We start from the raw sequence: 144,179 nt of genomic DNA, 5'->3' as shown, positions 1-144,179 counted from the left end.
TGAAACTAGTTATTCATCATCCATTAGAATTTTCGCAGATACAATTTACTATTTTTTCTATCTTAGAAATTACACAGCTCATTAAAAAAAAGTTGTAAGTGAAATGTAACTAATTAAGTCATTGTCATTTCAATACATCGAAATATTTCATAATAACTAAATATTTCTCCCTACTCTGTACATACATTAACAATACCGAAAATATTTTTTGTTGTTGTTACTATAACAATAACTTTGAAAATGTTTGCCTACGTGCTAGAATTCGTTAATATTATCTCTGAAATCATTACGCAATAGTCTACTATTATTTCTTACTGTGGAAGATTTTGATTATCAAAATAACAATTCTTATATAAAATCGACCACTAGTTATTATTTTAAATATAGATGAATACAGAAGTCTGTTTGAAGTTCTATCTGAAGTTTGTGCTGATGATGTCGTTCAGAAGAACGATGTAAGCTCCACGATCAAAACATCCAGCTCAGAGAACAAAACTCTATCAAAATAAATAAATATTTCTAACTGAGCGATCTATAAATTTGGATCAAAAGTCTAATTTATACTATATTCTTTATCTAGTTATACATTACAATATACCCTTGTAGGCCAGTGTAATTTTATATTAGTTTTTAGGAGTAGCAGACACCATCCAGGCTTTCACGTGACAACCCAAGTACTACAGCCCAATCCCGTTTAACAGGAGAACCAGACACCGTAACGCTGCAATCTGAATAGTGCAGCTCAATCATGTGGCGCAACCACACACGTACCAAGCACCCTAATGGACCGATATTCTTTCTCTAATGATATATATTATATTTATGGATTGTAATATAGACAGGTAGTTTAAATTGTGTTTCAAACACTAATATACAAACATTACATTAAAATTCTAAGCAATAATATTGCAGAAAATTTTGAGTAGTGTGGAAACAGTAAATAAATGTCCATTGAATTTAAAAACTCAAAATAAATTATAAGCAGTAAGAAATTTTAAACAGAAGACTGAATTGTCTGAATTAGTGAAATCAAACTCTCATTGTAAATCTATCAGTGATTATTACCATTTTAATCTCAAATCTGTTGTTAATAGTAATTTTAAGTTGTTTGGAAGGAATAAAAATGAATTAATTATTCTGTGTAAACTTTATTACTTTTAGTTTGTTTAAAATGATTAAAGGAAGAAACTGTATGAAACTAACATGGCGTAGGTGAGATATCCGTCTATCAACCAAAAACGGGTTTACTGCGCAGCAGTTCGTTCCGTCCTAATTTATGGCAATGAAATATGGCCTGTAAGAGTAGAGGATATTCGTAGATTACTAGTATTCGATCATAGGTGTCTTCGAAACATTGCTCGTATATCCTGGGACCATCGAGTAAGTAATGCAGTTGTTAGGAAACGGGTACTAGGTAAGGATGGCAAATCAATTGATGACGTAGTGGAACTTCATCAGTTGAGATGGCTGGGACACGTGTTATGTATGCCCAACCATCGACTGCCTCGACGTGCGATGTTCAGTGGTATAGGAGTAGGTTGGAAGAAAGATAGGGGCGGCCAGAACAAAACATGACACAAGTCCATGAAGTCACTGACAAGTGGACTGAGTCATGTTGGTAGGTGTAGACTACCTGGTTGGGGACCGCGAGATGATAGCAACCGATGGTTAGAGACCTTGAATGACATGGCTCAAAATCGTTTACGATGGCGCAGGTGTATCCACTCTTTGTGTTCTCCCAATTCTGATCTCCTTATTCCTCCTTGTCTCTTTTTTCTCTTCCCAAATTTATTTCACTTAATTATACTCTCTAAATAACATCTTCAAAAGCTAATGTTTCCTATAACTGCTTATACTCTTACTACCTCTACCACTACGGGATTTGAATCGACTACTATATCTGTGTGCTAATGTGGTGTGGCAACTCGAACTGATTTACGTACGTACGAAGTTCTACGTTGTTACTGACGGATTGACTGAATATGGTTAGTTCAATTTTCAGTTTTATTCGACTATAATAAGAAAACACCGTATATTTAATTATATTATTTAAAAGAAAAATGCAAATATGAGTATTTTTAAGATATAAAAATGTAATTATCAATTAAATTACATTTTAATGAACAATAACGTAGTTGTACATTATTATTCAGTTTTTAACATTCAATATTCTTGCCAAAATCAATTTTCGAAAGTATAAAATTGTATGTTTTGATTGGTTTACCTTTTTTTAGTTGGTTTTCATAATATTCAATGTTCAAATAAGACCTTACAATTGTTTAAAGATTAACATCGAACGGAATGAGAAAAAAAGCGAGTTGTAACGACCGCAAAAACTAAATTCACAAGAAAAATATAAGATCTTCAGTAAAGATGCGTTCAATTAACAAATCAAATAACCTTTTGATTGGAATTGCTGGTTAAAATAATAGATAATTAGGTGAAATGGACGTTCTTCACTATCCGTGCACAGATCTTAAATAGAAATTCATGAATGATAATTATAATTGATTGAAAAAACAAATTGGAGAAAATTTGTGTGTGACAGTAGTAAATAGTAATACGTACTACAATACCCGCTGATGTTTGTGAATATTTAAATGATAGAAGAAAGCCACTACCACTAAGTATTTTGATATTCAAATAAGATTATGATATCTACATTCTGTTTACAATCGTACTTTATCAACAAGTTGTTCAATAAAAGTCATATTTATACTAGCTTATCAGTGAGTAGCAACTATTATTCTGTTGGTTCAACTGTAATGTGATCACCAGTTTAGATACTAAGGAATTGAGTAACACTATACTTGATGTTAAATAAGTGATAAAGATTCGAACAAACTCTATAATTTTAGTGTAAGGGGTTGGTAGAGATTATAGAATTTTCATAGTTTAAATCATGAACCAATCTTAGCTAGACCACCATAGAAAACTAATATGAAACAGTTATTCAGTACTTCCTGGTTTTCGATTATTGTTTAGCTAAGAACAATTTATATTTTGTTCACTTGTCTTTAAGTAAGATTGCTAATTTCTTTGTGAGAGAAAAATCAATAACCACTGAGGCTAGTTATGTAATGGGACGTATTTAATAAAATTAAACAATAGTTTTATCATGTAATGTTTCTTCTTTCCCTCTCCTATTATACTTTAAACTTCTTTTTTTATAACTCCGTACAGTTGTTAACAAAAAGAAAACTAAATTTCTAAAAAACGTCAGCTTAATAATGATGTAATGTTACATTGAAATAATTGAGTCTGCCGTCCAGTTGAATGGTTTTAACATTATTATGTTCTCCTAATTGAATGCTTTCGTAGTCAGACCAAAATACAAAAACCTCCAGTAGATAGGAAAGTTTTAATTGAATATCATCTGCATACTAACTGGTTAGAATATAATGATATCTTTTTGATAGTCAAATTTTGAGAAGCTCAAATTTATTTGTGCTAGAAAGCGATAACGTTTTTTATGTATTTAAAGAAAGATACAGAATAAAACTATCTTGCTGTAAGGTTCAACACTATAAACGATAGATCCATAAGTATACGATCATACTGCTAATCTCGTGATTTGTTCATTGTTTCATAAATTCTTTATTACTTTATAAAGTTTTCAAATGAGTCTTGTTAGGCTATGAAATTATTATATATTTCTAAAGAAACTATTAGTGAGTAAAAGATGAAACCAGCAGACGCAAAATAACATGTTGAACTCATAAGATCTGATCAAGGAATGAGGATTAATAAGAGTTTACTACAATTCTACAGAAAAAGAATGTTGACAATAGTTAAATTATTATCTATGCGAAGAATTTATGAATCGGTAAACAACACTTGTGAAGTCTTTATATATAATCAATAAATAAGTGTTACTTTTCCATATTAAAAGGTTATGAGACAGAAAAACATCCTAGGTCATCATAATAAATTAAGATAACTTATACGAAAAAACCCTGTGGTAACAAAAAGGTAAGTCCAGGAAACAAGAGTGACTAGGAAAATTTTTGCAGAGTCAATTCATTATGCTACCAAAGACAACATTATTTGTATATTTTTTTAACATCAAATTGAAAAGAATTCTGAGTTTATCTGGTGGTATATGATACACGTTTACAATATTTTGTTGGTCAGTGAGAAGATATATCTCTTCATTAAGGAATATACGAGAAACGAATAGAATAGCGGCATATTGCTTCTACAAAATGCTGCCACTAAATTAAACTATGAATAAAGAATCCAAGGAAGAAGAATGTTAAGAATAATATAGAAAATATTTGTTTTATTTGATACTAAATGTTTGATTACAGTAAATAAATCTCACCATAAAATATACAAAATCTTAATAAATCAGTTTTTCATAAGCACTTACCTTCGAAATTTTAAAACGATATGTATAGAAGCTTTGAAACAGTGATTTGCAGTCATTTATATTCGTCCGTAAGTGTATTTGATCCATCTTGAGCCCATGACATCCCGTTTCGTCTACGAATATGTATGATGTATGAATTCCTTAAAATTCCACCTCTTGTTTCTCCAAAAGACTGAGGAGGAAGAAAGTACATTAATCATATTGGTTTCTCAGTAATTAGATTCGCGAAGAGCTGTAGATATTATGAAGAAACACATAAGTACTGGAGGTTAGTTGACATAATTATTGAAATAAAATATATATGAAACAAAAAAGATTTACGATTAAAGTACACGTCTTCGCAAAATGAAAGTCCAAAAATCCTACGGACTGTTGTGTTCATATGTGTCATTTGAACTTTTTACATCGACTTAAATTTCAATTTCCCGGTGAGAATTTAACTAAGATGAAAATTAGTGAACAATTTACCCCTATTTCCGTTTAGTTGAAGACATCCATCAGGACACACATTAGATTTCTAAGCATCATGCTTAGGGAATTCGAGAACTTGTGGTGTGCAAGTTTTCTGCAAATTAAAAATCTAGTTATCAATATTTCGAAATTCGGCAAATTATTTATGATTAAAATGTTTATCATTTAAATAGTGAATAAAAATCAAAAGCAACGTCGAGTTTATATAATTCCGCTTTTTTCCTTTACATTTACAATGATTGATATATGTGTATACTTCCATCTGAATGAGAAAACATATAGATTAAGTAAAATTTCATCAACTAACTAACTTGTTAAATGTGGTAGTGGGTTGACAAATTGAGTATTTTTATAAGTGCCTCACATTTGGAATCCTAAATTAGATAGATATTCGTTGAATAACTTTTGTACTTCATTGAATGGCACTTATTTATACTCCATGTGAATTCTAACTAATACATTCTATCCCTCATTTCATGAAACAGTCTTAGTGAATAATCGTTCTGTTTATTATTAATTGCTGGAATGAGGGCGTTACCTAATTCGTCAGATATTAGGTTAAAAGTCACTCTTTCACTTTAACCTATAATAAAGCAACATCCTTATTACAATTTGAGATGTTAATTATTAACTAAATAATAAACAAATAATTTGCCTTCAGAAAGAAGGTGGTATTTCATCACTGACTATTGATGAGACAGTATATACCATATTTTAGTTTGAAGACGATAAATCGTTATTTTGCCAATTAATGGTATATTAATCGATCTAATGCAAAATATTGTTTACTTGGTTACTCGGTTTTTCAAAGATGTGTTTTTGTTTATTGATGCATTTATTTATACTCCGAAATACAAAATTATAAAACAAGGAAAATTATCTGTGAAAGTTAGAACTATTGTAACAGTTGGGACCATCTTACAAATAGACTAATGAGAATTAGGGATTGATAGTACTATAATTGCGCAGATAGTGTGGCGTATAAAATGATATAAAATAAGTAAAAACAAAGGTGCTTGTTTATTGATGAGTACTTTAAAGAAGTAAATGGAGATCTTATTGACAAATCTACAGAATAAAAGCTAGTTGATATATTTATGTCCTACGAAAACTTAATACAGAGGTCAACTAGATATATACATCACAGTGTTGTCCATTCAAAGAGGTTGGTGACAAAGGGTGCGGTCAAGAAAGGCGCATATTAATAAAGATGAGCATTAAAACCAGGAAATTTGCCTGTGGCGCTTCTAGGGTTACTGTCGATCTCATGCCCGGGTAGAAGAGAAGAGTTGTGCATGAGTTCAGCAACTCCATCCCGTAAAGAACAAACTTACTAAAAAGACACCCACCAAAATAAACAATTTAAACTCTAAACTGGGGTTTAAAGATCTTAGTGAAGAGTTATGATGCCTCATGGTGAAAGCCGAGATTCTCCAGAAGTCACGAGGCCGATGTAGATGTTCCAAAAAGTCTTGAAAAACGTCTAGTCAATTTTACTTCGAACAAGTTTTAAATGCTAAAGACATCTCTTTCTTTTAGTATTAGCAAGTCATAATTGGCATTCTTCATTACATCTCTTCCCCAAGATATTCTCCTTTATGCTCTACAGCGAAACTTTAATTCTGTCGAATGTTGACGTCCGTGATAATAACTGTCAGATTACTAGGTTTTATTTATTCTTAATTAGATGAACACGTGGACCTCATGTTGTTAACAGTGGTGAGTAACATAGGATTATTAAATATGCATGTAAATTGGATTATCATTTATCCATACTCAGATTTACGTTTGAGGGACAAATGTGTTTCAACTTATTTTCCAAATAAGTTAGCTTTAGTTACAACAAAATCATACAGATGATTTCACTGCAGAGGCGATCGGAATTTATCATTTTAAGCCTGAACCATATGTACAAAAGCATTGCGTCGATTTTGCATCATATCACGACTCTAATACCAAATTTTTCACACACGGTAATCGGTTATCGACACTTTATCTTAGTATTTTTAGTTTTTAGTCTTTATTACCATTATTATTATTGCCATTTTCATGTTTTTATTGTACTCTTCATCTTTCTGCTACTCGTGAATTTGATAATTTTCCTTCACACATTCGACATCGCCTTATTATTCTCTTTTCTTGTTAAGTTACGCAACTTTGTCTTGATCCTTATAGTTGTGTACTACTCCTTATATCTTTCGACAAACTAAGAGACCTAATTAAGCAAACAAGCGACATAGACATATAAAAGTTGGACCTCGACTTCTGAACACGTTGATCAACCATCATTATATCGAAGTGGTACCTATACAGTTTGCTTACATTGCCTAATTATTCAGAAGTTAACCAAATAGCCTTACGTTTTATCGGAAGCTTGCAATGATAGTCTGTTAAACGTTTAACTTGGTTAATAATGGCATAACTGCTAAAACCAAATCCTTGCTTGATGAGGAAACTGGAGCAGTGTGTAGATGATTGTACCACATTTCATTGTCTTTACTAATTTACATCTATATTTGATTATACAACTTCAGGTAGGAGTAATCTCGAATTCCAATTAAGCAAAACTTAACATACATTTAATTGGTTGCAATTATGAAATATCTAATGAAAATGGTAGTTGAACACTACCTATCAAATCACTTCATTTTTTTCAAATGATTCATTGTTCATTAGCCAATATTTGTGTGAATTAAATTCATTTTGTCTTCGAATTTCTAAAAATAACCCATTTTAAAGTTATAACATATTTTATAGCATATTTAATGAAAACGTTTGACGGTGAGGCTATAATTTATGGACGACCTTTGAGCGACGCTAAAGAGACCTTGAGAATGTCCACCTACATACTATGGCTAAATGAAGGTTATAGACCAGCGTGAGGAATTAGCATTATTATTTACAGTTGATAGTTAGGGTTAGGAATTAGATTTAGGGTTTTCATCACGAAATGACATCAGTTATAACGCAAAAACTCTATTTAACCAAATAGATGTGAGTGAATTTCGCGCCAAAATTTAAGACCTGTTATCGTAAATCTGATTGGTTCATCCATAAATGATAGTCACTCCGTTTCACTATTTGTCTTTAGCTTTCAACATTTTGTTCGTTTTTTCTTTTCAAGTTTTTATAATTCCTGTTTTTTTTTATTATCATTTCACAGTTTATCGACAATTTACAGTTTATTATCCCATGATATAAATCTTTATTTGAATACTGAGAAATTCTTATTTTCCCAGGATGTTTCATTGAATATTTAATGGCCTAGTTGATAGAATGTTTGTTTTAATTATTAGTGACCTTTCAATAGTGATAATGATAAATGAGTGACATTTTTGTTTATTAATTTGATGTAGATAATTTACATGTATAATTGACCAGTATATAATTATTGATACTTTTTTTCTCAAAAGTGTATTATGTATATGGCTCATTTTCATTTCACGAATAACTTTATCATTTGATAGTATCTAAAATTAAATAGTTAGTTGTTAAGCGTTTGAAGGTCAAATATAAGTTATTGGTTAAATAAAGGTATAGTCATAAATGAATTTCATATCTGGAGTTTTTTGATAATGTTTGAATAAGTGAAATAAGAGATGAAAGTGATCATCGAATTAACTTCCAATTATTATAAAATTTAATCGGATCTCTATTTTAAACAGAATATTAATAGTTAAATTCATGAGTTGATTTAAGATAGACATTCATTGAAAACCTGAAAGCACTAGACGGCCGTTCCGTCATAGTATAAAACTCTTCAGTAGTACGCATCCACGATCCCTCATGCGAGACTCGAACCAATTTGATGAATAGTACAACTGAAGCTATGACAATTCAAGCATCAGTAGCTAGTGTCAATTATCCAAGATTGGTCGCTGAGTAATTGACTATGTGGTGTTGTTTTTTTGCGTGATTTATCACGGATTATGGTATTTATTCTGCCCTGCTGTAGCACATAAACTTTCTTGGTAATGGTGAATATGGATAATTCCGTTGAATTATTTATGGTGGACGCATTTATATAATACCCCAAAACCTTACTATAGAATTCAGTCGGAAATATGTCTTCGTAAGTGGTATACAGATGATAGAAATACTCAACAAACCTAAATTTGTGACTTACGTACTAAACGAAATAAATCGCATTATTCTTTCATGTGAAGGAGCGAAAAGCCATGAACTTTATTTTTCCGGTAAATTTATTAGTAAAAAAAGGTTCCATGTGACACTTTGCCGTATAAGGCATACATAGATAGTGAAGTATCTTATTAGCCATAGTTATTCATCACTGTAAAATAAAACAAATTTTGGTTAATTGGATGTTTAATAGGATTAGAAGTATTTGTACTTGGGATACTACTGAAGATAAAGTAAAGCTGTTCCATGAAACAATGCTACAAAATGGATATTTATCAAACCAATAGAAAAACCTTAATATGCTGAGGAATACTAGGTTTTTGGCACCACAAAAACAGGTCACCTGACCACTCAAAAGTGAATCCAGTTGTTTTGTATTATAATAAAGCCTTTGATTGATTATCAGGTGCAATCCTTATTCAACTGATAAAAACTGATGCATACTTCATCGTAGAGTGAAAGTAATTTGGATTACTAAATCACATTCTATTATGTCTACCGAATTATGTATGTTGACTTACTTAAGGAGTAGCCGCAATATGCGATTTTCGCTGACTGAACATCAATCGAAACTGTCGATACAACAAATGAATTCCAGTCATTCAATAAAAAGTACATATTAGAAATGAGTCACTATATAGGTCAAGGACCATTACTTAGAAAAGTATAAACCTCCATATTTTATTGTAGATCGGTTTGCACTAACATCGAACCTACATGTGAACTAATAATTTAAACTTTAATTACTAAGAGATATTTAAACAAAGATACATATTTATAATCACTCTTGATATTAGATTACAGTTTGTTTAGTTTGACCTTTTGGTTTCTTCAAAATAAAGCTTATGTATGGTCAAATTGTCTTGAGCCAGTATATTGAATAAGGAACTGATAAGGCGTATTCCATCACTCTCTCTTTCACATTTTAGGGTTATAAATTAGATTCTTTGTTAGAACGAGACAAGAGGAACCTCTGAAACTACAGAATGGAATATTTTTTTTACCTATATATATATATATAATTGAGGACAACTAAATTAACTCTGCCTGGAGCTCTTCTAGAATTACTGATGGATTCAAGCCCACACACCAAAGTCAGAATCTTTAATACGGATGTCAAGACAGTTCTATTGTACGGAGCTGGTATGTTGTGTGAAAAGTTTGCTTTCTTACAGTTGACTTTTCTGATGACCATGCTGATATCCAATCATTCGGGGAGTGAAATCTAAAGGAAGGTCTGTGTGTGCTGGTTCGATGTAAGGTGGGTTCAATGGGACCGGTCTGTTCAAGAGTTCTTCAAAGTGTTCTACCCACCTGTTCGTCCGTTCCTGAATCTCAATGAATGGCTTGTCCAGTTTGTCCTTGACCGGGCTCTCTGGTTTACTGTGTTTCCATGCCATTTTCTTTGTCGTGTCATATAGTTATTTCATATTTCCTTCTGTTATAGCTTTTTCCTCTGTCGTTGTTAGGTCTTCCACGTACTTCTGCTTGTCATATCTAATGCTCCTCTTCACTTGCCTTTTTGCTTCTGTATATTTAACTTATGCCTTCACTTTCTCTGTTCTTGTTCGGCTGTTGTTCATTGTTGTCTTCTTTTCTTGGATCCTGTCCAGGGTTTCCATAGAGTTCCATTTCTTATGATGACTATAGATGCGGCCCCTCACCTTCTGACATGCTGAAGTCAGCGTTCTCCTTGATCCCATTCCAGTTTTCCTTCATTGTATTTTGTTCTTTTCCAAGTAGATCTTGTAAGGCTTGGAACCTGTTATTGAGAGTCATCTTGAATTCATTGAGCTTGTCAGTATTTCTAAGGAGGGCTCTATTAAACCTTTGTAATGCTGTATCTCCAGGTGTCAAATGCTTTTTTAGTTTCAGTTTCATCCTGGCAACCACCAGGTGGTGATCTGAAGCTATGTCACCTCCTCTCCTGGTTCACTCTTGTTTAATAGATTGCAGCCTATCGTAAAGATAATTTTTATCGTCTTCATTTGTGGGTACATAGCACTTGACAACATTCATCGTGATCCCCTCCTTCTTTGTGTTGAATGATGCTTTGGTTATCCTGGATCAATGAAATTCTCATCCTATAAGCGCTTTTCGTCCTTCTTCGGACATCCTCAGAGTAACTCCCTGTGTATGTAATCCTTTAATTCTTTTAAGTTAAATATTTCTCAAATATATTTGAAAAGATAACTTTACTGGATTTCTGCCGCACCTTGTTCTTCGCCATCCTCTTAGATATTACTGAATTAGAACATATTAGAGATTTCACGAGGAAAGATATATAAAATGTAACTTTATTGACTGCATTCGATCAGCGCCTTGTATCGGCCAACATGACATGTTGGACTGCTCAGTGGCCAAGAAGTTTCAGGAGATCAGGTTTACACAAGATCATTTGCATCATAAATAGTTCAGTAGTCATATTGACTATGAAAGTGGATAGTCTAAGTTAAAGTTTCAAAATATGGTTGAGTTCTTACAGTATTATAGATAAACTCCTATGACTAAAACTAACTAACATGAAGCCTCGTTTCAAGAGTCCGTTTTCGTTGCCTTGTATTACTTACTATATGAAATTATTTTGATCATGGAATAATTACAATGTTTTGAAAGGGTAACCTAGCGAAGATGGACTTAATTTGTTAGCTGTCTCTCATTCTTCATTTTCCCAGACTATAGAACCGAGAGATCATTCATAGTTTATCAACGCTAGTCACTACTTACGTGCAAATATCTGTAAACACAATAAAGTAATGTTAGTAAACAATCGAAATTAATATTTGGATCCCTATAAGTTTTCCTCAAATTTTTCATTATAGTATAAGTTTCTCATTCATCACTCTTTCCAAGTAAATAAATGACATAAAATAAACAGGTCATTGATAGTTTTAGGTATTTTAAAATTATGTCTGATGATAACATAATTATACAAAATATCTACGTGGAGAATTAACTTATTCTTGCTAACTTCTGGCTACAAGATTTATTTTTCAAAGTTCTCAGATGTAATAAACTCCCAAGCTAATAATGTGAGGAATACTGCATTCACTGACTAACCCCACGAAATGATCGTTGAATCATGTATCATGAATCTAGTGAATTTATTATTTAATTTTCAATCAACTAGTGCACACTAACATAGTTAACACGAAATACAGTTATGAGTCAGATACAGTACGGGATCAAGAACGCAGATTGATGAAAGGTTTCAAACTATGACGAAGCATTAATTTCCTGTATTTGTTTAATCCGTATTTATTCATAACGAAAACAATCTTCCAATTGAGCAGAATTTCCGGAAACTGTATAAAAAAATTTAATAGTACATTTTCTGCATTTATCAATGCTAGTGATATCAACATTACTTAATGGAATTATTTCAATTCGTACTTTATAATCCTGGATGACATTTCACACATACATACCCATTACCATTACGTGACGTAATTCGCCATCAAAACGATAAACAAACTTTGATAATCATGTTTACATTACAAATAGATTTAAAGATGTGTCATAGTCAAGTTAGTTTCTAAGACAAATAAACTAAATTGAACTACGAGGTTATGTACCTTTTCAACATCAAATGTAACAGTTTTATCATGTTATGCTCGGCTGACCTAAAAAATCACTATCACTTAGTGCAAGCTCTTCGTTCAGTTGAATCTAGTAAGATAATTGAGTATTATTTATAGAAGAATTAAATACTCCAACTTTAGTAACGAGAACCTGATAATACAAACTCAAGAATCAATCTTCCAAACTGGTTGTGCTTTTAAACTAAATATTATATTAACTATGACATATTAACGTTAAGAAACAATACTATATATATGTATATATATATGTCGTGTAACTGAAGTATGTACATCTTATCTGTTGGCCAAATTATCACTTGACTGGAAATAATACGCTATCGACCTAATCTTTTAATTTCTAGTTTTTGTGAAGTTGATAACAATACTGGATAAACTTGCAAAGTAATAAAACCACTTAAATAATCAGCAATACTGAACAGTCAAAAGTTGATTCTATATGACTTACTTCATTGTCAAAAATTTTTAATATTAATGAGCTAAATAAAAGAACATAATGCAATAGGATTATTGCACGAACCTAAGTCCATTTTTAAACGAATATTTCTAAAGGAAAGTAAATTCGGTATAAACATGGAATAAAGTTGAGTTCAGCAGCATCAAAAACTTACAACAACGTTTAAAGTTTTATTAAGAAATGCTGAGATCCAAATCCTTACAAACATATCAAATCTATTGTAAATTGAAGGAAGATGGAATATAATTAGCTTTATCGTTGTAACTAATGCTAATCAGATAATCTAAAACAAATTTACTACTCCAAAATTTTTTCCAACTCCGGTATTTTCGACAATTACCATAGCAACACAAATAATATGCGATTACTTATCTATTTCTTCCCAGCATATACATTCTTTAACAAGTTTAGTTTATGACTATCAACCAAAATAACTAATTTGACCCTAAACATAGTTTAGTATCTTATGTGGTCATGCATCATATATTGTGTGCATACCAAATGATTCATATTTTTTTTATCCTACTTACCTACTTCACTTACTTACGTTTGTTACCCCTCGCAGAGGAGCATAGGCCACACATCATCGTAACATGATTTAATAGAACTACAATACATCATCGTTTTGTGACCATTACTAATGTTTTAAACCATTGGTTAAACACTAACATATAGGACCAAAATAAAATTGAGATTACGACGGAATAAATAAATGACCAATGTCTGATTAATTTAAACATAAATTATGTCATTATTTTGCATTATCTTATCAAATTCACAAATAGACTGAATGCAATAGTGCTGAATAAATACTTATAAACCTTAATTACTAATGAAAAGTAAGGTATATCAATCTTTGATGAAGCTGTTGTTACTGTTCTGTAAAGCTATATAGTAGATGTATTGAGATGGTGGAGAAGATTTGTAGCTCAGGTGGATGACTTTGATGGCGTTTTGTTCTCTGAGCTGGACGGTTTGGTCGTGGAGCTTTCAGCGTTCTCCTGAACGCCATCATCAGCACAAACTTTTTCCATATGCAGAAATTCGAACGCTTCACAACAAAGTTATCGACAATTTTGTTGTTTGATTATATTTTCTTTGAAAAAGCTTGGACCAGATTGCCAGGCGAAACATTGGATTTACTTCAGATTCTTTCGCTGGGACTTTACAAATATATTCTTCTTCTTTAATCTCTCATATTTTATGGTTGTTATCAATTATCAGCTAAGCATATCCTCAAACTTCAAAAGAAGAATACTACCTCACAGATTCTAATGCGTTTTCATTTGATGTAATAATAAGAGATTATCATATAGTCAATAGTATAATAACTAATGAATAGTTGAATAATAAAGAATGTAATATTTGAATCTTTAATGGTTATTGTAAGATATTTGATAGTTTTAGAGGTAAATAATAATAATGAACATTTTTAATTTATTAAATCTTTACTCTGAATATTTTAAGGCGAAACTATAATTTATGAACGAACCAATCACATCTAAGATAAATGGGTCTTGGATTTTAGCGCTTAATTCAATCATCCATTTGGTTAAATCGAATTTCGGCATTAGAGCTTATGTCAGTTCGTGATGAAAACCCTAAATCTAATTCATAATTTTAATCATCAATTGTAAATCATAATTCTAATTCCTCACAAAAGTTTATAACCCTCATATGGTCCTAGTTATTAAGTGACCATTCTCAAGGTCATTCTAGCGTTGCTCAAAGGTCGTCCATAAATTCTAGTCTCATCTTGTTTAATGTTAACTAATTGGAAGTTTTGATTTTCCGTTTGTTTTTTGTAAACTATTTAAAATATTTATCTGTAAATATCAGGGAATTCATAGTTTTCATTTTTAGAAGAATTTAACATACACTATTATTCCATATTAAGTAGTATTTTCAATCAGTGAACTACTTTTATAAAATTCGACTTATTCACATTACAATCAACGTAACTAATTTAAGTAATTTTTAATATAGAAGTAAAAAACTAATGGAATTTACAGCAAACTATTGAATACACGTAATATGTCTTTTAACATGCAAAAAGAACAAATAGTTTGTATTAAAAAATTACTTATCTATCAAACTCATAAATGTTAATTAACAGGTAATTATAAAATTACAGCCTACTCACGTTCAGACTAATAGATTAACATTATTCTAATTAATATTTGTTCTGTTATTCATTGATTTACATGTATAATACTAAAATAGAAATAATTTATATTAGCCAATAATCAATGGGTAAAAAGTTAAATATCACAACATAATTTGATTGAGATCATGAATCGATCGATGTTAGAGTTGTAGTGAGAAGGCATGATTAGTAGAGATAATCTGTATCAGGTAAAAACAAGCATCTACCTCATACAATGGAAGATGATCGAGCACCGTTGGATGCCGGCTCAATGGTCTAAAGGTCAAGCATTTTCATTCAAAATAGGAGATCCTGGGTCCGAGTCTCACGTGAAGGCTCGTCGATACTTACTGATGATAAGTCCCACACTATGACGAAACGGCTGTTCAGTGCTTCCAGGTTTTCAATGGTGATCTAACATCGATCGATTCATGATTTCAATCAATTTGAATAATCAGAAAGTAACTTCGTATGTGACACAACAATAAAATGTGGTTAATTAATCATCAAGCATTACATTTGAATAGATTAAATAAATTCCTAATATATGTTTTCGTGATTTATGAAAACAAGTCTCCTTTATAGATAGTCAATGACTCACCAAATGATGTCAGTCCATTTCCTAAATTTTACTCACATGAGCGACTAGTTCAGTATAAAATCTAACGTTAATGACCAATCCAGTTTTAATAGATACGTACATATACTCGCTTTTAGAATTGATTGCTATTATGAATATTCAAGTGCAAAGTCTTTACCAATAGCAATATATACAAAAAGACATGTAAATATGTGTAAATTTAACACGAAAAAACCAAAACAAATATCTACTTATCCAATAAATGAAATATCTATTTCAGTAGCCCGGGATCTGACTCCAAGTAGATCATATGATACGTTATTAAAATATATATGTCGCCTATCCTCGTATATAATCATCGACTTAAATTGCGTTAGTCAATAACGGAATTAAATAAGTCAAATACGAGAATGAATTTCGAATACGTACATTTCATACAAACTTTGATCCGGCCAAAATATCGGAGAAGCAAAGAGAAAAGAGTAAAGCGGAACGACGTTCAATGGAGAAGGTGTGTGGGCCAACTCCATTTAACTTAGCGTTAATCAATATTTATAGTCATACGAAAATAAGTTACAGACATGTGATGAATCTGATAAAAAGGGCACACACATATGCGCTCATATAAAAACAGTCAAGATTGATAAACGAATAATTAACAAGGTCAAAATATGACTCAAGTAGAATGTATAGATTGGACTATCCGAATGCCAGAATAAAGTATATGGGCTTATGTAATTCCTATATAAAAAACGATGAAGAAGTGGATAATTGTTACATTTTAAATTGAGAGCTTTAATAATGAATATCAACAGTTTCACACCAGATCGACAATTATTCAATTCATATCTTATTCTTTAACTAACATTATTATTCAGTTAAACAATCGGTACAAAAAAAACCCCATTGAAATTCTTTCTTAAATAATATAATCGTCAAAAATGTCTACATATAACATTTGATATTACTTAAATATTCTAATAAATAGTTTTCATAAATATCAATATTATTATTTTACCCGAAAGATAAAACTATTGAAGTATTTATAACTGATATTGATCAATTGTTCAATGTGTTTGAATAGAGGAAATTGATTAAAATGGAGAAGATAATGAACTACTTATTTCCTTATAAACTTAATAAATTCAAAGATATATATGTGCGACCAGTACGAACTATATTACTTACAAATTAGTATTATAGGTTATAATTGATGTTCTTTATGTAGTACAATTATATTTTAAGACCTATGTAGTATGGTGTATTATCTATGTAACATAATGATAACTATGTATATGGTAGTGTGGTGAACAGAACACGGGTGGGGTACATCCGTATGTATTTAACACGAAATTACAGGACTTGTTAAAAAAATGTAACAATCTTAAAGTAAATGCTTAATTTGCAAAGTGTCCACCAATTGTCTCAAAATAACTCAGACTTCATTGTTCTTGCATTTTCATACAAATTGCATTCTGGTCCCATTCTTTACTGTTCGATCCTCTTGTTTCTCTGCTGTCAGACCTTCTGTTCACGATTAACATCATATATTACTTATGTCAATATAAGTAGCACACACCACAGTAGCAGTTGTTAGAATATTAGATTGAAGACTGTTGATGTTTTATTTTGTTTTTTTTTTGTCCTGTATTTTTCTCATTTGACTTCTATGTTCACAAAATGTGTAGTTTGATTTCAATAGTGTTGTTTCATACCTTATGATAAGTTGTTATAAATAAATAATTATAGCAAATGTGTATTTGCTTCCAATGCCTCTTAGTTTTTAATGATGGTCTAGATTAGATTGACTCGTCAATTCAACCATGAAAATATGAATAATTTTAAAGAAAATTTTGTAAATATTAATATTTTAACTAGTTTAGATTGAACTTAACAACTAAGGGAGAGAAAAAGGATGAAGAATATGATTATCTAAAACATTGTAAATGAGTTTAGTTTAAAAAAAAGTTACTATATTTACTTCTGATAAGCTGAAATGTGCAATGATAGACATCAGAAGATGTATGATAAACAAAAATAAATAAATAAGTATGAGGATAAACGAAGCTAATCAAACTTTTTGGCTAACAGAAAAATTTTCTTGGTTATTTTTAACATTAAAGGATAATAATTCATAAAATATATGAGATGGAATAAACCAGAATATATGTTTTAGTCACTTTAATCTTCTTGGATGGAGAAACATATTCATAAATTGAACTCGAAATTATCAAACGCTCTTCTGATATTATCTCTAAATTTATGCACGTATTCCATTAATAAGATAAAAGAAGTTGATAGTGTAGATTTCTGAACATATACACGGAACGTTCAACGTCAGAGAAATCACGTTGTTCAATAGTTATAGTTTTAGGCTTAAAACGTATCCAAGACCTCGCATTCGGGACTTCAATTTAGGATCTTTGGTTACGCGCGTTAAAGCTTAATTTTATTTATCTATTTAAAAGGAAATTATCAGTCTTTATTATTAATATTAACTTTCTTCTCGTTTTCTGTTGTTTTATCAAATCGTTTCTTTATTTGACATTTCTCTCACTTTGTGTAATAATTCTATTTTAACTAATAAGGTCTAATTCATTGCATGTTTCATTTTTTAATCACCATTATCAAGCATTTATGTACTTAATTATATAACCATTTTATTTCAATCCATTCAATCAACTTTTTACTTTCAATCGATTTTCCAGGAACACTTTATTATGAATGGTGTAACACGATAAGACTTCACTTAGTCTATTTAATTTCATTTTAATTTTTATAATCTTTATTACAGTTTACTGATACATTGTTCACAATAACATGTGACCATTTTCTTCCTTAGTTTTAATACTAAAATATTACAGAATTCAAGCAAATGTTAAATACTAAACAAAGTAACATAAATTTATATAATTCTCTTGGTATTATTATTTTTCTTATCTTTTTCATGATATGGAAGTGGAATTTAAAGAAAAATAAACTAAAGTGATTTAACTAGACTTACAGTACAATATTGTTTCAGATATAAAAGGGAAATATAATTATCAGAAGGGGTTTTGTGGAGATTTTAATAATTTCAATAGTTGAAATCATGAGTCAGTTGAAGCTAGACCAAGATAAAAAGAACTGGAAGCACTAAACGGCCGTTTCGCCTAATATGGGACTCCTCAGCAGTGCGTATCCACGATCCCGCTTACTGTGGGATACGAATTCAGGACCTATAAGTCTCGGAATCGTGGACGCTCACTGCTGAGGAGTCCCATACTAGGGCGAAACGGCCGTCTAGTGCTTCCAGTTTTTTTTGTCTTGGTCTAGCTTCAACTGACTCATAATTTCAACTGTTGAAAATTTAATTCTATTATAAAATAAATTAATAATTTTGTTATGAAGATACAATGAATGATCACAACGTAAAATAACAAAAACATTTTCGAATCTTCATCTCTTTAACTGATCAGAATACGTATTGTGATCAACATGGAACAAATAAGAAGATTAAATGAAGATTATTTTTCAAACAAAAAGAAAAAAACAGTTTTTGTCTTGGACTTACGTGAAATACTTTGAAAATCACAATATTTAGTTGAGTTAAAATAAAAATGGAGATTTTTATTGTACTAACTTGAATTACAATTTAATAAAGAAGAGGCAGGACAAAATTCTTCGAAATCTTGATGTAAAGAAAAGTCCATTTTCGATTGATTTACTCATTATGAGTTTTTGTTCAAGATTACTTCCGTTTTGATTCAATGTAATGATTACTCAGTGTAGTATTTGGTTTTCTTTTTCTCGTATGATATTTTATTCTATATAATATGCGGTATTCTTGTATTCGATTGACATCAACTATGCTCAGTATGTGATTTGTTATAACTCTAAGTATGTTTTATCTATGTGATTTCATCCTAATGATTAATCACAATGGGTGAACAATCAATATATAAATGAGTGTATTTTTGACGAGGGTCGTCGTCGTCATATTTTGGGGTTAATAAATCATAACTTATACCAGTCTTTGTGTTCTTACTTTCACGTCGTCGGAATTGCATAGGTCCCTCGTTCCGAGTATAGGTGATAAGCGTTTTCAGCATAACAATCAACAACGACCAGATACAAAAAGTAAACATTCAAACGATAAGATATATCATTAGCGGAGGGGATTTCAGAAAATAAAAACTATCATTGAAAAAAAAGCCAAAATAAGTAGCATTCAACTGGCAAGTTATAACATATTTAATGTTTATCAAAGACTTATTAATTCAGAAAAAATAATTGAAAATTACATTGTAATTTATTTATTTTCTATTAAATAAAATTATGATTTATTATTTTGTTTTAAAATTAAATAAGCAGACAAAAATAAATAAACTTTTCAAAAAAAGCGGTATTTTTAAAAAAGAAAAGAAAATGATAAAACACTTTTCATGGATTTGATTAAATGTTTTTTTATAAAAAAAGTATCTGTCCAAAAACTAGGACAATAAGAAAGTAATTGTAAAAGGGTATTTGAAATATTTATGCTTCATTGAAACCTACACATTTCAAAATGAAACGAAAAAAAAACACATACCACGCATTAAACGACTAGTTTTGATAATAATAATAGTAACAATAATAATAACAATAATAGTGTTGTTTTATTGTTTTATTATTAGAAATTAAGTCAATCATGATTCAGTTCACTTACATGTAATCAGTACTTTTAATATACATGACTGTGATTAGTTTTAAGTATCTACGATGGAATCGATAATTATCTGTGGTGTAAACTCTTGGTAATATTGATCGATAATCGTATGATTTCTGTTAATGTAATAATGGATTATATATTCTGTAACAATTTAGCAAGGTTTCATAGATTTATCATATAAGAGTAATTAAATAGATATGATCGATCATATTAATGACTGTTGAAGTCATTCACTTTCATGATTTACAGTAAAAGATGTCAGTGAATCAAGATTATTTATCAATGTGACATAAACAGTTATTAGATATTTGTAATAGTTTGGTTAAAATCATTGAATTGTGTTATTTGATATGGATAGTATACATCGTTAGGCTTAAGTGATTATTCTTCTAGTTTCAACTTGTGAACAAGCAGGAGAACGAATGGTTAACAAACTGAAACTAACAATTTAGCTCCGAGTATTATAATAGTCGTCTATAAACATATCGCTTTTCTAAAAAATAAATGCTAATCATTAACAGTAGGTGTGTGGTGCGTGCTACTTATATTGACATAAGTAGTATATAATGCGAATCAGGAATGTAATGTTTGGCAGCGGAAGATTGAGAAGATCAAGAAAGGAAGGACAGGACAGAAAGCAATTAGTGTAGAAATGCAAGAACAATGAAGTCTGAGACAATGATTGAACATTTTGCAAATTAGGTATTATAGTACGGTTTTTCTATTTTACCAAGTAACTCTGTAATGTTGTACTAAATACGATTCGGTTGTCCTCACCTGTGTTGTCCTTCACTACAGGTGGTGACTATTGGTAAAATATATAACGTATCATAATTCCCTCCCGCATGTGTTTGTCTTACTTTTAAATTAACATTTTGAAACGTCTACTTTGTTCGTATGAGAATCCGTTTTCGCGAGGTGTGAGACTTTGATAACTCATTTCAAATCAGTATAATGTTATGTGTAGATACAGACTGGTTATATTATTGATTTTCTGGTCTCTTGAATTTTACAGTTTGAAAGAATAATTCAAAGTATAATGTACACAAAATAAAATGGCTATCAGGACTCAACAGCTGAATGGATAACGCGATAACGTTTGAAGCGAAAGGTACCGGGTTCGAGTCCTGACAGTCAGTCAGCCAATCAGTAACAACGTAGAACGTCGTACGTACGTACATCAGTTCGAGTTGCCACACCACATTAGCACACAGATATAGTAGTCGATTCAAATCCCGTAGTGGTAGAGGTAGTAAGAGTATAAGCAGTTATAGGAAACATTAGCTTTTGAAGATGTTATTTAGAGAGTATAATTAAGTGAAATAAATTTGGGAAGAGAAAAAAGAGACAAGGAGGAATAAGGAGATCAGAATTGGGAGAACACAAAGAGTGGATACACCTGCGCCATCGTAAACGATTTTGAGCCATGTCATTCAAGGTCTCTAACCATCGGTTGCTATCATCTCGCGGTCCCCAACCAGGTAGTCTACACCTACCAACATGACTCAGTCCACTTGTCAGTGACTTCATGGACTTGTGTCATGTTTTGTTCTGGCCGCCCCTATCTTTCTTCCAACCTACTCCTATACCACTGAACATCGCACGTCGAGGCAGTCGATGGTTGGGCATACGTAACAGGTGTCCCAGCCATCTCAACTGATGAAGTTCCACTACGTCATCAATTGATTTGCCATCCTTACCTAGTACCCGTTTCCTAGCAAATGTGTTACTTACTCGATGGTTCCAAGATATACGAGCAATGTTTCGAAGACACCTATGATCAAATACTAGTAACCTACGAATGTCCTCTACTCTTACCGGCCATGTTTCACTGCCACAAAGTAGGACGGAACGAACTGCTGCTCAGTAAACCCGTTTTTTGGTTGATAGACGGATATCTCGCCTGAAGTGGACATCAATTCTGGGATGCAGGTACATCAAGCTGACGAGTCCCAAATAGTATGAAACGCACGTCCTAAATTCCTCTGCTAGTCATTGTCCATCTTCACTTACAAGCTAAAGATTGTTTATATGGTTCACAACAACTTTTGGACTCTTCGTAGTTCTAAGATCGAAGAGAAAATCGATAATACTGTAATTCATTTTGTGAGAATGAATTACAGAAGTAAATAAATGTATAAGTAAATGAAATTTTAGGAACTTGTCGAACACTGGATGAATATTTTGAGGATATGTCAAGTATTTAAATGTTTTTGTAATTATTTAACAAATAAGTATTGGAATTTTCTTATCAATAAACCTTGTCCATTCGGTTACAGATTGTATAAAACATCAGTAGTATCTTACTTTCCAAAATATTGAGCTGAAGGCCAAACATTTTGTAAACTAATTAAGAATGAAACAATTAAGCTATCTATTGTTTCCTGATTACTTTCTATATGATTGAGCGTCAATATAATAAAAGCAGTCATTTTTCATATCATGCTTCAGTTAAAAGATTACTAAAAAGTAAGTAATATATTGAATGGCTTAATTATATGGAAAGTCATCAAGAAACAGCATGTAGTTTCATTATCCTTTTTCTAATTAACTGTGGTTTTTTAACAGTATTTGCAGATAACTTACATCTGTTTTTTTCTATATACATTGATATTGATTATACTTGTTTTCCAGTTTGAATCCTTTCAGTTTATAAAATCAGATAACACAAGTAGACAAGAAGGGACTGTATATTTTAAATTATGAAATCAGACGAAAATCTATAAACAAAGAAAATTATTGTCCTGTTGTATTCTACTTTCTAGACAACTGAACACAGAATTTTAGAGGATAAAACTATGCAAAACAAAACTCGAAATAGTTTTGCCTTGAACCATTTCAGTAGTAGAAGAATCTCTTACCATCAAAGGAAGCATTACACTGTTTACAACTAAAGGTTGGAATATCCTTAGCTTATACGATTATCGCAAAACACGATTGTCAATTTAAGTACGCTGACTTATACGACCAACTAGTGATATATATACCTCTATAAACGGCCTAGGATCTCGATTGGACCTTTTACCTCCTGGCTCTTCCTGTTACGTCCAAAACAACAATCTCAGCCTCCGCGATATGAATCATATATTTCAAACACACTAGGTTTATATACAATCAAATCAGATCACATCATATCATAAAATAGAAAATAGCATTTGTACAAGATCTAGCCAAAAGTGGCTGGGATTATGAGAAACTATTACTAATAAATTGAGAATAGCTCAAGAATAGGAAATCGTATAATAACAATAATAACAGTTAGTCAATAAGTCAAATAAAAGTTTATAAGAAGAGGAACATGAATATACATAATCTAACCGTTCAATAGTTATACAATATGGATTTATGTATAATATCAGTCCATATGTATTTCCTGATGGTTATTATCCATTTATTCTCGTCCGAATATGATATATTTATGAAATTCTTATTACAATCACATTAATCGATTAACATAAAATGTAAAAATTTGATTGTTTTTCTTAATCATTCAAAAAAAAAACTATTGTAGAGAATTTTGATTTTCACTTACCATATATGTTCTATGCTAATTCTTTTTCCAGATATACGTTTTAGTTACTAGGCATATTGTTTCAACTATAAAAATTATTTATGTTTAATTACTTTTATAAATTATTAAACAAACTGTTACTAATGCTACAATTGATTAAAGTGAAAAAAAATAATAAAATAATTTAAGTAGTCGAATTATTAATGATAAATATTTCATAAGATCAGTTTTCAAGTTTTCCATTGAAAAGTTCTTCAGAGAAAAAACTCATGAATAGAGAATAAATAATGAATAAATACTATGGTTCTATGATAAAATAGTTAGCTAATCTGGTTATTTATCAAATTTAATAACAATCAATCCCACAATAGGACGAAACGACCGTCCAGTGCTTCCAGGTTTTCCATAGAGGTCTAGCATCAACCGACTCATGAATTCAACAATTGAATTACTATAATATCCAAAATGTGATGTTCTATAGCACTGTTTTATTGTGTTCACTTGTTTATATGTCATCATCAAAATAGCCAAGATAGATTCCATGGATAGTATTCTCCTTGGACTTTGAAACTTTAATTTTATACCTGATCGATTTGCCATTATATATTTTCCTACCTCCATATTTTCCATAAACATTCATCATAAACGAATCATTTATAGGTAGTTACTTATATGCATTCGTTTCAGTCAATGAAAATCATTTGTTTTTGTCATACCGTTTCACTTATTTAACTAACATTTCATTATTTTAAAACTATCAATAATATTTAGTCACATATCTTTGAATTACTCAAATACGTTGTTATATAATAGTTAACTTAAATATAAGAAGACAACATAATATTTCAAATGTGAAAAAAAACAGAGAATAGTTTTCGTTTTCATCATTTAGGCATCATTAAGAATAGAGAAACATTCTTTTTGAGCAATTATTATTCATTGAACTATCAATAATCGATAACATTGAAGGAATACACACAAGTTTTAATGTTTCACATGTCATACTATATGTTCTATTGACAATTTTATAATTTATACTGAATGAAATGATAAGTAGAAAAATAACAAACATTTTGTTCTTGTCATAAATATTTCGTTAAGATTGATGACGTTGTATTCAAATTATTATGATGAAAGATTTGTCAGAATTTGATATTGTTGTCGGATGTTGTAATCATCATAATATTTAATTAATTTACATCGGTTGATTTAACTAATGATGATTTTAATATGAATGATGAACATCTATGCAACAACATTAATGAATGATGATTTATAGTTTAGTATTTTGATTTAAGTATAAGAAGTATTTTAGGGTGAAATTGTTATGAAGAGAAAATAACAAGAATAATCATGTTTCATGAGTTTGAAGGTATAATATGAATGTGTATTTACTAAATTATTTAAAATAGTAATATAAAGGTGAAAGTAATTCCTAATAAATGATAGTATTTAAAATAGCATATTGGTTATATGATTCGAAACTATTTAAATAGGGAAGCTTTAAATTCACTTGGTATTGTTTTGCTTGTATCTTCCCATTGAGGTTTAAGACTGCAATTGATCAGTCTGTTACTGGCATATGTACATACTGTGCGTATGCCCCGATATTGCCTTAATTCACAAGCTATTTGTAAGCATTGATGGATAGTGGCCAGCAGTGGAATCCAGGACGCGCGTTTCGTCCGGAATTCCACTGCTAGCCACTATCTATCATTGCTTACAAATAAGGAAACTTTAGTTGTGATCATAAACTGATCAATATCAAACCACCATTGAAAATCTGGAAGCAATGGACGACCGTTACATCCGGGTATAGGACTCCTTAGCAGTGCATATCCATGATCCCGCACGTGAACCTCGAACTCAAGACCTAAGTTTATGTGTGAACGCTTAACCTCCAGACTGTTGAGCCGGAATCCAACAGTGTTAATGTCTAACTTCAACCAATCCACTATATGGAAATTCTCAGATGTATTTCGTACTATATCTATATTATATTATTTGTTTGTGACGGTCACTTGAAAAAGACAACGAACAAACAATGTTAGTATGAAGGAAGATAATTTCCTAAAATCTTACAAGACGATTCTACTTTTTTTGTTGTCTACAAAATTAAAGTTTAATAGTCACTTTACAGTTACGTACATCCTCCAATTGTGAGGTGAAGAACTAAAATACAATGGGTAAATGATGTTGTTCTAAGTTTGAAAGAATCAATGTACAAAACGATACAACAGCTTCTGGGATCACTTTGTAAGAAAAAAATGAAATTACGAGATAGTATAATAGATAAAACAGTCAAAAACATCGAGCTGAAAGTAATAAATTATTGATCAGATGTATACAGTTGATTTCATTTATAAATTTGAGTAACGCAACAGCATCAACTGAAACAGAATATTAAGAATCCAATATATTTTTTGGATTCTCACCAGCTGCTTACAATTATACTTACAATCAAGTACTAAGCATGAGTGACTGAATAATTGAAACAAAAAAGGTCATCACTATAATACATACATACATACATACATACATACATACTACATACACACATACATACATACATCTGTACGGCCAAACAAAGATAAATCTAAAGAATACCAGTCGGTTTACAACCGTCAGACAATCAGTGAGTAACCCTTCATGCATGTGTACATACAATACGATATCCTTCGGATGATATTAAGTTTATTGGAATAGATCTAAAACAAAAAAAGATATTCAATGATTTTGAGCATTCATAAACACGATACTACAACTAAAGTAATTTCAATACACTTAGCAATTATTTTATGGTATACCATTTTTTTTTCAGGTACCTAGATATTCCAAATTGTAATATTTACATTATATCTAATAAAATGTATTTGCTTCCAATGAAAAATAGAGATGAATCTAAAAGAAAATGGATCTAGTTAGGTAAACTTACCTTATTTTTTAAAATATAAAGTTACAGATTATTATTGTCATGTCAGTAATAATTTAAGTAAAATTCATATGATCGTTTAAAAACAAGGTTATTAGTTAATTAAGCAATTTGTGAAATTGTTCTACATTTAAAGAAAAGAAAAGAAATATTTATTATGGACTAAAATCAGATGATGAATCAATGAACATAATGAACTAATGTTTCATTACAATTGATTGATCACTGGGTGGTGATCAATGTCATGTGTGTCAAGTCCTTATTTAGTGCAGATTGAATGCTATCGACCAAGTTTCATTGTGGCCACTAGTCTAGGTGATTCGACTGCGTGCACTATGTTGAGATTAGATGGTGGTTGAAGGTATTCAACAGGAAACCCTGGACCCGGGTTTCGTGCTACTTAGCACTCGTCAATAAGGTGTACCTGTAATCTTGATGGAAATGGTTCTCTCTGACGGATTCGATCCCGTTTCACCCAGCTTCACAGTCAGAGACATTATCAATGAGCTATCGAGGCCGCGACTGATCTCCTGTCGATAGCATTCGATCTGCACTAAGAAGGACTTGAAACACATGACATTGATCACCACCAAATAATCAATGAATTGTGGTTACATCCCAGTCCTACAGGAGATCGATTGCGGCCCGGATGTCTCAATGGTAATGTCTCTGACTGTGAAACCGGGTGACATGCGATTGAATCCGTTAGGGAGCACCATTTCCTCAAGATTACAGGTACACCTTGTTGATGAGTGCTAAGTAGCACGAAACCCGGGTCCAGCGTTTCCTGTTTCCTACCTCCAACTACTATCTAATCTCACTAATGTTTCATCATTTTATTATTATAGTTTAACAGAAATCAATAGTTTCTAATCACTACATTTTGAAGTTCATTTATCACAGATTAGTTACTTAACACTTTAGATGAAAGATGTTTTTGTTTTTACTTCAGAACATTTTCAACAAAAATCTACAATATTGTATAAGAAATTTGATGAAAAATAATAAATTATAATTAAAATGAAATTGTGTATTTCTTTTTATGAAATTACCATTGTTTTATAAAGTTACTTGATCTTATAAAAAGACAATTCTATATAAATTAAAACATATTTAATTAGATATTAGTTCATATAGTGTACTAAACACTTGTTTAACTTTATTGTTAATGCATTTATACAAATAAAGTATACTGTTGTTATATAAACTATACAGAGTATTATACAAATACACAATTTGTAATATATTGTTATATGTATGTAATATAATAAACATGAAGCCTCGAAGCTCTATCTGAGTTCACTAACTAGTGAGTGAATTAAAATGTCTATATCCTCCAAATGTTAAATGATATCTTATCATACTATTTCTTTGATAATCATTTCTATATTACTGTTATGTTATTTTATTTGATAAGAAAATTTATTCTTCTCACAAATGGTTATGTTTATGATTTCAGTCCTTCCGAGTGTTTAAGTCAACAATCCTATTTCATAATCAGTGATAATTCAACCAGAAAAAACATATTATTGCGTTCATCTATTGATCCCTATTTTTATTTAATTATTTTAACAATTACAAATTGCATTTATAAATCAAACCTTAACTCATAAATATATCAGATGGGTTTTGTGAATATTATAGTAATTTCAATGGTTAAGATCATGAGTCAACTGAAGCTAGGTCACTATGGAAAACCTGGAATCACTGGACGGTTGTTTCGTTCTATTGTGGGACTCCTCAGCACAATAATCAACATATGCTCACTAGTGACTGACTTCAAGAGGTATATCCTGGAGTTCTTGTGCGAAGAAGAGACCAGTGGAGCCCAACCAGGTCTATTGTGAGATAGTTACTCACTGAAGACAATAGTGGATGTGTCGCTCAATTTTGTGGATTAGTTGAAGTTAGACATTAACACCGTTGGATGCCGGCCAGCGCAGTGGTCTAGTGGTTAAGTGCTCGCGCGCGAAACCAGTACGACCTGGGTTCGAATCTCATAGGGGGAGAGGTCGTGGATGCGCACTGCTGAGGAGTCCCACAATAAGACGAAACAACCGTCCAGTGCTTTCAGGTTTTCCATGGTGGGTCTAGCTTCAACTGACTCATGATCTTAACCATTGAAATTTCATAAAAATACTTTTAGAAAAGAATATGAACTTCACTATGAGAATTATTGGTTCAAGTATAGTTTATATTTTCAGTAAATTTCTAATAAAGATACCTGAAAACCTAATGATTGTGTATATTATAAAATCATGAGACAGATCAAATGTTTTATTAACATATTTTAAATATTCATTTTAATTTTTTTATTACAATTTAGGAGTTTCTATAAGATAATACATTTTACCATTCATTGAGTTGAGTACAGTAAACGAAATTTTGTAAACGGTAATATACAGAAATATGAACAGATTTTTTTCTTTTTTTAAAAAAACAATTCGGTTAAATATGATGTACATGATTATTTAGATTCAATTTACATCACTCTGATTTTAAACCATGATATTACAGTCTTAAATGAAATTTCCTTTCTGAATTCCATATCAGATGGGTTTTGTGGATATTATAGTAATTTCAATGGTTAAGATCATGTGTCAACCGAAGCTAGACCACCATAGAAAACCTGGAAGCACTGGAAGACCGTTCCGTTCTATTGTGGGACTCCTCAGCATTGCGCATCCACGCCCTCTCCCGCTGCGAGGTTAACTATGATGTACGTCATTATTGAGATTTAATTTACATCACTCTGATTTTAAATTATGATATTACAGTCTTAAATGAAATTTCTTTTCTGAATTCCATATGTTGATTACATTATTCAACCTTCGACAATCTTAGTGAAGTTGATTTTTATAGATTTACTACACTGTAGTCTTTCTTTAAATGTTCATGGATTTATGGAAATCTTTTATAAATTTAAAATAAGAAGTTTGTGAATCATGTTAACAGTGGATAATATTTCACTGATACATATAAACTTCAAACCATCTAATTCTATTTACACTATGCACTAACTGAAGTGAAAATTTTTTGTTTTTTTAACAAGTGAATATAACTGATGCTCGTAACGCTTTTATATATGGAACATCAATTTACTTTCTATTATCAATTCAATTTCATTAAAAACAATCCAATTTGATTTTTTTTTGTTGATGCTGTATTTTCATTATTGACTCTGTTTCAAGTCTAAAGAAGTTTACAGTTCATTACTAAATTTATCAACATATTCAACGTATTCAACATTCTACGATGTTTATAAAATCGTTATTATAAAACTAAGAGAGGATTACGTAAATTGATATTATCTTTGTTCCTCATATTTACAAATAACTATTATTCCGTTACACGATTTATGTAGTGAAGTCTCAAGTTAGATCTGATCACTAATCGATGTCAATTTCAGATCGTAGATACAAGGGTGAGTATTACTAAGTAGTCTCAAAACATAATGGAATATTCGTTCAGTGCTTGCTAGTATTTTAATCAATATTAATGGATGACAAAAAATTACAAACAAATATCTGTCATCTCAAATTTTATATTAACTGAAAATTTCCTACTTCATAAAGCTTTGGTTTATATTCACTGTAGAATAAATGATAAATTTGGATTATTCTATTTTATTATTGTGGATAAGCAAAGTGTATGTTATCTTTTAGTCTATTTGGAATAAATCAGGAGAAGAGTAAAGCGAGAATTTTTAGCTAAGTAGCATATTTGCTTTTAAATAAACATCGAACCGGTGAAACCATAAACGCTTTCCCCATTTGTACTAGTTAAATCACATGTATGACAAATCTATTATTCAAAAAAGCGTAAAGCTCCTTTTTGATGGATTTATCTTCGTTGATTTCTAGAAATAAAGTATCGCATTATTGAAATAGATAGTTTTACTTGACCATAGACCAGTGTAATTGATATTGTAATTATAAACATGGATTATTAGAAAATAATAATCTTTTTAGTTTAAACGTTTAATGCCCGTTCATATATTTTTGCAAACAAAAAGATTTCCTAATCACCTGATTACGAATCTCTTATAAGCGTCTTCTACTTCTAGCTATAAATTATTCATTTGATTAGGTAACGTTGAGTTTGTTTAAAGTGAAACTATGTTCTCTCAGTTGAGTGGTTTAATGATGCTTAGATTTCATATTTCTAGTATTTAGACTAAAGAATAAATGTTCTCATTTACGACAGAAAAGATAAGTTTAACGTTAATTTTAGGGATTTTTTATGTCTGTGGAAAAGTTAACTAACTTGGTACTGTAAAACCGTAAATTGGACGACGCACGTAAAAGCACGAAGACGACCGATAGTAATTTATTTGACCCGTAAAAGAAATCAAAATTATAGATGAATACATTTATTTGCGTTTGGTTTATTCACCGTCAGACTAACTTGCATAACTATATGGGTTGAAGTAATTAGTATCTACTGCCACGTAATCAATAACCTTCTGTGTGAACGTAAATTTACAGTTCTGTACAATTAAGCGCTTATAGCTAACTCATATAACCAATTAACAAAATTATATGGTTGTTCCTCCTAATGATTCTATCATGTCACATTAGATTAGAAAAAAATCAAATTCGTAATTTACATTCATTTCAATCTATTTGGTCATTCATCATCACAGTATGATTTAGATTTTCCCGTTTTTGGTTTTCGGGGCTATATTTGATGAGGTACCATGAATATTGGCTAGATATGCTGAGTGCTTATATGTTACACAGTAGATAGTGGAATAACCCAAATAGTATATTTCGTCCCAAATGAAATTCACCAGTTACCGAATGAAACACCAGAACGTTATTCACAAGACCATCGAGTCCCGATAGTCATCACGTTATCCAGGAATCTTAGTACATTTTATTAGTGCTGATAAATTGTATTTTTATTCTGGATAAAACGTTGTTCTTGAAATTCCCTGATAGATACTATCCAAACAACTAGAAAATGAATTATAATCTGAGCTGATTAATCATCAGATCAGTAACATACTAGAGTGATTACTGAATCAATAATTATTCTATTGGTGTACTTCAGTATTTAAGTCCGCATGAAATCAAGAACTAAATCTAAATCGCTCCATATGGCTACCACCAGTCAATATATTAATTGGTTCTGAATATAAAACAATCAGTCAGTATCAAAGTTAATATGAATTATTTATTAAATCATAAATAGTTTAATAAAATTAAATACTGGAGAAGATTAAATTTTTCAAGGCTAATGACAATAGAAAAATAAACTGCAATTGTAGTGAAATAGCTAAACTAAAACATCATAGTAACTAATTGTTTGTAAACCCTTATTGTATTATGAATGACAGTATTATTATTTTCAATAATTTGAAATCGTTTATCAAATAAAATGTTACAAGATTAATAAATCACATGTTAGTAATATAAGTAATTCCCTTTTTGTTTTCACCTTTTATTTGTCTTATCAAAATATTATTTGTCAATTCATTATATCGTTAGAGATTATGATTATTGGAACAAGATCATGTTGCGTGTTTTGTAATTAATTACGTAATGAGAAGAAAAAAAGATGATCATTTGTAAAAATTGAAGATAACAATGATCAATTTATTTGAAATAAATGAAAAAGAACTTTTTTTTTCTACACATACCCTGGGTTTTTCTATATGCACTTTAGAGAAAAATGAAAATCTAATGTGTTTTGTAAATTTTCTATTTATTTTGTTGATAATACTCATGTTGAAAATGATTGATTGAAAAAAAGGAAAGAGATAAATACACATAGGGAATTATTCTTTTGAGTTACATGAATTCAGTAAAAAATAATCTACTTTTTAACAGTATAGGGGTTGTGAAGATTATTAAGTTTTTGATTGAGATCATGAACCGACTGATGTGAGACCACCGTTGGAAACCTGGAAACACTGGACAGCTGTTTCATCATATTGCGGGACTCCTCAGCAGTGCATATCCATGATCCCGCTCACGCGATTTGAACCCAGGGCCTTTAGTCTCGCACGCGAACGCCTAAGCACTGAGCCGGCATCCAATGGTGTTAGTGTAACGGCCGTCCAGTGATTCCAGGATTTCAACAGTGGTCTAACATCAATCGGTTCATGATCTCAATCAAAATTCTACTTTTTGGTTCATCCCCAATCTTATTCATGGCTTTAAATACAAATATGGAAGCTAATACAAGGAGCAACCTAAAACTTGATTTTTAAAAAAAGCATCATTTATAATCTATACTAAAGAACTACATAGGATAGTAGAAATTGTCAAATATTTAAACAATAGAAAATATTAAAGAATTGTACTTTTTTGGCATTTTGTTTGATGAACAAAACTATAACTAAAACAAACTAATTTCTTTCTTCATCTCTTTTTAACATATCTAATGTAATTATATAGTCGAGCAACAATTTCTTTTTATCCTATCATTAATCCCTTTTTATGGATTTGTAAAGTTTTTCGTTCTTTCACTTATATATAAACAAATGATTGTTTTTAATAATAATTTGAAATTCCACTTCTTGTAATTCTACTTTAATACAATAGTTCACTATAATCCTATTCTAATCTGTAATGTGAATAAGTATTCGTCCAGTTTCTTTTTCTTCGCTTGAAATAATTATCATTAATATAGATCATGAAGAATAATTCGTAAGTATCTGTAAAATAAATAAACATTGAAACCAATAAAATTAAATTCATATTTATTGAAGAAAAAAGAAAATGATTCCCTTCTCCATCTACATTGACAACAATCATGAAACTTGATGAAATTGACAGATAATGAATGATTGTTTCACCATGTTCCAAGATTTCTCAGTATACGAGTCACATGATGTCATTTAGTATCAGATACTTTCAATCATTTAGATTATTGATTTAACTATTTGCACGTAAAACATTTTAGTTCAAGCATGTTTTGATTCAAGTATCATATGAATTATATAAGGAAAGAGATTCGAAAAATTAACGGATTATTGTATTTCTACTGATTTCTTTCTTTAACGCATACTACAATGACTAGTATTGAACTGTATATTTTCACTTTTATGTGAACATTAAACTTAAATTTTTTAATACATGTGATTGGTTTTAATAGATCATGTTTATTAAGATTAATGTTAAGTTTACATTAGAAAAATCCTCATATTTAATGAATTAGATTCAAAGTACCACTGAAATACTTTTTTGTGGAAAAACTTGTCCATAGAATTGCAGAAAATAATATAAGATTATATGAGATTATATAACGATTGAATGGACTTTAAAAAAAGTAATATCATGCTAAAAACATTTTCCGTTACTTAAAGTATTATTAAGACGTTTTATAACTCAGTTAACAGAATTGATCGATGACTGAACAGATAACTGCTCACGTTACTGATCTTTAAACTCCAACTATATGAAGATCAGAAGGCTGAACGATTGGTTACTTGACGTAACTATAGTTGTCAATTATACACAAAATATTCAACCAGTTTGATCATGAGTTAATTATCAAATAAATGAATAATAGGCTTCAGTCCTACTAATTAAGTTAAAGAAGTTATTCTGTCTAACTGATAAAATTTATTCAGTGAGAATCCCGTCATCATCATTGACGAATACAATCTCATAACGTTTCAAATAGAACAGCATCAATCGATCAAGTGCTAAGCATCTCCAAGGCAGTCACAGCATTATGCATTCAACAATTTTGCAGATAAGCTGCATTTCGAAATAATAATGATGAGAATAGTAATAATAGTGATGTATATATTCAGTTAGCATCATGGTCTGAAACTAGCTAGCTAAACACATGGAACAAAGAAACACTGGACAGATTTCTCGTCTTAGTATGGGTTTTTTCAGGAGTGAATACTTAGGAGGAACCCCGTCATAGGATGATGTGTCCTGGCTTTCATTATCAATTTGTCATATGGTGAAGCTCGATTGCTAACAGAGCACTATTCTTATGAAAGAAACATCGATATTTTAATGGTCATTAATCACCAAATTTATCAAACGTGTATAAATTACTTTCAGTAAAGTAAATACTTTAGGTATGACTAAATGATAAGAATAGATGACTGAAGCTATTAAGTATTATGTTTAGAAAAATGTCTGTACTTCAGAGTGCGCAGGAGTATTTAACTAGATAATCGATTATAAATTATGGCCTCAGATGCTTAAGATGTTGCTAAGTAGTTCAATTATAAAATGATTTGCACGAACATTAATTCGGTCATGACCCTAATGTGTTTAGATATATTCAAAGTACATTCCCTAACTAAACAATACAATTTAATTACAAATGAAATAGTTTGTGTACTAGTTATAATTGTTATGATAGTTAACAATGATAACTGTAAGTCAGGATCAAGGAAGTTTTTATTGGATTCAAGTTTGAGATGCAATGTTTGGATTAAGCATTAGCTGATTGAACACAGTTTTACAACATATTTAGAACATCTCACACTAGTTTAGGTTGATTCTAAGTTCAAAGAAAAGATATATTTGAACAAATGACTTCTAACTTACTGAGTTAAAGCTCTACTCATTTTGTCAGTAAACTAAATTTACAGTCGAGTTTAAATTACACTTTAATTATTTGTTCCCCTAACATATAGAAAACTTGTGCTGTTCAAATAGATCCGTTGTTAAAAATAACAGGATGCTTTGTGAGTATCAAAATTTTACTTCCGTAATAAGAATTTCGTTAGTTTGTGTTTCTCTTATTTCTGCATAACCTGATGTAAATTCCCAGAGCCCCATTTTTGTATTTACTTACTTGTGAATATGAAACACTTTCTTTGGAAGTTCACGTTACTGTATATAAATTCTTTATGTTGAAGATACAGGAACTTCCTAAATACATACCTATTCAATATATTTCAAGAATAATTACTTGTTTATTGAAGTGGATTCATAGTTTTGAAGGAATAAAAAGAACTCATGTATTACAGGATATAAACCCATATGCTATGGAATTAACTACCTCTTTATGTATATGCTGTTGTAGATAATGTTGATTGTTCGTAACATGTACCATCCTTACTTTAGTGTATGAAAGCACTGAATCCATTCCACATAAAGAGTATTCTGTGTCTGAACAAAGCGACTATCTACAACCATCTGATAATAAATATCTGTCCACTTCATAAAAATCACTTCAAAACATCAATCAAATATCTTGTGTATAAATCAGGGATAAATTTCATTTGTCTACAAAAGCATGATCAATTACTCTTACTGGCACCGAAAGATGGGGTGTAATAATTCGTACCTAAACAACGACAGATTTTCACTACAATTAAAAGACAACATAATTGTTGAAAATTATAGTAGCTTTTCCCGTGGGAGTACTAAAAATGTCCAATGTTAGTCAAAACTACTAAACGAAAAGTTCAAATCATATGCCTCCTCCTCATATTATAATTTAGCTCCGTAAAAACTCAATGATGTTTGGAATAATTATTTATCCTGCATTTTCTTTACGGACCCTAACTTCATTTTATTTTCATCATAGTATAATATCTACTGGTTAAGTTACACTGGGTTAATTAGTAATCAGGCAAATGGTCAGTACATGTAACTGGCCAAGAAATGGCTTTCATTTATAAGAGACATGATATACACCAATGATGACTTAATTTTCTAAGGTAATACATATATATAGGATTGAATATATGTACGATTCGACTCAGCTAGGTCAATAAATTCCCTCACCGTCTTTCACTAGAGCAGTCAGACGGGCTCATTTATAGAAAAATTGAGTATCGGAATCAACTCTCAGACACCGCACGTAATATCTTACTCGCATGTTTTCAATCCCCTGATATTCACTTTTTATAGCAGTTAATGATTTCTTGAGTGCTGATCCACGAGTTATTATTGAGACAAATAAATTTTCACTGGATTTTACCCTACAAGATTGGCTAAATAAACACATTTATCGACCTTAGAAATTGTATAAGAAATATAGATGAGTACTTGAGTGAGCTGCTGTATTTAAAGAATGAAATTCCATATGTCAAAAATTGAGCCTCACAACTATACAGTGCTGGAGCTAATAGGTCATATATATTTACTAGACATCCAGCTTGTTGATGAAGTTTAGACAGGTTAATTTCAGTTTGAAATGAATTTTTATACTCCAGTGAGAATTTTTTGTTGCACTAGTCGACATCAGTAGTTCTCAAGTATGAGAATATCATAAAAGTCACCATTTAAGCACATACATACGCTATAAAATCACATGGAAGTCCCATGTTCCGAGAAATATAAAATTGGATACATTCACTTAATTGAGATCGGACATTGTGTCGTGTTATTCTTAGTCTTCAACGATCACGCAAAACAGAACCATGAGACTCGTATACACTGACAGGAATGAATTAGATATTCATTAAATTAACATAATAATATATCTTAGCTTTTACAATAACAAACATTGCTTGTTAGAGCTGGTGGTAAACTGGTACGAGTAATGAACATCATAGCCACAGCAGTCAGTAAAAATTCAAAAACTTACCAGCAGATTTACTATTTTTATTTATTACTTTACAACAAAAATGAGCATTACCTACTTGCATAAAAAACTATGTATTTTGTAAACCTGTAAATGTCATGTTTCACAATTAGAAAGTACGACAGCGGAGTTATACTTTGCACAATCAGTCTCTGACAGACAGACAGACATAATTCATGGAACTTCGATAATTTCTTTTTTCAAAGAGTATAACTTTATAATTCTATTTAATTACATGTCTGAACAAAATAATTAACATGAAAACAGAAACTTTTAGATGGATAGACTTTTTCCTCTAGTGAATCAAAAATAAGAAATAATCCAAATACATTAGTACAATAATGAAGGGATTAAGAAGTAGACATTTCAAACTGTGTATACAACTCTTTTAATGTAGACAGAACACATAAAAGCAAAGACGAAGGGACTGGAGCTTTGTTTTCTTTGTCGTAAACATTAGTAAATGACTACTGACAAAGATGGTAACAGCAAATAGTCCACTGATATAATAAAGATGATAAGCAGTGAAGTAAACACCGAGAATTTTTTATGTAGAAATGACTTTAACATAATCAAAAATATTTTACAGAATATAATCGTAAGAAAAATATTACAAGTTTAAAAACATTGTCATAATGATAAACAAGTATTTAAAAACAAATAATATGCCTAAGAATACAGAGTCCGGGAGTGAAGTATACAGAAACTTATATTTATATAGTCAGAAAAAGTGAAACAGTTGTGTAGCAAAGAGAAAGAAATAAGCATTTACACGGGACAGTGTGAAATGGTTCACTGGGAATGAAACTTCAGTTGGTAAATCTATTCTTACGAATCGAGACATACACTATTGTAATTTCGTAAAAGCCAACGAGAGTTTACAGATCAACAATCAGCAAAAAGTATACTAACACTGAACATCATTAAAAAATTGATATTAGTAAATATGTCAATGAAAAAGTCAAAAGATAAACCGTATATAGGTAAGCTAATATGCCGAAGGATTACAAATAAAAGATCTAACTTAGAACAAACGATTAATAAGCGTATTTTAATAAACAGATAGATTAATTTCACAGAACCCATTCAAAGTTTTCACAGATTTCGCTTATGAATTCCATCGCAGGGAAAGCCATTTATTTCTAATGATAAGCTATAACCATTGGATATTTTGCTTTCCAAGGGGGGACAATTTACTTTCATCCCTTTTTTGATATAAAGATCTTCATCTCTGGGCGGAAGTAGAAAATCGTTACGTAGAAGTATGTAAAATAGAACTGGGTTCAGCAGATTCATGATGAACATACTTGTCCCCAACAATACAGTATAAAACGGTGTCATTTTTTCGGGGTTCATATACATGCCGTATGAAATACGAAGCAGTGCAAATCCTCGACAACCTGCGAATGTAGTTAGGTTCAGGACAGCATTGAACCGATAAGACATATTCACTGAAGGAACTTTGTGCATTTGCATCAATTTACGGGTGTGAAGAAATATGCTATTGACTTCAGCAAGTAAGGCGATAACTGTATACGCTATGTACCGAACTGACAGTACATTATAAAGAAAGGCACTCAGAACCTATAAAACAAGTGTGTAATAACAAATTCACGAGTTTGAAATAACTGTTTATGAACGTATAACGGTATGTGTACTACTACTTTCGCTAAAAAAAATCGAAAGAAACCAATTTTGATGCCTAAGACTGCTGATTATTATTCTGTACTGTTAACAAGAATGTCAGATTATTAGAACTTCTTAGTTAAAAGTGTCGTGGTTTTATCAAAAATCAATGTAAAAGTTGTATTATTATTTCTTATTTCCCTATAAATATGAACCAAATTGCAGTTTTACTTTTAATTGCACGCTTTCAGATTACTTTATTAGTTTCTATTTGTAGGGTAACTAATACATCAAATTTCAATTCGAAAAATTACGCAGCCCCAAAATGGGAAGCGATGATTTTCACTAAATAGTATCTCTGTTTTGAAATGTTTCTGGTCAGATAACATCGCAGGTTTTACAGCACAGGATGGAAAGTTTCATGCTGGCTCCATATATGATAGATACATCAAAGGCCATAGCTATAAGCTTTTGAGCCGACATACCTGAGCACTAGCTAATGGAAATTGCGTTCTTTTCGAATACCTTTTTTTAGCACCCCATTGTCTTAGGATAACAAGACGATAGATTTATTACTTTACAGCGACTGGTAATTCTGATTATCTCATATTGAACCTGTCACTTTTATGCTGTTATTTGAGATACACAGGAAAAATGATTTTAAAATGGATTATGCGGTTTTAATATAAAAGTCATTTCCCGATAGTATCAGATGAGTAGTATTCGTTGCATAGTTAGTATGACAAATGTGATACAACGACTACACGTAAGTTTCGATTGTTTTAGGGTTAGATAACTTCCATTGATGGTTCTTATGATTTTACTGTGTAAGTCCAGAAAAACCAACATGTAAGCAATAGCACGTATTTTAACCTTTATGAGATCCTACAGTGGTAGACAGGTCAGTTGGAATGTGATAGTATTGGCCAAATACTTCCATGAAAATAGTAAGTTCATTTTGGATATCCAATGAAGTCATGCAATCATACCGCATTGAACAGCCACAAACGGACAATATATGAAGTTTGTAAAAACTCGGCACGCGCCCATGTTTAATAAAGAGCATCACCTGATTTGACAGAGATTCGGATATTCAGAAATGGAGGATCTAGTCTGAAACGTAGATTCAGGAAACCATTGGTAATCACAAATTAATTACACTGATTTTCGGTGAGAGAGGCATGAATGATGAGAGAACGATAATAGGAATGAAAACAAATATAGTAGATAGAGAGGAAAGTTGATTTCCAATATAATGAATTTATTAAATGTTGAAATAGAAGACGCCGACATTTCATGATCACCAGTATCATGAAATGACATTTCAGTTGGAGGACTGGTTCTCCACAACTCCCTGGCTGGGATCCTAGGGAAAGTACAACAAAGTGACTTGACACGTCATCCTACATGGCTCAGAATAGAAGCCATTGGCAATCCAGAGGAAAAAAGTATTCCTACTTCAAGAAACATCCCAGTGGTGTTATAACGTGATTAGTTCACTAAATATGTTTTTAAAATTCCATAGAGTCACAATCTATGTTCATGAAAACAGACGGCCACACAAGACGAAAGTTTGAACCTAAACTGGGCACTTATTATTTAGAAACACAGTTCTTTAGCCACTGAGCTATGAAATTACACACGGAAAGACCAAACAAATATCGCCGTACCAAGAATCTCTACTATTTTCCAAAGTTCCTGGAATCTACTCATACTGAAATAACTTCTGGAAAACTGCGTTTTAGACAACAAAAACCGATTATTTTAATACCATCGATTGAACGATTAGAAACGGCTCCTATATATGAGTGATAATCTCGTATAATCGAAAGCTTCCAGCTCTTATATCTAAGCCAAGCAAAAAGAGTTGCGACTTGTAAAAATCTGAACCAGATTTAGTAGAAACCAGCACCTTGGAAAATATATTACTTTAAATACATTGCATTACTTACTGCAATGTGATGCAAAGTTAATTCCCACATTTTGAACAATTGCCTCTGCGTGAACATATCCCAGAAATCATAAAGAAAGTAACCTAGGTAACGTTAAATTTTAAGGTTGTACAGTACCAGTAGAAACGGCCACTAAGTAATATGTAAAAGGCACGATATGGTCTACTGGATCATTCATCAACTCAGGATAATAATAAAAGCTAGGGAAAATTAAACCACATGATTTTGACCAACCATAATAAATCCCATGTTCCAATTAAAACGGCATGTAACCAAGAAATCATCATATTGCGCCACTTCCATATAGCGAGTGAACCTTTGCAAACTACAGTCTTAGGGGGGTTTATTCCTCGTAAAACATGGTCTAACGCACTGAAAAAAGTCATGGATAGCGCGATGCAGACGGCGCCGCGACCGGCACTCGCAGATGGCAGGAATCCATGCCAGTTCATTGGCTGTCGTGACCACTGATCACGCTTACTTGACCTTCGATTTATAATGTGAACGGATAATTTCATACACTGATGCAATGTTCCAATATCAGTATCGGTTTCAGTTTTATGTGAACGAAAGGCTGAGTGATATATATATGTTTTACAGAAAAGGATTACTCAAAGTGTTTAACTTTATATACAACATGTTGAAAGGTGGAACTTTGTCAGTGAGTTGGAGCGAGGAGTTTCATCCGTTCAAAAATGCCATAGCTATTCGGATTTTGATATGTCGATATGTCGAGATGCGTTTGATCTAGACTGGCTATCAGGTGCAATGGATACCTATCACAGATTAGCAACTCGTAATCTGGTACGAATCCGTGATCGGACGACTTCAGCTAGGTGTGCCCTGAAGAACTATTGAGGTCAGCATGAATGTTGAAGAATTACAGAAATATTTCTTAAGTGGATCTGCGTGTCGCTACACTTTGATTTGTTAAGGTGTCAAAAGTAGATCACTCTAGGGTTGGAGTATCTAGGAATTCCTATATTTCTCCTTTAAAAGATAAAATATTTCTTGGTAGGTCATGGACAGAAAGTAGGAATGAATTCCAAATGTTGGCCCTGGAAACCAGTACTTAGTGTAGCGCCTCATGGCTGTTTCCTTGGTCCGCTACATTTTTTACTATATAAGGATGAACTCTCAAGAGTAGTTGGTTTTCCGATGCTACTATATGCTGATGATGTAAAATTCTTACGAGAAATAACAAATGACGCAAATGCATGTGTATTTCAGGCTGTCTTAAATGTCCTGATTACCTTATCTAAAGAATGGCTGATTCCTATCAACATGGTCAAGTGCTTCTACATGCACATTGGGCGATACAAACATAAACACGTACAACATAAGTGAAGCGTTAGTGCTCGTGATATGGTCTCAAAAGTATCTTGAGGACAGTGAAACAGGATCTGTAGATTATGGACTACCGCCACTAGTTCGCAACTTAGGGGCCTATAAATCTGTGAGCTTTACGACAGACATTTACCAAGCCATGCATTAACTTGTTCACTGCAGTATGCACAACCTTAGCGCGATCCAAACTACAGGAATGTGTTCAGACTGCAAACACTGTTTAAAAGGTCACTATGGTATCCTTGATAAAGCGCAGAGAGCAGCTAGTAGTGCGATTCCAGAGTTTTTCAGTTTACCATAAAAAGAGCGGTTAGAGAAGCTAGGCCTCTTTACTCTGTCCTACCACAGACTAACAAATGATCTGATTTGGTTGTGTAAAGTCATACCTGATTCGGACAAATCAGAGGGCATAGCTGACTAGTAGAAAAGAAAAATACAGGATAAATACCGGTAGCACACAGGTTCTCACACCGATTTATAAGTTCTTGGTACCTGTTACACGAAAATGAGGTATCAGCGTTTTCAAGTGACTTATTAAAGAGAAGACTTGACATCCTCAGAAGCTTACAAGAACGGGACTAATTTAGGTCATAAGCCTTCTCTCCTCAGTACGCAAATCTGAATCTGATGATTTGGTGACCATCCAAAATCCAAAGACAAGGGAAATGTGGATATTTTACACGACTTCTTGTCCTACAGCAGCTTAACTATTCTCGGAATGAATTAGACGCGGTTCTTTGAACAGTAGCAGCTACGTGATCAGGAGCTCTAAGTGCAAACTACAGGGTTCTAAATCTTTGAACAGTTATTGGCTTGCACTATTTTTTTGATTGCGGTAAATCAATAAAAAACGGATTCATTTATTCTGTCGTTAGACATCTATGCTCCCTGTCTAGTTCTTTGGTCCGGTGGCAGGGCTTGTCAACCGGAAAAAAGCTGAATGATACGGGAATAGATTTTCATGACCATGAACATTCTCTGATAATGATCTCAATGATCAAGTCAGTAAGAATTTTTGGATCAAATGAGATTATGAGTTGGCGAGGACCACATAAAAGGGTTAAACCCAACTTACTCCTGAGTCTTGTAGTAATGGATACTTGAAGCCACTAGTTTTAATAGGATAGTATGAAATGACAGATAGCTTCTTTGGAAACACACGTTTCTTAAACCATTTCAGAGAATATTCCGAGGTCTGACGATTATTATGAAACCGCGAAATATTCTGCCATAGAGAACATCCACACTACATGTTTCCCTCGCGAAAGGTACTGGGTCAGTATTTAACAAGATATTAAGGGAGATGAAAGTAGGTGTTTGTAATACAAGATGACACTCAAACGTCTCTCTTAAGCCTTGTATACTTTATAAAATACCTGTCAAGTGTACTTGTACCTGACAGACTTGGGCTTAATTCAAAAATGAATTCGGGAATCGTCTTACAAATCACTAACGTAGATAATCTGTGTCGAATGATTGACGGCCTACTCGAGTTGTACTGGAATGGTATGACTAACAGCAAACGTCGAAGTCACACCTCGCAGTCAGCACCTAACGTGGTTTATCCCTCCGTCCATGGCGTTCTATTAATTGGTGCATATTTGTTGCCATCGACCTTAAAAGGTTTCGATGAACTATTCAACATTCACTGACCCAACTGCCGAATGATTTGGCCAAGGCTCAGTGACGTTTTACTGGTCCTACAATACCCCCCCACATTAGATTCAACGGCCATTTGAATCGATATCAAACATGTTGGGAGTGTGGTGTTTGAACTAACTAATGATTCTTTGGTACTGGTTGAATGCTCGGTTTCGAATTCTAAATACAATACATTCGTTTGTGCCTGTGTCTTCTTAATTCAATCACGTTAATCCTGGAATTCCTAGTTCATACGATAATTAGAATATTATATTGGCGTCGCGATGGAGCCTGCAATGGAAAAGTTAGATATTCATTCAACTTCGGAAGCTTTTGAAAATTACTTTGAAAGGTTCGAAATCTGGGCTATGAACAAGGAAGATGATGAGGTTGTTAATATTGTGGCACACTTCCTCACATTCATTGGAAAAGAAGCATACAGCTTATTAAGAACTCTGGCTATGCCGGAAAAACCCATTTCGCTTTCTTATACAGCTCTCAAGGATCTACTGCTAAACTATGCTCAGTATGCAAATTTCGAATGTCGTAAAGGAGGAAGATTTCGTAAAATGATTCATGAGGATATAAAAAAGTCCACTACATTACTACGTCATCCCAACCTAGTGCATACTCAAGGTTATGCAGACAATTCATTGAATTTAGATGCAGTTCACGAGGATGGGGACAAGTTTGGTCAGTGTTTGTCCTGTTGCAAGTTCCACTCTTCTAATTCATGTAAACTTCATAATTCTAAATGCTTCAAATGTCGTGATATTGGACAAGTTCAGTCAGTTTGTAATGCTAATGTTCATCTTACTGCAACTAATATTAAGTCTTGTAATTCTGATTCTACTGAGTCGAGTATTCATGATGATAATTTATCTTTATCAACGACTTCAAAAGATAGTGCAGAGTCATATGGCAGTTCAGAGTTAAATGAAATCCAGAATTCTTGTGAGACAACAGTTCCTAATCAACCGATTTATCAGAATTCTCATGCTATTGTACCAGGTATGACTTTTCCTAATGATTCACATATTTCTAATGAAATTACTTGCAATTCTGAGGAAAATATGTTAAATGACCCTAATCATGATCGAAAACCTGATGTGGTTTGGATAGATGCTGATTTTTCTAACGATCCTACGCTCTGCAATGACAGTCCTAATGAATTTCATGAGAATATTTCAGAAGAATCAAATCCTGATGTCATATCATATATTACCTATCCTCATAATGTATTTGATCCTTGTGAAAAACCTGCTCAATGCGAAGCACGAGTACTAAGTGACCTCGAGTTTGATTACATTTCGGATGATTTCATATTAACTGCTGTTTACCCTTATCACAAAAACAGTTCTAATGTTTACTCTAAACAATGTGAGAAATATGTTTTAAATGAAGCCACATTATTCATAACTTGGGGATATAAAGATCCAACATTATTTCGTGGGGGAGGATAGTGTTGAAAAGTCTATGGTTGAAATTCTAGATATTAATGATTTCAGTACAAAACCGATATGCTGATTGTATACAATTCCAGGTGAGTCTGTTCCGATTTCGTTTGTTAATTCCAATACTAATGAGCACTTTCTAGATACTACAAAGTTTTTATCTTATACAATGTCGGACAGACTCAGGATGAACTTAACAAGAAGACGTACAACCGATTACAAACACTTATACTTCTATTTAAGCTGTGGCGGATGTGGTGTTTGAATTAACTAATGATTCTTTGATACTGGTTGAATGCTCGGTTTCGAATTCTAAATACAATACATTCGTTTGTGCCTGTGTCTTCTTAATTCAATTGCGTTAATCCTGGAATTACTAGTTCATACGATAATTAGAATATTATAGGGAGTAGCTGCGCATCAGGTTTTGCCAAACGATTAATGCAAATCCTCCAAATATTGCCGGGCTGAAAGACAAATGGAAAAGAGGAGACAGAAACTGATCAGGAATAAGATACTAATAATAAATTGAATAGACTTTGGTTGAATGTAAAGCGATTAATTATGGAAATAATAGAAAAAACATAACGTTTCAACGTTCTATCAAGTCGCGTTGAAAAAGATAGCTTTGACAAGTGATTGAGTTCCCCAGATGAGAAACATTAAGTTTGCCGCAAGAATAATGATGCTACAGTGATAGTACGATAAGTGCATTATTTGTACTGTCATCTGTTTAAAGTAGGAAGCCAGACATTGTCGCTGATAGCTTCTGCTCATAAGCATCAAATTCTAGGTATATCTATATTTCACAGACTAACTGTAGGTAGAAAAGAATAACCGTGAAGCAAAGTCGTAATTTCGTCGTGCGAAGCTATTGATCAACTTGTAGTAAGAATTTGAAAAGCCGATGACTGGTGTTACAACCAGTAAGAATAGGAGACTACACATCAAGAGCAAAGATTGCACTATAAAGTCTCTAATAGACGACAAACGCTGAGTGCTGCATGTTTGTTCGACAAGTGAACCGAAAAATACTTAAAAGAACATAGGAATCCCAAAGCGTCACTCTGGACACATGTCAACAATACCAGTCAAAAAGTCTGTCGGCGGTGGGATAGAGGCGACCATGTCGTTTTCAGTTTGCAGAAGATTCACTTGGCTGAGTAAAAGGGTTATCCGTGAGAATAATAGTATCGTCAAACTACCGATTGAACCGGACAGATATTATCTCGTCGAGAAGTTGAACAGCCGATTGATGTACCTAAATCACCTGTTACATAAAAACTGCGAGAAAACTATCTCGTAAAATAAAGTACGACGTCGAAGTTGAATAACCACAGTAGTTCGGATGCTCCATAATGTCACGGCGAAATAACATCGTTCTTATATATACTGACAGTTGTGCTGAAAGTCCGTCTTGGTATTATCAGTATAACAGTTGGATGTGTAAATACAAACACACGAAAACTGTGGTGGGGTTTGTGGAGAATTCCAGAGGCCACTTAGGTATTGCCCAAGCCCGTTTGGCTTGAAAAATAAACTGAAAGCGGAATTATGATGACTTTCATGTAATAAGGAAGTCGATACATGGTTTACCATGTGAGACAACAACAAATAAAGTCGTGTAGTAAAAACTATTTAATGATTACCACTGATGTAACTAAAGTTCAGAAGGTTCAATTAAGGTAGTCATTTCGTAAAAAGCTGATGCAAAGCGCTTACTATCTAGCTTTAAATATCGTATTACGTGTGGTAATACGACGTTTTTCCTTAGTGTCATCTTGCGAGTCATATACGTATGTGATTTTGACTAGAACGTGACGGCAGTGACTGAATATATGACTGCGTGAAAGTAATTACAAAATGTTATTAGGCATCATAAACATAGTACTATAGTAATAACCTAATGCAGTTATGAAACTCGCCTGGGTTATTCTTGCTTCCAAGTAATGAAAATTTCTAGTAGACAGTAGTTGGAATCGGAATTATATGCGGGGTACTTTTGATTAAATCCTTGGATTAACACAGTGTTGTAGACTAAATTTGTATAAGTTCAGAATTAATTTAAGCGAAATACGTAGCATTGCCTGATGAACAGTCTAAACGAGGTCTATGATAGCAGGAAATTTATAGTTCAAACTAACCGCGAATTTCTAGCATTCGTATCCTCTATGTGACCTTGGAACTCAACAATTTCATATTAGGCAGGCAGTGGCCAAATAAGTAAAACATTTTGTGGGTAGTTTCTGATAAAAAATATTTGATAGTGGTTAAGCAGAAAGATGAATTTATAATCGACTGTTAATCTTGTCTCGTTTATACAACTGGATAAGTTACAAACAGATGTAAAGTTGATCGATGGACTGTTCGACATTCAGTGACCCAACTGCCAGATGATTTGGCAATGTCTATGTCTTGTGGTAAACACCAACATTTTCCTATCATTTGGAGGTGAGAGAAGAAATACTGTTTTTCCATTCATCAAACAGCGTCACCTGAAGCTACTTGAAGTCCAATCGACACTCCTATTCCAAAAGTGAGGTCCGAATTACTGATGAATGATTGACTTCAAAAACACTTCTGTCAAATCTTGTATAAGATTTTAGGTTTTGACAGGCTTGGACATTAGATTTACATGCATCCTGTAGTCGATAAACCCTCTGGGACGCGAGCGCAATACCGTTCGATCCAAACTCCATCTCGTTATTTGTTACTATCCACTATCCATCTCTGTTGGAAATTCTTGTGACTGAATGGCAAGAACGCGCCTATCCAATCAGGATGTACATATTCTAAATGACACTGTTCAATTGTGGTCTTACACATTGTTGGTTAAATCCGGGCGACCAATATATACGGATTTTATCACTTGTTAGCAATGAGGTACACTTATGTACTCACGATTTGACACCAATGTTCCAACTAATCCAGCAGTAAAATTGATCAGTCAAGACATTTGAAATTAAAGTTCTAAATACTTTGACAGTAATACTGCTAAGAACTACATTGTAGCGGTTGTTAATGGTTTCAACCAAATATCTCAATAGTTATACAATACCTAATGCTGATTTTGTCAGTGTTGACGAGTAAAATACTGATAACCTATCGCGCAACAATAAACACTACTTTCCAACAGGAGGATACCATCACATAACTGCTTACGTTTAGTATCCTTTCTAAACAATCTTACACAGTTTATTTTATGTTGAACATATAGATCATAATTTTCATTCGGCTCCCATCTAAACAGAACGACTAAAATCTATTTTAAATAATGTCTAATTACAAGTACAAATAATGTTTAACACTGTATAATGGTTGAGGGCACTCGTTAAAGGAAGGCTAGCTAATGCAAAAGGGAATGCTAACATGAATGACCTATTTATTGAGAAAACATGTACTGTTACTGCTAATAAATATGCTGTAATAGTGTAGGAACTTGACATTAATCACCAATCATGTGCTCGCTAGTGACTAGCTTCACCATTAACTCCTGGAGTCCTAGTGAGGAGCTGTGATCAGTTGACTCCAATCCGTGTCTAGTGTGAGGCAGATATTCACCCCAGGCAATGGATGAAGGGTTGCGCAAGATCACATGTTGACTGTAGTTAGACATTACTATCTCTAGAAGCTGGCTCAGTGGTCTGTAAACTAAGCTTTTACGCAAGAGACCGCGTTCGGGATCGCAGATGTCTACTGACATCCAAGGACGAAATGGTCGCCCAATGCTTCCAGACTTCCGACGATGATCTACTTTAAATCAACTCGTGATTTTAACTTTGAGAATGTTACGGTCTCCGCAAATCCCATACTATAAAGATATGTTAGTGGTAAAAATTTCATACCAAAGATTGCTTGACCCTTTCCTGATCACTAATTAATAAAAAAAGTACTCAAAAAATGCAGCTAATTGTTTAATTTTATTACTTTGTACAAGATAATTTTGAATGCTCTGAATAATCGTTAATGCATCTTCATTTGAACATTATAAACAAAAGTCAATAAAAGAAAACAAATGAATAATCAATAAATAAATGCTGATTTTGTCAGTGAACTCATTGCAAAATAGAACTCTCCCTAATTAGATTACACATTCTTACAGAGTTCATTTCTTAATTTATTTAAAAAGATTTCTTGCTTATACATATTGTAAATCTTTTTTTTTTCAAACGAAAGTAAATCCATTTTACAAAATGAATTTAAAAGACAAATTCGACGAATTAATTGGAAAAAAATAAACAGACAACAGATCGTCAAACATCGTTGGTATTCCTGATCCAACTTTCTGCGTGATCGAAATATATTTTTCATAATAAGAATTGGTTGATTAATATCAACATAATAATATCCTTTCTATAATGCACCTGAACCAAGTACTGGAGATTCATGTTTTCCCGAGGACAGTTTTGTTGATTTCTTATGTTTTTTACTACCGAAACCGAATACTCCGGCAACTGCTGATTTAAAAAACATACTTTTACAATCTTCTGTATACAATTCATCACTATTGTCGGAATTATTAGTGATATTATTATTACGTTGATTTATTTGTCGTCCTCTCGATGAGCTTGGACCACCAAAACATTCTAACTTACTTGACAATAACTTTTTATGCTTTACAAAGGTTTCTTTATCTGTATTCTGTACTTGTTTGTATTCATTAGATAAAAAATGGATACTTTTTTGATTATTCAGCAAATATTTATTATTTCTGTTACAATTAAATTGTTTATCATCTACTTGGGTAGTTTTCTGTAAAGCATTTTTAGTAACTTGTGTAACAGGTACTTCGGATTTTACAATTGATAGATTGGGCTTTCTATTCGTTGGAACAACGATTGATGGATGCGAAGTGAATTGATTTTTTATGGGATGGTAATCTTTTTGACAATAAGCTGAAGCTGGGAACATCATTGGATTATACTGAACAAAATTAACAGCTGCAGAAAAATAGAAATAAATGAATCATTTAAGTTATGTTACTTTTTCAGATTATAAATATCAGTTCTTGCATGTTATTATTTGTAAGATAGTTTGTTGAAGATGAAGTATAATCAATATATAGTCTGGCATAAATGTACATTAGCTCAAGTTGTCATAAAATATTAGCATGACGAGGTGAAAATAACAAGTTTTTAAAGGGCTGAAATATTTTGTTTTAACAATGATGATAAGATAGTATAAATGGAAAGGATGATTTAAAAAGACAGAACGAGAGGGCAAATCTGGGAGAATATCGAGAATCAAGATCTAGAGCCAGAAGAAGAGTGAATGTATATAATCAACTGTGACTAATTGTCAGCCAAGTCAATCAACGTCATTAATCACTGATTGTGGTTATTGCGCGGATCTCAAGAAGGTAGTTTTCATTTATTAATATGGCTAAGAACACCAGCCAAATAACTGATAGACTAATGCCACGACTTATTTTGGCTATCCTTCGCTTTCTTCTGGTATATTTCTACTCTAGATAATACCGCTCATCGAATTAAGTAATGGTTTATTCTACGTAAAGTAACTGCAAGCAACCTCAGTTGATAAAGATTCATAACCTCATCAACCGATTTTTCAGGGCTCCTGAATAATTATATAAAACTATGTACGACTGAAAAGCCATTCCTCTTTAATTTGAAATTGTATACTATTTTAAAGTTTGAACATTCGAATTTCATCTCATGAAGATTTAAGTGTATACAAAATCAAAAAAGTTTTGTATCCCAACAAAATAAGTTCTCACAGTTCCTTAGATTCCAAAATTCACTCAACAAAACTATTCATGATACTAATTATTTCAATATTTCAATAGTTAAGATCATCATGAGTCAGTTGAAGCTAGACCACCTTGGAAAACCTGGAAGCACTGGACGGCCATTTCGTCCTATCGTGGGACTCCTCAGCTTTCAGGTTTTCCATGGTGGTCTAGTTTCAACTGACTCATGATCTTAACCATTGAAATTACTATGATCTCCACAAAACCCATCTGATATTTCAATATTATTACTCTATCAAACTAAATAAAATTAATGATTTATCAAATGATTTTTTAAAAGCACCTCTAGAGTGTATATTTATTCACTGTATTTTATTAACAAAAGGAAAATAATGAATAAAAAGTACATTATTCATTATATATAATTTATATTAATATAGAAAACAGTCAATGCATTTTGTAAACAACAAAAGAAAAACAAAATTTCTTATCTCATTTTTAGTCAAGATAGAATTTCAAAAATGATCATGTTTAAATACAGATGAATAAATGAGAAAATCGAATAAATTATTATGAATTGTCTATTTACATTAGAAAAATTAGTAAACAATATTTGGTAGAACTATTTGGTTGCCATAATGGTTAGTTTCATACAATTAACTAAGTCAATCAATTCAAATGTAAAGAAAATTCAGTGAAGAAAAATTTTCTCAACGAAATCATTCACTTAAGCTGTGCATTCATATTTATAGTTATATGCCAATGTAACCTGTCCCACGTGAGCAAGTAAATTTGTATATGCATATTGATGTGGTCCAAAGCGAAAGTTTATCCTTAACACATCCATGAATGGTAGGCCGGCTAGAGAAAATAATTCGGAGTTTAGCTGAGTAGAACGTTTCATTCAGCGATTTTGAAATCCGTTTAATCAAGATCTCAGCAGCCGTCAAGGTTTTCTTTTGTACTAATGGCACTGTATCCGGACGATGTTTAGGTGTGAAGTTACTATTGACGAATCTAGGTGGATAACGATTACTAATGAGTGCCTGTTGAATTTGAAGTAATTCATCATCTATTGTGTCAGTAGAACATATTCGCCTGATCCTTGAGGATAAAAAGTGAATTAAGTCCCTCTTTCTACTCAGTGGAGCCCAACTATGGAAATTTGTGTACTGTTCATTCAAAGTCGGTTTTCTATATATAGATCTCTGTAAAAAACCATTCAGCCTTCTTTTCAATCGGACATCAACAAAATGAAATTTATTGTTTGCCTCTGCTTCCAAAGTGAATTGAACTGAAGGATGACAATTATTGAAACTATTCAAAATTTCATTGAGGCCCATGTCTTCTTCACAAATAATGAAATTATCATCCATATATCTCTTGTATAAATAAAATCTCCCAATTATTGGTCGATGTACCGTATTTTCCAGATTAGCCATGAAACAATCAGGGCACTTTGAGAGTACAACGTAGAAATAACTTTTTTACATGATGTTTTGGGACAAAATTATCAATATGATTTTCAAGATAGCCACATAAAAAAACATATATTTTCTATTAGGGAGACATTTGTAAATAGGGAAGTGATATAAAATGAGACCATCTTTCTACGATTTACATTGATACTTCTAATTGAGTCGACCAAGTCAAAGAAATCAAGAGAATTGCACCTAATGAAGTGATTTTTAACGGGTTGTAAAATATCAGTTAACCACTGACCGCACAAACCGATCACTTTTCAAACGCATCTCAGAACACTACCCGGCATGGCTTTTAAAAGGAGAATGCAAAACAAGTACTAGTCCAATACAGGAGCATTTAATCAACTGTGGACACATCAATCCAAAGAAGTCTTCTTTTAAAGCAATTTACACAGTCAAGGGAATTGGATCAAAAGGAGGTCGAATCAAAATCTTATGCACTGCTGAGGCATTGGCAATCCATCAGTTCAAGCCCGAATTTCGCTTGCAAAGATAAAACGTCCAGCCTCTCATCCTTCCTTGGCCCTAATTCCCTTTTCTAGTATGTTACGGTTTACTATTATTATTGGGTTTTTTTCAATTAGTGTTTTATAATTTTAATTTGTAATCAGTAATTATTATTATCTATAAACAAGTTTTCTTGATTATTATTCAGCTTTTATTATTATGACGTTTATGCTTATCGTTTTTCATATTTGTCAGTTGGACAATTATCTAACCCGTAAATTATTTTCATCCTTACATTTTTTACTTACTAGTTAATTATTGCGTAACCTCATTTGATTATAAGAGACTTGAACCAATTTAAGATGGAATCTTTTCTATTCTTCTATAGACATATATTTTTTATATAACCATAGATTCGAATGTACAGGTTGAGTAAATGATTTCATCGAAAGGAGATTTTTCTTCACTGAATTCTATTTATTTTTATTTAATAACACAATAGTTTACTTAAACAATTGAAATGTATCATGAAATTAATGTTTTTGAAGCTACTTCATGTCGTGTTTACAAAAATGAATGATATCTGGATCATATATATATATCCCTCTAAAAAACATTGTTAAGACCTTTATTTATTTATTTGAGAGCATTACTAAATTATCTTTTTTCACTGTTTTGCCTAGTTAGTTTGGATAATTATTTTGTATTGTAAATATGCTTAGTAACATCAAGATTGTAGTTTACACAAGTCAACGTAAAATCATCAGATAATTACAAAAAAAAAACCCATTTAATTCACGATTTATTTCTGACTGAAGTTTGTCTTTTAACTTGACAACACAACGTTGAATTACTTAACCATAAATTTATTGATGAAATTTCGTACAAATAATTTTCTTAAATCAATTTTTAACATAACGACAGTTTAATTATTGATCAGATCATGAGTAAAATTAATTCAGATAACATCGACTTATTCAAGGTATTGATAAAATGCAAACTCTATACTATTTCTCTTTTGTCAAAAGTAATTGAAATAGTTTGTATGTCCAATTTGAAAAAGGATAGCTATTAGAAAGTGATAAATTTAGCCACAATTATTGACATCACTGAAACAGAAATGATATTTTTAACATGGACGGTAGAATAGTGAATAAATCTGTAATTGGTAAGAGTAACTGTTTAAAAATATTCTCTTTTCCAAATAACAATGACTTACAGGTAGGCGAGTTAACAAACGATAAATTTTTCAGTAATGAGTAACAATGTAGAAGGTTCTTAGAACAGAATAGAATATATCTGTTATGAAAAGTGAAGAAACCAATATCTATGTCAATATTGTAAAGCATAATTCATAAAGGACAATATATTGACTACAATTGCATCTCCTATCAAATGAAAACTTAGAGAACGGCTCAGTCATAACGTTCTTGAGTGTGTTACTGTGTGATTCAGGTTACAATATTTAGGAGAGAAATCCCTAAAAATTGTAGACATAATTAATCCGTGAGTACGAACCAGTACAAAATCATGGTTCATAATTTCTTATCGAATGCCTAAAATTTTCTAGTAACAACGAGTATAAAAGTATTCAACAGTGATTACGCTCAAGTTTTCCTCAATAATATATACCTCTGATTGTTTTCAAAATTAATTTATAGCTCTAAAGATATCTTAGTAAACAAGTCAAAATTTATGAAAGAACATCTGATCAGTTTAATTATTTTATCATGTAAAATAGTGTTATGGTTTGGCTTTCAGTCAGAAAAAAATAGTATAAATAATTAAAAGAACTCCATAAAGATTGAATATAAAAAAATACAACTAGCCTGGTATTTGGGGTTGATCTACTCTACCCTGAAGGTGATTACTTTCACTGGGATATATCATCTGTAAAGGATATCCAGAATTTGAACTGCAAGATGCCGGGATATGATTAATTTGTGTACTACAAGGTTGTGGATGATAATAATTTTGATTATTCCATTTTTTTTCAACCGGATGATGACTTTGATCTACTGGATAACCGGATTTCAGATTGATATCTTGGCTACAGTTTCCTTTCACTTCGGACATAAGAAGATTATCACGTAAGCTAGAGGTTTGAAATTGTCCGCCACCACCTACAGTTGTTTTCGACGGTACAAATCCTGCTGTCAATAATTCAGGTGGTCTTGCATATGGATCATCATCCTCGTAATACACTGTTATATTTTTAAAGAAAAATTAAATACGTGGGAGGGTTGATAATAATGTGAGTTTGTAGATGCATATATATATATATTAATTTGTTGATTATAAATTAGTAAGATGTCATATTTTTTATTAGGAATAATTTAGATCACTTGTTTACATACTCATTTCCTGTTTTGTTTTAACATTATATAATCAAAGATGCAAAAGATTATCTTACTAATATAAAGATTAACTTACAGAATGATATAAACACAATCAGTAAATAATGCCTGAAGTTTAATTTTGCTTAGCAACAGTAAAAATGAAGTTCTAGTAAATGACCAGTATGTCAAACAGTCATACTCAGAGAGCATAAGAAAAGCAATAACCTTAGATGGTTTATATGAATAAAATCCACTTATAAAAAGTTGACGTTTTTTCATATTCAATCAGTTCGATCAGATTTTAAGAATCTGATTTAGGTCCTTTTTTGAGTATCTACATATATTTAGCCGTAATAAATATATTTTAAATATGCTTATTCACCAATAATCAGTTTTTTACACAGTGGAAAGAAATGTTTTTAGTAAAACTGTGAGGCGTTTTACTCGGACAAATTGTATTTTTATTGTTTTTTGGTTATTTCCATGTAAATAAAAATATCAGAAGGGGTTTTTGTGGATATTATAGCATCTGCGATCCCACACTGCTGAGGAGTTGCGCAATAGGACGAAACGGCCGTCCAGTGCTTCAAGGTTTTCCATGGTGGTCTAGCTTCAATTGACTCATGATCTCAACTATTTAAATAAAAATAAACAAACAGTTAACCAGAAGATTTATGGTTTAAACTAGTATGTCAATAAGTCTTAGTAATATAACTAGTTGAAATATATTTCAACAATGCAGAAATATCGAGAGTTCAATTTGTTTTTAATCCTCCCTGACGACATGACTGATGGACTATCATTTTTATTTAGTGCAATGATGTAACATAAGCTCTCTTTACAACTATGGTACTATATCTATCATCTATCTATCTATGTATCTATGTATTTGACAGTGGTCTCATTACAGATTTTTATCTTTACCAAAACAAAGACAGTCGAATCACCACTTCAAAATGTAGCACTACAAACGGTTGCAATTGATCATAAACATCAATGAGAAGATTCAAACAAATATTACAAAATGACTTTAAACTTCACCCCATCGCACAAGCAAGTAGTAATCAGAACTCAGTAGCTAAGTGGATAACGTGATGGCGTTTGAAGCAACTGGTACTGGGTTTTAGTCCCAGAGTAGACATCAACTCTGTGATACAGGTACATCCAGATGATAAATCCCAAATAGGATGAAAAGTGCGTCCTGGATTTCACTGCTAGCCACCATCCATTTTTGCTTTTCATGTCTTATAGTTTAAACTTGTATAAAGATTTAGACATATTCAAGAACCACCTTATTCAGTATACAAACCACAATTGATTTGTATATAATCAATAAACAACTGAATACTATTAAATATTACAATGATACCAAAACGGACTGTAATGCAAACGTATCACTTTTCTTTTAAAAGATCATATTCACTAAGTTTGATGTATATTTCTTTAAAATTTACTTTAAAAACAATCACATGTTGTTTGTTATATGGTTATATAGTTATTAACAGCTGATAGCACCATTCATATTTATTGTTTATTTTTTTGATGAAAATATAAAATGGAAGCATATTTACTTATCAAACCACGTTTATTTAAATATTCATTAAAACATAACGTTATGATTGGTTTTTAGGGAATAAATATTCAAAAGTTTGATGTCAACAGAGGATATTGTTTCCAATAGGATTTTTACTAAGGTTTACTTAGATAAACAATGTTATATTTATATTGATATATACACGTAATAATTGAAGATATCATCACATATTCACACTAAAATATTTGGCTAACTTTTATATCCTTTTTTTATTATTTCTATATTAAAACTAATTGATTTGTATATTTCTTATTATAAAATTTTTATTAGTTAGTTGTTATGTGGTTCATATTAGTACATTTTGATGGACTATTCGTGATGAAGTAATTGTTTATGATAAGTTGATATACTTGTTACATTAGTGTAAATTTTATTCCGTATTTATTATGATTAGTTATCTACATCAATTCATTATCATCATAGACTAATGAACTTTTTGGAGTGATGAAAATTTAATTGAAAACAATACTGACAGTTTATGTATCTTGTTTTAATTTATACAATTGAAATTTTTAATAGTTTAAAATCATTTAGATAATTCATTTGATATAATCATAGGTTAGTTTAATTATGACGATAATAATAGAATTTTGTAGTGCTGTTATAAGCCCTCAGTAATTTAACAAAATAGTTTTTAAAAGCCAGGAAATCTTTTAAATTAATTTAACTAATCAGTGTCTTTTTAGCTAATTCCAATAAAAGTTCAGAAAACGACTAATTAAGCTTTAATTATTCTGATTGAATAATCACTGGATTTTTTTTTACTAATTTAGACATGGATATTAAAAGCTTCTAGAACCTCAGTCTCACGTTATCCTAAATATATACTTGTCTTATGTACACGGAGTTTCTTCCACACATCCTATTCTGGTTTTGTTCAAGATTCAAGAGTAGAGAACTTTATGAGACTAGAAAAGTGTTAGGAAATCGGTTTCAAAATGGCCAAATAGATGATAGATCAGAATGTATACACACACGTCGATAATGACAATACTAACCGCTTATGATACGAGTTTTTATTGAAAAGTGTCTTAGATTTCATGAGTCAATCTTTTTTAATTTGGCGTATTTTCTATTGAAGCTCTTTATTTTTTAAATTACCCATTACAGCAATCGGGTACGATAACTGAAATCCATCTGACAGTGGACCATGATATGTTTTAAAATAGTGTCAAAGACATGGATCCATAAGTCAGCAATGAATGCATTAATCTCTAAATTTGATATCATAACAGATGTTTTATTCTGATTGTCCACGTTACGTCCTCTTTGTGACTCGTCAACTGGATTTATCTAAACCCCAGTTTTGATGTTTATATTGAGATTCAACTCATTACTTCTAGCTACAGATACTCGTATATTAACAAATAATTCGCAACAATAATCAAACTTTCCGATTTATGGAATGTTTAAGATTATTTTTTAATTGTTCGTCCTTATCAGTTGCCGTTATTTGATTTTGATTATGATCAGGTTATGTTAAGATGCAGACTCATTGAATGAATAAATAAAGAAATAAGTAAAAGAACTAAACAAGGAAACATCGGCATCTGTAATGAAGTGATGCTTGATAACCAAAACTTGACTTAACACTAAAAAATCACTTAATGGATTCCATATCCTAACAAAGGCTAACAAATTCAAATCTAAATTATAAACCCTTAAGATATCGATTTTAGAATTTACATCAAAACACTAAAGATCAAATACATATGTTTAACCAAAAAGAATTAACTAACATTTCGATAAATTCATAGGTTGATGGGATGAAACACCTTGATTTAACATTTTATTTCTTAATCTATGAAATTCACTACTATCCATATTGTCAAGACTATCTGATGGAATTTGTTCACTTTGTAATGAGTAGTTCTGTTGTGGAATTGTTGAATGCTGTGCAACTTTATCCGAATCACGTCTGTTCTTTAAGTCTTTGATTATTTGTTTGTGTTGATAAAATTCATGATGGCTATTATTTGTCCAATGACTACTGACCATATTGAAATTAGATTGACATAACTCTAAAAGTTTACATATTTCTAAATGTCCTGCCTTCAGTGCAACACGATATGGTGTACGTCCATGTGAATCAGCTTGTGATGGATTAGCATTAGCCTGACAGAAGCAAATAAAAATTAGATATGTATACATTACATTGTGAATAAAAATGAATATAATTTATTTTCTTGAAAAGACAGTTCAAATACTGATACAGTATGAGTAGTCAGTAGGAAAATCAGCGAAATAATTTAAGGTAAACATATAGCAGTCATTAGTATTGACAGCTACAAAAGTTTATTTTTATAGCAGAGGTAATTGTACTGCTTTTTTAATATTCATAAATTTTCGCAATTTTTAATAAGTTAAAGAGAAGTAAAATAGTTATAAGTTACAATTCATTATGCCGATTTATTATTTAGAGATCATTTCTGACTTCGGTAATTTAAAACACTTAACTCTTGAAACATAACACATGTATAATACAACTAATCATGGTACGATGATGTGTAAGTGAAGCAGAAATAAACTGAAAGGCTTGTAACAAGGGTGGTAAAATTAAAACAACTGAATATGAATTTTTGATTAGGAAACATTTATATTGGTAATAAATCATTGGTGTAAATATTCAATTCATGTTGACTAAGACTTTGATAGGTCTTCTACTTGAACCCTTGTTACTGACTTCTTAGCCGCTTTCTATGACCACAGACTGTTTCTACACTGGAACGTGTAAAGACGTATATTATAAATAGAAGCTGAACCATCTTCATTTATCTTCCTAACTGAATACAGTTGTTTTGAAGTAGCTTCTTTACTTAGGATTACATTGGTGAATCTACTTTAAAGTTCTTATAAATTTGTGTTTCGACTCCTAATGTTTACTTCGTTGTTCTTCATTCGTGTTTAATCAGTGAAAAAATAGTTGCTTATGAATTCACTTTACAATAACGGATTAAGCATACTACACTCCAGCGAGAAGTCGTTAATTGTATAGTCAATAATATCAGAATGAAGAAAGTTATCCATCGATGATATAACATGATTGTTATACCATACTGGGAATCGACTGAAATTGAAAAGTAAAAAGTGTCAGTGTCTAACCAGCAGGAAGCTTCCCTACAGTTTATGAAGGAGTTGATCATATCATAAGAGGGCTTCCAAATGAATTATGAAAAATAATAATACTGATGAATATGGAATGTCTGGTAAACTACTTCCGAAGTGCTGATTAAATAGAGAGTTATGACTGAAGCTAATCACTAATATATACTATACGATTCAGTTTGAAAGCGAATTACTACCTTCATATTGATGAAAAAAACTCTCTTAGGCCGTATGATCTATAGTGAAATAATTATGTACACTGAAAATATAAACTTTATGAAAAATCGTCATTTTTATTTTTTTAAGCGTTTCACATTAATTTTGTAGTATCTTTAAAAGATAGTTAGGTGATTAAAAAATGTACATTAATATAAAACTGTTATTCATATTAATAAATAAGCACCTGAAATAAATAACTGTTGATCAGCTTTAAATATATTTTTATTGTAATACAGAAGAACAAAAAACACCTACATGTAGTAATACTTTACAAACACTCAAATGACCTTCTTGTGCAGCGATGCATAAAGCTGTTGCGCCTTGACTACAAACTGCATCCACTCTAGCATTCCCTTCATTCAGTAATATATGACATATTTCAGCGTGACCCTGCCATGCTGCAAGTTGTAAAGGTGTTCTACCTTCTCGATCACGAATATCTACTGGTGTTCCAGCCTGGAAAAATGCATAGTGATATTAAATAGACTGTTAGATAGATAAAACTATGTAAAATACTGTAAAGAGATTTTAAAATTAATGAAAGTAGTTTTTCTTAGGAAACAAACAGAATAAGTAGACGGATTTTAAAACTGAAAGCAGATATATTACTGATATATGGTAGACACTCAGATAAGTCAGCATATCTGAAACGTTTGAACTGTATGGTATGGATTGAATGGAACTAGAAGATTCAGAATGTGTGTTTCATTCAATTTGAGACTCATCAGTTAAATGAGCCTGAATAATGGCTACATCGAGGCAGTCCAAAACCGGACACCTATATGCCGACCATGACCAATCAAATTTCAGCCAAAGATATCAACAACAGGAAAATCTAAGTCATTTCAAATAAAAATTTAATTGTAGCTTTCCGGCAAATCTACCTGTTGAATAAAAGCTAAGCTTCAATGCGTCGTTAGTAGTTATATATATATATATATATATATATATATATATATATATATATATATATATATATATATATATATATATATATATAATCAGTCCATTACTTCTCTAAAGGATCAAAAAAGAAAATTCGTTTTACAGTTTATTAGAAATGCTTCGTGATTTAATTTGAACACACTTGAACACATAAAATGGAAATATTCTAGTTGGCCAGTACGGATTGATTACTTGCATATTACATAACATGTGACATTCAAGTCTATCAATCTATGGTAAAATCATAGAAATGTGATCATCAATTTTACTGGTAAACTTTCAAGGTTATATTGCCATATTCATAGTACTTTAATGATGAAAAATCTGGTATTAAAAATTATTTATTTTACAGCTTAAAAAAGAAGTAAATGAAGGGCAACTATAGTTCAATCAAAGTTTTCAAATAAATATTCTTTTATATATGATCAATTTCATCAATATAAAACAATGTCACACGTATACATAGTACTTATGAGTTCAAGTTGTTTACAATAAAATATCTTTATGATGAGGCTGTGAAATGTTAATGATTTCTGTCAAATAAATAACATCAGAAGTAAGAAAATGGGTAACAGCATGACTTTTAGGTTTGTTTGATAGTTGTTACGTTCTCTACATGAGCAACGCAGAGTGCGATATAAAACTAACGGCACTAGAATGTATAGAACCCCGCAGTCGCAAATTAGAAGGGAGAAGAAAGCTGGAGTAAGGATCGAAGATGTGGAAAAACGCATATGTATTTATAGCTATAAGCGTTGGTTATAACATCATTGAAATTCAGCCAATCCACAAGGAAGCAAGTTATGCTACCACCCAACCATAGCACGCCACGTTCATATTTTAGAGAGCTCCATCAGGTTCTGATTGAGTGGAAACTCTCTGACTCCTTAAAAACCTCTGAAGGCTCCGTCGTTCTCTGTGAAGACGGTCCCAAAAATAGTGAGATAATTTCACAGCTTGAGGGGTGTCGATTTTTATTAGCAGAATAAATTACAGATAATGAGAGGAATAAAAGCAGACTATATTGAAATAATATACGAACTTGTTAGCAAATTTAGTCATATCAATCTTGCATCTGTTTGTGTGCTTTTTACCACGTAACTCATCATATAAATTAGAGAAAATTAATAACCTAGTCAAACTTCCAGTTTCACTAACAGTTACGCCTAATGGATTATTTGATAACTCGAAATTCAGGTAGACTATAAAACTGTTGTTACAACCTTGTTATATATATATATATATATATATATATATATATATATATATATATATATAACAGGCTTGTAACTTAACACGAATGTAATACAACAACTTATCAGTTGCATACTTAAAGAGTTGATACAACTTGATAACTGGATACTAAATAATTTCTCTTCCTAATCACATGAACTGGCAGTAATTCATTGGTCAGTGTGTGAGCACAACTGAATGAAGCGGCACCGTAATACTCAATGGTAAAAATTTTAGAGACAGCCTACGTAAAACCATCAACTTGAATTTTGGACCTAGCCGTACTGTCCAGATAAAAATAGGACCTAAAGAAGTCGGAAAAATCATGATTATTCTGAAACCATGTGTATACTTGAATATAAAAGTTATGAAAAACTAATGATTTCCATAAATAAATCTAGGCTGCTCCACCAACGTTCGAGACACCTTTCATTATTAGTTACATTGAAGAACTTCGCACGGCAGAGCGCAATTCATTTTAAACAGTAGCTCACATGTTTGTTTGATTTCTTTCAACATTTAACAACTCACAACTCAATTTAAGCGAAATTTACAAATATAATTTATTCTATTACCTGTAACAATATACGAACAAAATTAACATTCCCAAGCCATGTAACTACATGAAGTGGGAAACGTCCTTCATCATCTGATAAAACGGGATTCGCACCAATTAATCGACTTGAGCCTGGACGTGATGATGCACCAGGAGCTGGACAGTGTAAAAGTAAATCAGCCATATCAAGTTGGCCTTCTAAAGCTAACATGTAAAGGGTAGTTCGACCGTAAGCATCCTTTATAAAAGAAGTATAACGAAATAGTAATTATTTAAAAACTAATAAATCTTTAGCTTGTTTCAGAATGCTAAAATACATAAATTATTAGATATATAAAAAATCAAGCGGAAGGATATGTAATTGTAATGATAAATGATTATATATATACAATTTTCCGAAAGGTGTAATATATTTTGCATTATTGTGCGTAACAAGATATGAATAGGTTGATAAATTCTCAATCTCAAACGTACATATATACCGTACTTTTATATTTTCGATGTAATTAAAAAAACCTTTAATGATTCACTTTCTGATACATAATCATAGAGATATTTTTCATTTACGATAGCAGTCAGTTAAATTTTTATTTACAGTTAAACTTATAACTTATACAATAGGGTCGACGGTTCATGTTTATACTGGAAATGATAAACTCGATTTTTGGTAACCTGACATGTCTAGTTACTCACTTCCAAACATATATTAATATTAAAACACGAAGTTCAGCGAAGGGATCTCTTTTCAACGAATTTATTATCAAGCCGTACAGTCGTATGTATATGAAAATTTTGTAAAAGTACTAATTTCATGAGGAAATGTGAACACAGTTAATAAAAAAGGTTATAATACTAGATTACGTAATATGAATAATAACAATAGATTTAGTGAATATAATAAGATGATTAAAATGTTTTTTGTCATAATAATTAAAGGTCATAGAGGTGTGAAAAATAAGACATAAGTAAAGGGGGAATGCAGTAATAATAATAATAATAATAATAATAATAATAGGATAATCAAAATAATTAAGGCCAAGGTAACGATAACGATAAGACGTACTTCTTTTGTACGCATAGTTCTGGTTTAAGCTCCTGGATGGTAAGAGCTTGTTATTGTTATTATTCATATTACGTAATCTAGTGTTAGAACCTTTTTTATTAATTGTGTTCACATTTCCTCGCGGAATTAGTAATTTTACAAAATTTTCATATATATACGATTGTACAGCTTGATAATAAATTCGTTGAAAAGAGATCCCTTCGCTGAACTTCGTGTTTTAATTTTAATTTCAAAATGGGAATTATCTGTCAATATATTAATATACCACGAATTTCAAATGCAGATGCTAACTTTCAGGTTGAAGTTATTACTAATTCCAGTCAATAGAAAATATGTTTTCCATGCATTCGGTTACAAGTGTATTGATGATAACAATAAAATAATGATATAATATTGAAATGATGGACTTTTTGATTATTCATTTGAAATAAAAGAACGAAAAGGAAACTCAATTCGAAAAGCGTTCAGAAAGTGAGTTTAGTTGTATTATTGGATATGGCCAACTTTATTAGGGTATTCGGGATCACTTTACCTATCCGACTGACTTTAAGTAACATATATATAGTCTTTAGCACAAGTGAATATTCGTGTAAAAGGTTTACGTTAAGTTTTGAAACCGCCCGCAATAATCATAAAGCACTGTAGGGTCAAAGAAATTCCACCGAGCCTCAGACAAATCATCCGGCAGTCGGGTCAGTGGATGTCGAACAGTTCGCCGATCCTCATCAACTTCAAAAACAACCAACGCTCACCAGTTAATTGCAGGTCATGGACTGGCCTATGCAGCAGTGGTCGCACTCTGTTTCTTGCACCTACGTTTACTAATATACTTCTGTAACAACGTCGTTTGTGTTGTACGGTCATCAAAGCAGCCATCGGACTCGAATGCGACGAAAGAATAATCAACATTATGTATTAACCGTGAGGTGTGACTTCTATGTTAGCTGGCTATCCACGCCCAATCATTTGATACAGGTCATCCACGCTGTTCACCTACAGTACAAACAATTGGAATTATTCTAGTGTGAATGAAACCTAATCCAGTTTCAATAGACTAAGCGACTGATGAACAAAAATCCAACAATAATACCGATCGTAGTGGAAGATAGGAAGATACCAGCAGTTTAAGAGACTCTTGAAATTTAAGTACACAACTTCCAAATTGAATGACTTTGTACATAAAGCATCAGAAGGTGACTTTGGGAGACAGTAGAATTCATAAACTATAATTCGGATAACTAACTAAATATCAGGGAGGAAACACGAATTAGAAAAACGTTATGGCGGCCATTCATTCAGGAAAGAATTGACATTTAATAAAAACAAAGCAGTCGAATTTGCGAGTCGACCTCAGCTAGACCACCATTGAAAGCCTGGAAACACCGGACAGTCGTTTCGTCATAGTGTGGGACCCCTCAGCAGTGCGCATTCACCATCTCACACTCAAGACTCAAACCCAGGTCCTTCGGTCCCGCACGCGAACGCTTAGCTTTTAGATGGGTAAAACGGCATCCAACGGTATTAATGCCTAACTTCGATCGATATATGATCTTGCGCAACCCTTCAATGGAGGTCTAGCTTAGATCGAATCATGAATTCACCTGTTAAAAATATTACAATCTCCACAACTCCTATTAATGATAATAACAAAGTAGATAAATTGAGTCTCCTTAGCAGTTTATCATTCATAACCTATATACATAAGCTAATATAAATATTTAAGCTAAACAACGTGTAGAAAAATTCGGGAATGAAACAAATCTAATTGGTCAGTCATTTTATCACAAATTGCACAGAGGAAATTGTGTATTGTAACCTACATTGCGTTCCTTGAGACTGCATGAGTGATACAGCTAACTAATAGAGATGATTCAAGAGTGAATAATTATAAACTATTTTTGAAATCAGTTCTTTTTATTTACTAAACGGACCGATTTAAGTTAGATTACCATCGTAAAACATGAAACTATGAAACGTTGTTTCGTTCTAGCGTGGAACTCCTCAACAGTGTGCATCTACAACACATACAAGGTTTAAACCTATGGCTCAGTCTTTGAGTCAAGGCCCAAACCTTTAGATCACTGGGTTAATGTTCAATGATCAGTATTTTCAACTAAAGTCGATTTACGTTCTTATGAAACCTCCATCCGTTGACATTGGTGATAAGTATCTATCTTCTGTCCACTGTCAACTGCACCTGTATAGCTTAGTATTTAATTTAAGTCAAATGTCCATCCGTGTGCTCACATTTCGAACAAAATGTATGAAAACCGGTTGTAGTATTACTCCGATACGTTTGAGAGGATTTGAGCACTTTTCACTTCTATAGCTTACTGAAGGAAAGCTGAATGCTTTAACCTCCATGCTACCTTACCTATGCATTATTCAAGTGATGTAAGTTCGTAAATAATGTTTCTGTAAGAAACGACTGATGACCTTTATGTTTGTCTTTTTTCTTCATATCTGTCAATTAGGCTATTATCTGACCCATAAATTATTTTCCACCTTACTCCTTGATTAGTACGTAACCTCATTTGTTATTTAGTCTCGAATCAATTTATGATGCAATCTTTTCTATCCTCCTTTAGACATATTTTCCATATAACTATATATACGAATGTACAGCTTAAGTAAATGATTTCGTCGAAAGGAAAATTTTTTTCTCTGAATTCTCTTTTTCTTATTCAGTGACACTATCGATTATTTTAATTAACTGATGAATAGTATTTTAGTCATCTTAAACTATCTTTTCTGCAAGTAACTAAGGCTTGTGAGTAGTTGATTTTAGGATAATTTCACAAATGTATTAAGTATGTTTCTACAGCGAAAAAAGGGTTTTCATGATTGCAAACGAGATAATATAATATTTCAGTAGCAGTTATTGTCAAACGAACAATTCAAAATAATAAATATATGTTAGGATATCTTAGAAAATAGAATTACCTGATGATCTGGATCAGCACCGTATGAAAGCAGCAACTTCACCATATCATGATTATTATGAAATGCTGCAGCTCGCAAAGGTGTTTGACCATCATAAGAAGCATTATTAATACAAGGATGAAACGAATGAGGCAAATGTAAGTGCGAAGGGGTTGGATTTAGTTGTTGTCGTGATTCCGACGAACCCGAATGAGTTGGACTTCTGCAAGTTGAAGGATCGTTAGTAGGGTAATTTAAAAGAACTTGCACAGCTTTCATATTATTTGCTTGACACGCTACAAGTAAGGGTGTACGGCCAGTATTATCGGTTTCTTCTAAATTCGCCCCGGCATCTAACAACAGGCTGTAAGAAAAGGAAAAATCATGTGCTATAAATATAAATACTTTTGACTTACGACATAAAAGAATTGAATATGTTTCATTCAGAAATGTTTTGGTTATTTAATGGAAGAATTCGTTAAATACCGGATTAAAAACAGGAAAGAACTAATAAAATCTAAGATTCTGAAGATTAAAAATACTCTTCAGGGTAAATCGAAAATCTCAGTGACCATAGAGTGTGACTGGATGAAAGTCCATCAGTCACCAGAATCTAAGACCAGAACAATTTTATTAAAAAACATTTTCACGTCTTTTGCATAAGGGGACAAGTATGGTGATGTTCACAGTTTCTACAACCCCAATTTATACACTCTCAATCCACGATGTGAAGAACTTAGCCTTTCCAAAACGTCCATAGTGACTACCTTTTGAACAGAATTACAAAACAAACCACTGGTTTTACGCTCGTTTAAACTACTTGTATCTTTGTCGGTTTTAGAAAAATAAGATTGATACGAAGCTGAATCGTGAAACACAATGGTGTATTTTATAATAAACCATTGAATCAACAATATATATATATATATCAATGTTACATAAATATATATGCTAAACAGCACTAACCGCACCACTTCTTCACAGCATTCATCTCGATTGTTTACATTTTCTGTAGAAAATTCGTTGGTAATCAAGTTATCGACAGCTAAATGTAATGGAGTACAACCTGTATGATCTTTATGAGCTTCATCTAGACCACGTGCAAGTAATTCTTGTACAATTTGTGCATTCTTAATCTGTGCTGCTATACTTAGTAATGATCGTCCTGCATAATCCATTATATCAACTGCAGCACCCCAAAACAATAATAAGCGTACAATATCGGTATGACCGCCTAAAACGGACAACATAACAGGAGTACGTCCAGATCTAAAATAATTGATTAAAAATAGAGTAAAATCAAAAGACTAGATAAAAGAAATGCAAGAATTTATTGAAACAACAATATTAAACATTTTATTATAAGCAACACAAATAGTTTACGAAGTAAGTAAGTATAAATAAGTATAAATTGTTATGTATAAGTCAACTCAGTTGTATTTAAACTGAAAATATGATTTACCTGTGAAAATCCCCACAAAATTCATAGAACATGACACTACGACTATACTTCAGTTACGACATATTCTAAGTGGAAGAATATTTACCTACTAAAAATCCTGAGGATCTCATGTTTTATCCTAAAAAATACTTTATTATATGCACCATTAAACTAATCTACGAATAGAAAAGATTCTTCTTTAATAATATTTAAATGCTCGGGGATTCTAACATAATGTCAGTGTGTAAACTGCATCGATTTACTAAAGAATAACATTAATAACGTTAATGAAGCTTGAATATTGAAATGAACCGAATCGATTCATCTTTGAGTAAAAACTTAACACGGACTAATCATTTTTCCGAATAATTAATTAGGTCTAAATTGTTTGCAAGAAAGTTCTTCATTTGGATTTTTATCAATTCTCCTAAATTTAAATACAAAGTTTTGCACATTATATTAAAATGTTTTTCTTATGGAAGAAGTATTATTCTATAAGTCTTCAACAACTTTCTGGTCATCGATAATTGAATGAAAAGGTTTTCATAAACATTTTGACAATAAGGATTAACCACCAAGAATTGATTAATGTTAGTTTTGTTTGCTTTACTTCAGTGTGTTACGGTAAGACTTTTTTCACTCGAATATTAATTACGTTTGACTTTTTTTATGTGAAAATGGATACATACATATGTACTTATATATTCAGTATCCATTAATATAAACATGAACAAGAATGTTAATAATATGTCTAACTATAACGGCTAAAAATCACAAAACAACTATCGTTTCATTTTTCTCATGCGAATTTTATTCCGTTAATTTCAGATTATTTCGCGATTGTTAACAAATGATGTTTTCTTTTCAGTATAGGGTTGTGGAGGTTGTTGAGTTCTTGATTGAGACCATGAATCAATCAATATTAGACCGCCATTGAAAATATGGGGGCATTGAACGGCCGTTTCGTCCTAGTATGGACCTCTTCAGCAGTGCGCATCCACGATCCCACAAGAGGAATTCGAGCCCAGGACCTTTGGTTTTCTTCATTGATAAAAGGTATGAAAACAAAGTGTTAAATCATTTCAATTATTTTAATAGGTTATATTCCTGCGTGGAAAGTATTGAAATCAGACGTAGAGATTATTTCGAATTTCTTTAATAACTTTTGAAATGTTACATTTTAGGCCAATGTAAAGGGTGATCAGTAAATCTATGAACTTTGCATACAAATAAGTTGACAAATACGAATTTAACAACAGTACTTAAAATGTTTCTTTTAATAAAAAGCAATAATAAACATTCTAATTGATGTTCATTTGTTAAAACAAATGATTCAGTCACTTGTGGGAAGTCTACTGGCTATGATTTCATGTAAGGTATGTTCAACTGATGTTTCACAGTTTTAAGTGATACTTTATTGATATATGGTTGTTCCGAATCATTAAAATTGCCATTGTAAAGTTGTTAATCTTTAAAATGTATTGTTCAAAAACATATTGTAGTCTGTGAAGTCTTCTGAAATGAAATAAATTTACTATAATTGTTAAGTTAGATTCAATAATCGTTTAGTCAAACTTCATCAAAAACATTAGTCTTTTATGGTTTTTGATTGTTGTCTAACTAGAAATTAATTTCTTAATGTAAACCGATATTGAAGTTCTTAGTATCGCTATCAAGTTTTGAATTGATCATTTCAAATTAATTGTTCATTGTCAAATCATTCACTATTCAAAAACACCATCTTATTTGTCAAACAAAATTGCACCCATAAAATAAAGAAATTGTTGTATTGTCTTTTTTTTGCATAATAAATATAACTGTTTTCTTATTCAATTTTTTAACAATATTCAATAAAAGATAGTTGTATACAATCATACTTGAATTATAAGCAAAGAAGCCATCAGTTGTGTAGAATAAGCATTGAAAAACTAACCGAACTTAATTAGGTGTCTTAATTTGTTACAAGTACATTATTTGAAACTATTTTATTTTGACATAGAGAGAGACTACAATTACCCAATTACATATACTTATAACACATTAGATAATTCTTGATATAAACTTATTCTGTGTACACAAACAAACTACAAGTTTATCTGTTGCAATACATTAATTTAGAATATAATATTTTAATAAAAATAACACTATTTGTAGTAATTAGTAAGTAAAAGATCACATTAAAGAAAGAAAAATAACAGAATGTAAAATGTTTTTTTTGTATTGGTAAAACGTTTCTACACTGTGGTCGTATATTTTTCTAATATAAACAATATTTAAACAACTTATACAGTTATCAGACACCTTTTAAAGGAAAATATCGAATTCTTTCGGTTATTTGTAGTTCACTGAATAAGAATAATAATAACAATAAGTGTAGTATGTTTTATTGTTTACTTTCAAACAAATTAGAATTATTTATTTTAACTATACCAACCAATTTTACATGCAAACATTAGTCTTAATAGAAAATATTTAGAAAGTTTTTATATCCTACTGATCGTTTATGTCCTTACTTCTACATTGAAAGCTCCGTTTGCTGATTGTATAAGGCATTCCAACATGTATATTTTGGTTATAAAGTACAGATATAAATGATAATAAGAAGAAAACAGAAATAACTATAGTTAAAAATTATCATTTCTCACTAACTACAATATGAAAAATTTTCAAAAAATTCCAGAATAATAAAAGTTACAATTTTTATGCTTTATAGACTGTTGATACAAAAAGATGACACGCTATTATAATAAAGTTCAATAAACAACGTATAATAGGTCTTGGTAACTATTATACATTTTATCTATTTGAAAAATTTGTTTACGACCCTATGTGGTTTATAAGTAAACAGCATTAAATGGTATACAAAGATGAATGCATTAATTCATATGAAAAATGAGTCATTAGAAAACAGTGAATGTTCGAGACACTTAAGTAAATAACAAATTTTACACAAAATAAACTTCACTCTGTTTATTACAATCACAGAACAGAAATTTTAAAAAATAAACTATATAGAAAGGAAAAGCTTATATGTTATGAATCAGTAGTGGGAGACAAAATACAACTGATTTATCACATGGCCTTGTACTAATGGACACCATCATATCAATCGTTAATTGTATCCTGAATCTTACTTTTAGCCTTAGTTAATATTTATTCATCATGTGAACTACAAATATTAACAATTAGTTGTATAGAAATTTGCTTATTTGCTTCTAACACATTTGTCAGATAGAATTTACCAATTGCGAACTCTTGAATTGTACAAGAATAGTGATTTTAACTTGAATTTTACACTTGGAACATTTTGTAGTCTTATTTCTACATAAAACAATATAAATAAAGCGTTATTTAGGTTCTACTTACTTATCTGCCATATTCACGTCTGCATCAGATTCAAGGCATAACTCACATACTAAATAATTACCACTGTTAGATGCACCAAGTAATGGTGTAATACCTTCACTATCTGGTAAATTAGGGTTTGCTCCATGATTTAACAAGCAAGCAACAATATCTGAGTGTCCAGTGGATTTCTGTACACAAAAAGCTGCAACATGCAATGCAGTGCGACCATCTGAATCTGAATGATTCACATCAGCACCTTGATGAGAGAAATGAAAAGAAAAATAATGAGTTGAAATTTTTAAATGAAAAAATTCATCGTGATAAGTGAGTAAAGGTAAATCGTTTTGTATAGTATCATGTCATATGAAATTATATGGAAACCTAGTAAATTATCTAATACGTACGACATAATTTGTGAAATGGAGTCACCTAATGAACAATGTTCGTCCATATGACTAGATCAAATTTTCATCATCGAATCTCCTTCTATACGATTGTTGCAATCTACAGTTTAGCATATTCATTACTACCACTTTTGTTACCAAGGCGAAATTGTTTAATCTTTTCTGAAATCTTTGATAATAAATTTTAAAGAGTCCATGCAATTGATTTGCTTTGTGAATCTGGATATATTATAAATAGTATGATCAATTAAGTTCGTTTGTAAGAATTAAGAATCAATTTTCTAGAGAATTCGATTTGATTTAGATGCATCAAAAAACCAATGCATTAGTATTGTTGAAAAGTTCTGTAATTGTTTTCAATAAATAACGTAGATTATTGTTTTAACCTGAATAAATACTTTTTGTAATATTTTAAAACACCATTCATTTTGTTTACATCGATACAAATAACAAATAATTTTTGTAATATATGTATAAATAATGTCAATCAGTTTTTTGACAAACGCATTCTTTTTGAAAAGATTACTAGGAAGATATGGTTCAGTACCACTAAATACTTGATTTCTAAAAAACGTAATATACTATTTTTAAACCGATGAATTTTAGATAATATAGTAACAAGAACTGATGCTTGTGAAACTGAATTGTATGTGCAATAACAACAAAAATATCTACTAATACTTAACATTAATATTCAATTCATACTAGGACGAAATAAAAGTCCAGTCTTAGCTAGTTTTGACTAATCTAGTTAGTATCAGTTCGTAATGACAAATATTACCATATACATTAGTTAAGATTATCATGTTTCTTCTTTCAATATAACTTCATATTGTACATACAGCCAATCATTGAAGTGATTTATCTGTAAAAAAAAACGGTGGATCAAAAATATTTTCTCACTAGTGATACATTCGGGAAATAATTTTTTCTGACTCTTTTAGATTATGTTATTAAGATAAGAGTGAGAGGGAAAAACGTTAACCTGTAATTAAATATCCTTTGAATTATACATTTACATCTTGCCATCTAATTTTAGGTATATAAATATTCGATACATAAACAGTGTATTCTCATAAACCATACAGTACAGTAAACAAATGAATCTAAATACTTCATTTGATAAATTAATGTGATATGGTTTTAACGTGTGTACATGCAAGTTGTTCACATAAAATTATTAGTAAAAGTTATTATTAATATTTGAATTATGTTTGGCAGTTGGAGTTAGTCAACAAAAAAGCATAGAACTAGGTTTCGTGACATTATGAGCTTTTCAACATGGTATATGTGTATACTATCCGGCGGATTGGATCTGTGTGACTCAGCTTTACAGACACCTTGATAATCACTGTCAACAACCTCCGACCATCTAACATCTCAAAATATCTCACATGATGTTGAATTCTTAAGACTAGTGGTCACATTGTTAATTGATGGATAGAATTCAAACAGCTCTAAGACAAGATAATTGTGACACTGACCACTTTTGATCAATTAGTTGTAACTTAGAGGCCAACTTATTGGATAGTAAGTGCTAATAATTTTTCAAGGCTGTTATACTGTTTTGTGCATAAAATGTAAACATATACATCTGGAAAAAGTCATTTATTTCTTTCGATGCACTAATACGATAAGAAATTTTAAAGATTATTGGTTGTTTCTTATATTTGTTTTATTCTTTAATTGTCTATGAATTATTTCATGAGCAATTTACTGTCATACTATTTTGATTGAACATGTTACTTTTTGTATATTTGAAGAGTAAATTTAAGTTTATAGACAATTGATTTTATATTCACTTGGTGTTGTTTTACTTGTATCTTCCCATTGTTTAGGACTGCAGTTGATCAGTCACTTATTGGCATATGTGTGTAATGTCTCTATATAGCCTTAATTCACAAGCACCATAGACAAAAATGGATAGTGGCTAGCAGTGGAATCTCAAATGAGCTTTCCATCCTATTTGGGACTCATCATCTGGATATGCCTGCATTCCAGGGTTCATGTTCACTCCGGGACTCGAACCCAGTGCCGCTCGCCTCAAACGCCATTGCGTTATCCAATTAACTACCAGGACTCAGTAGCTAAATGGATAACGCGATGACGTTTGAGGCGAACGGCACTGGGTTCGAGTCCCGGAGTGAACATCAACCCTGGGATGCAGGCATATCCAGTTGACGAGTCCCAAATCGGACGAAACGCACATTCTATTTATTCAGCAATCGACTCTGTGATTAAAGTAATCAGTTTGACTATTTCACTTATTCAAGTAGTTCATCAGAAATCTGTAAAATCAAAGTATGTACATCTTAAAACTTTTTGTTCTCATATAAATTTAAATAAAAATTCAATAAATCAGATTATTCGTCTTGAGTTTCATTTAGTCAATTAGCCGGAGAAACATCAATAAACTACGATCAAACTTTAGAACAGAAATAATTGTTCAGAATTTATTGGTAACTAAATCACAGTTATTGACCCAACATTGAGCCCTTATCGGGTTACTATCTGTCCCGGACCCAGGTAAATAGGTAGTGTTGGTTGTAGAGTTATCAACACCAGCACCTTAAAAACCATGTTGTGAAAGCACCAACCAGAGTAAGTCAACTAAACCTATTAAAATAAGATTTGTGAACTAAAGGGTCTTTACCTAAAAGAATTATGATGCCGCACGTTGAAAGCCATGAGGTTTCGGAAGTTACAAGACAACTAGGACAACAATAAACATAAGAACATAGGACGTTTGGAGAATCAGGTCATTCGAATACCCGAGGAATTGAAAAAACACATCATATATCTACTTGGAATATTCGAAACGGACTGGATCCAACCCGAACGAAAGGACTAGTTTCATGAGAACTGTTATGACATTATGGTCAGAAAAAAGGAAATGCTCCACGGACACAAGGCATTAAACTGATGCTGTCCAAAGTACAAAAGTTTCACATAGGATAGGGAACTCATGGTTTCAGGACCAATAAAGCACCCTTTAAAACAAAGAAAGAAATGATTCTAATGAATTTCGCTCAGTAGTACACACTCACCAATGATAACAGAGGAGATGACAGAGACCATTTTTATGGCAGGTTGCAGTTTATTATAGGAAAGTGTTCAGAGAAAAACCGAATCATTTTGATGAAGAACCTAAATGACGAGTTCAAGAGTGGACAACAATGTGCATGAGTACATCACGGAGCGACAAGAACTGGAATAAAGCAGCAAGAATGGGGAATACATGTGCATTCAACAACATGATTATAGGTGACATCATTCTACCCCAACAAATTCGTACACAAATCTTATTGAGCTTCAGCTAGTCACATTATAGAAGATCAAATCGATCTCATCTGAATCAACAAAACATTCAGAAGTCTAACGGAAGATGTAAAAATAAGTAGATGGATAGAAACAACTTCAGATCACCACTTCGGGTTGGCCAAGCTAATGAAGCACCAGACACTTGGATAAGGAGCACAACGAACAAGATAACAAGCTCAGCGAGTATCATATAGTTCTAATCAATAAGTTTCAAATCTTACACGACTTACCAGAAAAAGGAACTAATATAGTGTACAACTTGAAAAAAAATTAAGGAAGTAATAACTTCAAGATGTTAGATGATGCTGGACACCAATAAACACTAGAATAAAGAATGGATTTAATTGGGCATCTTGGACAGGATTCGGGGAAGGTAAAACAAGAAACAACAGTCGAAAATAGCCGAACGAGATCGGCGAATGCCAAGCCACAGGCTGAATGCCCGGAAGCAAACAAATGAATAAAGATCATTAGAGCTGCAAGTGGAAATATTTAGAAGTCCTACCAACGACAGTTAAGTAAGCTGAAGAGAAAGAAACATTACTGAACTACACGATACAACGAAGAATCTAACAGTAAAATTGGGTTGACCAGAGCGAATAGCCAAGAACAAAGAAAGTAAAGCCATCTTTTAGATACAAGAGCAGCGAGATATATGCATGTAACACTTTGAGGAGTTCTCGGATAGACCAACTTCAATGATTCCATCTGTCATCAAAGTGGCACATACTGGCCTATCTATAACAGATACCTCATCAACAACAGAAGGAAAGTAGAAAGGTCACCGGAAAAATCAAGAAACGTTAGGCAATAGGATCAGATAGTATACGATTTGAAGCACTGAAGTCAAATGCCGAGGTAACTGCAAAAGTGTTTCGTGGTTTCTGCAGAAAAAATTATGAAAAATAACAGGGGGCAACAGACTGTAATTACTAATACCTGATCGACATACCGAAGAAAGAAGATCTGAATAAGTGTGAGACATCACACTGCTATCAGTACCAGAAAGGGTTTTTAAATGATTGTTAATTAGCCGAATGAAAGATTCAGTAAACATTCAACTTAGAAACCAACGAACTGGAATTCGTAAGAATCGATTATGTACTAGCCAACTGAACAAATATTGTTTCAGAAATAATTACAGAGACTGTTGCAATTTATAGGCGTGAGAATGTTGATGCTGAAATCAGTGTTATAAAGAAGAGACATGAAGGTTGGATCGGTTGAAAGGATTTTATTCATGAGTGTTTTTTGCAAGGATATTTGTCACAAGGATTGTGATAACATGAAACAGCAGTTGGTAACCAGTATTTATTAGTAAGAAATATAGGACATCCTGTTAAGACAATAATCGTGTATTGGGGGGGGCAATTCCAGTATCTTTAAAGACTAACTATAACCATTAACAAATAGGACAGTGAAAAAACAACAACAATAATAAAAAGTAATGTGATACGTCTTTCTTTGTACATGTACTACGTTACCTGTTGTCCCATTGATTTGGATATATGTAATTTAGATGCATCAGGTCAACCACGATTAGTACAAGTGTAAAATGTCTGCACGAAAAGCAGTTTGATATGTATCCACAATAATGACAATGATAAAACACTTAGTTATTCTGTAGCCTCTGTTGTCAAATGCAACTATAAGTGTAAGCATTTTAAGGCAGAGGTAATCACCCAATAAAAATGATGGCGATTTGTTTAAAGGTAGATTGCGGCAAACTACTCCAGAGTCGCAAAAAATTACATCTGAAGTAATTCATAGAGAGATTAGATTTAGTATTAAACAGTTTCATAACACTACTGATCACAAGTAATAAAACAGAGATATATTTGTAATATCCTAGTACGTAGAAACTTAAATTTTCAATATTTTGTGGCTTGATGTAAGTCACTTCTTTAAAATAAATAAAGTTTATTTTTGAAAAATCAACTGAATGGAGCTCAGCGTCATACATTAACTTCCTTGATAATGAGAAAGAGTTGTACAGTGGGATCAGGTTATTCTCAGTAACAAGAGTATTCAACAGGATTTCACTCAACTAAATGAAGATTCAGCATACGCTCAACTTAGAGGTTAAGAGCTGACCTCGAATGAAGCTGAAATTTGAAGAGCCACTATAACCATCACCAATGAAGTACATGTACTAACAAACGTCTGTTAAGCTTTTTCAGATCCATTACTAACGGGTTACTGGTAGAGAATAAACCAGGTACTAGCTGGGAAGAAAATGAGGAAATGACACTGCTAGTGGATAGGACATGCCATCCAAAATCCGTTAAACTGTATCACGAGACGAATCCCAACATGAAATCTTCAAATCTAAAGGAAAATAGGAAAATCATGAAAGCTACCCGGTAGTAACTGAAAAGAAGGATGCAGCATATGGTGCCACATGTCAGATAGCAGGCTTAGTTGATTGACCGATCTATTTTATAGTTATTACCAATGTGCATTAAATTTAAGTTTTTGTGCTATAAATTAACCCTTATGAAACATCATCAGCAAAATAATTCGGGAATTAAATTCTGTAGGTAGACAGTAGTTGTAATAATAACAACAAATCAGTTATTTTGATCAAATAAAATAAACATTTACAATAAGAATCAGTTTTGACTATGTTTTCAATAAAGATAGCAGAAACCAATGGTTTAGAAAAACAGAATTATATGAGTAACATAATGATAAATAATTTACAGTTGCAGCATCAAGTAGTGAATTATTATTTTAGAATATTTAAAGCTAACGTGACTAAATTTCATAAGATTCTAATGATCATGAATATCCCATAACATTTAAGGTTTTCTTATTAGTAATGATCTGATTCAAACCTCACTACTCGATCACAACAAACATTGGACTTTGCGATATTACTCATATTATGCCCTGTAGTATAGAAACAATCATGTTTAACAAATTCCTAATCTGAATTGAATTCAAAAAACATCATTTTAGCGTTTTTTACAACTGATATCGAAAATACATAGCTTATAGAAACAATAAACCACAGATGGTTCAGATTTAAGATATTTAACCTGGAGAAGCCTAGAAAATTATCGATTGATTGTCTGAACTTAAGTGGTTATTTTTGTTGTTCGAAGATCCATCGAAAAGAAAATATGTTCGCATCTACTCGGAAGATTTGGTTTAAAGCCATTCCCAACCACCTGATGAAGTTCCGAACTATTTTCTTGATATGCGGTGTTCAGACACCGGATTAATTTATATCTGATTTCTTCTCAGGGTTCTAAATGATCTTCACAGAATTTCAACATCTACTTTGGGACGTGAAAGGTGAAGTTATCCTTAAGGATTTCTTGCATATCGAGTTTGGGACCATGCACTTGTCCATAAAATTAAAGTGAATCAGCATGTCCATTACAATTTGATTTAATGGAGATACTATCTGTTACCCAAAGTGTTTATTAAAATTACATATATATATCGTATAAACAATAACTATTTCATATTCGATTACTTCTATTTACCCTTCCTTCTACTTAAATCAATTTGGCAAACATACACATGTCTTTGTGACGTATATATACATATATGTATGGAGGTAAATGTACCTTGTGACATACGCTTTGTTTGACAATTTGTGTGGATTTTGAACGAAACAATGTAGTAAAATTGATTTGAAGTCTTAAAACTGAAAATGATCAGATCAATTAGATGTTCATTACAGGTTGATGTTAATTTAAAAAACAAAAGAAGTCACAAGTCAAATTAAGTAAAATAACAATAATAATAATTTCATTTGGACTAACTCTCAGCTAAAACATCATTAAGATAAACGAGAATTATTTCTTTTCTATTTTATATTGTTGAAAGCAAATAACATGAAGCATCGAAACAATTGTATTTATGAAAAATTCTAATTCACATCATCCAGAATAATAAGCGAAAAGAATAAACGAAAAAGATTATAATGTATTTGACAGTAAGAAACATGTGCAAACTGTGATTATTTAACATATAACGAATGATAAGATTGGTTTTAATTATAATAACAATACTTTCAATATATTTTTGATTCTACATAGTAGTAGAATTCAGGGAGTAAATTTTATCCTACTTGGATAATAACTATAAGTTTGAAATGAAGTTCTGTCGCAGTTGTTATTGTAGTTAGATAAAGGTTATTGATAAGAACGAGGAACATTAATAAAAGTTAAAAGTTGATAAAAAAAAGAAGATATATTGTAACAGGGGCAAGAGTGTAACAATAGATTACTCATTACAGCAATTTAATCAGAAATATGTTGGAGTCCCATTTAATTAAAATACAGATAAATGAACTAAAAATGTCTCTTCTAATAAAATGTTTTAAACAGGTTCTACGAACACGAACTAGTATTATTGTTTAACATAATAATCAAATTTAACGTATATACTACTTTTATATACAAATGATAAATATAAAATCACTAATATAAAACAAGTTTGTTGGTGCTTAAAAGTATTGTACAGATATGAATGCAACGATAACTTAAATATGATCGTTGCTAGAATATGAATATAACTTTTACACTTGGAAGGTGTGGAGAATTATTTAAAATTTAACTGGACGTGTAGTTTATGCTACATATGTCGACATACATAAATAGTATGTAACACCAATCAGAAGAGGAGTGCGTGGCATTAGAAGGCTATGAAGGTCAACTTGGGGAAGACAGAAACGGAAATAGTAAGGAATTGTGACTTAGAAGAATCATACAGAAAATGAAGGATAAATGATGGAATTTTGAAAACGAAGTATTCAGTGTATAGTTCTCATATCTTACCAAGGGATCCTGTAGTTTTGTGTTTGAATATAATCGGCTGCCTCCATTTCTGTTCTCATTCATTAAAAATGCACTTATATTTTCGATAACGCAATGTATAAAATTTTATAAGTCATGTAAAAAATAACTAAAATTGGGATCCATGTTAGCCGAGTTGGTCATGTGTATCAATAAAAAGTGATTGAATTTGATTAAGGTGCACACGTATGTAAAACGCCAAATAGGTTATGAATATTGGGACTATTGTCGATAATTTTGCTCATTGTTGAACTACTTGTGTCTTAGTTTGGGGAAATTATATTGATTATTATAGCAGTTATAATCATCATATGTTCACTAGTGACAGTCTCCAAGAGGCATTTCCTGGAGTTCTAGTGAGAAGCCGTGACCAGTGGAGTTCAACCGGGTTAGTTGTGAGATGGTAACTCACTAATGACAATGGTGGAAGATGGCGCAACTTCATGGATTAGTTGAAGTAAGACATTAACACATTTGGATACCGGCTCAATGGTCTAGTGGTTATGTGCTCGCGCGCGAGTCTGATAGGTCCTGGGTTCGAATCTCGAGAGACAGGATCGTGGATGCGCACTACTGATGAGCCCAATAGTAGGGCGAAACGGTCATCCAGTGCTTCCAGGTTTTCCATAGCGGTCTAGTTTCAAATGACTCATGAATTCAACTATTAAATTACTTGTATTTTATTGTCTATTTCTTTTCCTTTCTTCACCATTTATTTGTTTGGCCCTTGATTATATGCTAACTTCTAAACTTCAATACCAGGTAGACTTTAGTGACATTCGTTTTCAACAAATTTGTTACAAAACGGCCAACTTCTTAAGTTGACACCCTACAAAAAGCCTACTTTTACGTATCATGTGTGACTCGATCAATTAATAACATTTGTTGGTTACTACAGTTTAATGTTATGGCATAGTAAGTTATGCTCATACGTAATGCTGTTAAATAATAAGACAGCCAAAACAACTCACTTCAATTCACTTAGATTTGTTTGTTGATAAGTATGAGTATAAACATATCTACTTCTACTGTATAATAAATAGTTACCTGTTCCCTCTTCCTTTTTCCTTGTATTGAGCCCTACAAGCTTTTTTTCAGTTACAGGAAAATTCGTTCGCACATTTTTTTCTAGATCAATTCTTAAAATATTTGTTTGTTTTTTCGTAGTACCGACATTTTTCTTGTCATAAGTATTACATGTATGATGAAACAAATAGTTTACATTTATGATCGGTCGCAATATAATAATTGTGGAAATAACTTATATACATATACAGTTGTACATCAAAAAGGGCCCGAAAATTGGTTAATATTAAAATAATAGTATTGGTTTAGAAACATTGTTTTAAAACCATGGTCAATAACAGATATGATTTTGAAGTTAACATTGAGTTTATATTTATACTTATACACAGTTTAACAACTTCAAGTCACAGATTTATTTCTTACAGTTGACTATGAACTCTTATACTGAGATACCGTGGTGTTCCTGTGATTTTGAGCTTTCGTGTAATGACTTGCATACAAAAAATGAAATCTTATAACAAGTTAGTGTATCTAAATATACTATTTCATATCTATATGCATTTAAACGGGATCTGTATTATGTTGAACATTTGTTGAAAAAACCCATATCTAGTCCATTAGTTAACTAATAAACTGTAGGATCATTAGATTATTTCAAGTTACAAAACCTTTTACGTGCTTTGGAAGTTTATTGTACGAACTTTTTTTTATTTTATTAATAATATGAAATACAACATTACGAACACACATATTAAAGTGTAACTGAATATAAAAGTAACAGTTCTAAACAAGTATTTAGTAAATAATTAAATAGGAATTATTGTATAAGTCACTGTTGAAAACAATTTGTATGTTCAGTAAAACCTAATTTCTATGATAAGTATGATATTGTAGAATAAATTAGTATGAAACAATATATCAATGATATAAAACTGTAAGTAATTAATGTAGTTATTGCAGTGAAAAGAAACTATGTAAACAATTCATAGGACATGGATTTGCAAGAAAAAATAAATAAGATTTCTAAAATGCGCACGATGGGGGTGTGAACTAAAATTAGAAATCATACATAAGTATGGGGAATATAATGATTATGGTTTCCACTTAATGCCTACTGATTATTTATTCATTTTTATTAGGTTAAAGTAAACATATTAATTTCATTAATGTAAATTTCAATAGGTAATTAATTAAGTGATAACCTTTTTTCTTGAATATTTCAGCGTTTGATTTGAAAGAGTTTCCTCTATAGAATGAACAAAGCTTGTTTTATAGATAAAAGCATTACAAACTTGACATTTTACATGTGCGTATGCTAATATTTCACTGCTTTCTTGAATGACGTCGTTTAATAAACATTAACAAACCCTTTATATTGACATGGCATAATCTTCAGAAGTTATTATAGTATAGAGATTTCAATGAGCGAACATCAACATGCTTTAGCTACAAGATGACAAATAACAGAAAACTGGTAGTGTAAAATATTTCGGAAACCCGGATTCCCTAATACATTAATAATCATAAATTAGATTAAATATATCAATAAAATTAAAAGTATATAAATTTTGAAAGCAATCACGCTACAGCAATTTGTTTTGAACCCTAATAATTAAAGTCTCTAATTACTAATGATGGTAACATGGAACCTAACTACTTTTCAACACGATTCATTTCGGTAGTAAGTGACTTCATGGACTAATCCCATCTATTTAATTAGTTACCCCTAGCTTTTTTCCACACTAAACAAATGAAAACCATCGTTTTACATAACAAAAAAATGTGTGTTAGTCATTCGTGACACATCCCAACCATCTCATGTGATGAAAGTTTACAGCTACTATGTTAAAAGTATAACTATTAAATTTATAAAAAAACAATTTCACTCAAAACATTCACATATGACTACGTAAGTATACATACATAAAACATAACTCACCAGCTTTAAGTAAAACTTCTAAAACATCTGTATGTCCCATATAAGCTGCAGCAATCAAAGCAGTACGTTTTTCAGAATCTGACTTATTAACATCAGCACCGGCATCGAGTAAACATTTGACAGTTTCCAAATTTCCAGCCCATGCAGCAGCGCGTAGTGCAGTTCTTCCATCTGGTCCAGATAAATTTACATCAGCTCCATAATATATTAACAACTTCACAATATCTGTACATATAAAAAAGGTTATATCATTTAAAGGAACTACTTTAAAAAGCTTTCGGAAAAGAATTATAATTTCTTTTCTTTGTTAACTCTCAAATAAAAGTAAAGAATAAAATTAAGCATAATTGTGTTGAAAAAATAAATCTCATCTAAACATTCTTCCTCTCTAATATCTCATATTAACCCGGCGCCTAAATACTGTGAAACTATTCGATCAACTTTAGACGAAAGTTCTTATGAAAATTTCATCCAGTTTATGCAACGTTTAAAAATTCTGAATTTTTGTTCCAAAATGTTCATATTAGCGATACCGGTGAAACCTTACGAGTCAGATGGTAAAATGCATCAATTATTTTAAGGGCATATATATGATAAGATCATTTGAATTCCTGTGATCTACTTTTTTTAAATATATTCGTGCATATTCTCATCATAGCTGATTTTATAATAAGGGCAGAAATTATAAATAATATATATCACACTATTGCCTTGATCTCTGACGACAAGCGATTTATTTGGATTTATATATAGACATACTTGGTACATGCTACTTATGCTGACAGATATAAATAGTATGTATGACCATTAGAAACAAAATCACTGAAGATTAATGAACGAACAATTAAATTACACCTAAGCATATATAATACATTGAATCGATAACCTCTGTACCTAAGTGTAATAATGAAATTATTAACTCATAAAGTAATAAACGGCTGATTTCCTAGAATTGATAATATACCCAGGTGACCAAGAAGAAAATTTCAAGTGAATAAACTTCAAGAAATCAACATACGGGTTTCTGACATTACTTGACTTCTGTATTATTGACAACTTTTTAAGAGTGTTAATGGGTCGATAAGAATCAGATAAATAAAACAAATAAAAAATTGGAAAAACATTTACTAAGTGACAAAATATTACCGAATTTGAGCAGGATTATGAAAATATCCTCTTATCATTAAAATTAATAGCATAAGTTACAGTTACAGCACAGTCAATCATCTACATATTTCACCATGTGATAAACAAATTATTTATCAATTGCTTTAAATCAAAATTTCCTAAAAACGAACTAAAATACAATCATAAACTTCACGCCACAATACCAGTAGTGTATAGTTTTAGACAGCATTTCACAAACTACTTCTCATGTACTTGACAACTTAGGTACCAAAACGTTTGATTATGTTATTTGAATACATTAAGCTCCAGAGAAAAAAATCAATCATTTAAGCTTTCATTTGATAAATATATGTATATAGATATATAAATAAATTCACAACTAGGTGGTTGGAATGTTTCTTCATTGTCCACAACTAGAAAATATCAATACGCTGTTCACTTCTAAATTTACAAAGTTTTCGACTGGTAACAGCGCATCAAAAAACGTTCAATCATTGTTCTCTACGGTAAATATAGACAAAAAAATTCAAAGTCGTTTAGAGATGTTCTCATTTCCAAAAAAAAGTGTTATTCATCTCTGACTTCTCAGGTGAAATGAAGTCATAATGTCTGTTTCATCTGACCACCAATAAGCTGTTGCATACTGCTAGGTAATACTTTCAATTTATTACTATTATCTTCAATTTATCGCAAGTAATATCATAACCACGAAATAAATTGCTATTACCATTTTAATAAAGTGCATAAAGCAGCTTTTTCTGAAGTTCAAGGATAAGTTTTTATTTTGAACTGACATAGACTGAAGAAAATCAAAAAAGCATTACGGACCCCAGACAAGAGTTTTGTTTCCGGAGGACGGCACTGTTTATAAATTTTGAGTTCGAGACAACTAGCTAATAAATATGTCCTGATGTTTCATAGAAATACCAGTCAGTATTTAAATATTCCTGATTATCAGTAAAATTGACTGATACCTAGAGAAAAGCTGGTAAGTGTGTAATACAACTAGAAAGCATAATAATGAAAGAGATAAGATATGAAATTTTCTCATCTTGAATCACATCTATCCTATCGTCGTGAACAAAACCTCAGGTACGGTAAAGCATTTTTTAATACAAAATAAACTCAATAGCTTCGTAAAACATGAAAAATAATTCATTTAATACATCATTTGCATATCATTCCTTTAGTTGCACTGTACACACCCTATCATTCTTACAAACCTGTTGTTCGTCCGATCACTCTTCGTTTTCATCCCTCTTCTCTTTGTTTCAGTCTTCGACCGATAAGCCTTCCGCTTACAGCTCCTGCTACATACAACTCATACCTATCCGCATAAGTAGTATAAAGGCTAAATCATATTATAATAGGGGCATTGTGTGTACCACCAAGCATTATTTCCAATATATTTTCACTAGACCGTAAACACAAAATAAAAATTTCAGGTTTATTATGACTTATTTTCGAATACAAACACATTCTGTTCAACGAATTTTTTATGTCCTACCGTCATGATACGTTCTGAAATTATATGGTTTTTTTATAACATTAAAGAATTTTATTACTATCCACACTAAAACAAGTTCAACTGTTTTAGGGTAAATGAAAAAAAAACATCTATTCTTTTTAGCAATGAACTGTGGTTTAACAAAAACAGGAGTGATGCATAAAATTAAATAATTATATACAAGAGATATGCAGTAAACTAAGAATTAATTTATTCATTAATTAGGGCTTAAAATATCAACCAGTACTTATTTGAACAATTTAGTGACCTATAACAAAATGAATAATTACATGTAGTTTCATATGTTTAATAAATCAGTTACTGTGTCAAACAGTTTTAGTTATAAACATGTTTAGATTTCTCCCTTTAGCATGATTCCCCATAGGCATGTTTAACAAATGGTTCAGGATATAAAATATTTTATTATCGATTTGTGTGTTCGTTTAAAATAATAAAAAGTTAAATAGATTACTGCTTAGATCCTTAATAATGATAACAATGATCATTTTATTCAGTATTTCACGGATGTGTCAGAAGTTTGTGATGCTAAATGGATAAAGGTAGTCGACAGGATATTTTGAACCTAGGTTTGTTGTATTTCGGCGCTCGTCAACAAGATATACGGATATACTCATAAACATGATGGATTCGATCCCATGTCACCCGACTTTATGGTCTGTAACACTCTGGAAGTAAATGATCTCCTATGTGACTGATGTTTACAATCGAATGGTTACTGAATAGAAAATAATGTCATGTTTATCTAGCCCTTTTAGTGTTGATCGAGCTCTATTGGTCAAGTCACATAAACCCTGTGTCCAGGATTTCCATTTGAAAGCCTCAGACTACCTAACATCTTGATTTAGTGAATGTCATTTCGCGTCACTTAGAACAATACTGATTAGCACTAAAGTGACCAGACAAACACGACAATAGCCACTACTTATTGATTAACCAATTGTAATAGTCTGTGAAATAATTTTTAAAAATGTTTACAAATAGAAAAATTGTCAATAATGCAAGCTTATTATTCGTTATATAAGCTTAAATGAAGGATAGTAGAAGTTAGATTAATGTCAATACACAGCGTGCATTCACAAACATCATATCCACAGAAAAAGTACAGAATGGGTGAATAGATCACAAAAAGTAAAACTTTCACTGTTTCCAAAAAATTAGTAGTGAATTTCAAAAACAAAGTAAAGTTATAAACCTGGATATTATTAATTATTGTATTATTTTTGCTAAATCAGCATTATTGAAATTTCATTCCGATTAGCAAATAATATATAAGAACTATTTAGCATAGTAAGGAGTAAACATAATAACAAAAAATGACAGTATAAAAAGTACTAGTAAAGTTGCAAGTGTTCGTGTACTGGATAATTCAGTAATTTCATACTAAAGATTTTGATTATATAATTAATATTACATTATCTTGATTTCATTAGATAGAATCAAATAATCAACAGACGACTGAATAACCAATATTGACTTGATAAACAATATGAATAACCATAATTAAATGATTAAAGCGAAAATTGATACAGTCTTTAATTAAAAATGCATTAAATTTGAGATTTTTCACTTCATTCCTGCACCGTGGTTAAATTAACCTACTTTTTACTAAGTGAAGAACAGACCATCCCAGGGATGGTCTGTTCTTTCTTAATGAATTACAGATGATATTCATTTTTATCTGATATTCATCAGTTAAGCAAACAAGTTCAAAACGATCTAAATAATCATTATTATTGAAACTAATATGTTTTATCAATTATGCAACTAGTTTTATAAAGACTGGGTATTATTTAAATTCGTTTTTCACATGAGCTGATTTCAACTCAAAAGCCATTATAAATAGGGTCTCACCAAACAATCTGCTCTGTTATGTATGGCTACTAACCAGCAGTTTATAATCACACGTTGTCAAACCTAAAACTATAAGATTTCAAGCTGACCATAGTATTAACGCAGTAATAAATTGAAATTTATTGATTTAAATTTTGCTACCTCACGATATAGCAGTTGTCAAACGTGCTCTGTTTTTTTGTTTCTCACCTAATATAAAATGTTGCTTCCATTATTTGTGATGAAAATATCAATTTCAATGACACCCTTGGTAAGTTCAATAGTTGCCACCAAATAGTAGTTCACGATGGAATCTAAGTTACGATTTCCAACTCTGAAATGCTTAGTTGTCAGAAAACCTGATAGATCTTCACAAAGAACAACATATGTAGAGTCAACCTGGAAATGCCAAACCACGAATTTCCAAGGTTAGATCCCAGTGAAGTAAAAGAGAAACCTGATCCCTTTTCTCTGCACTAGGACTAGACAGAAATGTCCCAATGAAACAATCGACATTGATATCCACCTAGATTATTTTCAAACAATTTGAAGCCTAAACAGCAACGCGAAAGAGTCCCTATAGCATCAAAGAAGACTTTAATAAAAATTCAGTATAAAAGAGATACTGTGGTAGAAATTCTAAAGATAAGCTTTTGAGATTTCTGTGAGAAACATTCTATTTGGCTTAATTTTGTTTTGTCGTCTGTAGTTGACCCATGGTTTGTACTTATGTGAAAGACGAATTCCCGCCTTCGGCCAAATCAGTATTAGCCTATCAGCTTAATTGCTCATATAGAGAGGATTATAATGGCCGCACAAAACGAGCGCTTTTAAAGCGCTTGTCCAAGTATTACCCTAACTAGTCATCTGAAAAACTAAAAAAGTTCGTCAAAAGCTCAATTCTGTCAAATCTAGTTAATTCTGGTAACTCTACCACCAGAATCTTTCCTCAAAAATCATTTATACAGTCACAATAATCCGTTCCGAAGGAATACAAATAAAAAACTTACGCGCCGCAGAGACTATAGCCATTCACCAAGTCAATTCCAACCTTTGTGTACAGATAAAGTATATCCGATCCCTCCTACTACCATGTTCTTAACCTTCCATTCTATCTTATATAACTCATTTTCATTATCTATTTTCTATTTTTCTATTTTGTAACTATTAATTAGCCCTCATTAATTATTCCATTCTTAATATCATTCAAATGAACAACTATCTTCACTCCAACATTTCATTATTTTTTGGGTTATCACACAACTTTCTATCAATATCTAATTTTTATAACCAGTTTACAACATGATACCACATCAATAATTGACTATTCAGCATCATTTTATTTTACTACAGACTACTAAGTTTAGTAAATAAGTTAAATATGAATAAGATTGTACAGTTTAAGTAAATAGAATCGTCTAGAAGAAATTTCTCTTCTCTGAATTGTTTTAATTGTTCTTCAGTGATATCAGATTGTTTGATTTATTTCAGTACAGACTTGTAAAACATGATATACAATCGCAATTCCGTTTATATAAGTTTTTTAATTAGGTCTATTGTAAAGTACACATTTAACATATACTTTTTTATTGAAACTTTGCGGTTACAACATCTTAATTCATTATCATCAAAAGGATGATTATATGAGTATTTATAACACAGAATGGTAAATTTAGCAACGACAACAGTAATAATTTTTAAAAAGATGTCTTCATTCATTAGTAAAGCACAGATTTATTTAATGCGATAATTCATCTAAACAATTTACAACGATTTACGGAGTATAAAAAATAAATATATTCATTTAACAGTTTGATTCATAAAGATATTCAAAAAAAAATTGGTAAAGTATCCAAGGCCCAGTGTGCTTAAAATTTCAGATATTTAAAAATTATGTATAAGGCATCTAAGTTCAATTCATGGATGCACTACATAATGACTGATAGTTGTATTCACTAAACATCTCAAGTTCAAATGATAATGATAGGAATACTGAAATGATAACAGTTGCATGAATAAGGTGACTTGTTCAAATAGTCAAAATTAACGGTTATTCCTATGCATAACTCTAATTCGATATTATTTCCGAAATTTCTTAAACGGAGTATATTTTAAAATAAGACAACAGCTTCGAAAATTTGATTTAAATAATGACCTCAACGAAAAAAGAGGCTCGTAAACAATAAACTAAACCTCATACTTTTCTTCATTTTGTTGATACTCTGAAAAGTAGTGTTTTTTTCAGGATAAACAGTCAAAGGATCGTTATTCACACAATGGTTGGTTTGTATATAAAAAGGAACACATGTATTAGTTGAGTTGAGAGTCGCACATAATTCAGCGGTCTCAAAACAGCCCGTTACACTTAAGTATTTCACGGTTCCTCAGCTATTGTCAATCCAAAATCAAAAACTATCTTGATATAGAAATACCCTTCATAAATCATACCGAGACACTATTTTCTCTTTCTGAACTCATTACACATGACATAATTTAAATGAGCGAATAAAAATATCTTTCCTTACTAATAAATACTGGTGTGCAGTGATTTTTATTTGATTGCTTACAATCAAAAAATGACTATAAACACATAATTTATTACATCATAACTACTGCTAAATTATTTTGAATCCTGTTTAGAACATGTTAGTGCATATTTATGAATACTAATGCATCTACAGAGATAAACAAACACACGAATGTGCGTGGGTTCAAACGGTCCAAAAGTTCTTACTATATCATACTTTAAAATAAAGAATTGGCATTTAACAATTAAAAAAAAACTGTATCCCTATCTTCTTCTTACTTCATCTTGATAAACACACAGGTTTCCTGGTCCAAAAGTGTATTTTAGAAAAATAAGTAACAACGAAAGTAACAAGTCCTTCACATATTGGTGATTCTAAACAGGCAAATCTTTATATTGGTCGATATTTCTATCAACATTTTACACACATGTGATGTGCATTTATATATATATATATCATAAAGCGAGAGAGAATATTTATTATACCTGGTGTAAATCAACAAAATACTACTTAAGTAATCCCATTGGAAAAATACAGATGACATAAATTTCAATCCAACCTACCATTTCTCCTGTTGTCCGCTCTTATCATTAGCCTTACTACTTACTGACTTGGGATAAACTTATTCGTCTCTACAGACGTAAATAAAATGTAATAGCCATATTTGATCTTATATATATATATATATATATATATATATATATATATATATATATATATATATAGAGAGAGAGAGAGAGAGAGAGAGAGAGAGGGGGAGGGAGGGAGAGAGAGAAGTAATCAACGTTGGAGAAAACTTTAAACTACTTTTATTACTTACAACATCATTTCAACAATAATTTCAAATTAAATCAACTTAATTTGATGAATTATTTTGGAAACACAAATACTTTATTTTTTATCAACTAGCAAATAATACTTAATAATTATACATAACAAAATTATGATTACGATTGGTCTTTTACACAACCATTTGATTTGAAATATAGTTACAGTGTTGGTAAAATTTATTTATTTATTCTATTTTTCAAAATTAGCTGTTTCCTCTTTCACTGAGTGGCCAGTGAATAAATATTTTGCTCAAAGTACCAGAGACAATAGTATGACTTCACTCACTGACCTATTACATATAAACTTGGAGTAAATAAAACAAATGAAATTCTACGAATCACTTACCGAATCTAAGACTGTAATATTATGTAAGAACGCAATAAGAAGTTGATAAATCTTTCAGTTAACTTCTGCATTTTGAATTTTTTTAGCAATACACATGTTTCTCATTTGTTTTAATTCGTTATGCTGGGACTTCAAATGTAAATACTACGGTTTCAATAAATCATTATGATATCAGTTGAATTCACAATTTGATCTTAGCTAGATCATCAATGAGAACCTAGAAGCACTGAACGACCGTTCGTTCAACATGCTTCTTAAGCTCATAGGAAAATCTTGCTTCAATGTATTTTGTTTGGTCACAGTGTTCTTTTTGCTATATTCGTATTAGAAACGTTTCAGTGGAGTTACTTAGTCAGAGAATAACGTCATATTGACTTTGTTTTAAGTTAAAAACTTTTGCTGTATTAATTTCAAATTTATCTGGTGCAAAATTATATCATTAAAAATAAATATGACTTGAATGGAGTAGGTAATTAGTGTTTATCAATAGCGTAATCGTCGTTCGAAAAAAAATTTCTACCTTGAAAAATTAATCCACTTAATTCAAAATATTTAAGATTCCCTTTCAATTTGATACTAACTAAAAGTTTCAACAAATGTAAATGTTGAGATCATGAGTCAGTTGGAGCTAGACCACCATGGAAAACATAGAGGCACTGGACGGCCGTCTCGTCCTATGGTGGGACTCCTCAGCAGCACGCACCCACGAGCCCACCTCGCGGGATTTGAACCCAGGACCTACTGGTCTCGCGCGCGAGCACTTAACCACTAGACCACTGAGCCGGCATCCAACGGTGTTAATGTCTAACCAGTAGGTACTGGGTTCAGATCCCGCGTGGCTGGATCGTGAATGCGCATTGATGAGGAGTCCCACGATAAGACAAAACGGCAGTCCACTGCTTCCAGGTTTTCCATGGTGGTCTAGCTTCAATTGACTCGTGATCTCAACAATTTAAATTACCAAAATCTCCACAAAACCCTCTACTGAAAATATAAATGTCTTTATAATTTCCACTGGGAATAGCAGGAATTTACAAATATAGAAAGAGTGAATAATAAAGATCATCGCTTATTTTATTGTAGAACACCAATATATCAAATGGTTTAACTAATAATAATAGTAACGATTATATAAATGTTATGTTATACAAATGATCCGAATGAATAACGACCAGAACTGTTATTTCATTTCCATTTACAGATAAATTAAACGTACAGACATTCATGCAAAATGAATTAATTAACTAATACACACTAACACATCTGTTCAAAGAATAATAAATGATATGACTTGAATATGCATATCGAATAAAATGAACATAGAACAACTAGAAACTACTGTTTCTAGAAACTAATGGAGTAAGTTTTTAAAAATTAAGGTAGTAGATGCCTTGTAACAAACAATCAACTAGGATTATTATACATTTAAATATTTAGAATTTAAGAAAGTGTATAATTTATAACAGTTAGTCCCTTTTATAAATTTGGATAGTGTATTAAGTAGAAGATCATGAGCACTATGTGGTACATTATTACAATACAATTTGAAAAATCTAATCACAGATATGCCAGTTAACAATATTTATATGTGAAAAATAAAGGGTCAACTAGGCAAACAGAAGATAAGAAGAAAGGAAGATAATAGAGAAAATAATAGGAAACCCACCATGTTAGATAATATAACGTTATATTCAGGGTTGGTTCAGAATGAGTAAAAACTGTTTTTGAATATACAAGGAGGCCTTGAATTTTCGTATGACCATGGTTCCAGTTGACTTCAATATACACATTAGTCAAATTTGTATCAAACCACAAGAGCTAAGTTAAAACCATTCCTATATTCGTTGCTTTTATAATTAATATTAGTCCAAAAATCAAGCCATTTAAACTTAAATAGTCGAAGATTATTATTTTAATGTATGTTATATCTCCAAATCAACGTTTTTGCATCACTAAGCTATTTCAATATGAAGACTCTGACTAAAAATGGACATTAACCTTGTATTTGTCTGTAAGTACAAAAATTAACTTGCCTGAATATCCTCCCCATGCTGCCGTTCTTAAAGCTGACCAACCATCTTGATCTATTGTATTAGGATTAACTTCTGACTCAAGTAATGACTTAACACTTTCATACTGGCCTAATCTAATCGATGATATTAATTCATTACAAATCGTTGATGGTTTATCACCTGGAACCTTTTTATATTCCATTGATACAGTTAAATTATACAGTTCATCATCAGCTTGTTGTTGCTTTTGGGAATAAACTGAATAATCATATCTCGTCGTCTCACTGTCATGATTATTATTACCAACAGTAATCAAGTGATTCTGATGTTTGCCATCTATGAGTGGATGACAATCAGATGACACTGTTGCACAATCTAGTATATTCGTCATGTAATTCAAATTTAAATTTGACTTATCAACTGATTTACTTCTTTTCATCAGAAAATTTGTTTTACAAGCGTCAAAATTGCTACTGTTATTACTATTTTCATTATTATTTGATTTACATGCAAGTAGATATTCTTCTAAAGACATTAACTGATTCTTAGCAGTTTCATTATTATTAATAAATGAGTCAAAAAACGACGCATCAAATTGAATATTGTCATCTATAAAATTAAATTTATTGATACTCATTGCTTTTTCAATCAACATTTGACCATCCATCATATTGCATAAATAGTTGGAAGTACAATGTTTCACATCAATTAACCATTCAGCAAATACTTCATGAAAAAACTGTACAACTGCTGAATTTTGGAAAATTAAAGTATCATTTTCTTTATCTGTTATATGTTTAGGTGATAATCCACAACACAGGGATAATATTGGTTTCAGTTGTTCAATTTGATGGTAATAAATAATTTTTTTTAAATTAGGATTCGAAACAATTAAAATGGAGTACAGTGAATTAATAGATAATGGTTCACAAGATGCTAAAATAATATTTAATAACGGTTTAATTGTTGAAAACGATGATTTATTTCGACATTCATTCGTATTTACAGGAAATATACTTTGACATATCCAAAGAAATAAACCATTTAGGGTGCCTGGAATGGAAGCTATATCCTGAAGAGTAATTTTTTCATCTCGAATCCAATCTAGTACAGTTTCCAGATAAAGCATACATGCACTACTTTTAATTCGAAGTAAATGCATAATATCTGCTCTCACTTCATTTGGACATAGAATAGATTCATCAATAAATCTGTTCATCATATAATTTTGTACATCTTGAGCAATCATTGGTTTACGTAGATCATCTATGGCAATCGTTTTAATTCCAGGAAACATGTGTTTAACAATTGATCGATATTTACGTCTACATGTAATTATTAAAATCAACCAATCAGGTAAAAGATGAGCATGATTTGCAAGTATCTCTAAAATACTTCCATCTGGTACTCGATTAGCATCATGTTCATTAGAGCTGTTGGTAAATAATGCTTTATCACTTGTAACCTTAAATTTAGCTAAAGATGTATAAATTTCATCTAGTCCATCAACTAAGATAAAGAAACGTGGACTGTTATAACCAGATACAGTTGATGACTGGTTAGTATCTGAGCAGTTAGGTAGATGTGAAATGTTTATATTCCTTAATGGCTGAATGATCTCATAATAAAATGCGTCACTAGCTGAAGTTTTGTCGATTAGTTTGCCGCCACCAATGTTGTTATTGAGTGAATTTTTAAAAGCCTTAACGATGGGATTTTTGTCTGATAATAATTGATTTCGTAATGAGTTTATAAAAAGTTCAGGTTGCAGCGATTTCTTACTTCGAGCATCACAAAGATGAAAAGCTAACATTCGTGCAGCCACATGTTCACATGTATTAAACGTTTGATTTAAACCATTAATAATTCTATTATCATTCATTTTTGATTGTTTAAATACATTTGCTTTAGTTTGAATAATTTTTCGACATATACTAGTCTTTCCAGATCCAGATTCACCACAAATAACCAGTTTACAAGCCGATTCTTTACAACTTTCATTGTTTGTACGAGTATATTCTCGATTATTTTCTTCAGATATCAAATCTTGGTTATTAGTTAAATATTTCATTAATTTTTCCCATAGCCACTCACGACAATAAAATTTTCGATTTGGGTTATATAATGCTGTTAAACGATTAATAGTCTCATCATAATTATTATCAAGGCGAGACGGATATTGATCTCTAATACTATCTACATTATATGAAGTTATCAGATGAGAATCTGAATCAATACTGAAACTATCAGCCTGATTGATTTTAGACTTGAAGCTGGACGTATTACTTTTGTGTACATTTCTGTGTTCATAACTGTTTTCACTACTTTTACCACTGTAACCAATACTGCGAATACTATTATTTACTTTAATATCATCAGTAGTAGCAGCAGTAACCAAATAGGCATGAGATAGATTTTCATGTTGTGAATGTGATATATTTGTTAGGCTTTTTGAACGATATTTATGGATAAAATTGAAGTACTGAAAATCTGAAGATAACGAAAATGACTTTACTATAGGTATATTCCCAGTATTGCTGAGCATCTCATTCATACAGACATGTCATTTTTATTGTGAATTCAAATATAGATATACTTTTGTGGCCCTTCTCATTTAACGTTTATTCTTTTTTCTTTCTGTTGTAAATATGAAAATAAACTCCAAGGTAAATACTAATCTTCGGTACGTAATCCTTGTACATCCTGTGAAATCAACTTGTAGAAATAAAAATCATTATTGTTTTGTAAATTGCTAAGCCTGTTAAAGACATTAATTACGCATTAAATAAATTTCATGGTGACGGAATGTGCAAGATCTGTCAAAAAATGTAAAATATAAAAAATGACTTAGAATACCATCGATATAACTGTTATAATAACATGATTTATGAGTAATTTACGTTTTCATTATTAATTATCGGTTTCATAACAAAATTGGACCAATCTCCAAACACAATTGATGTATATAAATATGCATTCACGGACATTCTTACACAAAATACTACTCTGAACCAAATTTTCCTGAATAGATGTGAAGTGTAATTTAGATTTCAGAGTAATTATATATTTTTCACGACAACCTAATACATTTTCAATAAAAACTTACCTATCAACAGATAATATTTAACCAATAGACCACTGAGCCGGCATTCAACAGTGTCGATGTCTAACTTCAACTAATCCACGAAATTGAGCGACACATCCATCATTGTCACCAGGGAGTTACTACCTCACAACTGGCCCGGCTGAACTCCACTGGTCACTGCTTCTCACTAGAACTCCAGGATACACATCTTGAAGTGAGTCACTAGTGAGCATATGTTGAGTACCATGCTGAGGAGTCCCACAATAGGACGAAACATCCATCCAGTGCTTCCAGGTTTTCTATAGTGGTCTAGCTTCATTTGACTCATGATCTCAACTATTGAAATTACTAAAATCTCCACAAAATCCCCTTCAGATAATATTCACATAAAATTTGCCAGAACAACTTAACAGACAGAGACAAACTCTTAATTAACATTGATTGGAACTCATAAGCAATCTGAAAGACGAGAGCACTTTATAATTTTTGTTTATAACCTGATAATTCATCCGTGTAAACTGTTCAACCACAAAGAATAATGGATTGTAAATTGTGATAATAATACAAGTAAAACATATATGGTCAACTAACAGTAATCATTAAATGACAAAAAACACAACGATGATCAGTAATTACATGGAAAATTTATAATCAGAGCCAGATCAAAATGATATACAACAAATAGTCTGGGTACATTGATACCGAAATATGATGACTAACTCATTAATTTGTGAATGTGTAAGTTCCTATTTTTTTTTAAACATATGCTTACTAAAATCTATGACAAAATAATCAGGTTTTTGTAGTTATACGTGCTGTGCAAAAGCATCAAAACTGGTATATCATACCCACCAGACGTAATGGATTTTCACAATGAAAGTCACAAGCAATGATGTGGAATGCTTCTGACTATGCTTAATTTATCTGCACAAACGTAATTTAATTTAATTCAGGCCGTTCTCAAACCTTAACTGCTAACGTATGATGTGCTTAGGGTATTATGAAGTGTCATTTCACAAACGTTTACGGTGAAATATGCATTACTTTCTGATGACAAGCTGCCTTCCACTTTGTTTCACTCTCTGGCATACTTTCACGTATGGTGCTATATCAGTCAACCTAGGTTTACAGACCTATCCACTTACTTAACCAACATTCCTAAGACCACTTAAAACAGGTTATCATATATAAGCTCTTAATTTCAGCCAGGACAAAGGTAATTCACACAGAATGTGCATATGGTAAAAAGAGACTGATCAACTGCAGTCTTAAACACTAGTGGGAGAATTCACAAAACCAATAAAACATTTATGGTAAAATATCTGCAATTTTTTCATATCATTCATCCTTAAAGTCTACAAAGTACGACCGCTTGATGAAAAATGGCAAACTTCTGAGCAGAATAGTCCTTACATGTATGTTTACTTCGACTTGAGGTCTAGTTCTTGAATGACAACGCTAAAAATGGCTTAACATGAAAAACGAGTTTTTGTCAAAATTATTACGCTAAAATAAAAACGAGCAAATATAATTACGTAATCGCATTGAAGCATCAATGACTTCTCAAACATTATTGATATAACTGCGTTTTTTTATTTTTACACGGCGTAAAGCAACTGAAGTAAATAGGGTCTATGAAATTTATATAACAGAAATCACGAAGCTACATAAACATGACTACGAAAACAATTTGGAACACTTGATAACCAAAAAATGATTGTCTCTTCGATAATCCTAGCTGAATAATTATACATATGTGGCAGAAACTTTTTAAAAAGAGAATTTAAGAAAAGTGAATCGCTTATGAAGACCCAATTAGCTTGCTTTACCATGAACAAGATATTCTCTTACCTTGTAGGAAAATCGCTGTACGTGGGTCAACATTTCACATTATATTATAAAATGATCATGATTCCGACACGTAAGACAACCTTAACTAGTTGAATTACATCACAGTCAAACGTTTCCACTAAATTATAAACTCATTTTTAAAAACAACAATGTCTATCGTCTAAAACATTTACTCGATCACGATTTAACAGAAACAACCCCTCGAATGATTCCAGTCTATGGAAAAATGAAAGCCAAACTTTTAAATTTCAATTTTTCGAGAGACATGTTTTATATGAGGGCATCGATATGAACTTCAAATTTTTGAGTAAATTTTCATAACGAGGCCCAAAAATATTTTGGGCAATATGGGTAGCATGATAAAACCAAGAGGTGGTATCTCAAACGCAGTCACAATTTAATTTTTCTGTTTTCATCATAGATAAACCTTTGAAAACTTTATTGCAGTTCAAATAAACACTTACTGGTAAACTTTTTAAAATGAGCGCAGTCTTTTGAAGTAGATGTAACAGAGTGAACGTTATAAAAAATGGAATGTTAAAAGCAGTGCTTTTATCTTATACTTTTCTGATAAAATAATGAAAAAAGCCAATTTCTCTAAAATTAGTGTTTGAAGTTAGTTTCAGATCGTATCATGTGTCTTTGATAGTTTGTCATTTTGTAAAGTAGGAAGATGGCTGCAACCGTTTATTTGAATGTCACGAAAGTGTCAAGTCGTACTTTGAAATTTTTGACGTAGATTTATGATTTGTACGATTTAACTAGTTCATAGTAAAGACAATTATGATTTTTTGAGAAGATATAATAAGTCCATAGAGAGATTGTGAGGAACAATGCCACTGAAAGACTTCCATGGCTTACTGAAACGTGTTCTGGAACAGATGCTTTACCGAAAGCACTCAGTTCTTGCAGCTTACGGTAAATCACAAGTGGTCAGTCTCGATGTTGATTATTTGCATGATATTTATTTCGAGGAATTATTTCTTACTCATTGCTCCACAGTGATTTTAAGAATACCTAAATGCACGACCAACCAGAAGTTTAAACAAAATAGGTCTGCTGTTGATGAATAATAACGAATGATTTTCTGCGACGGATTTTGAGCGATGTGATCAACAACAACAAGCTACAGATACATATAACTGGATTCATCCCTTTCCCACTTTCACTACTACCTGGCTGCTTCGAAAATAAGGGAAAATATTGATGCATTACTCATAGGTTCGTATCATTGAATAAATTTGCAAAATAATTAGCTCTGCCACTCTTCTATATTAATGCTGACCTCATTAGTTTTACATGACATATCCTAGCCGAAGACGTTCGATCACATATCCACACCACGTTGCGAGTAGGTACTCCCAGCTACAAGTCCCTTGTAACTGCTGGCTAACTTAGGCCGAATTGTTATGAACATATCTATAGCTTTCCAAATATATCTTTAAACCCATTCATATCTGACTTACGAAATGACTGTGTGAGCATCCTTCGATTACATAGTTGTTACATGTAAATACATTGTCAAACTTTAAATACCTGTGGCTTCTCTGTGTTTGTGCTCATACAAGCTTGAAGAATATTTCAGTTGCCGCTCTAAGGGTTTGTGCAACTGAATAGCAAAGAAACAAAGTGACGAAGTAGATTTGTGACTCAGGTGATTGACTCTTGTTAGTTCTTCCAATAACGTAAAGCAGAACGCGTTAGACGGTGAAATTTACTGAGTTTAGCTAGCTGTAACAATTCTTGACTGGATGCTATTTCTACGAGCAGGTTTTTGTAGGTGCTCAAACGCATATTTATTGGAAAGGATGAAAGATCTAACAATTCTACGAGAAGTCAAAGTGTTGCATTGTATGCATATCAAGTGTGTGTCCAGCGTCAACTTTTGCTGCTACACAATTTTTGAAAAATCGTGACTAAAATGTGGTGCGTCTACAACTGTCGGAAGAATTGTCCCACAGGACCACTGACTCGTCTGTGGTACGTGTTCTCCCGGAATAGCATGGCTCTAAGAGTTCTACCGAGAACATGTGGAAATTCAGTTTCGTATAGACATTTAAAGCCTGGTCAGTAACAAGTAGTCGAATCTGGTAGATCGCAATCTAAACAACACTGGTTGTAACTTAAATTAATTTTGAAAATGGACGAAATTAAACGTAAGCAGATTTAAATGCAGGTAAGGAGCTATACGATAAGCCGCTAGATTGCCAGTTTCAGGGGTTCATAAAATGTACTTCCCCTAACTTTCATAATATGGCTCGTCAGTATTGCCCATTTAGACAGTAGCTTGTGCGGTAGAGTGAATTTTATGCTAAAGGTACTGGGTTCGAGTTCAGGAGTAAGAATCAACACTAGGATACAGGTGAATCTATTTGAGTCTGGAATAGGAAGAAACGAACATCCTGAACTCCATTGCAAGTTAACGTCCATCGGTGCTTGTGACTTAAGCAAATATCGAGGCAAAGGCTGCACACTGGTCAGTAAGGGTCTGATCAAAAGCAGATTTAAACACCAATGGGAAGATTCAGACAACCAATACCAAAATGCATCACATGAAATTACAATATTTACTAATAAATTATTCATTAGCTGAATAAGTGTCCACGTGGTACATATTAGGCACAGTTTTCATCAACTCGTGAAACATTCATATAATTCTTTATATCCAGTAAGGTGTTAAGTTTTGGATTGTGTTAGTCCTGTGTATGAGAATTTCTTCAGCCTTGTAATTAGTTACTAGAAGTTAGAATTTGGATATCACAAACATATAAACAGCTGTCTGGCATAATCAGTATAACGCTTGAAAACAAAAAATCAGTAATTAAAAAAAAATAAACATCGTAAAGTGCATCAAATCCCATATGTAAACGTAATAGCAGCCTATAGAATGTATGTAGTATGCCACTTGTTGTAAACAATGCACTTAATCCCTCAGTCGCTATAAGAACTTACGTTACCATTTAGTGTTTACAAATAAATTGTAGGCACCAAAAAAGTTGACTCACAAACCCAACGTACCTCTATGAAATCTGAGAAAAATCCAGTTACGACGTTCATAATACTGACATTAGTTCTCGGTTTACATATGTAAGGCCAGTGAAATAGCACTGAGCCCTGGCCAAAACGTCTGTCAGTTGAGTCACTGAGCATCGAACAATTCATCGTTCCCTGTCAAGGTCAAGGACAACCAACGCTCATCAGTTGATCTTACGACATGGACTGGCCCATGCGGCGGTGATCACATTTTCGCTTGTACTTACCTTAAATAATGTATTTCTATAATAACGTCCTTGGTGTTGTACAGTCTTCAAAGCATCCATAGTACTTTGATTCGACGAAGAGCTAATCCACGCGAGGTGATGACGGCGTGGTGTGACTTCCACGTCTAGCTCGAGTAGACCCCCGATTATTTGACAGAGACCATCAACGCTGATGACCCACATACACAATCATTGGAAATACGATTCAAATATCACTCATCCATATGCATTGAATCTCCATTCATTATTTGGTCAGTAGCTGTGGTTACCGTGTTTAAAACAAACATCTGTCATTATACCTATGAAGAATGTAACTAATTAACATGAAGCCTACAGTGTTATATACAGCTTCTGTTTGTGCTCACGGTGTTGAAGAAAGGTTATCAGCTTCAATTATTACTTTCATAGTTTCTTTCATTCTCAAATAATTAATATTCCAGTCCTGCCAAAAAATCATTATACTTATAATAGAACTGTTCATGGTCGCATACTAGGTTTGATGTGACGATAACGCTTTGTTCGGAATTGAATGTGAAGTTAGCATTTTCGATGCAGTAACCAATGTATGTTCATCACATTTTTTAGTTCACATTGGATTATTGTAACTCATTTACCTACCCTTTTCATCTTTTTTTGTATTATTATTATTTTTTGGTATCATAGGGTCTTGATTAGGCTTCGTATATTATCGAATTATCTAGTTTGCTTGTAATGGGATCACTGGGTAGGAAGTGAAACCAATTCAACGTTCGTAGCACGATTTATTGAGGTATTTTGCATGATAAATCAGCATTAATACCTTAAGTTCGTAACATCCCACTAAACCATAAGGAGCCGTAATTAAACAAAATGTTCTGCCCTACAGAATGTTTATAACTCTGATAATTAATGTCTGATTGACTGATCTGGCTATCCCTATGGGCCAGAAGTCATGTTTTTTTCGTTAGAAACAACTGTCAATTTTGGATTTATGTATATTATAATCGCCGATATTGAGGTAGGGGTACTGAGTACAACCCATTCAAAATGTAACTAGCTAGTTAATCGATCTCAGAACTTTATTTCAACAATAAAACTAGTTGCTGACAACCGATAATCATGCCCAATTCAGTTGCTGCCCATAAAGGATTATGCCAAGACGTCTGAGAGACATAAAGATATTCAATGGGGTAATTGGTTTAGTTTGACTACCTCCTGTGTCGCTTCTTTATCACACCAAGTTGAGTGTGTAAACGCCAAGGACAATCCGTCCAAACACGGACATTCCACCTTATGGTAAGTGCCAGTATTTTCAGTATGCATCTTAATTTACGCGCATTGTCGCTAGACGTTTTGGTCGCTTATTCTCAGAGTGGATTGCATTCATGTATACTCTACCAATCGAGATAAACTCATTATTTCATAGGATAACCTGTCTATCTTACAATTTGACTATACCGATCTTTTGAGATACAGGATTTCGTTCCCTTCTACGCGGGAGATCTTTCAGATTTTTTAACTGCACTATGTTAATTGAGTACATATGAAACTCCGCCTGCAGCCCCTCTAAGGCTACTGCCGGTCCCAAGCCCGGATAAAGAAGGAGCGTTGGGTATGGGGTCAGCGACCCCATCCCGTAGAAAACTAACTCGCTAAAGAAACGCTAACCAGAAAAATTTATTCAAAACTTTTAAACTCTGCCCCGGGAGTCAGAAGGTCTTCATTTAGAAGAATTATGACGCCTCATGATGAAAGCCGAATTCCTTCGGAATTCACGAGGCCGATGCCCCTTCTGACAACCAGAGCAACCATTTATTTAGGTACATGGAATGTTTGTACAATGTCGGTCAACGGAAGAGTCTTCCAAATTGCTTCAGAAATGAGGAGATACAACCTAGAGGTGCCTGGGATCAGTGAAACACATTGGACGCAAGTTGGACAACAACGGCTAACTTCAGGAGATCTTCTGTTATACTCCGGCCATGAAGAAGAAAATGCTCCACATACACAAGGAGTTGCATTTATGCTGTCTAAACAAGCACAAAATGCACTTATAGGATGGGAATCTCATGGACCAAGGATCATCAAAGCCTCGTTCAAAACAAAGAAAGAGGGCATTTGAATGAACATCATCCAATGCTATGCACCTACCAACGACTACAATGAAGATGCTAAAGATCAATTCTACAATAGGCTGCAGTCAATCATCGAGAAGTGCCCAATAAAGGACCTGACAATTCTGATGGGAGATTTCAATGCCAAGGTTGGAACGGACAAAAATGGAGATGCATCCACCATGGGACGACACGGACTGGGAGAAAGGGACGAAAATAGTGAGAGATTTTCAAACCTATGTGCCTTCAACAAACTGGTCATAGGCGGCACCATATTCCCACATAAACGCATAAACAAAACCACATGGACTTCACCGGATCACACTACATAAAACCAAATCGACCATATCTGCATCAACAAAATGTTCAGGAGCACAATGGAGGATGTGAGAACCAAGAGAGGAGCTGATATAGCATCAGATCATCACTTGCTGGTCGCCAAGATGAAATTGAATCTCAAGAAGCACTGAACAATCGGGCGGACAATATCACAAAAGTTCGATACGGCCTTTCTTCAGGATACTGACAAACTCAACAAATTCAAGATAGTCCTCAGCAATAAGTTCCAGGCCTTTCATGATCTACCCAATGGAGAGGGAACTACTATGGAGAGAAACTGGGAAAGGATAAAAAAGGAAACCAATTCAACATGTCATGAGGTTCTGGGCCACAAGAAGCACCATCAAAAGTAATGAATCACTGTTGATACACTGGATAAGATTCAAGAAAGGAGGAACAAGAAGGCAGCAATCAATACCAGCCGAACAAAAGCAGAAAAAGCCAAGGCACAAGCTGAATACACAGAAATAAACAAGCAAGTGAAGAGGAGCATCAGAACCGACAAACGTAAATATGTGGAAGATTTAGCAACGACATTGAAGAACAAGGAAACAGGTGGGCAGAACACTTCAAAGAACTCTTGAATCGACCAGCCCCACTGAACCCACCCAACATCGAAGTAGCACTCACGGACCTCCCAATCAATGTTGGCCCACCAACAATTGAAGAAATTAACATGGCCATCAGACAAATCAAGAGTGGCAAAGCAGCAAAACCAGACAACATTCCAGCAGAGGCACTAAAAGCAGACGTGGCGGTAACTGCAAGGATAATCCACATTCTCTTCAATAAGATTTGGGATGAGGAACAAGTACCAACAGACTGGAAAGAAGGAAACCTGATCAAGATACCAAAGAAAGACGATCCCAGCAAGTGTGAAAACTACAGGCGCATCAATCTTCTCTAAATACTACGAAAAGTCTTCAACAGTGTATTGTTAAACAGAATGAGAGACTCTGTAAATGCCCGATTTCGAAACCAACAGGTTGGATTCCATAAGGATCGATCGTGTACAAACCAAATCGCAACTCTACGGACCATTGTGGAACAATCAATTGAATGGAATTCATCACTCTACATCAACTTCATTGACTACGAAAGAGCACTTGATAGCGTGAACAGAACAACACTATGGAAACGTCTTCGACACTACGGCGTGCCTCAGAAGATAGTCAATATCATACAGAACTCATATGATGGATTAAACTGCAAAATCGTGCATGGAGGACACTTGACAGACTCGTTCGAGGTAAATACCGGTGTCAGGAAAGGTTGCTTACTCTCACCCTTCCTCTTTCTCCTGGTGATCGACTGGATCATGAAGACGTCAATATCTGAAAGGAAGCACGGAATACAGTGGACAGGTAGGATGCAGCTGGATGATCCAGACTTCGCAGATGATCTGGCCCTCCTATCGCACACACAACAACAATTGCAGGAGAAGACTCAGCAGCAGTAGGTCTCAACATACACAAAGGGAAAAGCAAGATTCTCCGATATAACACAGCACGCCACAATAGAATCACACTTGACGGAGAAGATTTGGAAGATGTAAGAACCTTTACATAACTGGCCAGCATCATTGATGAACACGGTGGATGTAATGCAGATGTGAAGGCATGGATCGGCAAGGCGAGAGCAGCATATCTACAACTGAAGAACATCTGGAACACAAGACAACTGTCAACCAATACCAAGGTCAGAATTCTCAATACAAATGTCAAAACTGTTCTACTGTATGGGGCGGAAACCTGGAGAACTACGAAAGCCATCACCCAGAAGATAAAAGTGTTTATTAACAGTTGTCTACCCGAAATACTTCGGATCCGTTGGCCAGACAGTATCAGCAACAACCTACTATGGTAGAAAACAAACCAGATCCCAGTGGAGGAAGCGCTGGTAGGGGATGGGACACATATTGAGGAAAGCACTAAACTGCGTCACAAGACAAGCCCTCACACGGAATCTTCAGGGTGAAAGAACATGTGATGTCAAAAGATGGAGACAGACATGAGAAAAACTGGATAGAACTGGAAAGGAAAGCTCAGGATAGAGTGGGTTGGGGAATGCTGGTTGGTGGGGTAGGCTCCATTGGGAGTAATAGGCATAAGTAACATACCAAACTGTGCAACTTTTGCTTCCAAGCTACTCAGTGATACATTTTAAACTGGTGGCTTCTTCTATCGGTTTGGTTAGAGCGTCACGAATAATACCATAGTTCATTAAAGGATTTTCGACACGACTGCTTTCGACATTGTTAAAACACTTCAAGTGGAAACATGGATAACAAGATGGACATTTTTAAATTTTCAAAGCCTTTGCATGTTATGATATTAGAGATGCTTCTTCTTGAACTACTTATCGAATGTCCACGTTTAGTCCGATAAACAAATGGCATAAAACTGTCTTCATCAGATAACCTAAAATTCTAAAGGACTGTAAACCAAGTTGGCTTCTGACAAGCACAGTCTACTCACCATCGAACCTTCATCGGAGAGCTTCGGATCTAGCTTTTCAATATTTCTCTTTAATTGTATGGGCCGTCATTGAACTCTTTGGGTAACTCATCTGCAAGTCGCTGTTGAGAGTAAGCAGAAACAATCCGACAAAAAACTACTGAGGCCAGATGTTAACTATGGTAAAATGCGTAGGCCTCTACTAACCAGGTCAATCGTAAAATGATAATAACCACGATAGGAGATAAATGAAACTCTTACTAGACTATGAGTGGAATATAGACTTGATAGAGTATCCTTCGGGTTCTCCACTGTTTCATGAATTGTGAATTACCACCGTTTTTCTAAATAGCTACTTGCCTTATTTAACATCCCTTATTTATTGCACGAATACCAAGTACTGTCACATCTATGGTAAAGTTAATGACAGACTGGTTTCCTGAATTTTTTTTAAAAAAAAGTGTAGACCGCAAAATTTAAATGGTTTCAAGCCAAATTCACAAAGTAGGAAGAACAAAAAGAACAGAATGAAACAATGGTGGTTTTCTAGACCAAAATTATCAATATAGAAACACAATTAAAAAATCAGTTTTACAAATACGCAACTTCTCTATGCAGAATAAGTACGAATTACCATTAGAAAATTGTTAAATGTACAACACTAATTGAAATTAAAGCGAAACAGAATCGTTTTATCAAAGGAACTATTATAGACAAGGTTACTGATAAATTATGGAAAGAGACATTAAATCAGTGTTGGAAAAGAAAGTAGAAATGCCGAAATCGAACGAAAAGCAGTAAAGTTAATTTATCTTGTATATCACATATAACAGTTCGCAGGAAAAAAGTCTGTTGGGAGGTGCACTGTATTTAAAAGAGAACATACTAGGATAGGTCATTTTTATGAAAATGAAAATGATTTCAAAAACATAAGTATATTCGATGCTTGATTCGTATATTTTACACAATGTCATATCCCTTGCGGTGGGACAACTTTAGCTCCTGGAATCTTGGAAATAGTCTAATAAAAAAAAAGAATGAAACGAACACAGTGTTATTCTACATAGTAAATGTAATAACATAAACCTATAAATAAACAAATCTATTAATAAAGAAACATTAAAATAGAGACAGGTAATTTTCATATCATTTAAGCAAATACAACGATTGGACCTTTTTGTTTCGCCGTTAGTTGTATACATTAAATAGGAAATGTAATCGAACATACGTATAACATAAAACTGGCAAAATGGATTTCCATAACAAGCACTACGTATTAATGCAGATCCATGTTGCAATTGTATCTCATTGCGAAAACTAGAGTAAAAATCACCAAAAAACAAGGCGAACAATCTAGTTTCCCAGACTTAACGACATTTTTTTTTACTAACAACGATTAATATATTTTTATCTGTATTTGACATTGAAATTTCTGTCTAAAGCTGAAGAACTCTCTGTTCACTTCATGAATTCGTCAAAGCCAGCTGTCTCTGGGATTCAAAAACCAGGGAAGGTTACTAAACTTAAAGTAGTCTATCTCATTATGACCGTTTCCTTATATACACGAAATAGGACAGAAATATTCCTGAGTGAAAAAATGTAGCTTAAAGTACAGAACTACAAAAGCTTCAAGTGAGTGAAATCAAATAAAATTTAAAAGTTGAGTTCATGACTGAATTAGAGCTAGACCACCATGGAAAACTTGGAAGCACTAGACGGCCGTTTCGTTCTAGTGTGGGACTCCTCAACGATGAGCATCCACGACCCCATTCGCGGGATTCGAGCCCAGGACCTTCTAGTTTCATCTGACGATATTATGTACTTAAGAAGTGAATTGCAAAATTAATCTTCAGTATACAAAATCATACGACCCTATTTCTGATACAGATGATCTGATGCTACCTGTAGTATCGGTTATTACGTTAAGCCCATATACCTTATTCTAGGTTCCGGACAGCCCATTCTATTCATCCTTCTTGAGTCACATTCTGACCTTGTTAATTATTCGCTTATCAATCTTGACTGTTTTTATATGAGCGCGTGTGTGTACATTTCTTATCCCATTACTCATCACGTGTCTGTAACTTACTTTTGTGTAACTATAAATATTGATTAACGCTTGTTTAAATGGGAGTTGGTTAACCCGCCATCTCCACTGCGCGTCGTTTTGCTTCGCTCTATATACAAATATTCTACCGCGTTGGTTGAAATATATAAAACATTATTCTCCACCGTCTGTTCTCCTGCTTTATTGGCCACGGCCTTTGATTGGAGACTATAATAGTGTTATAACGTCCTTTCAGGCCTTCCTACACTACGTTGGATTTTTGGCCCGGATTATTATTAAATAATACTATTGGATCCAGTCTTTCTCATTGCGCCGTTGGTGTCATCTCGCGCAGAGGAATCTTCGTTAATCAAGTGAACTGATTTGTAGTTGTTATCTCAGAGAGCGGTTTACAAGTAACATTCCTTTCATAACAACTGTTATTATCTTGTTGTTTAATATACCATTTGTATTCTAACTGTAATTTGTTAACTTTTGGTTTTACTCATAGACAGACACCTAGGATTTTACTGGTGAGCCCGACGTGATTCCAGATTTGTGGTGGATCGCAGCTTATTCAAGATATATCAATACGCAAGGTTATTAATAATATACTTGACAAAGGGAATAAACGTTCCGCTAAGTAAAATGAAAATATTGGTAACAGTTCTCCGCTATGCAATAAGAATAAATAGAATATCATACTTAATGAAAATATGTAACCAAGATAATGATATATAATTTTATTTATTTATCAAATATAGGTTTTGTGTACGTAACTTTGAACCACATACATTGTATGAGGGCTGATAATAATAATACTTGTGCCTAGAATGTAATGGATAAATTGGGATTTAGACACGCTACTTATTGTTTCTGAATAGAATGTTTTAACCATTAGGCCACATATCTCACGGGTTTTTTTAAAAAAAATTAACACAGTATTCAAAGTACAAACTTTTTCAAACCAGAATGTCCACATAACTTCAAAAGGTATGATTTATCTAGAAAGCATTTTACAAATTAACATACTGCTGATTTATGAAACCATTAACAGACTGATAGATGATCTCATGAAATAGGTCAAGTAAAGTTGATTAACTGTTACGCTAAAAATCCCTACTTATTACGCAATTTGTGCTTTAGCAGTCAACAATAACACTGATGAGTTGTACTCCCCATAAAAATATTAGAATACTCATAAGTTTTCATATACAACCAAACAAAATCATAGTAGCTGACTATTAACGACAAAAATTACTGGAATATTTTTAGGAGATTTGCTTTTCTGGTTGATATAACCTAGGACATTGTGACACTTTTACACAGTGAGAAATAATAACTATGAATTAATATTATTATCCCTAGAAACCCACACATAAAATATTCTGAGCTCTAAAAGAAACCGATTATCTCTACAATGAATTTTCTACACAGTTTGGAACAACCCAGTGAATCACTCAAAAAGGACTTTAATAATAGTTTATTCTGGTGTTGTAAAATACGAAAACAATACATTGGATATAACATTCGAACAACTTCCTTAAATTGTCTCTTCCAAACTCCATCGTTTTTCAGTTTCTGTTGATAATCCAACTACCTTTGCCTTTTCCTCTTCTCATTTTCCCCTTCTGTTGGTAACAATCCTACATTGGATCGCCGATACATACTACATATACAGTGAACGAGAACTAAGTTCGAGAAAACCAATATACTGTTTAATGCAGAGCTACCCAGTGCCTTCGTAAAATATGGAAATCAAACATTGAATACATTATTTGCAAATCCTCCATCAGTTGCCTTCTACACGCTTCATGATTTTTTCAATTCTGTTGTTATTGCAATTGCTCTGTTTCTTCAATTCAATCTTCTGCTGGCAAGCATTCCACACCCGATTTTTGCTACATATGATTTATCTCTGTCAGAAGAAGCAGCATACACCACACTTATACCTGTCCCTATAAGTAGCTTACACCATAATATGATTGAACACGATAGGAAGAGTAAATTTTGTGTTCTGAAAAGCTGCATATCAGATCAAGTAAGCTTTTCAATGTTCTCACGCATAATATATTTTCAACTGATACTAATCAACAATGGAATTAAAAAGAGATTACCAGAAAGATCCCTATAAAAAGCTAATCAACAAGAAAACTACTGTGCACTTAGTATAAGCATGTTCATACAGATACAGAAACTAAGATGAATTTCTTATTAGTATGTTGACCGAACCAAATTTAATCACATGTATATTGTTATAATAGTCAGTACTCTGGACTAAACTATCATCGTTGTTTGAGCAACAGCACATGACTTACCTAGACGCGCAATTCTAATCGGGGAATGTAAGTTATATGGACACTTATTGTGATTCTAACTATTGCTGATAAGATTCCGAAGATATCATTAAGAAAGTTTTGGCTCAGAGTTGGAATATTCAAACTTTGTTAATATAAATCAGCTGAACTAAACGAAGTGATGATATACAGTGTTTTAAAAAAGGTGTTTAATTAATAAAATACTAGTGATGAATACCAAAACTCAACAATATCTTTCGGTAAACACACAGCGTAGAGTCAACAATAATATTACACTTAAAATCGAACACAAACCGGAATGTAAAAAGTAACGATAAAACGAAAAAAAGTCTAACCTGACTAAGATCAACATTTGTTAGAGCTCGAATAGCATGTGGAACAGTCCCAACTAATGTAGTAAAATCTTTGCCCAGATTAGTGAGACTTTGTAAAGTAGCCGGTTCGCCATTAGAACCATTCATAATAACAATTTCTTTAGTTTTGCTCAGTGGAGCAGCAACTTCAGCAGCTATTTGCGGTAATGTATCCAATATGAGATTTAGAATAGCAGCATCACCGTATTTACTATAAGCTTCAGCCCTCAAACGCATTCTCTCAGCTTCTGCCCGTCCAACAGCTTCCATAGCTTCAGCTTTAGCAATACCTTTAAGACGAATACCATCGGCCTCAGCTTGAGCTAAAAGAATTTTTTGTGATCTGAAATAACATTTAATAGAAGAATAAACAATCATTTTTTGTGGGTACCATTACCAAGGTTTGACTTGATAACTTCAAATAAATTGAGCATTGGGTAGAATGTTATAAATAAAAATAATATACTTGTAATATCCCAATGAGTGTAAGCCACTTCTTCAGAGAAACGTCAGAAAATCTAATTTTTCTACTCACTGTGATATAACAAATACATTATCACACATCTGTCAGTAAAGTATTTTTACTAGTATATTTTTGGCAAGAACGATAGCAAAAAATATCATCACATTTAGTATACACTATCTATACTATTAAAAGTTACAGGTAAATAACATTTTTACTTTACTATATTTTAGAAAGTACAACAACGAGAAGTACTCATCAAATTAAAAAAATTACACATTAAAAGTACTAGAAAACAATATGAATAGAAGATGGTTAACATGAAAATCTACATCTGTAAAACTGGCAGAACTGCTATGACATCCAATAATTTTATTGAAGAATCTCTTTGCAGTCCGAAAAAAAAGTAGACTGTATCGAGACATGGTACAATAAACCTGTAATTAAAATCCAATGACAGATGTTTTATTCACAGTACACTTTTCATACTACTCTAATGTAATTGAACTAGAATTTTATCTTCTATCCTATAATCGGATATGGTGATCGTTCACTGATTATTAATGAATTAATTATTCACAGTGAAGAATTTTACAATTGTTTTTTTAAAATGTATGATTTTGCAGATAATCTATGATTTAACGGGAGTTGGAAGACTAAATAGAAAACTGGAGAAATAAACGTGCTGTTTATTTCTAAATTGCGATCAACTACATTATGAAAAGGAGTAAATATTCGATGATAGCATTGAACGTTTACTGAACAACAAATTGTTGGCAATTCAGACTAAACACACTTGCCAAGGAAATCTGAAGAATTCTGAGATTTACTTCAAGAATTAAGGAACAGTACATACTTTCTTGTCTGCAGTGGCTCATTAAATAAATACCTTATCCAATGCAATAAAATGCGAATACGCTCACATAACGTCAAAAAAGTCTGGATACATTTGTCTTATTGACTCAAATAGCAATGTAAACTCGAAATAATTAATACAATATGTTTATAAGAATAACAATACAATAATTAATAAGCATTGATGTTAAGGCACTTGAAGAATTGTGATTGGAGGTTTGTGGAGATTGTAGTAATTGTAATAGTTGAATTTATAAGTCAATGTAAGCTAGACCACCATTAGAAACCTGAAAGCACTGGACGGTTTCCAATGGTGATCTAGCCTACAGTGATTCTTGAAGAATTGACAAAAATAGTAATAACAAGTATGAGATGCTTGTTCCCACATTCCTATTTTTCACTTCTTACATCTTTACTAACGTAAAGTATACCAACTTAGATTTAAGTTGTGTCCTATCTGCAGATCAGTTACTCAATTTCTAAATCTCTCACATCTTATATATATATATATATATATATATATATATATATATATATCGCATTTCTTTTAACTTGATTATAATCTAAGTTTATCAAGCAATGCTATAATATACACAAATGAAAGTTCAAGATGGATTTAGTTACCGTGAATAACAAATTGTACAGTCGAGATTAACGTAAGTAGACCGCCCATTTAAGACAGCAATCACTTTCGAAATAGTCTAAAATTCAGTGGAAAGTTGTTACTGAGTTATTTTAATGTATACTTACGATCTCTAAATTACCATTAGTTATTACATTTTGTGATGTGTTATTCAGTACCATTTTGATTATATGATATTAAGTAAATAGAAAGATTTCAGTAAACTATTGCAATTATCAACCGTTTTTGCAGTTGTAAATCACTGGATGGCGTCAGTTAGAGAAATACTGGACAGCTGTTTAATCATGTCATGAAGTTACCCTGTGGGTCGAATTTAAGACTGAGTTGACACGCTACCTTATAAACATCTCAAGAAGACGTTTTCCCCCATATATACACAACAAAGTATATTTACAGAGAAGTAAAGAAGAATACTACCCAAGATGATTAGATTGTATAAGAAGTAACAGGTTTAAGTTTGTAAGTGCACACACTAACTTCTTTTAACTACTCAGGTGAATTAACTCTAAAGTCCATAGCAAAATAAGAACGGTTATAATAAATAAAAAGCTGAAAAGTCAAAATCGTTAGACAACAACTCTAATGTCAAGTTAGCACTTTTGAGAAATGAATATTTAAAAATCAATATTGTGAGTACTCTCATTAGTTTAATGGATATTTTAAAACATAACAATTAACTACATATAAGTTGATAGGACTAATATATTAGTGTGAAACAAATAATGTCATCCAATTCATTAAAACACAGCATACCTATAACCCTCAGCTATTTGTTGTAGTCTATAAGCTTCTGCTTCAGCTGGACGTCGTACAGTAGCATCCATATTCTTTTCAGTACATAATATGCCTTTTTCTTCTATTTCAATTTGTTTACGACGTTCAACAATATTAATGTTCACTTCTTCTTTTCGAATTTTTTGTCTCTCTTTAGCAGCCTAAAGGTTAGCAACAACCCAATAAATGATTTTGATCAGTTACAAAAGTTCAAAACAACTACAATAAATGAGAAACCTACTACCTAACAATATGAAAAGTAATTTGGTAGTACCTTCAGCAGTTCCGTAGATTATATAAATTAGACCAAAGTTGCGTGAATACTTGTTGATATTAGAATTTATAAGTTGAAGAACAATCCACTCATTAGCTACAATAAAATATCGATAATAGCTATATTATTCATGAACTATTCTTACAAATTTTATACATAATAATGTTTTGCCATTTACATTTAATACATTATCTGTTTACTAACTATTTGTATAATCATACTAACCAACTACATTGCTCTGCATTTATTTTCAATCCAAAGCGGATTATAATTCTTGTGTATAATGATGATAGCAAAACTTATTTATTCATTTTAAAAAAAATTGGAATTCTTTAAACAATCGTTTACATTAGTTAGTTGACCTTAATAATAAATTAAACATTTATGGATCGATATCTTGATTAAGTCATGCACAAACCGATAATAACATTCATCTTGAAGGTACCACCAATAATTACCACAACTGACCTAGTTTTAAACATCATTCAAAGTAATTTTAAGATTTAGAGTTGTTCTTTTTTGGTTTACGATTCGTTTAAAATATATCCAGCATGTTACATATGTCTATCAGTCACTTAGTGATCTTATTCATCCTCTTTCCTTCCTTTTTTATTAGTAATGCGTAACGAAATAATAGATACTCAACAAATGTTTGTTGACTTATTTGATTTACACAATCCAAAGTATTGACTTTTGAGCTATCAGGTATATAGATCCAAAACTATATGTTTAAATGTTTACAGTCAAAACCCAAATGTCAAAAGCCTAAAATGACATAATCAACAACACATTTCTTTTATCACGATCAACTATTCTTGCAGTTACAAATACAGAACAGTTTTGCACAATATGTCCTTTTTCAACGTGTCAGTAACTAATATTATAATACAATTCTCAATATTGAGGTATGTTGATGATAATCAACCGACAAAAATGACCATTACAAGGTTCATAATTTCAAGACGATAGGAACCAACTAACTTTCTTTGTTAGCTCTTTCATAATTATGTCTACGCTAGATGATAGCAAAAAGGAAAATACTTTCAATTACTCGTATTGTGGATATTAAATGGTAAAACTGTGTGGAGCACATAAATCTGGTGCCCTCTTGTACCAATATTTATATATTCAAATAAATAAGACATAGTAAAACTTGTAAGTTAACAAACTAGGAAACTGTTTATACAAATTTACTTCAAAATAAAGTAGTTTACTAGTTTGGTCAAAACCCCTCTACTAAAATGTCAAACAGATACATAATGAATAATTACTTCACTTTAATATGGGAAAAGATTCCTCGTACACTCTTTTTGGAATTGCGTACAACTAACGAACTTGAAGGCGTTCACGTATGGTATCGTTAGGTCAAATGTCCGTCTGCACGCTAGCATGGGTAAAATTGAAACATGTAGAACCACAAACGATTTCGTTATAAGTATGACGACAACTGTTGTGTAAGGGAGCAAAACACTTGTGGTAAATGCTCAGAAGCATACTTTTTTATTGAATAAGGTCATGGTTGAGAACTTTTACAACGAATGATAAACACATCAACCAAACATAACTACACATTCGTAGTTTAAGAGAACTATTGGATAAGAATGTACTACATACTTATAACCACGAAGCTAGACACCAAATCATTGTTCACTGATGCTGTAAGATTTTACAAGGATGTCTTTTTATAAATCCCTCAGAAAATCCACTATCTTGATAAAATATTCTGGTTGAGGTACATATACTATAAACAGGCAAATTAAGGTATGATATTAACTTACGAAGTTATCGCCAATTTCGGCTCCATCTGATAATTATAATCTACAGTTGGAGACCTTAAGATCTATTGGTCAAAGGTTACAGTGGTGTAGATGTATTCGTTCTTTGTTTTCCTTTAAACACTCAGTTTAATGTAATTGGATGCTCTGATTTCGTTCATACTTTTGGAAGTAGCATATGTTCAATTCTCCACTGAAATCGACTTTCCCAAACGCATCTGCTTTCTTTCTGATTTATTAATTCTTTTTCTCAGTGTAATGCCATATGTAACAAATTTGAAACGAAACACATGGATATCGAGTCCCATGCAACCTATATGGCTGACCGAATCAGTCACAACAATGACCTTTGATGAAATGGTGATAAGACAACCTGACTGATATATAATATTGACTTAGATCATTCAGCGAATCAACAGCTGAAATTTATCAGTTCCAACCAATTATTATAATAAATAACTGCGAATTAACAAAGTGTATCACAAAAAAATATATGCCGCTTACGTACAACAAAACACCTACACTTATAAACCAGCATTAAATGTAGTTCGCACACAAATCTGTCTAAAAATGCTGAGAAAAAAAAGCTTACTCATAGAGTATAGTGTCCAAAGATATACTCTGTACTTATTTCAATTACCTGTAATTTATAGGCCAATTCAGATTCTGCACGAGCTGTATTAACCTCTTGATCAAAACTAGCCTTCCTCAATTGAAATTCACGACTTGAATTAGCAATATGCGTATCGGCTGAATAACGAACGTCCAAACGACAACGATCACATTCTGCTTCCTAAACAAAAAAGATCGATGATACAACACTGACACTTGGCAGATTGTAACATAATGAGCTTATACCAACTTTCCAGTTTACATTTAAAGTTAAGCTAACTTTGAAAAAGATTTCAAACTTCGGCAAAGGGAAAAACATATTAAGAGTAGAAATCGTGAATATAAACCATTTTAATTAATACTAGATATTTTAGCGTCTTGCAAGTAACGTTATTATGTAGGTGATAGAGTTTTTACTTTTTTGAGATCAATTAATTATAATGACAATAATCAGATATCCCAGGATACATACTGGGAAAGAGATAGCCTAAGATTGTAAAACAACACATGGTAATTTAACAGTAACTTTTGAGTGCAAAAACAACATTTAAACAAACTGCTGGCAAACATTTGACGAGAAATGAAAATATATTTTAAATGCAGTCAGTCAGTCAGTTACAACGTAGGATCTAGCACATATATGCATCGGTCAAAGTTGCCACACCCCATTAGCACAACAAGATGAACACCAAATTCATAGAAGTAGTCACTTCAATGGTAATGCATAAAAGAAAGATTATGTATAAGGATATAACACAGGAACAAGGAATTAGAAAGGTATAAAGTAATTTTAGTCTCATGGTTTTAGGGAGGACAAAGAGTGTATACACCTACGCCATTGTGATCGGTTCTGAGCCATGTCACACAGAGTATCCAACCATTGGTTACGATAGTCACGCGGATTCCAACTAAGTAGTCTGCATCTACCAGCATGGCTCAGATAAGAAGTTAGTGACTTCAAGGACTGATGCCACATTTTGTTTTGGCCGCCCCTAACTTTCTTCCAACCATCCCCAACACCAGTCAGCATTGTGCGTCATAGTAAACGGTGTTATTTTAAAGACAGAGGCTATGATAGAAACAGTAATGTATTTTACACTCACAGTTAAACAAGGTGCCCAAGATAGAACAGAGGGGTGTACAGAACTGCTGATGAAATAAGATTTAATTAATCAATAAACACTATTTTCATGGCATAAACTTCTGAATAAATAAAATGTCAAGAAGAAGATATGCCACTGTAGGTAGTAATGTAATATTAATCGGTGTCAGACACTCTTCAGTCTCAAATGTTACGTTTACAAATACTCAGTAACACAATAAAGAAATTGGATTGATCAGTTTTAATATAGAAGACAACGTGCGAGAATTTATTGTTAAATTAAACTGCATGAAACTACAATCTTAAAGTTTTACTGAGAACTATTTAACACGTAACGTAATATTTTATTGCTCAGTAGCAGAAGACAGTAAACAATAACATTTAAATTTGAAGCTTCCAACTGCTGAACTACACTTTGAAATAAAAATTAAGCACCTAATGTTACATCTATTCACTATCAGTCTCAGTCAGCAACAACGTAGGACTTCGTACGTACGTACATCATTTCAAGTTGCCATTACACATTCAAACATGAAGTTAGAGAAAGTCTTTCCTAATTCGGGTAAAGGGAAAATGTCTTACGTCAACATTTACGAGAGAACTAGAGAGTCCAATTCATTAAGAAGACATAGTAGAATCTACAGATTCGCGTTAAACAATTTTACCTACCTTCCACCCCACAGAATGAATCTAGTTAAAGCTCAATAGCTTGTTTCCATATAAACTTTCTGAATTTCAGAAAACCAAGATTTCCTAAAGTTATCAAAGTCCAGACAATGCGGAGCGGCGAATAAGTGGTTAAGGTGTTCGACTTTCATTTACCAAGTCCCATTTTTAAACCCTACACCTTCTACTTCAGTTTGGGCGACCAAACAATATCATTCAGCCCCACACAAAATGTGGCTTATATCCAAGTATCCGGTAAATGGATTCATTGAAATTAGAAACATAAGACAATGAAAAAAGACGGACAATAACGTCAAAGGATAATTGAGAAACTCTTAATCGACTTCCGGTTATCTAAGAGAATCTCACTCATTGTGAAATACAGTAATCTTGGACCCGACCCCGTAAGAGTGCGAAGTTGTATGTACCTGAGTAATCCTAAACTAGGAAGAAACAGAATGTTGATCAACTTTGAAGTGCTCTTTATCAGTCAAAACTATTTGTCTTCAAGCAATACTACATCCAAAAGACGGGATAAAGCCTGATACATGAAGATTACGAAGTCCAAACAAATACATACCCTCACAAATAGTGCAGTAAGTCCCTAATGAGACCACTTGAAATTAAATCAGTTGATAGTCCTAAATTATGAATAAAAATCTGGAGGAAAAATCCTGACTTCATTCGAACATCACAAACCCAGAAACTGCACAGAAAAGTGTTCGTTATTGAGGAAATAAATGAACTATTTTATGTCTTTTTGGAATTCATCGTAATACAAAATACAACTTCTATAAAATACTTGAAATGATTCAATCCATAGAATAGTTCCTTCAGAGTCTGCCCTCATTGTTGACCTGTTGCAGTAAAAATACACAGAGTTGTCATTTATTTACTGTCAGATCTATCAATAGACTTATTTTATGCTTGTCTAGTGTTTGTTGACCTGAAGATATTAACTCTCCTATGGAGAACAATGAACGCTTCTTATCTTTTTATAGGCTGATTAACAGAAAAAGAAATACACGAGGTAATGAAAACTGATGGTTTTAGTTTTTGTAACTTAGTTACACGTACTTACTAGAAATAAAATCCATGAGTCTAAAAGTCAATTATGAGCACCATATCAGGCAGCTGAGATAGATTCAGTCAGTCAGCTAAAACGTAGCTCCAGACACATATATGCATCGGTCAAATTTGCTATACCTCATTAGCACAACAAGATGAACACCGGATTCATAGAAGTAGTGATGGTAATATATAAAAGAAAGATTACATATAAGGACGTAAGAAAGAATTAGTTCGTGGAAAGAAAGATATGAAGCGACTTTAATCTCTTAATTTAAGGGAAGACAAAGAGTGTATACACCTACGCCATTCTGATCGATTCTGAGCCATGTCACACAGAGTATCCAACCATTGGTTACGATAGTCACGCGGATCCCAACCAAGTAGTCTGCATCTACCAACATGGCTCAGACTACAAGTTAGTGACTTCAAGGACTGATGCCACGTTTTGGTTTGGCCACCCCTAACTCCTTTCCAACCATCCGCAACACCAGTCAGCATTGCACGTCGTGGTAGCGGTATTCAGGCATACGTAACACGTGGCCCAACCATCTCAGTCGATGAAGATTCACAACCTCATCAACTGATTTGCCATCACTCCCTAATACCCTGCGTCTAACCTCACTATTACTTACTCAGTGATCCCAGAAGATGCCAGCAATATTTCTAAAGCATCTGTTGTCAAATACTAATAGCTTACGGGTATCTTCGACTCTTAATGGTCACGTTTAGCAGCCCTAAAGTATAACAGAACGGACTGACTGAGATAGATTACACCGATATATACTTTATAACATTGGCTGTTTCATTATTAACATAAGACGTCGTCAAAAGCTCATTAATAAAAAGAGCTTAATATACAATATCTGAGTTTAGGTACCGATGTATCAAAACATAAAGCGATTGGTGTCAAAATAACATTAAATACTGAATTTTTATTTAGTAATTAGAAATAATAAATAAAACTGGATGAGGTCAGTTGTTAACATTCACTGGTTTTTCAAAGCTTATCAATTGAGTAAGCAAGCATATATCACTTTATGCTACCACATCTAATTTAATAAAATAATAAATGAATTATTGACCAAGTACGTGAGTATGAGCCACAGTCCTAAGTGTGAGGAATCATGACACTATCCGGTGGCCCAGATTGAAGTAAATGAAGTGGGGTTCTAACCTAGGAGCCTATAGCTGAAAACCGAGCACCACGACCAGTACACCAACACTTCACATCAGCCAATTTATCCTATTAGGAAGATATGACTCGGGAAACTATAAATTAGTGAGACAAAGACAAAAAACGTCATGAGAAACTTAGAATCTTAATAATTCGGTGAGTACAAAGGAATTTTCATATATTTTGTTAGGTTCCAATAAGCATAATGAATGGTAACTTTGGGATCCATTTATGGACCAATACTATGTGTATATTTTTATCGTATAATTGTTAAATAACTAAACTGTTTATATTCATGTCCCTCTTATTATGAGCTTTATTTTGACCTATGAACTATTATTATATGATTTACCATTCTTGAATTATGCCCTGTCTATTAATTAATACATCCCACATTCACAGCCACATTTGGCCAAATTTTGTATAAATGTTGTTTCCTATTTCATGGTACGGTGTGGTCTGGTTGGTATATAAACCCAGTATGCTTGATATAAATGATTCATATTGCAGAGGTTGAGATTGGTCTTCTGGACTTAACTGACTGGGCTAGGCGGAAAGCAGGACCAATAAGTACTCTAGACTGCTCGTACGGTTTTATGCGTCACTGGTTCGATCGATAATTCACCGCTGTCTAATTGGCGGTTTCGTTACGTTATACATTAACGGGGCACACATGCCACAAGTTATAACATATTTGCACCCATAAAACTATTGCAAGGTATATGGTTAATCTGAAATGACCAATAAATAATCAAGAACATTCTATTGAAAGATCTAATAACACTGCATAGAAAGAATACCTTGATTCCAGCATCACGTTCTGCTTCAGCAACTCCGATGTCAGCATCTCTTTTGACGTTCGCTGTTTGTGCACGTCCCAGAGAATTTAAGTATTCCACACGATCATAAACATCTTTTATGGTAAAACTTAATATCTCAATTCCCATTCGTCCTACATCTGGTGCTGCCACCTCTCGAACAAGAGCAGCAAACTGATCGCGATCCTAAAACAAAGAGGATACCCGTTAATCCCAATTACTGATATATATATATATATATATAAACTTTAGAAGCTTTAAGGAATACGTTAGAAAGGCCTTCATAATGTACTTATAATTTGGATTCCATTGTGCTTACAAACTAGAAAAGCTAGTATCTAATGTCACATTCTATGGGATGTCCAAGTCCACAATAGGGAATCAGGAGAACTACACAACATGCTAAGGTTAAGTTTGCCTTTTGTCTTAATTTCATCAAAATCCAAATCAAACATAAATGTTCAACAAATAGACCGAGCCCCTATAATTGACTCCCTAAGTTTCTCTTACTTAATTATGATATGAGAGTTAGGGCTACTGTACAAAATGGGGAGATCATTAGTTTCTACTTCGATTTTTGAATACTGGTAAGAATTCTAAAAGTGATATATCGAGGTTATTTAAATAGGACAGTTTCTAAGATTTTAGAACTAACGACGAATGAATACTTATGAGCAAACAGGTTGAGATTGATGTGGAACATGTAAACATTTACGAATGCAATGAACCGGTTTGCCCTGAAAACGTTTTTAGTAAAAGAGAAGGAAATATTTCATTAAAATGACGGCAACATATAGAATTTGGATTCGGCTGACGTATGACAAAATTCTGGTACATATAGTCTGATACTTTTTAACAGACATTATTAGCAGCTTCAACGAAAAATCAAATGGCAACTGAGGAACATGAATTGTAATTGACAGGAAATGTAAGACCTAACATGCGATTTGTTGATTGAGAATCAAATTCAACAAGGGTTAGCACTACACATACCATATAAATTTCAATATCGAAAAAAATTCACAAATTATCAGCAAAAATGCATCGAAGATGTTTTTCGACCAGGATAATTTGCAAAACGCCGAGTCTGTAGAGCCTAACCACGATTTTTTAAAACACTTTGCTAAATATAAAGTACCACACACGAACAATGCTGTGCTCGTATAACCTTTCATAAAGATTAAAGTTGGTGAAAAAGATAAAAACTAACACGATAGATGGCTTCCACTGTCAAAGTGCCAAGTATAGCTCTTAAATGTCCTTCCATCGTTTGAAGTATAGTGTTTTGAATATCTCGTTGTTTTTTCCCTAAAAATTGTTGACACGCTGCCTCAAGCAGTTTGTCATCCCGCATCACCTTGACTTGTGCCACGCCTATCAATGAAAAATATAGTTTAAAGACCAATCCAAACCAACAAGTTACCTGTCACAGTTAAAGGAACACCTTCTGATGTTTCCACGTTCTCGCAGACTGGATTTAGAGTCATAACTCCTAGAGAAATTCTGGAGGTCTGATAATAACTCAAGAGATTTACTTTTGAACCTCAGTGACAAGCCACCAAGCCCAACCCCACCCACCAATTATTGTACGCACTTTCGCAGCTCCACAGCATCCACCTTTTAATACCAAAAAGTGACCATTATTTTGACTCAATAAAATCATTTTACATTCCACTAAACGCAGCGACATCTTATAACGGCCTTATCTGAAAATACTATCATGTACAAGCAAAAAACTGCCACCACATATATTGACTTTAAAATGATACTACTTAACATGAACTGCCACTATCAGATAAGCTGGTTTTTCCTTCAGCAAATATTATACTCTACATTATCTAACTGAATGATAGCGATCTGACAGCCAGAGACATATAACAAATTTTAAATTTAAAAAAAACTTATAGATACGTGATGTACAACCTGAATTAACTGCAATACTTACATACAGACCAAAGTAATCCACCAGGACAAACAAAACTACGAATACATGTATCGGAAAAGGATTGCGATAAGGTAGCTCTGATTTGCAGACTATTGGACTTAACGCATCTTATCAGAAGAGCTAAGGCTTACAATGTGCGTATCTCTACTGAAAACGATCTCCACTTATAAAAGGTAATTGCTACACTAGTGTAAAACAGAATCATATTAACAAATCAGGCACACTGTCTCAGGTTAAGTGTCATGCTGACGTTACAACTAGTGACGTATATGATAAAATAATCAGCTAAAAGATGGTTATAGTGATTTAAGCAAAAAAAACTAATCAGTATACATATTTTGTGCCAGAGGCACATCAAACCTAGATGGAACCGGAAAAGCCAATAACCCTACAGCTGGTCTTAACCTGGATTTATGCTGACTTAAATATACCGCATAAGAGCAAGTTAAGTAAATAAACCCTTTTTAGTGTTGATTGACATTTTAGAAAAGCCGTCAACGGAACCCTATGAATAGGGCTAAAACGCGCTTGTTCCAACAAACATGATCAAAAGACATACATTAACATGCTTAAAAATGAATAAAACACCTATGCGAGAAGTGATTTAACCTCAGTAGTATACTAATCAAGACCCCGACATCTATATATTGGGGCTTTTCCCCAGTCATACAAAAACTCATATCTCCCCCGAAGTTCTGTTTGAACATTAGAGGAAAACCCGAAATTTCTCAAAATATTTTGAGGTTCTCCTCGAAATAAGCTGAAATTTCGGTAAAAATCCCAGACCAGGGGAAATTTAGGGGGTTTGTCGCATTTTCCCAAAATCGGCAGATTAGGACATTACTGGCGGAATGTCAAAATCATCACCACTTATGTTAAAGTATCCTCATATATAACTATCGACACCAAATATCTTGTGTAATACTAATTATGACACGAGCAGTTACCGGAAATAACAAGGGCTTCACTGGGCCCCACTGTATGTATATTCCCCATTAATTCAAGTCGAAAAAGTGCAAATGCCGAGTATAATTATGCTTAGTTTATAAAAACAAATATTAACGAAACATGTACTTTTAATTATACTCTCATTTATTTCAATAACAAAACCTACACACGAACTAATGTTAAAGAAAGCACTAATTGGCTCGATGCACACGTACAATTTATCGCAAAGGCGTTGCATACAAACATGAACCGTTCATCCCATGGACAACAGGTTAGCTATCACATTGCTCCCCATGAATCGACAAAAACCTCGAAATCTACTGCGACGTAGGAAACACTTATGGGACTTGTTCCTATCAACAGGCCACGAATCGTTGAAGTGCGAATATCCAAAAATCTGTAGTATATGTAAAACGACCAGAAGCTGCACCACTTACAATCGACAAGTGACACACGATAGCCGAAATTGCTCAAAACTATTGTTTTCGTACATTAGGCTAAAACTTTAGCGTAGTAATGGAATTCCTACTTGATCGTATCACAGAAACTCAGATATACTGGCTTATTCGGACACAACCAGATCTGGGATTTTATCAAACTGTTTGAGCAAAGTCTACTCTTCAGTTATGGACAATAACACTTCTTGTAGCCATTCCACTGAGATACCAGCTATAGTGTCTACACATCTGACTAGGGGTGCTGTTTTTTAATTGTCCACTGACCACAGACCTAGTAAGACACCAGGTCCTTATGGACTAGACACACAACTTCTGTCATCTTTCGCATACACTATTTCAGAAACACTCACGATGACGTTCAACATGTCTGTTTCGCAAATTCAACCCTCTACGGATTGAAAGGATGCTATCGCCAGCCTTATATTTAAATGTGGAAAGAGACGGATGATGTCTGACTACTGTCCTGTCACTCTAATCAGTATAGTAATCAATTCATTTTAGAATATAACTGTGGCTGGGTTACCAAGTCACATAGAAACATGCAATATGTTAACTCCTGAGCAATACTGGCTGCTTTCAAAATAAACATCTATGCCTAACTAACTTACTAGTTGCGAGAGAAAATTGGACATCCTGGTTAAAAGTGATGTGCTCCAATGCACCATTTCCAGTCCCTTGACTTTTCTACTCTACATCAGCGAACTACCGAGACTACATAAGTTTTCGATATTGTTATTTGGAGACGATGCCAAGATCTGGAAGAAGTAAGAAGTAGGGCTGGTTAACTTCATATTCAAGCTGACCTAGACGAGTTAGTTCTAGAAAATGTGTACTGATGCACAGTGCACGCGGCAATGTTTATCAGTATGTTGTCGACAGTATATCACTCATCTCAAGCCACTTTTTTCTTTGACATAGTAGGTTGTTGCTGATAATATCCAGCCAACGGACATCCACTATCTTGCTTAAACTATTGTTCATAAACACTCGTACATTTTTTGATACGTGTCGTCGTTCTTCGCATTTCAATTCCGTATAATAGAACCTTCTTGATGTTGAAGATTTTGAAGACTATGACTTGGATGTTGGCTCACAGTCGTTTTCAGTTCTCTATGTTTTCGAACCGTAGGAATACTGTCCTTGCTTTTCCAATCCTTGCATTCACGTCTTCATCAGATCCTCCTTCATTACCAGTGATTCTGACCAGCTACGGAAATCTTCCCACCCATTCAATAGGTTCTCCACCAATTGTGAATAAGTTCGTACTCGCAGTGTTTATTTCAGTGTCTTTTTTTTCTTGTGAATGCTGAGGCCAACTGTTGCAGTGGTTGATGCTAATCTGGCTGTTTTCACATGCATCCACTGCTGTTAATGTAATAGAACAGCTAAGTCTTCTAAAAAGTTCAAATCGTATATTTGCATCCAGGCAGTCCATTATACTCCGTGCTTCCTCTCAGATATCGGGCTCTTCATAATCCAGTCAACCAACGGAAGTAAGAGAAAAGGTGAGAGTAAACAGCCTTGTCTTACACCATTCTTTACTCGGAGTTCATCTGTCTGCTAACCTCCAGGCACCACTTTTCACTGTAGTTGCTTTTCTCTCAAAAAGACTCGCTCTAGTAGAGACAAGGATTTCTTCCTCCGGACGAGATTGTTTTGCAATCTACCCAACCATGAAGCATTTTCGACACATATCGGAAGGCAGAGAATTCACAAACCACTGAACAATGCACTAAAAGCTAGAGCCGATAAATGCTCACCCCGAGATGTCCAGCACCTTGACTATACGTCGCAGTTCACAAGTTCTATCCGGCATGTCAAAGGTCAGCAAAATCAGGATGCAGATGCATTATATCGACTAGAAATGAACGTGATACTACAGGCCACAGGAAATTCCGGGACGTTGATTGACAAACAAGATGAGGCTGATGGACTACGAGGCGTACTTACAACAAACATCTCTAGTCTCAAACTAGAGCAGTTACCATCGCCTAATGATGGCATTCTGAATTACTGTTGCGGTAGTGTCAAGTAGCAGTTGACTATGATCATCACTACAGATCGATTGTGCGCCAACTATCAGGTTAAATCCCTCCGTAGGATAAATATCAGGAGGACAGTTGAAGATTGTAGTCAGGATATATTTGTTGGTGATCTCGTGGTACCGAAGTAATACCGAAATTGTGCCGAATTTTATAGGCGAGACTACTGTGCCTACGCACGTTCAAAGTTATAAACAGTGGGAATAGTCTGTTTTTAGTACAATTAAACAAAGGGGTACGGTAAAATAATCACTTGTATAGTTGGTTATAATAATAAATGTTTTTATTACACCAGTCGCTCTCTCTTCATAAAAGTAGATCACTGCACTGTGACACGACCAAGATAATGCCGCGACATTTCGCCCCCATAAGTACCCAAAACTAATACTTAATAACTTTCATTCTTTGTCTCATTCCGGTGCAAAAGCTTCAGTTAAACTAATGAATGCCAGATATGTACGGCCAAATTCACAAAACGATGTACACAAGTGGTTTAGAGAGTGTTCGGCGTGTCAGCGGTCAAAAGTTAATCGTCGCACACATTCACCGACCAGCGTCTTCCCACATTGAAATGTACGTTTCGTCCATGTGTATATCAACTTTGTAGGCCCTTTACCGTGTTCGAGTAATTTTGATCATCTGTTTACATGCATAGAATGATTCACGAGATTCGCTATAGCCCCACCGATAACGGACATCACAGCTGAAAGTGACCAGGGTTTCCATGCAGAACTGGGTGACATCCCATCAATCCTTTACCAAGTTTCAGGACTGGACATACAAACGCTATTACTCAATATATAAACATCAACTTTAGAGACAGGTACATATTTTGAAACCTGGAAGGCAACGTATGTTCTTCTCAAACACATATCAGGACCATGAAACCTGGTCGAAAACTACGGACCTATAAATATCACTCCAGTTATTTCACCTACTTAAGGAAGATCTAATAGACCCGCCACAAAAACGGCTCAATTAGAACAAGGTCCTGCAGTACATGTCTGATAAACTTTTTCACGAGGTTGCTTGCATACGTGACCAAAAGAAACTAGTGGTTATACTATATTTCGATATTAAGAAAGCATTGATAACGTACCTCATATTCTTCTTATCAACAGACTTCAGTCATTTGGAATCACAAAACCTCTATTGCAATGGATCAAGTCTTTTCTCACAAACAGATACCAAATAACCAAGATTAACTTTACAACATCTTAACCTCGACCAATAACTAGTGGTATTGTGCAGGGTCCATTGATCTTTACAATCTACATCAACAATATATGAAAGTGCTTTAGCACAGGTAAGATCTACCTCTACGTTGATAATTAAAAGTTACCTATAAAAATGTCGTTTGCGATGTACATAGTACCATGCAAACAATGTAACATAAACTCAACGTGGTAGGCAATTGATGCGAACGCTGGAGGTTAGAGCTCAACACAGAGAAATGTGGCTGGCTATGTATAGGAGACACGTCTCTCAAAATAAAACTAGTACTTAACGAGAACACATTGCCCAGACTGACATTAGCAACTGACCTATGGGTACATTACTCACACAGTTCTTACTTCTCTGAACATGTCTCTACTAAAGCATCCGAAATGCGAAAATTGCTTGACTTCATTCTTCATAATTTCTATCAAAATGAATCTAAAATCACTCTTTATAAAGTCTGTGTAGGACGTATCGTTGAATGCTAATCGTTTTTATTTTTCAACCTACGCCTATCCGATACACTTGAGGTGGAAGGAATACAACGCGATTTCACTCGCAAAATACTTAAGAACGACTCACTCATGCATACAGTCCAAGATGCCAAATCTTAGGACTAGAACCTTATCGGAAAAGAAGGCTTAGGTCCAATTTGATTCTCTATTTCAGACTCCTCAAAAACCTTATTTATTCCACATATAATATAGCTCTTGCCCAAGACACAAATGAATACGACCTTTAAGACAAAGTATCCACAGTCAAAGTTGAGAAATACAAATCAAAAACTCGGAAAAACTTCTTCCTCATCAAGTATGCATTATTATAGAACAGTCTTATCTCTGAACTACGAATGACAGATGAATTACACACGTTTGTAAGTCTTATTGATCAAGCTCTCACTTGCACAGATCTAGCACAAATGGACACATCTGCATCCCACTCAGACATTACGGGCTCTCTACATGTATAGACCGAATTGCCTCCTTTTCCTACTTTATAGTTGTATTAGATACTTTTTCCTCCCTAATTTTGTACTTGAAGATGCAGGTAACTCATTGGTCCTATCGATATTCGGTCGCTAAGATACGCTTACTACTACACTGAAAAGTCAAAAGAACCGCACAATCGACTGCCTACTACCAGTGGTCTTGCATCTATAGAACATGCTACCCTTCAACCGGTTATGATAGATCAAAATGACATCAACAACAGGTTAGTGTGAGTGGCTTCTTGTTTATTCTTCATCAGCTTTTTACTTTCCTATACATTGTGCTGACCTGCCATTAATTTTAACTCAACACTGGTTACCTTATTTATGACTTATATATTTCTATACTCTTCCTCCTACTTTGGTAAACAACTACCTACAATATACCCTTCTTAAAGCCTATACTCTGATTGGCAACCTATAGTTTATAATATAGTCAAATAAAGCATTGCATCGATGCCTTATCGATAATCCATCATTTTAACTGCCTGATAAACTTGTAAAATGGTACTTATAGGAATAGTGTTTTCCAACATGATGTAAAACACAGAGCATTGTGTGAGGTATGATATATATCCAAAAATAAGCTTAAATTAATCTATAATCACAAAAAGAGGGAGGGTGGAGTTACTGACCAGCAAGCAACGATGGTGAGGGCGATGAATTCAATCCACCCATGCTTGTGAGGCAGAACATTTTGTTTGTATCAGGCTATTTATGTTTGAGAACAGGCCAACCAATCTGTGATATTGAGGTTGTTCTCCTACTCTCACCATTCAGATTCATGTTTCCATTTTTATGCTGGACTAGGTATTCTACTTAGACAACCTATAACTTTCTAACTCGGACTTTTACATTAAGACTGTGTAGCAGGCATCGGATTGAAAAAAAGTTGGACAACAAACCACATAGTTATTAGTTTTCTTAACACTTTTACTCTCTATATGCCCTTTCTGATCTAATAACCAGCCTTCCTTATTCGAATCCTGACTTCCCTTCCTTCATTTGAACTTACTCCACCTTGCTAAATATCACAACTCATTACTGCATTCTCTCATATGGAGCCTCTGATCACATTTCTCTCTAGCTACAAGAGCTAATATGAATTTCATCTAATATTTTATCATACCTCTGTCTGTTCCACTACAACATGTTAAGTATTGTTTATCGTTCATATCCGAAAGACTTGATGCTCCTCGGTTCCTTTTTTTAGAATCGTGCTCTGAAGGCACAGCTGTGAAACTTATTAAATCTGAAACAACCTAGACGTACATGTTTTCCCAAGGTCATAGTTCTCAACAAGCGCTCTACACGTCTACTTTACAACACATACAGCCACTTACGCCTGTTACTCCTCGTGAAGGAGCATAGGCCGCTCACCAGCATTCTCCATCCAACCCTGTCCTGGGCAATCCTTCCCAGCTCCTTCCAGTTGTAATTCATCCTTTTCATATCTGCTTCTATTATCCGACGTAATGTGTTCTTTGGCCTTCCTCTTTTTCGCTTCCCTTTAGGATTCCAAGTTAGGGCCTGCCTCGTGATACAGTTTGACGATTTGCGTAATGTATGTCCTATCCATTTCCATCGTCTTTTCTTAATTTCCTCTTCAGCTGGAAGTTGATTTGTTCTCTCCCACAGAAGGCTATTGCTGATGGTATCTGGTCAATGGATGTTGAGTATCTTGCGTAGACAGCTATTTATAAATACTTGTACTTTCTTGATTGTGGTTGTTGTAGTTCTCCAAGTTTCAGCTCCATACAGTAGAACTACCTTGACGTTCGTATTGAAGATTCTCACTTTGATATTGGTTGAAAGTTGTTTTGAGTTCTATATGTTCTTCAATTGTAGGAATGCGGCCCTTGCTTTGCCAATCCTCGCCTTTACGTCTGCATCTGAACCTCCTTGTCCATCGATGATGCTTCTCAGGTATGTGAAGGATTCTACATCTTCCAGAGTTTCGCCATCAAGGGTGATTGGATTGCTGTTTTCCGCTTTGAATTTGAGGACTTTGGTTTTCTCTTTGTGTATACTGAGGCCTACTGATGCAGAGACTGCTGGTACACTGGCTGTCTTCATCTGCATCTGTTCGTGTGTACGTGATAGAAGAGCTAGGTCATCTGCGAAGTCCAGATCGTCTTTATAACAACTGTAAACTTAAAAACTTGCATTGCATAAATACTTAGCACGACCGAAATCTTAATACAATTATGCCGAGATTGGATCTGTTATGCAACGTGGACGCGATGCTACTTTGCGGAATATTTTGAAGACTACTCAGTATCTCTGAAGGAATGAACCGATATTCACTTTTATAGACTATATTTATTTAAAATGCATACTGTGAAACAATAAATATTATGATTTTTGTGTATATATATGTATGTGTATGTATGTATGTCTATACATAATATTTTTGTTTGATCCAAGTGCGTGCTACTCTTAAGACCGATATTTATTCATCTACCAGACGAGCAACATCAGAAAGACTTAAGTGTGCGATTAAAACACAGATGTTTTCCATATTCAATGTAGAAAAATAGATGTGATGCTTAGATAAATAATAAAATGAATGGCTATTCTATTCATAGTGTTGCCTTTCTAATAGATTATCGGATAGCCTTTAACCACCCAACTTTGACTGTTACATGAAAAATTTGTTTCAATCGTCTGTTTTGACTTTAGAATGAAAGGCAGAAGTGGTCTCTTGGACGTATTAAACTGTCTTGTTGATTGCATACCATTCATAATCCTTAGTATATACTAAGGCGCATTTCATTTTTCAGTGACGAACGATTACATTCGTCGGTAGCGTTGCCGGATTGAAACTACTGACCCGATTGTTTATACTGAAATGCTGCTTACCAGTACTCAGTAGTCCAATTTTAAACACTGCTGTATAATCTTCAGCTGCCGAAATATCGTCATTGTGTGCAAGCGGGGTGGGCTTAAAACTATTGTGAATAAATTTTCACATTCCGTAATTATCGTTCCTTTCTGCGTTTGTTGGTGAACAAAAAAGTTGTGGAAATATTGTTCATCAACTCGAATATTGATAATCAACGTAACAAATGTGACATGACTCGTGTACTGAGCACTCAAATTTGCAGGATACTTGTTCTTGTCCAAACTTAAAATAATAAATTACTGATTCACGTATCTTCAGATTGATTAAAGAAGGGAAGGCGGAATAATTATCTCAAGTGCTATGATTTTGGAGCGTTCATCCCTTTTTGATGAAGCCAGACGAATTTGCCAAATAAATTTTCTCCGTAAATTAGTCCCTAAGATTCTATTATATTGTTCTAATAAATTTTGCGTTACTAGCGCTATTTCACGACACACGCCATTAAGTGAGGAAGTTTGTGAGTGACCCATTCTTTGTAAAGTTAACTTACAAGTTGGTGGATTTAGGTGATTTTATTTATCTTGCGAAATATGCAGAATGTATCGTACAAGCTATTTGTAGAAATTAGCATAACGTTGAGATGCATGAATTAAGTGACGCCAATAATTCTCATCTAGTAAGGACAAACGGAACATGGGCGTCTTGAATCACTGGCCAAGAGCAGGAGATACCAAACATGTTGTTGTCCCACAACGACAAAAGAAAAGGAATGGTAGCGGAGCGGTCATGTGCAAACTATCTTTTTTGGCAGCATATCAAGTGTATGCTCATGAGTTTATCATTCCGCTTCAATTCGCGTGGTGCTAATTGAAACTGTCTAACACCTAGAGATGTTTAGTCGAGGTCATCAAAAGAAACACCACTGCCGAAACGGAATATGACAATTGTATGCTAGGGCGATCATCCTGTATTCAAAAATCCGAATACGGAGTTTTCCGACGGTTGTGTCCTAATGGCCTAACCTATGGCAACGGAGATGATGTTAACTTCCGGTAGAACAGTATCGTCACATTACACGAATTTTCAGATGAGGCCGACTCAGCGAACCGTCAAGCTATCAGCCAGAAGCACTTCTCTTAATAACGCAAAAAGTTTCGAAGTCCTTGATATACGATGGGCTACACGACTTCTTGTTATCCAGAAGCTTCTTTTCACCAAGACAGAACGGTTTCAGTGATGGTCACTACCATAACACCAACATTTTGACTGTGGCGAACGGATGGATAACAATCCTTGATCTTAAAGGAAGGGTTGACATCAAATATCTCGACTTCGATGAAGCTTTTGATAGGGTCAATCATATATTCCTTATCATTAAGCTCAAACTTTTAGGTATCAAGTCACCATTAGTAGATGAACTTAATATCTAAATAATCGACTATTTAGTCAGTGTAAACCACGTTTTCTCAGGCTACAACATTTCTCAGCAGGGTCTCCTAGGGGTCAGTGAAAATAACCTCTTCTGTTCCGAAGTAATTGTCTGATCTATTGCTTTTTCCTGACAATGTGAAGATTTGAAGAGAATTTTGCAACCAAGATTATAAGCTAGAAATTCAGGAGGATATGACTCAACTGCAAAGTTAGGCAAGTAACGGAGGACTTATTTGAACTCCAAAATGTAGAGTAGTCCATCTGAGATATGTTAAAAACTCCACATACAACCCAGATTAGTTCATTTGTGAGGTATTCCGTGTAGGAGAAGATCTAGGAGTGTTGATACCTTATGAGATAGAGTTCCACGCCAACTGCGATGAAAATGCCTTTCCAGTGAACCTTGCATTGGTAATGTTGAGGCTCATTTACAGCTGGTTTAACGACAGACATTTACATCTAATTTTTAATAGTTTCATTCGACTATGTTTGAGTGTGGAAATGCATTGCTTCTTACATCAATCTAAAAAGATAAGTATACACTGTGACGAATCCTACAGCAAGTCAAGGAATCATTTCGCGAACTCTAATTTAGACCATATGGGGGACACCCGAAGTCATTAGATCTTTACCCACTGGAAAATAGGCGACCCACAGGTGACCTCCTAATGAGTCTTTGCACCACAAACACTTCCTGCAACCACACCAAACACATACTTAAGCTCAGTCCCAACTCGAAACTTAGGTGTACCATCCATAAATTAGAGACCCAACATGCCAGAACGAACTGTGAACCAACTTTTACTTTTTAAGAGTAGTCGAATTCTAAAACTTGCTGCTGGCTGAGGTGTTCAAGGTGATCCTCTTGGAGTCCTTTAAGAGAGAACATGACATATTCTAAAAGACTGTAGACATTATTTCACTATAATTTACTAACATTTATCTTTTTGTCGTCACACATACCTTGGTTCCTACGTAAAGGCGTCGGTGATCCACTGCTACCAGATACGAAGCCTCATAAGTGAAAGCTTCCTCAATTCCGTCCAGAACCATTTTAATTTAAAAGGACAGTGGTCTTGTTTCTCGTTGAGTTAATTAACTGTTTTGATCGTAAATTACGCATCAGAACTTCTGTTTACACTTTAATTGCATCTACCCCAGTTAAAGTGATACTGTACTGAGTGTTTCGATTTTGCTTTTGTGTATTTATTGCATCGAAGCATACTTGGTCGACTTTTACCTGATTGATTTAGTTGAAGTTTGAGAATCCTTTTACATATCCTGTTTTTGTCACCATTCTAGTTGATTTTCAAGATGGCTAGATCTGCTCATAAATGTGGACAACCATATTGCTTATTTTCCGTGGAAGAAGGGATGCAATGTGATGAGTGTAATAAGTGGTTCCATAAGATGTGCACCAGATTAAGCCCCACTGCATATAAAAGGTGTTCAAAGCCCAACTCTCATTGGCTTTGTAGTTTTTGTTGCTCGAGCAAAACTTTGCTTATCCAGGAAGCAATTAGTCTCCTGGTGTTGGCTAATAAGAAGGTTGATGAGGGCTGTACTGATAACATTGGTACTGATGGCGAAGATTGCGTTAGTGTCGTAAGTGCTATCACGGCGCAAGCCAGACATCTACCTGTGCAACCCGCAGTTAAACATTCTTCCCCGAAACGATCAATGAGTGACACGTCATTAGACGTTGTTGGCCATATTGCTACAGCAGTATTCGGTGACCCAGATAAAACAATTACTGTCCCGAGTTGTTCTAATGTAGACGTTTCGATTGATGGAAAATGGATGACGCGAAAACGCAGAAGAGTAGGAAAGATAGCTAAAACTAATGACTGTTTACTTGGTAAATCCTTGGTGGACTCTCAGACCAATCCGCCAAAGTCCCATAGTAAAGCTTCGTCTGACATTGTTGTGAGTCATTCGCTTGACTCCCAGGACTCTGTTAAAATAAAAACTAATCGTAAGATACCAGTAGTTAATATACAGGATCTAACGTCACGGTCGAAAGCTGTGAACACAGTTTCGAAAGAAGCTAAACCCCTCCCTAGTTTAATTATTTGGAATCTAGAGGAGTCGAAAGACAACGACCCTGCTAGAAGACATGCACATGACCTGCAGTTAGTGGAGTCTGTGGTAAGGAATGTACTACCAGAAGAGGTTTCAGGGGTACATATTACAAAAGTAATACGACTTGGTAAATGGGTTGAAGGCGAGACCCAACCAAGAAGAATCCTGAAGTTGGTTCTCGGGAGTTTCGAAGAAAGAGACATATTACTGAAAAACGTACCCAAAACTCGTGACTCAAATATCCGTATTCAACCAGATTGGCCGCTTGAGGATCGAGTCAAGTGGAAGAATGCTCATACGGAGTTGAGGACTCGCAAATTAAACGGCGAAAACAACCTTACCATTAAGGGTTTTCGGGTAGTCAGGTCTTGGAAGCCAATGCTTCCGAGGCCTATATGGGTAGAACGATTGATTGCCAAAACACCTTAAGTGTGTGCTACGTCCGAGCTAAGTCTGATGGTGGAAGAATTATGTCCCGATATAATCGTTGTTACAGAAACTTGGTTCACCGTAGATATAGACTGTTCTCCTTTCATCGCAGGCTATATTAGTATTAGAAGTGGTAGAGTTTCAAGTCGCAAAGGGGGAGATATAATATAATACGTTAGGGATCACTTTCGTATACAATCAACCATATCGGAGGCTCATACCAGTGGCACATGTGAGGTTGCATGTTGTAAGATTAAATCTATAAATAGGTTAGTGACTATAGGGGGAATATACAGTAGTCTGTTTTGTCTTGCTGACGACTTTATCCTAAGACACATCTGTTCTTGGAGTATGGCAGAATGTTGTCTCATCATTGGGGACTTCAACGCACCTCATACCAACTGGATAGAGCTTACAACTCCAATTAATGGTTTTGATCGCGACCTTTTATCTACCGTTATTCAGTGTGCACTTGTACAATGTATCACGAAACCGACACATATTGATTTCAATCATGATCCGTCACTGCTGGACCTCGCCCTCACCCACCACTGTGAGGATGTCTCCGATATTCAGCACCTTCTCCCACTAGTTAACAGTGATCACGTTGTAATTCACTTTAAGTTTAGGACACACGGTGAATGAAACGTAGTGATGATATTCCCTCGTTACTGTTACACGAAAATTCAGAATTACTAGCTGAATCAGATTGAGCAAAAGCTGAGACTTTTTCAGACTATTTTAGCGAAGTCTTCTTTACGTTTATTGTAACAAATACTTGTCCTACTCACACCGAGATACCAACTATTGAATCCTTACAGGTGACTGAGGAAACTGTCCTTCCGTTAATAACTAACCTCAAACCTGGTAAGATACCAGACCCTGACGGGTTACACCCACGGTTGCTGTCATCTCTTGCGGACATTATTTCAAAACCGCTCGCGACACCCTTCAACATGTTCCTTTCACTCGCTCAACTCCCTAGAGATTGGAAGGACACTATAGTCAGTCCTATATTTAAGGACGGTCAGCGACAGATAGTATTTAACTACCATAGTCTAACTAGCATAGTCGTTAAGTTACTTGAAAAGATAATTCGGGTTAGGTTGCTAAGCCACATAGATTTACACAATCTGTTAGCTCCTGAGCAACACGGATTTCGTAACAAGCGTTCATGCCTGACTAACTTGTTTATTGCGAGAGAGGATTGGACAGCAGCCCTAGATAACGGTCTGCCTGTCGATGTGATATTTATAGATTTTAGCAAAGCATTTGACAAGGTTTCACACGTGGGTCTTATGCAGAAGCTCACGAGCTTCGGAATAATAGGTACTGTACATGAGTGGATAGGAAATTTCTTATGTGACCGCAGACAGAGAGTGAGGGTTAACGGAACGCTATCCGATTGGAAGCCGGTCAAAAGTGGTGTACCCCAAGGCACCATCTTAGGCCCTCTGTTCTTCCTTCTCTACGTTAATGAGTTACCGCCGTTACTTAGGTCGTCGACATTATTGTTTACGGATGATGCAAAAATCTGGAGAACAATAAAAAGTGCGGCTGATCATCTGGATCTTCAAGCTGATTTAGACGATTTAGTTAGATGGGCTCGAGAGTGGGGCTTAGAAATCAATGCTAGGAAGAGTGTACTAATGCACATCGGTCACGGTAATAGTTACCGTTACACTATTGAGGGTAAACCTCTTCCTTGCGTTCAAGAGCATAAAGACTTAGGAGTAGTTTTAAGTCATGATATAAAAACAACTACACATTGCAAAGCAGTCGCTGTCAAAGGTTTTCGTGCGTTATGGTCACTTCGCCGAGCATTCAAATCTTTTGACGAGGAAACGTTTCGAATTTTATATCCCATATATGTTAGACCACATCTAGAGTGCTGTATCCAAGCAGCTAGGTTAGGGTTAATTTCACTTTATCTCAGGTTATGGAATGTCCTAGTGGGGTCCCCCAGGGCTCAGTACTAGGGCCTCTTCTCTTCTTGATCTGCATAAATGATCTTCCTCAACAGGTAACGTCAGACTTGTTACTTTTTGCCGACGAGGTGAAACTTTGGAGAGAGATACGCAACCAAGACGATACACAGGCACTTCAGGAGGATCTGACTCGACTTCAAAGTTGGGCAGACGATAACGGACTTACCTTTAACACTTCAAAGTGTAAAGTAGTCCATCTGCGACATGTCGCAAACTACAGTTACAACTTAGGAAACTCCTCTCTGGTAGTATTCCAAGTCGAAAAAGATTTAGGAGTCCTGGTGCCCCATGACTTAAAGTCTTACGCTAACTGTGACAAAAATGCCTTCCGAGCAAACCTTGCACTGGTAACGTTGAAGCGCATTTTTGGACAGTTTGACGGACGAACTTTCCATACAATCTTCAATAGTTTCATCCGTCCCCATTTAGAGTACGGAAACATAGTACTCCCCCCTCACTCCATAAGGACAAGGTCACTTTGGAGCGTATCCAACGGCGAGCTACGAAATCAGTTCGAGGACTCAAATCTAAGCCTTACGAAGAACGCCTCCGTTCACTAGACCTTTACCCACTAGAATATAGGCGTCTTAGAGGTGATTTACTAATGGCTTATAGTATTCTTAACACTTCTGGACATCCTCTTAAACACCTACTTAAGCTTAGTTCGAATAATAATCTAAGGGGTAACACCCAGAAACTGGAAACACAACATAGAAAGACGGAATGTAGACACAACTTCTACTCCTTAAGAGTTGTCAAAAGCTGGAATTCGCTGCCGGCCGAGCTAGTCCAAGCGACTTCTCAGGAGTCCTTCAAGAGGCAACTTGACCTATTCTTAAGGACCAAGGACAGCATCACACTATGATTTACCAATTTCTTTTCCTCCTTTATTGTTAACATACCTAGGTTCCTGCCTGGAGGATTTGGTGATCCACTGCTACTAGACACGGAAGCCTGTTAAGCGAAAGCTTCTTCTATTCCGTCCACAACCGTTTGAACCATTTGAACAGCTTGAACTATTGTTTTTATACATTGAGAGCTTACCTTACTTAAGGTCGTGGCAATTTCAACACCAATGGTTTCGTCGCCAGCCGACTTAACACCCGACTTACAGGTTGCTAAAAAGGCAATGGAATCACCTTGGGTCGAGAAATACAGACCCATTGATTTAAAAGATATCGTGGGTAATGAAAATACCATCTGTCGTTTGTCCGTTTTTGCTCGAGACGGCAACTTACCGAACATCATAATAGCTGTAACCTGTTTTTTATTTCTTACTAACCTTTCTGTAGGGTCCTCCAGGTTGTGGAAAAACCACAAGTATCTTATGCTTGGCCCGCACTCTGCTAAAGAGTGCCTATAGAGAAGCGGTCCTTGAGTTAAATGCATCGAACGAAAGGGGTATCGAAGTAGTAAGGACTAAAATCAAGATGTTCGCTCAAAAAAAGGTCAGTCTTCCTGAAGGAAGGCAAAAAATAATCATCCTCGATGAAGCCGACAGGTTAGCCGTTCACTCTATATAAGATTGTTGTCACTGAAGCTTTAAGTCCCATAGTATTTTTGAAGATTATCTAAATCCTCTATGTTTTTTTGATACGTTTGTTAATTTTTCCATATTTAATAGTAATACAGATCCATTGGGTAGCACTTTCTTACTGCTTAAAATTTTTTCTGAGCTTTGGTCAACTGCCGCCACTCATAGAGTGTTACTTTGTCACTCACAATGTATACTGGTCAGGATAAACCAAGTTAATCCCTTGCGACTTATCAACATTAGTCTTACCAAAATTGAGGTGATCGGTCAATACTTCTTATCTTTTATTTTATTGGTTGCGAAAACTCAACCAGTAGTTGGCAGAAAAGAACGACATTCCTTAATATTTTTTCCAATAACACCGAAATTCACCATAAAGAAATATAACATAAGTTATAATATTCCTAGTATAGACATACGATTCGGTTTAAATAAACTACTCGACAGGAATACCGGCTAATAGCCACATTTACCAACCACTAGTTACCTGTTTTATAAGTATTAATTATACATTTTTCATAACGAACTGTTCATAGTGGTGGACTCTTAAACAGACTGTTGTGAGTCCAAAGCCCTTCACTTAACAATTATTATACAAGCAAGCAGTGAAGTAGTTTTATCAACTACGATGCGTCCTATAAATATAGTCCACTTTATTTTTTCCTGATTCATCCCAAATGTACTGAGTGTATGTTGTGCTAGTGACCGATCGTTGTTGTTACCTTGACGTGGTGGTCGGGCTTGCCTATCGTCATAAAGCAACCGAGCTATACTGGCTGAAACAACCGTTCCTCAAGGTACTACCATGTCAGACAGGTCGGTTGAAGAGCGGTAAGACTAAAAGCAACAAACCCAAGGTCCGAAGGCGAAGTCGTACTGCTGACTGTACATAGGTGTGACAGCAGTAAGGTGTTTTCTTCAGACAACCAGCATGACAACGATGCTGCCTTCCCACAAGGGGGGGGTTAGAAAAGGCCGACCCTAAAAATGCACACCTCGCCTTATGCCACGGATATCCGTCTCCGGCGGTAAGGTCTCAACAAGTACGGAGCTAACACAAAAATTACCCATAAAAAGGTCTTCTGTGACTGACCCCAAACAGTTGTCCCTTGGGCACTGCGGTCACACTACCAGGTCGCTAAGACCACCTCCAATGCAATCTCCTTTTCAGGTGCCTCCAGAAGAACCCTTCCACGGTGTGGGCAACCGGGAAGTGATAACCGCCCTCATACCTCTAACAGCACCCAAGACCACTGTATTCATAATCAACCTTCCTCCTCAATTCCTATTATTCCTCCTATATCGACTTTCAACCCTAAACTTCCTCCTTCGGCTTCCTCCTCAAGTGTCACCATAGCCAACGATTCTAGTGCATGAAGCACTGTCCCAGGTCTACTGAAATCTCGCTCCAAACTACACATTGAAGCCTTCAACGTACGCACCCTATGTCAAATCTGTCAACAGGCTTCCTTGGCTAGAATCCTAGGATCTCGTAACATTGATGTATGCTCTGTCTCTGAAACACATACAGGATCCTAGTGTGCTCAGTCACTTAACCTCACCTCGCCAAAACGGAGGGCCGACGAGATACACCCTCCGTGTATCTGGTGACCCGACGGCCAGTTCTCATGGACTGGCAGGTGTAGGCATATCACTAAGCATGAGGGAGGAACAAGCACTGTTAGAGTGTATCTCCGTTGATAGTCGTTTATGTGCTGTTCGGTTAAACGGCTCTGTAAGAACTCGGAAGGATAGGGACACACGTCGTTGCCTTTTCGTCGTTTCTGCCTACACTCCCACTGACTGCAGCTCGGATGAAGTGAAAGATGAATTTTACAAAAAGCTATCTGAACTTCTTCAGAAAGCTAAACGTTCAGACATAGTACTCGTAGGGGGTGACTTTAATGCCCAGATAGGTAGTATAAATCAAACAGAAAGGCATTTAGGTGGGTATTCTAGTATTCCGGCACAACGAACAGATGATGGTGATCGTCTGCTGCAACTGTTCTCAGACAATCGCTTATTTTTAGCAAACACAAATTTTAAGCATAAGGAGAGACATTTTCTAACATGGTAGCTCGTGCACCAAACCAACGATGGACTCAAATAGACCATGTTGCCATCAGTCATCGTTGGAGAGAATCGATAGAAGATTATCGCCCATTCTGGAATCAGTCAGCCATTCAGCTACAACGTAGGACCAGGCACATGTGTGCATCGGTCCAGGTTACCATACCGCATCAGCACAACAAGATGAACACCGGATTCATAGCAGTGGTTATGTCAAAGGTGGTAATATATAAGAGAAAGATTGCATATAGAGATATAATACAAGAAGAAACAATTAGTTCGTAGAAAAAAAGATATGAAGCGATTTTAATCTCTTAATTTAAGGGAAGACAGGGAGTGTATACACCGACGCCATTGTGATCGATTCTGAGCCATGTCACCAAGAGTCTCCAACCATTGGTTACGATGGTCACGCGGACCCCAACCAAGTAGTCTGCATCTACCAACATGGCTCAGACTACAAGTTAGTGACTTCAAGCACTGATGCCACGTTTTGGTTTGGCCGCCCCTAACTTTCTTCCAACCATCTCCAATACCGGATAGCATTGCACGTCGTGGTAATCGGTGTTCAGGCATACGTAACACGTGGCCCAACCATCTCAGTCGATGAAGATTCATAACCTCATCAACTGATTTAGGGTTGAAAGTCGATATAGGAGGAATAATAGGAATTGAAGAGGAAGGTTGATTATGAATACAGTGGTCTTGGGTGCTGTTAGAGGTATGAGGGCGGTTATCACTTCCCGGTTGCCCACACCGTGGAAGGGTTCTTCTGGAGGCACCTGAAAAGGAAATTGGATTAGAGGCGGTCTCAGTGACTTGGTAGTGTGACCACAGTGCCCAAGGGACAACTGCTTGAGGCCGGTCGCGCACGGCCTTTTCGTGAGAGGTTTGTGACGTGTTAGCTCCGTTCTTCAAAGGGCCTTACCGCCACACTGAAAAGACTCATTAGAATTGAATTGAGTGATGATAACACCAAAAATAGATTCCATGAACAACTGAGGTCACACTTGGGTAGTTCTGAAAATGAGGCTGACCCAGATGTTGGTTGGAAGGATGTACAAACAGCTGTGGAAACAACAGTGATATCTATTAGTGATTTAAATAAAAGGATTACAAAAAAACCAGTGGATTTCTTCCAGGTCTGTTGCACTCTCATCTGCTCCCAGTCCAGACGTTTAGAACGATGGGTGGAACATTTTAGAGAGCAGTTCAGCTGGCCTCCAGCTACTCTACAACTACCCTCCATTCCCAGACAAAATGAATGGAACATTGAAGTAGGTCCCCCAACTCTCTCTGAAGTTCAAAAGACTATAGTTAATCTGAAACGAGGAAGGGCAGCTGGTCCAGATGGACTGGCTCCAGAAGTCTTTAAGGATGGTGGTCCAATTTTAGCGACTAAGTTGACTAATATTTTAGCTAAAATCTGGGAGTTAGACGTTATCCCATCTAACTGCTCACAATCACTTATTGTCCCAATATATAAGAAAGGGTCAAAATCATCCTGTGACAACCACAGAGGGATTAGTTTAACTAATATAATATCTAAAATACTAGCCTTGATAATTATCAGACGCCTAACTAAGACTCGTGAACTGCAAACACGAGAGAACCAAGCTGGCTTTAGACCTGGTCGTAGCTGCATCGACCACATATTCACCATTCGTCAGATTCCAGAACACAGGCATACTTATCGGCGTCCGACAATGGTGGTCTCTCTCGACTTAAAAGCAGCATTTGACTCGGTAGACCGCGAGATTCTGTGGCAGTGTCTGTCATTGAAAGGCGTACCCCAGAAGTACATAAACCTTGTAAAGGCTCTTTACTCGAACACTACTAGTCGAGTGAGAGCTTATGGCGAACTGTCATCTACCTTTGCAACCTCAAGTGGTGTCCGTCAAGGCTGTCCACTTTCTCCATTTTTGTTTAACTTCATCATAGGCATACTGATGGAAATAACTTTCTCATCGACTGAATTCTCAGGTATTGATGTCTTACCAGGAGGTCCACTTATCGACTTAGAATACGCAGATGACATAGACCTGTTTGGTGAAAACGCTGATAAAATGCAGAGTCTTCTGGTAGCACTAAGCAACAATGCCAGAATGTTTGGAATGAGTTCCTCTCCCTCTAAATGCAAGTTGTTTCAGGACTGGCATGCGTCAACACCTGAACTAAGGATAGGGAGTGAAGTAGTCGAACGCGTTGACAACTTCACATATCTTGGAAGTCTGATCAGCCCTAATGGGTTGGTATCGGACGAAATCTCAGCACAGATTCGAAAAGCCCGTTTGGCTTTCGCCAACTTACGTCACCTGTGGTGAAGGCGAGATATCCGTCTATCAATAAAAGGACGAGTATACTGCGCGGCAGTCCGTTCTGTTTTAATTTACGGCAGCGAAACATGGCCATTAAGAGTAGAAGACACTCGTAAGCTATTAGTATTTGACCACAGATGCTTTAGAAATATTGCTGGCATCTTCTGGGATCACCGAGTAAGTAATAGTGAGGTTAGACGCAGGGTATTAGGGAATGATGGTAAATCAGTTGATGAGGTTATGAATCTTCATCGACTGAGATGGTTGGGCCACGTGTTACGTATGCCTGAACACCGATTACCACGACGTGCA

General features: G+C 33.5%; 5 protein-coding genes across 5 annotated transcripts in view; 1 reads left to right on the top strand and 4 right to left on the bottom strand.

The window, feature by feature from the left end:
- Nucleotides 1-20,119: 20,119 nt before the first annotated feature.
- On the bottom strand, nucleotides 20,120-24,700 carry MS3_00009452 (uncharacterized protein). The gene is made up of 2 exons (XM_051217829.1): nucleotides 23,042-24,700; nucleotides 20,120-20,297 (listed from the first exon to the last, which is right to left on the bottom strand). The coding sequence occupies exon 1, from the start codon at nucleotides 24,600-24,602 to the stop codon at nucleotides 24,300-24,302; it is 303 nt and encodes a 100-aa protein (XP_051073967.1). The 5' UTR covers nucleotides 24,603-24,700; the 3' UTR covers nucleotides 20,120-20,297; nucleotides 23,042-24,299.
- A 10,965-nt stretch (nucleotides 24,701-35,665) lies between these two features.
- Nucleotides 35,666-42,312, bottom strand: TLCD1 (TLC domain-containing protein 1). The gene is made up of 4 exons (XM_051217811.1): nucleotides 41,226-42,312; nucleotides 41,109-41,191; nucleotides 40,992-41,074; nucleotides 35,666-38,997 (listed from the first exon to the last, which is right to left on the bottom strand). Exons 1-4 carry the CDS (start codon nucleotides 41,507-41,509, stop codon nucleotides 38,509-38,511), a joined length of 939 nt encoding a protein of 312 aa, XP_051073966.1. The 5' UTR covers nucleotides 41,510-42,312; the 3' UTR covers nucleotides 35,666-38,508.
- A 7,019-nt stretch (nucleotides 42,313-49,331) lies between these two features.
- Nucleotides 49,332-96,096, bottom strand: ANKRD50 (Ankyrin repeat domain-containing protein 50; the record flags this gene model as incomplete). The annotated part of the gene is made up of 10 exons (XM_051218468.1): nucleotides 49,332-50,373; nucleotides 54,904-55,278; nucleotides 58,747-59,122; nucleotides 60,587-60,787; nucleotides 63,085-63,303; nucleotides 67,072-67,414; nucleotides 68,017-68,319; nucleotides 71,858-72,095; nucleotides 83,341-83,565; nucleotides 93,564-96,096. The coding sequence occupies 10 exons, from the start codon at nucleotides 96,094-96,096 to the stop codon at nucleotides 49,787-49,789; spliced, it is 5,400 nt and encodes a 1,799-aa protein (XP_051073965.1). The 3' UTR covers nucleotides 49,332-49,786.
- A 10,982-nt stretch (nucleotides 96,097-107,078) lies between these two features.
- FLOT2 (Flotillin-2) lies at nucleotides 107,079-124,531 on the bottom strand. The gene is made up of 9 exons (XM_051217787.1): nucleotides 124,464-124,531; nucleotides 123,107-123,188; nucleotides 122,995-123,074; nucleotides 122,782-122,945; nucleotides 121,554-121,757; nucleotides 116,769-116,921; nucleotides 114,059-114,240; nucleotides 111,327-111,687; nucleotides 107,079-107,647 (listed from the first exon to the last, which is right to left on the bottom strand). The coding sequence occupies exons 3-9, from the start codon at nucleotides 123,056-123,058 to the stop codon at nucleotides 107,597-107,599; spliced, it is 1,179 nt and encodes a 392-aa protein (XP_051073964.1). The 5' UTR covers nucleotides 123,059-123,074; nucleotides 123,107-123,188; nucleotides 124,464-124,531; the 3' UTR covers nucleotides 107,079-107,596.
- Nucleotides 124,532-138,989: 14,458 nt separating this feature from the next.
- Nucleotides 138,990-144,179, top strand: part of RFC2_2 (Subunit of heteropentameric Replication factor C (RF-C)) — a 12,489-nt gene continuing 7,299 nt past the window's right edge. Inside the window, exon 1 of the mRNA XM_051217770.1 lies at nucleotides 138,990-139,446. Coding sequence (XP_051073963.1) covers nucleotides 139,376-139,446 — 71 coding nt within the window. The 5' untranslated portion in view covers nucleotides 138,990-139,375. The remainder of the gene's footprint in view (nucleotides 139,447-144,179) is intronic.

Source organism: Schistosoma haematobium, chromosome 1, assembly GCF_000699445.3.
Source record: "Schistosoma haematobium chromosome 1, whole genome shotgun sequence".
In the NCBI taxonomy this organism is placed as follows: domain Eukaryota; kingdom Metazoa; phylum Platyhelminthes; class Trematoda; order Strigeidida; family Schistosomatidae; genus Schistosoma; species Schistosoma haematobium.
Note: the sequence above shows the minus strand (reverse complement) of the source record. Positions and strands in the feature narration are given on the sequence as shown.

What these genes read in the sequence shown, in the direction of transcription:
- FLOT2 (XM_051217787.1), bottom strand. Translation starts at nt 123,058, where the DNA reads ATGACTCTAAATCCAGTCTGCGAGAACGTGGAAACATCAGAAGGTGTT. An exon ending in AATTGGCCTATAAATTACAG is followed by an intron (nt 114,241 to 116,768) that starts GTAATTGAAATA and finishes GCTAACCTTTAG; the next exon opens with GCTGCTAAAGAGAGACAAAA. An exon ending in CAAATAGCTGAGGGTTATAG is followed by an intron (nt 111,688 to 114,058) that starts GTATGCTGTGTT and finishes ATGTTATTTCAG; the next exon opens with ATCACAAAAAATTCTTTTAG.
- TLCD1 (XM_051217811.1), bottom strand. Translation starts at nt 41,509, where the DNA reads ATGAAATTATCCGTTCACATTATAAATCGAAGGTCAAGTAAGCGTGAT. An exon ending in GGAACATGGGATTTATTATG is followed by an intron (nt 41,192 to 41,225) that starts GTTGGTCAAAAT and finishes AATTTTCCCTAG; the next exon opens with CTTTTATTATTATCCTGAGT. An exon ending in CTTAGTGGCCGTTTCTACTG is followed by an intron (nt 41,075 to 41,108) that starts GTACTGTACAAC and finishes AACGTTACCTAG; the next exon opens with GTTACTTTCTTTATGATTTC.
- MS3_00009452 (XM_051217829.1), bottom strand. Translation starts at nt 24,602, where the DNA reads ATGTTTATGGAAAATATGGAGGTAGGAAAATATATAATGGCAAATCGA.